The 144179-nt window shown below is 43.6% G+C and overlaps 1 protein-coding gene and 1 long non-coding RNA gene across 3 annotated transcripts in view; both read left to right on the forward strand.

The window, feature by feature from the left end:
- The window catches only part of LOC311582652, an 8518-nt gene extending 6573 nt beyond the window's left edge, over positions 1-1945 (forward strand). The window contains exons 3-4 of the long non-coding RNA XR_014774181.1: positions 588-691; positions 1409-1945. This is a non-coding gene — a long non-coding RNA (uncharacterized lncRNA). The remainder of the gene's footprint in view (positions 1-587; positions 692-1408) is intronic.
- A 5423-nt stretch (positions 1946-7368) lies between these two features.
- On the forward strand, positions 7369-110633 carry TOX3 (TOX high mobility group box family member 3). 2 transcript variants are annotated; one of them, XM_084755859.1, is made up of 7 exons: positions 7369-7847; positions 82343-82405; positions 86583-86837; positions 99382-99651; positions 103487-103714; positions 105094-105174; positions 108651-110633. In XM_084755859.1, the coding sequence occupies exons 1-7, from the start codon at positions 7761-7763 to the stop codon at positions 109386-109388; spliced, it is 1722 nt and encodes a 573-aa protein (XP_084611985.1). In that variant the 5' UTR covers positions 7369-7760; the 3' UTR covers positions 109389-110633. The 2 variants fall into 2 exon arrangements, with proteins under 2 accessions (XP_084611985.1, XP_084611986.1); XM_084755860.1 differs by having other exon boundaries at positions 86586-86837.
- Positions 110634-144179: the final 33546 nt, after the last annotated feature.

Here is a 144179-nt window from a genome sequence, read left to right on the forward strand (position 1 = left end):
AGGGGTTGGGAAATTAGGTGGGATCCCAAAGTAGTTGGAGTTGGAAACGGACTAGATAGTGTCAAAATACTTTCTGGCAAACAATTATTGATATGTTGTCTTGGTTTGCCCAGTGGATTTCTTCAGATCAGTTAAATTAAAAAATTTCCTGTATTTCCTTTCATGGCACTTGAGAGCTGACTGGTTCCAAAGAGGTTCACCAGAAAGTTGGAGCTTTCATGGTAAAATTTACCATTTTTTTCTTGCTCTAGATGCTGATGTATGGCCATGGCATCTCTGAAGAGCTTTGCACCATGGCAGTTTTTCCTAGACCTTTCCTCGTCGGAACTCTTTTATACCAACACATTTTAACTTGACCTGGGTATATAGGTCAATTAAACAGACATACAGTTCCAACATTTGATGATGATACATGATAAAAAAAGGTATTTTCACACAGTTTGCTGGTCACATAATTTTCTCATTTACTACAGATAAAAGCAAAATCTAATGAGTTGGGTTCCCATGATTATTTATTTTTATGTAAAACTTTAAATCTTGGCTGAATATTTGATACCACAACTTCAACACTTTTTGTTGTTCACCAGGGAAGGGACCAAAAAGGAGGCAACAGCTAAGGACACAGGCAAGCCTGGGACTCATCACCCCAAGGGACAGAGTTGAGGCTTATCCTGAACCAGCACATCACAAGGTCAGTTATCTGTTGAAAATCCTTTGGGTTCTTCCTTGGCGTTTGTCATTTTCTTCCTGGATACAACTTCTGGGGCGTGTGATTGGACAGTAGTGGAGACACCATGGAGGTGCTGTTTCATCACACAACTCCAGGGGGCAGCATCCGCACTGTTCATCTCAAAGAAGGAAGCTGGGTCTTCCTTGCCCAGCAGTAGCCCCAACAGGAAGGAAACAAGAGTGTTTTCCCAGCACCCCTTGCAAAGACCATTCTTCTGTTTGATTTCTATTATATACTTAACTCTGTTCAATTCCCAGGGTCCTCATTTGAAATTTTTTAATATTTCCCTTTTCTTCAACATGTTGACACAGGACAGTGTAAGTAGATAAAGCTAAATGATTTTACTTGCCGTCTTTAAGGGGGAAAGCGCTTGGGCTAGCTAGTCTTACTTCTTTAAACATGCTTTTAAAAAAGAGTGCAAATCCTCTAATCTAACTTGTAAAACATTTAATATTTTGGATATACGGTTTTAATGACCATCCAAAAGTCACAGTGGCTGGACAATGGGAGCTGCCGGCCTATTGTGTGTTGGCCACAAAGCCATGAGGTGGCCCTTTCTCTCGGGTCATGAGGTCAAGCTCCACAGCATTAATTTTTGCTGAGTTTCTTTGTTATAAATAACAAACAAGGTCATTTATTTTCCTTCTCTTGTTTCTAATTGCATGCATGGACTCACAGGATGAACTCCACAAACAGGTGGCTGGAATGCTGGGGAGAAAACTTGAAGCCGTTCCAGGAAAGAGGGCATGTCCCACTCTGGTGAAACAGTTTGATGAGGTAGAGACTTAGACCCTGCAGGAGACGCACCTGCACTATTACTGGAAAAGCAAACACTCATCTGTTTGGCATGCACAGATCTATGTAAATTAAGGGAGATGATTTCGCTGCTAGTCCTTGGCTGTTCTCTGATCAAACACAATTGTTTCTCCTTTCTCAAGAAACACACTCTTTATTAGACTCAGGTCCTTCTCAGTTTATTTATTTATTTATTTATTTATTTATTTATTTATTTATTTTACAAGTTTATTGTTCTATGGTTCTTAAAGAGAACATTCCATATAGGTGGATAATCAGAATGCTGGTGTTTTTCCAAGTGCATCATGGAGATGCATTTACATGCAGGGCTCTTTGGAACTGCCTTGGGAAGGTTTAATGTATTATCTGTCTAAGGATTTCTCTCTTTCTTGCCCCTATTGCTATCCTAATGAAAATAAAATCTGGACTGACCCCCCCACCCCCCACCCTCGACTATTTTCAGAGAAAGTACTGGGTCTTCAGCCTTCATTGTTTAGCTGGGCTTTGTGGGCAGCCCTGTTGGGGCCTCCTGCTGTAAACTGGCTGAGTTTCCCCATTCCCACTCCTGTGGAAGCCTCCTTGCTAGCCACCACTACCTTTGTCTTTTTGAGGGGAAAGAAAAAAAAAAAAAAAGGAAACCTTTTTCACTTGAACAAAATAAAAACTACCTAGCATTTGTTTCTGGAGCGTAATTATAAACTTCATTGTGCATTCTTCCTGGCTTTGATGCTTATCTTGAAGAGTTCAGTGAAAATAAATTGTTTTTATGAAAACAGAGAAACCGTTTGATAAACACGATGTCTCTGAAAATTGTTCCTGCAAAAGAGGTCATTCTTTCTCTTCAGAAAAAATAGAATATGTTGCAGAAAACATGCAGGACAACAGCTTAGGATTTCTGTGAATACAGGATTTTTTTTTTTTTAAAGGCAGACACACTGAAAATTGCACACCTCCTGATTGCATTGAGTGTATTGGCTTTTAAAATCGCTTCATTGAAGAACTATTTAGACTACAAGCAAATACTTGATGCAGGAATTAATTCTTAGCTCAGAACCCTTAGCTACTAGGTTTCTGGAGTTACAGGTCCATAATTACAGTCTTTCAGAACCTACCGGTGAATCTATTCTTAGTAAAAGTATTAATCAATGGGAGACTAGTTTTGTGGCCTCTTCCTGGATCTCCTGTACAGAGACAAATATGAACAAATTTGTTTTACTAATGCAAGAAGTAACCAACCTCACGGACACAACTGAGTATATATTTATTATGAAGGAAAGGTTTACTTTTTTATATCTGCCCATGTTTCTACGTCTTTAACTGTAGTAAAAATATGAAAGAAATTTGCATTTCTAGACTGGCAGTTAGGATTTATTAAAAACTGAAACTAAAATCTGCTCCCCCCCACCCCCGACCCCGGAGGTTTCTCCCAGGCAACATTTCCCTGTGAAACCCTTGCCTGTTGACTAGTTTTACTTGGGGTATTGCGCTAACAATCTGTAACTCACATGTCCCTTCACCCTTGCACATGTTAGCCATTGTGAGAATGCTGGCCAGCCAGTCTGACCCTGTTTGCATGTGATTCCAACTACAAATGTGACATGCTGATTCTCTGACAGGAAACTTCAATTTCGTGGCCATGTATGAAGGATCCAGGCTGGCTGTGTACACTGGCTTCATGATGTGACGCCCAGCTCAGATACAAAACCAAGCACCAGACATTTGCCCTCATAACACGTTAGCTGTTACTATGGTAATCGAAGAGGAACTTGAGAAGCTCTGGCCTTGTTAATTTCCATTTGGAGCTGCCGTTAATTTGGCTACATTACATACTGCAAACAAGGATCATAATATTTGGATAGGACTTTTCATCACCCAAATGCAAGAGAACTAAGCCATATATAATATTTAATAGTGTCTGTCTCATCTGGCTTACATGGCTTTCAGAATTTCCTAAAAGTCAGATTCCCCCCCCCCCCCCAGTTACATTGTCCAGCAGGTTTTGGTTTAACACAATCCTCTCAGGTCCTTGATTAACTTGAGGCCACAGAAAGTAGAGGAAAAAAAAACCGTTCAGAATTCTGTAAAGATTTAAAGTAGCTTTCATACTTTGTAACATTTACTTATTATTTCCTTTAAAAAAATTTACAAGGATGTTCTTGGATGAACACAGACATCAAACAAACTAATAATGATGACTCAATCATAGATTTCCCTCCCCCCAACTTTACCCACTGCACGGAGTTTCTTTACACTCAGAACTTATATTTTGGCTTTATAAGGAATTCCTCTACTGTCACTTTAAAAAAAAGTATGTGTATTTGTTCAGGGATGTGTATTTTCATGTGTGTTTGTGTGGGGGGTAATATGTGTATCTGTATGGAAATCAGACCTTGGGTGTCTCAGAAAGGTCAGCTCCTCTTTTTTTTTTTTTTTTTTTTTTTTTTTTCTGACAGGGTTTCTCCCTGGACTGCAGGTCACCCATTAGGTTAGACTGGCTGGTCAGTAAGCCCCAAGATCTTGTCTCTACCTCCCTAGCCCTCTTATTACAAGCTTGTGCTACAGTGCCCAACTTTTTCTTGTGGGCTCTGAGGACTGAAGGCAGGTCCTCAGGCTTGCAAGGTGAGTGCTTTGCCAACTGAACCGTCCTGCCCTCCAGCCCTCTGCCTCCCTTCCCAATAGTGTTAGCACTAACCAGCATGAACTCTGATCCCACTGAAGGTGACGTTTTTTGAAGAAGCTTCCTCGGGTTCAAGGCTAACCAAGTAGTGGGAGCCTTTGGTATGGGATGCGGAAAGGAAAATTCCGACAGACTGGAAAGCAGATATCCTTGAATATAATCACGTCACAACTGTCCTCAATACTCAGAGTTCTTCATGGGCGGGTCTTATTGACATCCCCTGAAACTTCTAAAATGAGGTGCCATTACTCACACAGTGCAACGGAGAGTTTAATCAGATCAGTTCTAAATGAAGCCTAGTATAACTTTAGTGCTCCTGTGCACAAAAGCCCTAAGGCATCTGGATGCCTAAGGTATAGTTCCCTTCATGGAATGTTACTCAAGTCAGAGGTCTTGCGTGGCCTTGAATCCCACCGTAGCCAGATTCCCTGTAAAGAATGTTCCAACAGTTAAGTGCGCAATCTTCTTCCCCACCCCCAGCTTCCTTGTAAACGTCCTCTTATCTACTGCAAAGAGTGCACCAAGCATCGTCTGCTGCTCTTGAAAATACTGAGCTTCTTGCTATGCTCACCACCTCACCCTTTGACCCTCCATTTAAAATACTCCACGATAGCTGTAACATGACAGGATCTCTTGGGGTGGTTGAATGAGACAAGATGTGTGTATGTGTGTGTGTGTGTGTGTGTGTGTGTGTGTGTGTTTATGTAGTCCAACACGTAGTCCCTTCTAATAGCTTTCTCTTTTGAGTCCTGTTGGGGCTTTTCTTTCTTATACACAAGTGTGTAAACAGAGGCTGGCATATACTGGGTGCTCAAAGACAGTTGCTGGACACATAGAGACAGACTGCAACGGTCAAGTGCACAGACTTCCAAAAAGACCCCCTGGACTTCTCACTCTGATGCCTCAAAGCACATCTCGGATCCCATCGTCCCATCCACCCCTCCCCTTCCCCCCAATACTCACACTTCTGTTTACCTCTCACCCTAAACTATCAAACTATGCAGACTTGTGAGTATTGTATCCTCTCAAAGGCAGACATGACAGGCAGAGGCTTCATGGGAATAGTTTCTAAAACAGTGGGCAAGAGTGGTGTGGGATATGGGCAGGCATTCCCTAAATTCCAGAGCCTCTTGGGGCAAGGTTCTCCAAGTTTCTGTGGGTGCTGCACCCCAGCACATGTAATCCCAGAACCTGCAGCTAGCAGGATTTCTGCTGCAGTGTTTGTGTGCCTGATCCTGGAGGTCTGATGACAACTTCAGGTTTTCCCTCTCTGTAACTTTGATTGTTCATTGTTACTTCTTCCCCTGTAATTAAGCTCAGATTGTTCCAGCTGTGTGACACACCTAATGTAAGGTGAGCGAGGGTAACAGTGTGTAGAGACAAGCTCATCTTCCTGGCCTTTGATGCTGTGCTTGCTCCCTTTAAGGGGTGCGTGGTAGGAGAAAACAATTTTTTTTCAATACCCTGAGTCAGCAGTTGGCTTCTCTCCCTTGGTCAGACCCTGCACTTTGCCGCCATTGTTACTCACAGCGAAACTTAAAAGACGTTTCTCTTTCGGGACAACAGGTGGCCACTGCAACCTCCAGCTCTGATTGGTGGAAAGGCCACAGGCGCCCAGTGGCCCAGAGAAAGGGCCTCTACTTCTGCATTTCAAGAACTTACTCAATGGGGTGTTGTCCTGATAATATCTCAGCACACTGCCAATTTGTGCAACCCGCTGGGCCATTAGGGAGCGCCGCTGGGTTGTCAACGTTAAATGGAGACTCGGGAGAGGAGACTAGAGCTTTTTCAGAAGGTGGGGGGGGGGGGGGGAATCAGAGTTAACCCAGTGACAATGTGGGGAGTTGTTCCTTCCCTGAACACACATACATGGTTCTCTCAGGCAGTCCTCTGACAAATTTCTGCTAAGCGTACGTACACACACACACACACACACACACACACACACACACACACACACACACACACACACACACACTTCACCTAGCTGAAGCTTGGTTCCTGAAGTACATACAGTATTGAGCGAAGGTACACACACAGGTGTCGCAAGCTAAGACCATACAGAAACCGGTGCGTGCCTAGAAAAGTTCAGGCCCCCGGGCCAGCGAAGTGATCCAGAGACCACACCGTTAGAGACTGTCCCTGGAAATAGTTTAATACCTTTTTCTTCTAGTCCAAAGTAGTCCCGCAGATAACTGAGCCTGGAAAGGGAGCTCTCACCGCTCCCTTTTTCTACCGCCAAGGCTGAAGGCCAAACTTTCAAATTAACTCAGAGCAATAAAGCCAAAGGGTGGTGGTGGTGGTGGTGGAGGGGTGGGAGCGGGAGGAGGGAGAAATGTAGATTAAAGAAAGAGAAAGAAATAAAGAGGGGTGGGTGGGTGCAGCGTGGGCAAGTTAATCACCCAGAACCTTTAAGGAAAAGAGGGACATTTTCTCTTGGAGAGCAACGGGCGATTGCCTAGATCCAGTTACTTAAATGCCTTTCAAAAACAAACAAGAGTAAAGAAAATACAAAGAGACCAGACTTGAGGCTTAACTTGGGAAGCTTCAAGTCTGCCTACCTGTGAAAGGTCAGCCCCTAACACTCCTTCTGGAAAATACATGGGGTCCCGAGTGCTGGCTCCCAGGAGCCACTTGCACAGGTTAGTTTTCCGGGCTGGAACTACACCAGGGACTCCCGGGCAGAAGGGTAGGTAGGGTAAAGGAGCTGGGAGACAGGTCCCCATCAGCAAGAATTGGGACTGGGTCCGGAGTGGACAGCTTTGGGATGCTGGGACCTAGGGAAGCGAGGGTAGCATAGGAGTACTGCGGGACTCGAGGAGGGGCTGTGCTGGCAGCGGTGGGGCGGCCGAGAGAGGCCGGGGAGCGAGGAGAGCGGTGAGGCCGCGGGGACAAAGAGGACCGGAGAGGGAAGGGGTGGAACGGAGAGGGGCCGGGATAGGGGCGCGCGGTGGTCCCGGCTGCACGGGGCACAGGGCGGGGCGCGAGCCCGGAGGCGGTCGGCGGCCGAGCGCACCGGCGGGGCGGGCGGCGCGCCAGCTGCCCGCGGTGGGAGGGGCGGAGCGGCGGCAGCGCGGGGAGGGGACCGGCGGCGGCAGGAGGGGGAGCGGCAGGGGAGGGGCCGGGCCCCTTGTCTCAGCGGCTCCTCCGCTCAGTCCGCCCGGGGAGGAGGAGCGGGGCCAGCCGCCGCCGCTGCCGCCGCCGCCGTCCCAGCTTCGCCGCGCACCTGAGCTCGCCAGCCGCCCCGGGCCCCCCGCGCTGCGCCCCGCGCCCCGGGCGCCCGGCCCGCGCGCAGCCAGCTTCCGTGCCCCGGTGGGGCGCGTTCCCCGAGCTGCCTCCCGCTCTCCCGCGGCTCGCGTGGCCGCGCCTTTGTGTGCCGCGGCCGAAGCTCCCGGGCTCGTCGGCGGCCCCCGCGCGACGTCTCTCTAGCCCCACGGGCCGCGCGCTGTTCCCGGGCGCCCCCGGCCGGGCGTCCCTGAGGGTGGATCGTGCGGCCGCGAGGAGGCGGGTAGCGGCCTCGGCGAGCTCCAGCCCCGGCCCCAAGCCCCCGGCCCCGGCATGGATGTGAGGTTTTACCCCGCGGCGGCCGGGGACCCCGCCAGCCTGGACTTCGCGCAGTGCCTGGGGTACTACGGCTACAGCAAGGTGACCGGGCCGGGGGCGGGGGCCACCTCTCTATCCCGGGCGCTTCCCGCGTCCCTCCTAGCATGCTGCACTTTCTTTCCTATCTTTCCTTCCCACCCTCTGGTTTCTCGGTGCGCCTTCGTCTCTGACCAACTCTACTAGTCTTCTCTTTCGCTCTCCTTCCTACCCACCTTTTTGTCCCTCTGCTGGCGCTCCCTCTGCCCTCCTGGTCCCCTCCCCCGCTCCCCCAAAGCTGTGTGAAGCGCAGTCCCGGGACTGAGCTGAGACTCCTGTGTGATTCTTTGTTGATGTTATTGGTAAACACGATCGCAGCACCCCTACTATGTGTGTACATGGGGAGGGGGGGCACGCTACGTAGGGGGTCCAGATCTCGTCCTCCTCCCTGTAGCCTATCTCACCTCACCCACCCAGTCAGGAACTCGTCCCAGATGCTCCCGGAAAACGAGGAACAAACTTTACAGAGTGCCCGTCCCGGGTCTGGGTCTTGGAAGCCTTAAGTTGTAGGACCCAAGCAGGTGCCTCTTATTTCCCTCACCCTAGGGTGTTTTGGTCTACCAGAGGAAGGTCTCTCTGGAGTTAGCGCAAGTGGCTGCTCTTATTTTATTTTATTTTTTATTTTTTATTTTTTTTTGCGGGGGCAGGTTAAGTGTTTTTTTTTTTTTTCTTTTTCTTTCATGGGGCTCAGAGTTGTAGCTCCACACCATGCCCCAGGCCACCCCGTCTTCCACACCTCTTGCCGCACTAACTTACAGGAGCTAGCGATTCAGGTGGCCATAGGCGGACCTCGGACGCAGTCAGTGGGCTTCCCGGGGCCGGGTTGTCTCTCTTTCCTGATGCCCCCACCACACAGAGCTCTGAGACGCCGAGAGGGCGAGATTCAGAGAGAGGGCCCTGCGCGTTTTCAATGTGTTTTTCTTTCCCCCTTCTCCCCTGCTCCTCCCTCCTCTCCGACTTTTCTTTCAAATCCTAGTTTGTTTATGATTGCTTGGATAACGGAGGAGGAAATACCGAGGCAGCTGAAAGAAAGGTGCAATACAAAACTAATGAGTAAATAGCAGGAAGAGGAGGGATTGTGTCTGGAGTCCGTCGGCTGATGAAGGTCTTATTATTCCTTATTGTTTACAGTCCCTTCCCAACTTCGGGGCTAAAGTTTGCAAAAGATCATTGGAGTCTCACTGGCATGGTGGGCAGCCCTGAACCAGGCACTCGGGGGCCCTTCCAGTAACTATAGGATGGAGTGATTTTAGTCCAGCGGTGGTGGTGCCTATTTATACTCTAAAATCTGCAATGAATGCCTTAAGCGTCAAAAGCAAGGCAAGAAGAGGCCGAAGGAAGGCTGAAGGCGGAGTAAAGGATCGGTTCCTGTCGTCTGATTTTGGATTTACTCAGGTTATTAAATGCTTTAAAAAGTCCCCCATGTACGCTCAGTCAGGGACTTAGGCAGCCTAATTAAGTATGTGGTGTTTCTGAGAATCCGCCTAATTGTTCCGGAGGGGTATTACTTGTCTCCTTGGAGCTCAGCCCGCCTATGCAGCCCTTCTGTAAACTGGGCATGCTCTTATTTTTGGAAGCCATTACCTTGGTCTACTGTAACTACTTCTTTCTCTGATTTAAGATCAGCAACACTCGAATGACATGCAGATAGAAACCTATTGTATTAAGCCAGTCGCTGCCATGCATGGCAGATCCCTGCTCACTGAGCTCCTGAGGGCTTCAAGGGACTGAGGAAATTGTGGGTGTTTTGTGTGTATCTCCTTTCATTTTCTGAGAAGGGTTATTTTGAGTCTATTTAAACCCAGAAGCTTCTTTCAGTGACCCTATGTAAAGTTGAAATCAGACAGTATTTGTCTAGATGCCCCATCAACTTTAGGGGGGGGCAAGGGTGGGGTGGGGGAGCATTTGGTGCCCCCTCTCTGAGTCCTTTGATGACCCTGAAATGTTCTTGGTAAATCAACAGTGTGATGGTAGGAAAGGCTGTGGGGACCCAACTTGTAAAAGTTGGGATCAGCACTAAGCATTGGGAGGAGTCAAATTGTACTCATTCTAAGGTGTGTCCGCCTTTAATTGTTTGCAGGTAAAGATGTAAGTACCTTTAGACCCGAGCCACGGTACAAATATAGTGTTTCTATATTCTTAATTTCTGCAGTGGGGGGGGGGGGAGAACGACACAGTTTTTCCCCCAGCAATTTATCTTTGTACGGAGAATATAACAGAAGAGGAAGTATTAACTTTGTGAGAACAGATCAGCAGGCGCTAATTAAAGGTTTACTGCGTTTGCTTCATAGCTAACTTGCATCTCGAGTGGAGCTTGTTGCCGCTCAGGGTAGATTTATTGACGGCGTAAAACAGCATCCAAAGACATGCGTTTCTTTCATCTGAAAGTACCTGGAATTATTCATCTCTCTTAAGGCCTGGCTTTCCAAGACTTGTATTATCTCTTTGCGTGAGAAATGATGGATTACAAAAAAAAAAAAAGTATGTTTCTGCCTTTTCTTGTTTTAATGACCATCTGGGAAACTTGAGAAGGAACTGAACTCTCGGTGCCGGGGTTTCACAAGGGGAATGCTCGCGTTTATCTTAACATTTATTTACAAACCGTGAATAATAGGGTTCCATTCACTCTCCTTTTAACAAATGACCAGAGTCCTTTGTATAAATTATATGTGAGTGTATTATCTCTACATTCTGTGAGTATATGGGTCCTTTTTTTTTTTAAATGTCATCACTCATGGAAGTATACTGTCTATAGAAAATGGATGAAAGAGTTTGGAGGTTCAGAAGTCACTGCAAGTAGGAGAATAACTTCAAATAAAATATAGCCAGGATCATTAAAATCAGTTAATAATTCATGAGTCAGCCACTGATGTATAAACTTAAAGCTGTGTCTATTTTCTAAGGACTAATTTCCATTTTAATTTCGATCCACTGTTTGAAAATTTCTTTCTTATGATGTGACTAGCAAATTGAACTAAAAAATCTGTATTTCAAAAAAAAAAGGAAAAAAAAAGTCATTATTGCTGTTCAAGTGAGTTGGCGACCCACTGACAAATCTGGAATTCCCCCTTGGGTTCAGTTGTTATTTTACCAGCAGGAAAATAATGCATAAAATATCAATTACAATGAAGTTGCTTTAAGTGTGCTGTCCCAAAATAAGATCATGCATCTAACATGGGTGTGAGGTTAAAAAAAAAAATCACACAGTAAGCGATTTGCTTAATACTTTTGGCTTTTTCTTTCCTTTTCAAAATAGGGTTATTACCTTCTTACATATAGGCAGATTAAGGCCTCAGCCCTAAGCCTTACTTTCTCATTTTTATGTGATCATCTTATTTAGGACCTTCTGTTGTTTATCCTATGATTCCATCTTATTGGGCCTCTACCTTGGCAGGCTTGAAAGGCTAATTTGTTCCTGTGTCTCTTCCTGGGGACCATGTTTTCAAATGGTAGAGTTATCGAGGGGGGGGTTTTTGGATGGATATTTCCTAGATCAATATCTTACCCACACGTGAAGTTAGTCACTTCATTTCTAGCATCCAGAGTGCGAGGCTGTTGAATTTCTGAGAACACATTGCGATATTTCCATATCCCGCCATGACAGGTCTTAAAATGAGATGTTGAAGCCCTATTATGGGAGAGGACTAGGTTTTGTAAAGATTCCCTAGCAGTGGTGATACACTCAGCGATCCGTAGGGACAGGCAGCAGAGGACAGGGCAGCAGAGGACAGGGCAGCTGACTTGCAGGAGGACAGGGTTTGTAGCCAAGCAGAAAGCACCACCCATTTAAAGGCGTAGACTTAGCTCAGCATTTGCTCGTGTATTATCACCATGGCAATATTTGGGCCCTGTACACCCACATTTTTCAGTTCTCTTCTGAAAATAATAATAATCTGGATTCTCACGTGAAATATCCATAGTTATTAAAAGTTGACAGTGAGTTGAATAACTAAAATAATCGCATGGGAGCTTCAAAATCTATTTTCATGTTGCTTTGCAACGCTGGTCTTAGACAGATTCCTAAGTGGAATGGCACTCAAAGATTTTTTTTTTTGTAAGTCATTTGTAGTTTATGTTCAATTACATGGGGGCATTTTTACCCCTCTGTCCAACAAATGTGATCTGTGTAGTACTAGAGTGTACACGGTCAAAGACCTGGGCATTGTGATAGCTGTACGTTGACTAGACTTTGGGCAGAATGGAAGTTGGTCTGGGAAGCCCTCTCCATCGTATCAGACCTTAACCCCAGCCATGCCCTGAATTTCATGCCGTATGACAGTGTGGCTAGGTTCATGTTGATCAGTTGACATGCGTATATATTTTGTAGACATTTAATTATGTCTACATACCATGCTCCCCCTCCCCCTCTACACACGTACACAACTTTAAATATTTTTACAAGCCATTGAGAAATTTGCAGTCCAAGCTGTCTGGCCTATGGTGACGAAGGAGTAAAGTAGCCCAGCGGTCACAAACTAGAGGTCTACACACTCTCCGTTTGGTCACTCCAAATAGTGGGGTGCTGAACTGAACCCTGTGCTCAGTAGGGACAAGCGCATAGTTAAGCAAAGAAAATCAATCTGAGGCATTGTAGGTTAAGCCAATGGATGTCTGTGGCCGCAGAGTTCAAGGTATGTTGCTGTGTCTGTGCCATCTCTTTCAGGGCACAGACACAGCTGGAAGCTGAGTCCACTTGAGGAGTTACTTTATTTAATCACCACAGTATTTAAAATAAGTAAGTAAGTAAATAAATAAATAAATAAAACACCCTCAATAGTAGACGGTTTCTAAGAACATTTGCATATAAATATAGTGCCTTTAATCCTAGCACTCAGGAGGCAGAGGCAGGCGGATTGCTTTGAGTTCGAGGCCAGCCTGGTCTACAAAGCAAATCTAGGACAGCCAAGGCTACCACAGAGAGACCCTGTCTCAAAAAAGAGAAAAAAAAAAATAGTCACAAATTTGGTAACACCGAGTCTGTGACGAGGCATCTTCTGGAAGCACTTCTGAGGGTCACATGTGTCGAACACAGTCTGTGAGCTTCTCTACTTCCTGCTGGGCTCCGCTGGCCCTCGGTATTCCTCTCAGGTGTTGGGAGGCTTGGAGTTGGAAGGCTCTCAGTTACAAGGAGATGCCATCAACCAAGCAAGGCATCATCCAGAAACTAAGTGAAATAAGGTCACTGTCACTGGAGAAGTTACAGACCAAGTGTGTTGCTTGGTTTCAGGTGGGAGAGGTGATGGGTGCGGGAGTGGAGGGTGGGGAGGTCGGGGGGGGGGGGGGGTCATGACCATTTATGGAGCGCTATTTCTCAGTCTTTCCACACATGAGAATCACCTGGGCAACTTGTTAGACTGCAAACTTTTGGACTTTACTCCTAGAGATTCTGATTCATAGGCTAGTTTTAAAGGAAAGATAACGCTGATGTCATATATTCTGGTGGAACATTCCCGCCAACACATGTGTTGGGGGTTCAAGAAGGAGTTGGGAGCCAGGAACCAAAACTGGAATCTTTGTAATAGCGCAGAAAGTGAAGGAAACAAGAGTTGATGTCTTCCAGAGTAAGGCAGGCAGTAGAAGATAGCCCTTACTGGAGAGCTGATAAACTTCTTCTTCTTTTTTTTTTTTTTTTTAAACACAACCTTTCAGTTAGTGAGGCTGCCATTTGCCATTTAGAAAGTACCGTGTGGAGATATGCTTATTTGGAAATCCTACCAAATTCATAATTTAGAAAAGTGTGTGTGTGTGTGTGTGTGTGTGTGTGTGTGTGTGTGTGTGTGTGTGCGTGCATGTCCATGTTGTGAACAGAGGACAACTTGTGAGAGTTGATTTGCTCCCTTAACCATGTGAGACCCAAGTAAGGAACATAGGTCATCAGGCTTGTGTGACAAACACCTTTGCCCACTGAGCCAATTCTTTTTTTTTTTAATGCTTTTTAATATATTTTTTAATTTATTCATATTACATCTCAATTGTTATCCCATCCCTTGTATCTTCCCATTCCTCCCCCCTCCCATTTTCCCCTTACTCCCTTCGCCTATGACTGTGACTGAAGGGGACCTTCTCCCCCTGTATATGTTCATAGAGTATCAAGTCTCTTCCTGGTAGCCTGCTATCCTTCCTCTGAGTGCCACCAGGCCTCCCCATCCAGGGGCCATGGTCAAATATGGGGCACTAGAGTTCGTGTGGAAGTCAGACCTCACTCTCCACTCAACTGTGAAGAATGTCCTGTTCATTGGGTAGATCTGGGTAGAGGTTCGAAGTTTACTGCACATATTGTCCTTGGTTGGTACCATAGTTTGCGCAGGACCCCTGGGCCCAGATCCACCCGGAATTTGTGGACAAATGGATTGAACTAGAAATGATTATGATGAGTGAGTTAACCCAGAAGCAGAAAGAGTCAAATGGTATACACTCACTTATATCTGGAACCTAGCCAATTCTTTACTATAATAATTGTGGGGAAAAATAGACTAGTTACAGGCTTTCTGTCAGCGTGCTGACCCATCCTTATACCTTTGGTAGTTATTTGGGAGGAAACACTTTTAAGTAGTTATTAGTCGTTGGAAGTGATGTACAATTTGAGGTAACATAAACTACTACCAGCCATTTATGAAGGAAGACATTTCATTTTCTTCTGAGTAAGAGGTGTACTTTTACATTGGACTGCTATGAGATAGAAACAGTGTTTTTAAGTGTCTCAGAATCACTTTCAAACTGGTTGTTAAAGCGAAGCAATTTTTGTTCAGTATGCTTATAAATTCAAATATTTTTTGAAGATACATTAGGGTCACTTAGAAAAGGAACAAAAATTATACGTAAAAGTAAATAGTAGAGGCTTCTATTCAAGGTGTCCCTGAGCTTCTGATATTTTTAATCTTCTCCTGGGGTGGTAGATCATTTTGTTTCCTAGGTTTGTGTCCTTAATCTTTCCTCAGGGAGGCCGTGGTCTCTTAAAGTGTATTCCATGATTATGTAAGACATATCAGGTATTAGAGGCATGCTCCTTAATCCTAATTTAATTTTGCTCTGCTTATTAAAGAATGATTTGAATGTTCTGATAATCCAGAAATTAAACAAATAGGTCAGTATCAAGACACACTGGGGTTTCACATACTTGAGTAATGTAGCCTTACACTTTGAGAGGGGCTAGCTAGATCTGAAGCTGGGCCCTTCTATTCCAGTGTCTTTATGAGGAAAATTGTTTATGTGGAAGAATTGTACTAAGGATGATGATGGGGGGAGGTGTGTGCGATTTTTCAAGCTGATTTAAAATCGATTTAGAATAAGTAACTGTATTAGAGTGTGAGGCTTCCCTGCCGACTCCTGCAGCGGGTTTGTAGTGGGCGAAGGATTTGTTCTCAAATGATATAGATCCTGTAGTTTCCTTAAAACTCTTGTAGGAAGTAAGAAAAGAACAGAGGTCCAAATGCTGAGGAGTCTTGTGAACCTTTACAATACACGTGCCCTTTTCTAGAAGTTGTTTTCCTTGTAGAGAAGAAGGATGGGAGCAAAATCTAGAAAATCTGACCCATTAGAGACTAGGTCCAGCAGTTCTCTGCCGCCCACCCCCCCCATAACCCCACCCCCCACCCCCAGCCCCCGCCCCTCGCCCCATGTGTCTGCTTCTTTAATGAAGAACTTGCTGTTTTTGTTTGGCTTATTTTTAAAAAAATTCTAGTAAAAATGTTTAGTGGAGACATGATTAAAATAATTACATTATTTAAAAATGCTTTGGGTTGCAAGTGAGAGAAAGTCAGCCAACTGAGTTAAGATAGCTGGGATTGTAAGTCAGGTTTCAGGCATAGCTAGATCCAGCGTCTGAAAGGACACCAAGATTTTTTTTAAAGGTTTATTTATTTATTTATTTATTGTATATGAGTGTTTTATCTGCATGTACTCCTGCACACCAGAAGCGGACACCAGATCTCACTACAGATGGTTGTGAGCCACCATGTGGTTGCTGGGAATTGAACTCAGGTCCTCTAGAAGAGCAGACAGTGCTCTTAACCACTGAGCCATCTCTCCAGCCCTTACCAAAGATTTTCTTATTACTTCTGCCTTCATCTCTTTGGCTTTTAAAGTCAGCTGGTCTGATTTCAGGTAGTGTGAAGATGTCCATCAGTGGCTCCTGATGAGAGCAAGTCTCCTTCCATAGACTCTGGCCCAAGGCCCATGGTTATGTGCTATCTCAGGAGGGGACTCACTTATCATGGTTGCCCTAGAGATCATGGTTGAAGAGTTGGGGGAGCCTTCCTGATTCTGGTGAGAAAAAGCTAAGTGCTGCTATCACAAGATAGGAATCGAGTATAGGTAGGGTAGAAATAAGCGTCTGTGTACATGCCATCCCACATGATGCTGGAGGTACGGGAAGGCTTCCGAGGATTTTCATCTCTCTGTTGATGATCGTTCTTTCTGGAAACGAGAATGGGCCTGTGCTTATTTAATACACACACACACACACACACACACACACACACACACACACACTGGCTATTTGTATTAGGTATAAACTTCTTGCTATGAGCAGAGATTAGATGTGGCTTCCCTTCTAGAGGTCTCTAGTTTAGCTGGGGGAGGTGTTAATGAAGCACGTGTGTGTGTGTGTGTGTGTGTGTGTGTATGTGTGTGTGTGTGTGTGTGTGTAGGTATTTGTAAGACGGAGGTTCTAGGTTGATGGTGTTCATAAAGGAGCCCTGGGAGCACAAGGAGGAAGAAGGTTCTACAGGCACTGTGCAGTGAGGTGGGAGAGAGCTCATGGGGGCTCTCAGGCTTAGAGCAGGTAAGTGGGTAAAATACGAGTTTAGAGAAGAGGAGAGGATGAGAGAATCCTAGGTAGGATGTGTTGCCTGAACATAAACACGGGCAAAAGTCCTTTCAGAAGCTTGCATAGGTTGGCCCCACAGGATGATTAGTATGGAGATGGATTCTTATCTTCCTGGAGTGTGAGGTGTGGTTTGTTAAGACAAGGCTGTCGAGGGCTAGGATGTCTGGTGAAGGGCCCAAGCTTCCATTTAGTAGGTAGTAATAGAGTGAAGGGCGTATATGTGCATGTGTCTGAGAACACTCACATGCGTATATGCATATGTGTTTATGGGCGTGCATGTAACTTGACGGGGACACTAATGAGAAGATGTTTTCAAGGCAGCATCTGGGAATGTCTGAGGAAAAACGGGGGAGAATGCGGACCTGTGGGAGTGCTGTTAAGTGATAGTGCGCAGTGGGTTGGTGTGGAGGGTTAAAGGGGAGCTCAGCCTTACACGAAGGCTTGCTAACCACCGAGAGGAAAAGGAAGATAGCTGGCTTTGTGTTGCTCGTTTGTACATATGTTTGAGTAGAAAAGATGATAGGGAAGGAGGAAGAGATACCCCCAAAGACAGGTAGAGGGATGGACATTGATGTGGTGTGAGCACTGATTGGCAAGGCCATACCCTTGCCTAATTCTGTCTCCCTGCTTCCCCTTACTCCTTGCTTTCTGTGTCCCTACCGCACCAGCCCTCAACCCATCGTGCTGTGTCTAGAACCATTTCCTCACAGATCTTCACTTCATCAACCCCTTGGTGCCCAAATGTCACCTTCTAGTGTGGCCTGATGACCTGAGAATACCCTAGTATCTAAAATACACTGTCCCCATGCCCCTGGTTAGGACCCCAGTTAGTCTGTATAATTTTATTCCAAATGTGTAGCCTTGTCACTTGCGTTGCTGTTTATTCTGGTTTACTTCCTCCCACTGGATTTGAACCCCTTAAAGTTGGGATTTGTGAACCGCGCTTGGCATGCTTAAGAAAATGACAAGGCATGAAAAGGATACACATAAAAATGCTGTTGAACAAATATGGCTATAGTCTAATCTTTGACTATACATGTGTTGGACTCACCACATGCTAGACACTCAGTGATTTCCTTCAGAGCTTTTACATTCAGATCTTAGTTATAATTTTCTAGATTACCATTTTATGCGTTCATGGCAGGAACAGAGCAAGGGACTTGATGGTAGATCTTGCTGAGGTAGCAACAAATCAAGCACAGGGATGGGAGGAACTGATCTTTATCCAGCCTGGCCAAGAAATGACCAATGAGAGGGCAACCTCCGTGCAGGCCATGAGGAGAATGCATCAGGATTCATCTTGCATGGTATATAGAACAACCAAAGAGCAAAAGGAAAACCTGTGTAGTGACGGTTTAAGTGAGCTAAACCTTTACTTCCCTGATCAAGTCTAGAAGGAAGTAGCCCAGGGGTGTTCCAAGGCTTCGTGCACGCTGGAGAACCAGGGTGCTCTAGCCAATGGGAGTCTTGTATTCCTAGTTCAAGGTTGAGCTACCAATGGTCAGGCCAACAGGTGGGAGGAGGCCAAAGGAGGTCAGAAGCTGCTGTACAAGGGCTTTGCTCATAGCTCACTGGCCAGACTGAGTTAGATGCCCCCTGTGACGAATAGATTTCCCAGGCACTCATCTGTCCTGCAGCTGGCTATGGGGCCAAGCTAAACACCCCCATCCATTACTCTGGATGGAGTAAGTGCATGAGGAGACATGGGGATTAGGAGGTATGTGGGCAAGAGTTCCTGGTGAGGTCCTAGACCTACTACTCCTTGGGTCTATTTTCTAAGTTGAGATTGTGTGCAGTGGTCTAGTTTTTATGCACGTTTCTGTGGCCATTTCCTTCTTAGAAAGCCTTTGGTGAGGGATGCCCTGTGCCAAGATGAATGACTGTTTAGTCCTTTCTTCAGTTGGGACATTTTATCTTGGACCTGCTTAAAATACCCAACGATTTATGTTTTTCTTTGCAGACACCGCAAATCATTATGTCCTCCTCATTTTAATTTCAGGCCCACACTAGCTCTTCCTTTCAAAATATATCTTCTAAGTTTTATAGTGCTGTGTCTCAAGTCCCAGCGTAGGTGACAAAGGTTTGAGCTGGAACCCCTTTCCACTCGATGTCTTTGAGGCCTAAATGTAGGAAAAATGTTGATCAAACCCAGTTTGCTACTGACTCTCATCATATACCTGCCAAGCATCTCTTTCTCCAGAAGCCTCCAGACCCGAAAGTCCCTTCATCTTTTTTAATCCACGGGTCCTTTCCCTTCACCTTGATGCAGGATGTGTTGGTTGCCCTGGTTTCTACCCAACCAGCTCTGCTGGCTCCCTCTCTGACGTCTTTTCTCTGAATAGTTGTTCACACAAGCAGTCTTTACCTGGAGTCCCACCCAGACTCCTCTCATTACGTCTACCCGCCCACCGTGGACCCCTTCTCTTCTTCACCAAGTTACTGGTGGAACCATCTCCTTCAGTGAGCTCTCACCGCCATGTCAAATTCCTTACTCCTGCAAGGACGTGGAATGCCACTTCCAGGGAACCTAGTACTCTAAGTCCCAGCATTCTATGTGTGATAGCGGGGGACACTCTGTGTCTGTCCTTGGCCCTCTGTGTCTCCCCTTCTTCCCACATTCCTAGATCCTGCTGTTGTATATCTGGATGCTTCTGATGGTTGCTTCTCTGTCACCTGTCTACTGATTTTTCTCATCTTCCCAGAGACTGTGATGGTTCCTCTCAAACTTGGCTTTGTTTTTATTTGTCTTTTGTAATATATATATAAAAAAAAACCAAACAAATCCACAAAACTTTTTGTAGGGATCTTATTTTGTGCCTGTTGTTGGCCCAGTTCTGATGTTTGTATTAGTTAGCTGTGGCTGTGTAACAAAGCATTTCTTTAAAAAATTAAAAAAAATTTATACCATATTCTGTCCACATGTGTGCCTGCACACCAGAAGAGGGCACAAGATCTCATTGAAGATAGTTGTGAGCCACCATGTGGCTTCTGGGAATTGAACTTAGGACCTTTGGAAGAACAGACTGTGCTCTTAACCTCTGAGCCATCTCTCCAGTCCAACAAACCATTTCTAAGCATACTCTGGTTTACGGTTCTGTAGGTCAGCGATCTCAGCAGGGGAGCTTTTCTTTTCCTCTGGGCTTTCTTCTGTGTAATCACTATAGGATTGCCAGGACACCTTGCCTCTGGAGGGCAGCTGGCTGTCATCTTGGGGACCTTGATTTTCTGCCATGCTGTCCCCTACCACAGTATGATGCTTTGGGCTCATGGTAGCTTCTTGAGAAAGCATGGACTATATAAAGCCTGCCTGAGAAATGTCACGTAACACCCTCTATCATATTCCGTGGGCCAGAGTGAGTCCCTGGGCTAGCCCAAGATTCCAGGGGAGAGGAGATGGTTTTGTTTATGACTGACAGAGAGACAGAATTACTCTGTGCAAGGGCACGGCTACAAAGGTATGCAGAACTATGACCCTTCTGCAGTCTACTTCAAGTCTCAGCTCTGTATCTCTGACATGGCCTCCTATTCCTCTCTGACTCCCGGTACACTCATTCACGCACCTATCTTCCCTGCTTCCTTCCTCCTTCCTCTCTTCCTCCCCCCTTCTTTCCCTCCAGCCAAATCTGTGTTACACTTGTCATCTAACCCTCACAAGGATAGTCTCGGCTGTCATTATTCTAGAAACACTTTTGGTGCTGCATTGGTTCGCTGCAACACTTCCTTTTCAGTTGCACCCCTCGCGCCCCCCCCCCCCATCTGTGGTATTGAATAAGCCAACACCTTTCCACGGTGGATTACTGGCCACCCTGTTGCATATGGCAACCCTACATTGCTATGCTGTGTGATAATTATTTAGTCCGTTTATAACTACGGTGTTTGTAAGCACTGACTTAAGTACCACTTTTGTTAATCCAGTATGCGTATTAGCTACAGGGAACATTGGCCAACAGAGTGAACTGCTGTGTTTTCAACTTGGCGTCGAAGATGTTTCGTGTTTAATAGCAATCTTATTAGAGTAAGCCAGTCTCTCAAATTCCTTAGCAAGTAGCTGGCGAATTTTCTTACCTGCCTGAATCCTAGTCACTGTTAATGTCATCACAGCACCACAAGCTAGGATTGCCTATATAATGTTCCACCTTGCTCAGACATGCTGATTGTTTTAAAATATTAATTTGAAATAGCTGTTTTCCTTCTGCCTGCAAGCCCAGTTGTTTACAGAAAGTAACTTTCTTGGTGGCTAAATATCCTTGCTCTGTCTGCAGTAATGCTTTTTCAAATGCCTTCTCCATTCCTGACTTTGTTGTAAGTTTCTGATTGTTAGTGATGACAAATCATGTACCAGGAGCTGCTGGCTGGCTTTTTATGGCTTCTCAACCATAGATTTATAGAAAGCACCGTGGTCATGACAACACTGCTTTGGACATCTGGCTTCTCTTCTTCAGGTACTGTGAAAACGCTAGAGCTTCCAGGAAACACAAGATGGCAGGTGGCTGTGGTCAGCATTCCCCCTGCTGCCTGTGCTCACTCAAGCCTGCATGCCTGCGAGGGTGGAGCTTGGGGAAGTTCAAGGTGCGGACAAAGCAGAGGGACCTCAGGTCAAGATGAAGGGAATCTGTTAGGCTAATGAGAAGACAGAAAGGGATGGGTGCTAAAGATCTAGAGAATGACAGAGTGACATCTAGGCGCTGAGAGGAAATTTAGGAGGGATGAGGTTAGGTCAGCATTGTTAAGGAGATTTGATAACAAATGAGATTTTATTGGTTGAGTTATAGCCACCAAATAGAATCTCCAATCCACCGAAATTCGATGTTCTGAGAACCTTTTTCCCCCCTCTGGTGATAAATTATGCCATCATGCAGTTATTGCCTCAGAATCTGTGTCCTCCAGTTTCTTCTCAGAAATGGTCATCTCAACACCTATGCTGCTCAGACCTTATGTATTTACTTAGTTTTCAAACGTCTGTTTCAAGAAATCGCAGTGGTGCGAAGATGTGTTGTGTCCTCTTGTCCAGATAACCAATTCAGTGAGGCGCTTCTGCCAGACTCTAGAACTGCCACTACCAATGGTGAGCCCTGTATTACTGTGCCCTGGTCAGGGTTCACTTTTGCCTTGAGGGAATTTGTGTGAACTAAGCTCTTGAACCTCCTTCATTGCTTGGTTTAGAATGTGGCTCACTGTATCTCTTCAAGTCCTTAGGATGACTCAACAGAGACTCTTCCTAGAAGACTTTTTAACAGGGGGATCTGAAGAGGTTTCACTTTGTTTTGTCTTAGGGGTGTATAATCCTTGACATTTTTATTCCTCTCTTTACTTGGCTGCTGAGCAGTTGGAATCAAACAGGAGACCTATGAAATAGCTGTTCAGGGTGCTAGGTGACACTTTGCTATTGGCCACCTGTTTAGATTTGATCAGTTTCTCTTTTTAAAAAAAATCAATTTATTTTTCACGTATAGGCGTGCTCTGCCTGAATGTCATATATGTGCACCATGTGTGTACCTGCTACCGTCACAAGTCTGAAGATGGAGTCAGATTCCCTGGAACTGGGGTTATGGATGGTTATGAGCCACCACGTGTGTGCTGGGAACCAAACTCGGGTCCACTGTAAGAACAAGAGTCTTTACCGCCGAGCCATCTCTCCAGCACTTTTTATTAGATTCCTGATTTTACTTTTCTTTGCTTTGATTCTTAAAAGTAGCCCCCCCCCCCCCCCCCCCCGCTTTTTGAAATTCAAGCATGCAGGTAAATAGTTGAAGCGCCTACAAGTGCAGCTGAAACATGTTTGTTTAATGTCAAGGATACTTACATCCTTCGAATTTCCCCACCAGAAAAGGGACTTAAGTCTCCCGTTTCGGTGGTGTAAAACAAGAGAAGCACACTCTCTCCATTCCTCCTTAGTGTTTGGCATTTGCCAGAAGTTTCTTACTGGGTATTTCCTTCAGAAATCTAGCCTCTACTGGCATGGTAAAAATGTAGAAATTTGTGTCCCTTCGCTGAGGAATCTTTCATGTTTGAGCCTTCACATTACCCAGGAGGGATTAATCCCTGAGAGTAGACCACACTGCATAATTGCTACCCTACCTAAAGACCATGCTAAGATGGGCCTGGCATTGGGGTTCCATTATGAACTGTTGATAGATCTACACATGAATAAAATGATATAAAAGTGGGCTCCCAAGGGGCCAGAGAGTTTCCCTTTGAGAAAGGGCTGCCCTGGGCTTCAGGCATCGTGCCCAGTGGGTACCAGGTGTTAACTGAAGAGAAAGAGTTAACCTGTTCTGTAGCCAGTCATGCTTAGATTGCTTTCAAGTGACTCATGGGTAATGCAAATGTACTTGACCATTGTTGGGCCGGGAGGCGGGTGTTTTGTTTAATCAGCTTTCTGAAAATTGGAAAACTTGACCTTGATAACTTTGGAAAAGAGCCTGACTCCCTCCTTAGGTGGTTCTTGGTTCTGCTTATCAGAGGTGAGACCTGAGAACTCTAATGGGTTTCATTGACTCCAGAGAGTCAATGGGATGCTGGCAGGGTGTGAGGCTGGCTATAGACCCACACCGGCTGCCAGCTGAGCCAGGGTTCAGCCCTCTACCTGTGATTCTGGCATCCCCCTGGACCTCTCAGGATTTTACTTGGTAGATCTGGACAATCAATGGTGAGCACAACAGATTTTTCTCCTGCCCCGAAGCACTTAACTTCCTAGGAACATGGATTACTGTGTGATCAGGCTGTTCACAACTACAGACAACCACTAGTATTTACAACACAGGATCATTGGAATAGGGGCTGTAGCTCTTATGGAGCGTTCTATTGATGTTAACTACTGTTATCTTTATTACTACAAGACACTTTCATCAGGCTATCATTAGCTCAGGGTCTTCACATGCGGATGAAAGCTAGCACAGACTGTGGGAGACTCATGGTCTCACCATATCCCAAGGTTTTTTGGAACCATTTGGAGAATTTTCATCATGAGCACTAACATATGAAACTGTGTTCTTGTTTATTTGGACAGGGTCTCTCATCCTGAGCAGTTTCGATATTTGGGACAGACAGTTCTTTGGGTGTACTGTAGTGTTCAGTAGCATCCCTGGCCTCCGCCTATTGGAGGTTAGCCCTCTCTTTAGACACTGTCAAACATCTGGTTGGAACCACTGTGTTTCGTTTTTAAGACTTTTTTGGGGGGAAAACTTTCTGGGATTGTCATTCAAAAACACAAACCAGTATGAGTTATTCATTGTTAGAAAGGGGATTTATTAGTGCACAGGGCAGGTATCTTTTTAGCGTCTAAAGGAGAAAAGGAGGCTCCATCATTGTATGTGCCCCAGAATAACTAAGAAGGCCTCTGCTCATTCTCACAATGTGGTCACCAGGGATGGAGGCTCCTGGACCAGCTAAAATAATCTAAGTTTGTCTTGACATTTACCAAACGTTTCCTTTCTTCTTTCTCTCTGGGAATCTCTCTGGGTTAATAAAAATATCTCTTGGGTTTACAAAGCTGTGCAAATAGAGTGGACCAAGGAAGAGAAAGTCTGTGTTCACTCAAGGAAATGCAATTTGTCTATCGACTGGGAATTGGCTCAGTTAGGGCCCACCTATATATATATATATATCTTTAGATGCTTGAACTAAATCACAAAGCTTTTTTGGATGAATAGTCTGTGTACTGATTATAGCTGAATAGTAGGTAAGACCATCATAGCATGGGTTGTAATTTCCTGTACATTTCTTTTTAGCATCAGTGTGTGAGTTGATGAATTGCATGTTTGGCTTCCCATTAGTTACTGCTTTTTACCTTTCTTACTTTAAGAATCACACAAACCTGACAGAGCAGCAATCTTGGTTTACTTCACTCACTATTCAGAAATATGTGGAATGGCCACTGTGTTTGGCATGGAGAGCTCTGAAATTCGGGAGGCAATGTAGCCACTTCCACCTGTGAGTTTTCAGGAGCATTGGCCACATGTACTTTGTCTTCTGCTTGGTGCAGTGTGCCCAGCATATTCAGGCGAATCTCAGTATAGAACTAGGTGTAAGAATTTACACTAATGATTTAGGGTTCTTCACTTTACTGGCTTTATTAGCTACTTGTACACTTTTGGGAACAGTTGACAGGGTGTCTTAAGCAAGCCTGGAAACAATGCATCTAAAAGAACAAATTCCAAGAAGCATTGTAGCGGTCCACAGTCGCCCAAGAAGTTAGTTGTCTGGAATTACCTGGTAGCTCCTTCCCAAGCCCTGGGCTCTGTGACCCTCCCCTCTCTACTATGCCTGGAATTTGCAGAGGAAAGGAGAGTGCTGAAGACAACAATGTTCCCTCTCTGCCTCTGATCAGGGTTTATTGTCAGGAAATCCCCCCTTTCAGGGGCTTCTTTGTCAGCATCCTCTAACCAGCCCTCAGCCCACTACCCCGGCCCCCCGCCAGGGGATGATTTCAAGGCTTTATAGAAATGAAAAGTTGCTCTTCTTCTTCTTCTTCTTCTTAAAAAAAAAAAAGATTGTGGGAGATAAAGTGATTAACACTTATTTTGTTCAGGAACCCATCTGAGCTACCATCCTTGAACACTCATTTGGCTTGGCAAAGGGTAATCTCTTTCAGAAACATGGGACAGAATTGACCAATTCATTATGTATGTAAGTCTGCTTAAGAATGTTTAATTCAGTGTGGCCTCATCTCCTGGCTTCCTAATCTGCCTTGGCTATTCCATTCTCTTTGAGTTTCTGCAGCTCATTTTCCCCCTGATTATTGAAGCTTTCCCTAGACATGCCGGGCTTGGTGGAATCCTGATGAATAGATTTATGGGGGGGGGTGTGCCCTCCTCTTTTAGTTGCTTTTTGAGGACCAGATTGTTCTGGGGTAATTAAACTTGGGAAACTACAGGCTTAGGTATAAAAATATAAGACCACTTAAGCCAGCGAGAGGGCTGGCGAATGACTTACAGGCAGTGGGAAATTCTTATAAAAAGTAACTATAGGGCAATGTAAACAGTCTGGCAGAATTATAAGATATATAGAGTGCATGGAGCAAGAACATAAAATATTGGGAAATGTTGGAAGAACATGAATGCTTACACGTGTGTCCATATGACGTGTGTGGACTTCCAGAGGCTACAAAACAGTACAGTCATGAGAAAAGCCTTCCCTTGGTGATTGCCTTCTTAGTTCATGCAGCCATTATCTATGATAGCAAAGAATTGGTGGGATCAGTTCATATGTGCTTGACGGCAGCCATTGGTAGAGATCAGTGTTAGCCTTTGTGTGAGGCCTTGTGTGTAGCTGGTGTAGTTACTAAACATACTCTTTTAGCACGTGTTCAGGTGCCTCTTTCGTCTGTGCTCTTTGACCTCAATAATTTTGGGAGGTACTTTGGACTCCAGATAAGTTTTCTATTTCCTCGACAGTAGACAGATTACAGAGAAAAGAGTAAAAGAGAAAGAAGACAATGACATCCCCCACAAATGAAGGATATCTTCACTCCAAGTGTGTGTGTGTGTGTGTGTGTGTGTGTGTGTGTGTGTGTGTGTGTGTGTGTGTGTGTATGGACACCCTCCAAACAGCCACGAACTTATACCTCCTTTAGAAGGAATCTTGGCTCCTGTTATCTGCTGCCTCTGATTGACCGTAGTGTGTAGGACACTGCAGTGTGGGATTATCAAGGTTTATACATTTATCTTGCTTTGTTTTATTTTTGTAAGATTTTGAAACGAGAATAGAGCAAAGTAGGATATTTTCCCTTTTGTGATTATTATTATTCCGGCTTTGGAGACTTCCTGGATGATTTTTTTTTTTTTTTACCATAGTTTGAAGACAACATTGGAGTGAATATGTCAGGGAGAGGAGAGCGCATCATGCTACAGTCAGAAGGCTCAACGTGGGGGCTCAGAGCTTAGAGCTCGAGAAGGTGGAGATTTTGAAAGGTCGGGTCTTGGTACAAAGATCAGCCCCATCCCTTTTCCTCTTACTTCCTCGTTTTTCTTCTCCGCCTCCTTTGTCAGTTTTTGTTTTGTTTTGTTTTTTTTGTTTCTTTGTTTTGTTTTGTTTTGATAGTCTTTCTATGTAGCCCAGGCTGGTCTGGAAAACCAGCTATACTGCCTCAGCCTCTCCATTAGCTGCATTACTGGCACGCGGCCAGGACGAGGCTTTATCTTTAAAAAGAGGTAAAAAAAAAAAAAAAACTCCCTGTGATTCATGTGTGCTGCTCAGGTTTCCGTTTCAAAAGGTAATGAGGGGTGGGCATGAGCGAGGGGCTGGTAAAGGAAGAGAAGGAGTGGCCATGTTCTGCTAAGAGCTGTCCCCATTTTTGCTTTCCATGGGTAAAGAGGGTGTGCAAGTGTGCGTTTCCTTTAGTTCTGTCTAGTGAATGCGAGCATCTTCTCCATCCTCATTAGGAGGCTGTATCACCATGCACATGTACCCGTGGTGATTGGAAGTCATTTGCACTTACTGCTTCACCATGTAAATCACAGTAATTTTAGGAAGAAAGAATTGCAAGCATCTAAAAAATTCATTTGAATGCATTCCTCAAATTCCATTTTAATATATCCATTTCTTTCAGGCCGTCGAATGTCTTATCAGAATTATTTTTTAAAACTGAAATAGACCATTTTTAGGCTCTATTGGATTCTGCGAGTTATTAAATTTCATATCTTCCAGGGTTTATTTTTTTCTGGTGCCCATAGTTCAAGATAATGTTTTTTTAATACTACATGCAGAATTCCAGAGATTCATAATCGCTTATGACATCTTAATGTCCACAGTGACATTCCACTGGTCATATCCAACTGTGATAAACAGCTCTATACTCTATAAAAGACGACAGTCACTAAGTAAATGCAGGAAAATGCAAACAGTCCCTCAGTCTCATGAATAATGTCACAGATCCTGAATGTTAATTTTAAAGAAAACACATGCTTAAATTTAAAGTTTATGCCTTCAGCGCATAGTCCTTTTATTCTTCCAGGAAAAAAAAAAATCAAACAGCTATACTTTAAATGAATTTAATGAACTGCAAAGACTGACATTTTCACTATAAAAGTCACACTTCATTTAATGAGTAGTTAAATATTGATGCTATATTAAAATACAGGCAGAATAAAAATGGCACAATGGATTTCAAAATAGGAATTCAGAGTTCTTTTATGTTGAAATTTTCATGAGCTAAAAAAAAAAAGTACCATTCATTACAATGTCTTCATAAACACAAATATTCTAGTGAAATAGAATATTAGCGTGCAGTACATTAAATTCCTCTAGATAAACTGAGGCAAGTCTCGCCTTTCAGTGTTTGATCCAGTGTCTGTCTTAGCTGGCCAAGGCATCTAGAGATGGGGCTGGGATTGTGGAAGGAGGGGGCCTTCAGTTGCCTTGCATTTGCGTACTTGAACAGGAGCTAGGTGGAGGTGTCTGGTCTTCAGGCCTAACAGTCAGGCGTACTCCCTCTTGCTCAGGGCTCCTCTCCCCTTCCCTGGCAGTCCTGTGTGGCCTTCATTTAGCGTCGGCCACCTGGGCCTTTTCTGCCTTTGGACACCTACTCATTTTTGTTCCCATCACTTGGAAATGTTCCACACTCCCCTTCAGGCCCTTGGCTTATTTTCCTCTGTCCTTAGCCCTGTTTTTCCACATCTTCAGATCTTTCCTTCCAAGTCTGTTTCTCAGGGACCAACCTATCTCAGATAGAATCCTTTCCCTTTTGCCTTGTGCCTTTCAACTGTTTCCCTCTTTCACTTTTCTCTGAGGTAACATACTCTTTTATTTATTTATTTGCTTATTTTTATTTGTTTATTTGATTCCCCTGGGCTGAAGGTAACCTCAAGGAGAGAGTCTTGTCTCCTTTGTCCTTAGTTTATCCCCCGGAGCCTAGGACTGTCTCTAAAGGAGGCATTCTAGATATGCCTGCAATGCAAGAATAAATGACAGAGAAGTAAGCTTTGAACTTACTTTGTAAGATAATGTTCCCTATGATAATTGGAAATGTGTGACACTGTTCTTGGGGGAGATGTGGACACATGTCTGTTCACCCTAGATGGGGAAACAACAGCATACCCAAGTAACAGACGCCACCAAAGTCCAAATTGGTGAACCAATGAGTTTTATTGGGGTTACTTACAGGAACATGAGTGAGAAGTCACTAGTTGGAGAACAGTAACTCAAGGAGAGCTGCGTCACCAAAGCCCACCTCAGCATGGGTGACATCTCATGAAAACTAGAAACCTCAAGTGCACTGTACAGCTTGCAAGCAGCACAACCGGCTGGAGATTATCCTTTCCGGGTGGCTCGGTCCACTTAAGGCTCTTTGGTAGCTCAGTAGATCTCGGCCTCTTGTAGATGGCATTGCCTTGTCTGAACATCTTCCAGGCAGCCCAGCTTGCCTAAGAGTCTCTCTCAGCAGTACTTACTGCTTATATATGCTTGGGGAGTGGAAGGCCTGGTGAGTTTGGTCAGTTTCAGGGACTTCCTGAAACCTTTGAGTTGTTTGCTTCCTTAGCTATGAGCCTTGCTACAAGATGGTAACCAGGCTTTTTGATTTCTAGTCTATTTCTCAAATTTAATTTTAATTTCTGTTTCTATTTTTGAGACAGGGTCTCATGTAGCCCAGGCTGGCTTTGAACTCACAGTGTAGTAGAGTCTGTCCAGGACGTTGTGGCCCTAACTCCTGACCCTCCTGCCTCCATCTCTCTATATGCTTGCATTCAGATGTACACAACCTTGCTCAGATAACTTAAAAAAAACCGATTAATCCTAATTGGAAACTGTAAGGATTGCATATATCTTGTGGCTCATTTGTCTACACTGGCTGAAGTAGAGCCAGAGTTCTAACTCGTTAAGAGTCAAGGCCTGTGAGGTTCATGTTGATGAATGAAGGTGGTAAAAAGCTTTAGTTATGTTACATGAAATACTATTAATATCTGTAGAATGTATCTAGCAACTCTTGCAAGTATACCGTATATATTAATACATTTAATCCTCAACATCCTATGGATGTCCCAATCAACAGGAGAGGAATAGAGGCCTGACTGTGGTTGAATGAGAACCACCAAAATCATAGATTATGTAGGGGTAGGTCAGGACTTTAAAACCATCAGGCTGGTTCCACCTCTTGTGTCCCTTTGTGCCTCTTATACCAGGCTTTTCTTTAGAACCTTCTTGAGGCCCAATGGGGTTGTAAAATCTAGATGGCAGAAGCTGGAGCACATAAGAGTTTCTGATTCTGTAGATGTGGGTGGGTCCAAAAGGTGACATTTCTGACAAATTCCCAAGTGATGCTGCTGCTATGATCCTGTATCCCAGTTCAAGTCTCAGTGTCCTGAAGACTCTCAAGATGTCTGGAGGGACCAGGGTCCCTTGAGGAGACTATTGTACCCACTGGAACTTTGCACATAATCTACCTGTACCCTCACACACTCTGCTGATAATGGTGATGTCATCACACATGGCCATCGACAGGGCAGTGGGTTCTCGGCCCTCTCCTCAGTTGATTTTTCTATTGTTACAGTAGAATATGTAAGACTAGATAAGTTACGTAGAAAAACGCTTTGTTTTGGCTTATGATGTCAGTAGCTAGATTGAGCAAAGGTCGAGCAGTTGCTCCCAGTGAAGGCTACGATCTGCTTCAGCTCAAGTCAGGGGATGGAAGGGAAGTGAGTGTGTGTGTGTGTGTGTGTGTGTGTGTGTGTGTGTGTGTGTGTGTGCAAAAGAAGCATGTGTGACTAGGAGGAAAAGTGTGCCGAGGAAGAGCCCTCTCTTGCAGGAACCAGTCGTTTCTGTAGGAAGGAGTCCAATCTGGAGAGAACTAAGCCATTCTCACAAGAAAGACATTAAATCACTCCAGGGCTTGGGGAGCCCTGGGACGTAGTCAACCATCAATGGCCTTTCCTACCAACACCTTCACTCTCTGGCAGGCACACTTTAACCTAAGTCTGGAGGGGACTAACCACAGCCAAGCCATGTAGCAGGCTACATCTAAAATGAAGCGTGTCCAGGAGCCTCGTGGCCTTACAGCACTGATATTTTTGCCCCCAGCCGAGGCGCTGTGTGATTCCAAACATCTACCAAAGAAGGAGAGGCTGCCATAAGTGCTGTAGAACTGGAGGGCGCTACACAGTACTAAGTTTCTACTGTCAGTAGGACCTGGCTTGGTTTTGAAGTGCAGTGTGTTTTTTTAAAGCACACTGACTCACACAGACACATTTTCATTTCCCTCTTAGCCTCTTACTACACCAGCGAGAAGCTCTGTTTGGTGCTAACATGTCTTTAACACCTACCACTTGCTAATCTTGCTTTTTTTTTTTTTATTGCAGTGCTTGTGCTACAGGGAGAGGGGGTTGGGGAGCACAACGCAGGTCTCAGCCACAGCTGGTTAGGGCTAGAATGAGATCAATGCCTTTGCCTTTGCCTTGTTGCTGTTCCATTTACAATGCGAACATTTTCTTTTCTGAGTAAAAAATGCACATTTGTTTTTTTATTCACATCGATGGACTGAGAGAAGTGAAGGCCCTCACCAGATTTATTTATCTATAATCTTAACATCATAAAGGCATTGAAGGAAAAAGTCCATAACATCACGTTTGCAGAAAAATCTGTTCTCCACTGACATGAGATTTAAAAAAAAAATCAGTTATTATTGTGTATATATATGTTGTGTGGGTGGAGTGCACATGCCGTGGTGAACATGTAGAGGTCAGACAACAACCTCCGGAAGTCTGTTCTCTCTGTCTAGCTTTATGTGCTCCCAGGGAACCGAACTCGGGTCGTCAGGCTTGGGTGGCACATTCTTTACCCACAGTTCCACCCTGTGCCAGCCCATGACATGATTTTTGTTTCTTGTCTCTTGTGCGTGAGCACTTAGACATTCTGCTGCTAAAGCGTCGGCTACGGGGATTATATAAGGTGGGTTCCTGCTCCGTCACCCCGTCTCAGAGTCTTAAAAGTCTCTCGAGGGCAAATTTGGCTCCAAGTTGTATACAGAGGAGAGTGGGGGCATTGGTGGCGCACGCCTTTAATCCCGGCGCTGTGGAGGCTGAGGTAGGCGGATCGCTGTGAGTTTGCTTTACAAAGTGAGTCTAGGACAGCCAGGGCTCTGGTACACAGAGAAACCCTGTATCAAAAACAAAAAACAAAAAACCAAACAAAACAACAACAAAAAACCGCAAACAAACCCCCCTGAAAACAACAACAACAACAACACCAGCAGCAGCAGCAACAACAACAAAATAAAACAAAAACCAAACCAAAACAAAATGAAAAACTCCCTAAGCAAGCAAACAAACAAACAAACAAACAAAAGGAGCGTGAATCTCCGCTCACTGACCAAACTATCAGTCACTGGAATTGACAGGCACGGGTCCGAAGGCAGAGCTGCGTGCGTGTTGACGGGAACAGAGTGAACATGCCTCGGAACAGCGTTTCTCCACTCTTGCTCACCGCAAACAGCCGGTAATGGTTGCATCGCTGTTTAAGAGGCAACATTCTGTGCCCTGCATGAGACAAGGTGCAGCAATGCTGCCAGTTGCCTTTAATAAAAAAAACATAACCCTGAACAGTGACAGCATACCAAAGCTTACCACTTCATGGTAAAATCAAAGGAATCCTGTCAAGAGATAGTTGGCTAAAAATCTGTTTCTAGATTATATCCTGAACTTTCATTGTGCTAACTACTCTTGTTCCGTGTTCCGTGTTTAGGTTTTGTTTGTCAAGGGTTTTGCTTAGCAGTCCTTCATAGAGTTGGGCCCATTGGCTCTCTTCATTGGCTTTGCAGATTTCTTTGGTTGTTGGCACCTTGTTTCCGTGGACATCCCTGCACATTTCACCCTTGTAGGAACAGTTGTCCATTCGTAAGCCCGTCTTATGGATGTGAGAAATGGATGGTTTTGCAACCATCGCATCTTTCATCATTTGTGTAGCTAGAATTTATAAGACCCAGTGAGGTGTGATTGGGGCCTGCCTAGCTCAGGGAGCCAAGCACTCTGGCGAGAGTCTTCCTTTACCAGATAGCCACCTCTCTGATGTTAGGAGCTAATCCTCTGTTAAGCTGGCTAATGCATCTTGGTGGGACACCTGACAGTGCCTTTTTATCAGTTTGTTTGATGAATAGACTAGCCGTTATGCCTCTAGTTTCAATAAGATGAAAGTGGTTGAGGAAAAACTAGTTGTAGATTTGAATGTGACAGTCGCAGACTAATGTACGTCTGACAGGCTTTGACTAACTTGCAGTCTCCAAATATTTGAAGATGAGTGGAGACAGGGTAGTCCATCTATCTGCCCAGGACAGTTGGGGCTCCAGAAGGTTGTTTTTATGTGCCTTGGCTGAGACAAACCCCTTTGATCTTCCTGGTGTGATAGCTGCCCCATAATTCATCGTCTCTATGAGGAAGGGTTTCCTGGTGACTGACATCATGCCCTCTGTCTCTTCCCCCAGCTTCTAAACCCAGGCTAATCAGTCACTGTCCTATGTGTTCACACTCAAGTGTAAATTTGGGGAGGAAAAAAAAAAAGAGAGAGAGAGAAAGGATCTGCCCACCCATGGACCATTAATGGTCTTGGACATCATATTCGCATCAGAAATGTCATCTTGTCAGAGAAGAGAGTGTTTGGAGGAAGCAGTTCACTGTTGTGGGAGACATAAGCCGAGAAAAGTAGCGAGTTAGTCTTAACATTTGTGTCATTCCGATGGACATTAACCCCTAACTTCGGACTTACTCTGAGACATTCTTCGTTCTCCTCCAGGTAGCACTGCATTTAACCAACACTAACGTAGACAGTTAAGATATGCTGCTGACAATTCTAGTAAATACTGGAATTCTGTGTGAGAATACTGATATTGTGGCTTTGTTAGGACAGATGCCATTAGCAGCAATATAGAGAAAATGTTTTATTAAATACTAATTTCATATGTTATTTAACAAGTAGCTGGCTTTGAACACATTAATCTCTCTTTTTAATTCAAGGTTGATGGTCTGGGTCTTACATATTGTAACCCCGAATAGGGCCATTCAATAACTATGCAAAATATCTATTTCTCCCATGGGTATTTGTGCTTTGATATATTCTGATCCTTATTAAATTTAAACAGGATCAAATTTATACAGCTCTGGCAGAGATTTATTAAAATACACTGAATGGACAGCTTGTGGGAGCACAGCGTACTGTAATAACATATGCCTTTTTACCAGAGAGCAGTAATTATTGAGAATCAAATAAATCTGTAGGAGGTTAAGTATATATGGAAAAGATATCAATTGCAGTTCTTCAAAAACCAGCCTGGAATGTTTGAAGATGTGTTACTGTGCAAAATAATGAATGTCATCTTTTTCGACTCCAAATATTTAGCAGTGTTTGAAAATGCAGGTTTTAAGGGAATGTTTTAAGTTCCAAAAAGGGGGTGGTTAACATTATCACAAGCGTTACATGTGTTTAGCACACTCCATCTGCACAGGCACCTGTTTTTCTACTTTGCCCTACTTTTTATTAAACCAAATTGAAAGCACACGTATTATTCTATGTGCAAGAGTTTTTTTTTTTCTTTCAGAATTCCATGTCTATTTTGGTTCATGGTTTGGGAGAAAGATTATAAATGGCTCCTCAGTAGGAATGTTTCCCATACTCTTAAACAGGTTCATGTTTTAAGATATACCATTTTATTCTTACTCTTGTGTTTTCGCTCTGTCCAGTCACAGTGGCCTTGGTGTGCTGAGTGTGATCAGGTCACAGGGGTTTCAATTTAGTCTATGATGTGCTAGGCACAACCAGAGGATGGTTAAGGCCTAATACTACACATGAAGGTAAGGGAAGTCAGTCCCTGTGCACAGGTGGCATGCGTAATCTCACGGAGCCTCATGCATATACACAAATGAAAAATAATAAAACCATGAAAAAGAGCCCTGCGGTCTGTTCCTTTGGAGAGTGTATGACACTGATGGTTTCTCCTTCATAAAAAGGGTTCTCTTAACCGTAGCCTGTACGAGTAATTTTCCTTGAGCTGTTTATAGACTGGGGTAGGCTGGCCACCAAGAAAGGGGATATGGCGGGGAGAAACTATTCTGATATAACACACCCTGCTCACCACTACACTCTTCTTCTGGAACTGGCCTCTCTGACCGAATATTCCTGCTGTAGAGGTAGAAGCATGGGTAGAGGTGGCCACTCTTCTTCTTCTTCTTCTTCTTCTTCTTCTTCTTCTTCTTCTTCTTCTTCTTCTTCTTCTTCTTCTTCTTCTTTTTCGTTAAAAATATATGAATGCTGAGCTGGACCAAGCCCAAGCCAAGGTCTCTGGGGGCCAATGGCGTGTTTGGGTGGTGCTGGCTAGAGGATGTGAGTTAAGAAACTCCTGAAAGTCCCCCCACCCCGACCTTGTGCCAGTCAGAGGTGGACAGAGAGTTGGCAGCTGGTAGTGCGATAGGGTGGAAAATCTGTTTTCTGTTCTGTGCGATGTTTTCAGACTGAATTCTTTTACAAATTATTATGCTATGTGTATGGGTGTTGTGCCTGACTGTAGGTATATGAACCATGTGCATGTCTGGTGACTGAGACGGCCAGAAGATGGCATTGGATTCTCTGCAACTGGAGTTAACAGATGGTTTTTGAGTTATCATGTGGGTACTGGGATTAGAATCCAGGTCTTCTGGAGGAGCAATCAGTGATCTTGACTGCTGAGCCATCTCTTGAGCCAAATACTGAACACTTTCCCCTAACACTTTGTGGTATATGAATTTTTAAGAGTTAGAACACACACACACACACACACACACACATACATGTATACACACACACACATATACGTTCCATGTATGTGCCCTTTGCCTACAGAGGACAGAGGCGGGCATCAGATCCCCTGGAACTGTAGTCACAGTTGTGAGCAGCCACTTGGGTGCTGGGAACAGAGCCAGGTCCTCTGCAAGAGCAACCAGTGCTCTTAACTGCTGAGCCACCTCCCCAGCCGTGTGGTGTGTGGCTTTTAGGAGCATTGCTTTGTGAACACTTGATAGGATGCTGGGTTTGGGTGCTAGCTGGGAGTCCATGACCTCACTAGGTACTCCATAGTGTTTACTCTGAGGGGGTCACTGCACTAGAATTCTGTGGAGGGAGGAGGAGCCTGGTGTGTTGGTTATAATTTACCTGCAATGCAATTTGCAAGTGTGGAGTAAATCATATGCATCATCACGGTTTCCTTCTGTCCTTTTGCTGTCAGTCCTCGGACCCTGAGAGGCCTCTCTCATACGTCAACCAAACTGAATTGATAACTATATAAGTGCTTATGTAGACCATTAGGCCTTTAATGGGTAGCATTAATGTTTTTCTTTCAAATATTTCGCTATATTTTGATACTGTTGTTGGTAAGATGAAGAGATGTCAGGGATTTGCGTTTCAATAAGACTTTATATTATTTGCAATGAAAAAGATTTGTTGAAATTTGTAGCTCTTGACAGTTTTTCCCCCTTCAATTGTGCACAAGCTAGTTCTTTCTAAGTACATTGAAGTCATAAATCCACTAACTTTCACTTGTAGTTAATTAAAGGTTTACATCCGTGTCTGTTTGTGGTTGAAGGAAACCCTGTGATTTGTCTTCCACACAGCCAGCTGGAGGTCTACAGTACAAAAGCCTGCTTCCATGGCCAGCTAGTTAAAGCTATAGCAGTATACGGACCTAGCTCCTCAAACCTGACAGTTGATTAAAAATATTAAAGAAGACGTATTTTAAAAATCCTAGTGTCTTAGTGTTAATCTTTGGCTGTCTCATAATCGTCCTTATGAAATTCTAGTAATCTGACCTTGGAGGTCAGCTGAGGTGTCAAGACTTTAGACCCGGTGGACTCATCCTTTCAGATCTGAAATACGTAATAAATTCTTTAAGAGTTTGTTCATCTTAAATATGTATGTGTTTGAATCTTAGGTAATGCAAGTGTGTGTATGCTTATAATCATAATGCAAGTTTTTTTTTAACGCAGATTTTAAATGGTAAGGAAAAGGGCAAAGCCCCAAAGTGACCCTGCTATTAGAAGTTAAGAGCTGGCTGAGAAGTTTGGCAGAAAGATCCTGGTAGTTTATAGACAGTGTTGACGTTGTTCCATAGCAATGAATCAAAGAGCAAACACTGGTGTGCATTGCTAAAGGTTCCATCAGTCTCAACATAAAGGAAGTCAGAAGGGCGACGGGGAAAAACTGTCTTATGCTCTTCTTCTGTCCAACCCTATTTTAGACAGAGGAGCGGGGTCACTTAACTTTATGGAGTTGTCAGAAAGTCCTTTTGTATCTGGCACTACACTCGGCCACGGAGTGATTCAGTAGTCATGACTGTTATCTTCACACTGAAATATATCATCAGGGAGGACAAGAAACACTAAATACTTAATTCCTGGAATGAGAAGGAAAAATGCTTGTGCCATGCGTGATTTAAAAAAAATTTTAAAAGTCATTGAAAAGTCCACACGGTCAGCTACCTACACTCAGAAAATAACTCCCAGCAACACATAAGGACGGAAACGTCAAATCAAGAAAAGCTCACTGGATGGGACCTCATAAGTCATATCTAACCAAGTACAACTCTTCAGGACCAAGGACAGCACAGCAGGGCTCTCTTTACTTAGTTTTCACATTTGCTTTAATTTAGTAAGGAGTCTAAGAAGCTGAGTAGCGAGCCCCTCGTATTTTACAGTCTACATTTTGGATGCTTACACTGTGCATTGGGAGTTCCATTGTCTTAAGAGTTGCTGATGGCCTAGAGTGAAACTGTAGTTTCAGAACAGTCCCAAAATGTCATCTCATATTTCCTGTGGGAACTAACCTTGACTATAGGGCAGCCATGTTCTGGGTTGGGAGCCTTTCATGCCTTGTCTCGCTTTTGACTATCAGAAGCTTTAGGTTCCCGTGTACTTTTCAACTCCTGTTTCATCTGCAGTTTTAAGCCTTTCAACTCTCGACATTTAACTGGCAAAAGTGCTAGTTGTTTGAATGGTCGGGAAGTATAGGGCAGCCCTTAGGGATGCCTATATGTTGACTACACAAAAATAGTTAGCCTCTCTCTATGATGAACCATGTTGCTCCTGTTGTCATAACAGGAATTAGTGATCATTAGTCTGTCATCATCTGTTGCTTGGAGGACAGTACTGTTTTTAGCAATGACTGGCCAATGACAGCTCGCCTTGTCCAGACCAAGCTCTTTAGTCCCTGTCATCCTTCACCATCAAGTTCTTAAACATTCTTTGGCATTCACCTTGGAGAAGACATCTTAGCTTGCTTGAATGTGTCCTTCTTCGCTCCCCTCTCCTCCCTCCACCTACCTCCCCCCAACCTCACACTTTTTTTTTTTTAACAAGACAGCACAGTCCTTTAGCACTTGTTCCTCTCTCTTCTGGCAAGAATGCTCTCCAAACCCTCTTCTTTGTAAGGCTAGCATTCTATATTCTGTGTCTCAGTTCGAAAGTACAACTTCCCCGAGGAAGTCCTGTCAAGAGTGTCTTGCCTACCAAGTCCCCGTCAGTCACACAACCGTACTGCCTTTACCTGAAGTCTCATGTCCTGCCTCCAACTGTCCTCACTCATTCAGGCATGGGTTGAAGTCGTTTGGGTGCATACGGACACATAGAGTAGAGCTGGGATGTAGTTATACGGTTGGCATTGGTTGTAAATGGATGTGTTGAGCAGTAAGGACGTGTGTGCAGTAAGTTGGAGACAGAGGCTCGGGTTGGTGGGACATCTCTGAAGTTCTGTCGTTGGATTGCAGTCCCTGTAAGCCCCGTGAATGAATATGCCATGTGCCTACTTCATACTTTTCCCATACAAACCTCCTGGCAGTTTTGCAACTGTTTCTGGGGCAGGTTTTTTTTTTTTGTTTTTTTTTTTTTTAATCCTTTTCATTCAGCCAAAACAAAATGAACTTGAGTCATATATTTATCTTCTCTAGAATGTTCCCTGATTTCTGGAGTGTGATTGTAAGAAGTATCTTACTCTTTCTGTGGTCAGATTACTCTTTTTGTGGTCAAGCTGGATTGCCAAACAGCCAAATAAATGCAGCCACAGACCATTCTTCACAGTATCCTTGGTTGGTGAAAATACTGGGCCTGTCTTTTTTTTTTTTTAAGATCAGGGACTTGCTAGAACGGTGCTGGAACCTGGAACATCTAATGGCAAGTTCACTTTTCCACTGTAGACCTACCTCTCAGGAGTCCCTAGTCCACCCTGTCCCCTGTCAGTCACCTGGAAGCTTTTCTGGTAGGAATTCAGAATTTTCTAAAAGTATTACGGCAGTATTCACATGCAAGTAGTTTGGTTTTTAAACACATGCTAAAGTTTAAATGCTTAGAATCACCAAACTTTTGAGGCTTTAAGGGTCACACTGCACATCCTCTTACTCCATTGGATCTGTTTGGGTTACAGTTCCTTGTGTTTGTTCTTACACACACACACACACACACACACACACACACACACACACACACACACGCACAATAGTCCATGGATGCCTCTGTACAAAGTATACCATACAGTTTCTGTCTTTGCACTGGTCCTCCAGCCTTGTTCATGTAGATTATAATTGGTTCTCTTCTGGGGGCACGCAGATGGTCCCACTGCAGCCTGTGTGTGCAGGCCCTGGGTCACTTGCTTTGATGATCTCAGGGTCCAGCCATTCCTTACCATATGTTTGTTTTCTGAGGATCACATACTTCTCTGAAGATCTTGGTTGTTTTTCCTCCCATCTCTACATGTGGACTCAGTTGTTCTCCCAGGAGCTCCAATTCCTTTTACTAGAGAATAGAATTAAAGTCCAACAGAACAAAGCAACTGACTGCTAGGAGTCATATCTCAGAGACTTCTAGGTGAAAGAAATGACTTCCTGTCAAGCCATTTCAGGTAAGAATTAGAAAAGGAGTGTATGTACCACGAGACATATCTTGATGCTAGGTCATGAGTTTTAATAGCTGTTTCACACTTAAGCCCAGCAACCCCAAATCTGTATTTATTTTGTCATAATACATATGCGTTTATTTCTTTGTGAACTCTGGCTTCTTAAGGCCACAGACATTATGTTGATTCCTTTTTTTAAAAACCTCTACATCTAGCCTACTGTGTTACTGTAATCACTTTATTAATTATAGTAAATGTTTGGAGGTTTCCCATGCTTGTTGTAGGATAGAGAAGAGAAACAAGATAAACCACAGTTGACTTTTTAATCATCTAAGTAGTATAATTTATGCAAAAACTTATTATAGCTCTCACTTTCCTTGGTAATGCAACTACATTTTTTTTTTTGAGGAACAAGGGCATGGTGTGTACCAGGCGTTGAAAGACTATGGAGATCTTGGAGGGAATTTGGAGAAGGGAGAAAAATCGCTCTCACCATTACAAGTAGAAATACCCCTGGTTTGTGGGAGAGTAGTGCCAAGGGCTTTAGACTCATCCCTTGAACATCCTGGCCATCATCACACTGGCTTGGAGACATGGCCTTGCATCTTAGACTCAGGGTTAACTGCATTAGTGGGTCTGGGGCTAGTAGTCATTAAGTCTAAGATATTCATGTTCATGGGCTGAAAGTTTGTTTTTAACCAAGGCCTTGCAGATGATGTGATTATATGCATTTAAGCCTTGTGCGTGTACACACACACACACACACACACACACACACACACACAAACACACACGCAGTAGGCCACATCATCCGGAGGAGCTGTGTGGGCATGTGTGATTGGCAAGTGTGAAATTGAATTTAGTATGAGACTCTCTGTCTTAGGTAAAATATTTGAAAGAACATGGGTCGCAAATGCTCCCTAGCCTTGGAAAAACTGGAACAAGAGGTTTGGATGTTAAAATTTCACTTAAGTAGCGAAACACTTCGAACTATGCTGAAGAATTTAGATTTAGATTTAGTGGGAAAACTTTAATTTGCTTATAACATGAGGTACAAGTTATTAATTGCACCAAAGATAACATGTTAATTAGAAGGTTCGTGTATAGTTGTCAGAGGTTAACAGCGCACACTGACAGACTTGGAATAGAAACTAATTATATTATGTTCTCTAGAAGGAGTATTTTTACCCACGAGTGGAAGATACCTTATTATAGCCCTGTTTTTTTCTAGCTTGAAAAAAAAGTTTCTTAACTGCTCTTTGTAATAAAGCTGCAGCGATGAGTGTTCACACCAGCGATGGAGTATATAAATAGCTTGACTTGCAGCCTTCCCTTCCAGCATAGTCACAGAGACAGTTCACAGAAACGTTATGCGTATTTGAAACATAGACGGAAAAACACACAGAGGGGAACCTTGTAAAAGTTTATCCTGGCTTGAAAGAAAATCACAACTGTCAAGATTTCTGGAAATACTCCAATACTTCAGATTGATAACAGTCTTCTTTGGATGCTTATTGGTTCTCGTTACCCACCCCCCACTGTGTGTGTGTGTGTGTGTGTGTGTGTGTGTGTGTGTGTGTGTGTGTGTAAGATCTCACTTGGGTCACAGTTTCAGAGATTTCAGTCCACAGTTGGTTTGCCCTATTGCTTTGATGAGTCATGCGAGAGAAGACACTTGCCTCTTCTTGGAAGCTGGGAGACAGGGAGAAAGAAGGGACTAGAATCTGTATAGGTCCTCAAAGGGGCACTGCCTGTGACTTAACTTCCTCCCGATTGGCCCTACCTCCTCCGGAAGATTCTGTAACCAGCCAATAGTGCCACAGACTGGGGACCAAGCCTTTAGCATGTGAACTTTTGGATGGCTTTAAGGATCTAAACTATGGTGGCATGAATGAAAATTATAAAACTTTTAGGGGCAACAGTGAGGTTGTGGAAGCAGTTTAAAGAACACTACAGTGGTCACCCATTTGCCCACCACTTGCCTTCAGGGAAAGTCATCACTAATAGGGAATTCTTGCCTCTGCCCTTTTCACTTGTAACTTGAAGCGCCCCTCCCCCTTAGAAAGGTCATGTTCACATCCGTCACTTTGTTTTTCTCTATCGCTTGACCTCATATGTGTTTATTCCTCAACAGTGTTCTTTAGTGTGTGTGTGTATGTGTATATGTGTGTGTGTGTGTGTGTGTGTGTGTGTGTGTGTGTGTGTGTGAGACCATGTAGTCTTGGATGGCCTTGAACTCACCGAGGCCTGCCTGCCTCTGCCTCCCAAGTGCTGGAATCAAAGTGCCTCCCACACTCAGCTGGGTTATCTTCTCTTGATCAGTGGAGTTTTGGTTTAGTCACAGCTGCTTTGCTGTCACTATGCTAGCCTTGCAAATATACCATTGCTAGCATTTGTTCTGGAGTTTCTCTCTTGTTTTTCCTTAGGAGTGTTGGAGGAAGTAGCTCACTCAGAGATACAGACTTTTTTTTTCTGGAGCGCTTATTCTCATCTACAGTTCTAAATTGAGTCTTTCTGTGCTATGCAGTTTCTCCAACCTGGGTCTCCTGTTAACATCTCCAGGTAGTTTTATGACTAATCAACTGGACTTAAGTCACTGGAAACATACAATGGACTCTTACAGGGACCCTGCGCTTGCACAGCCTTTGCTTGCAGTGCTTAGTCAAAGATGCCCAATCTCAGTGGTCTGGAGCAAACACTAAGCATGGTCAGTCATAAACGTCAAGCTTGTATGTAGTGCTATAGTCAGTGTCAGTGCTTACTTGTAAGGTAGTAGCCAACTGACTTATTTCTTCCGGGGCCTCTTTTTGTCATTGAGCAAGATTTGAAGACATAATTTGCTTCAAATAGTCTTATCCAGAAATAACACAAAAGAAATTTAAAAAAAAAGCACTAGCCTTAGTAAAATGTAGTTAAGATCATGGATGTATGTAAAACTTCTACAACACATTTTTCTTTCTCAGTGTGTGGCACTTGGATTGAGCAGAGCTTGGAGACTTTATTGACATTCCATTATTTCACTGATCTATGAATAACAAGGGTATTTAATTTTCTTCAAGTCAGGTTTTTGAAGTCACATCTATTGGGTGACTTATTTTGCTTACTAAAGTGTGCAGTTAAGTGTATTAATGAGTTGGAGATGCCCATGACTCCATATTTGCTGTGAAAGTCAAAATCATGGCACTTCCCATCCTTTTTTTTTTTTTTTAAGTAAAATGCATAAGCTACAGAGATACCAAGCTCACTCTGTGATTTTGGATTCCCCCCCCCCAAATAAGACATGCATATGGTTAACTCAGTTTCAGATAAGGGGTGTCATACATTTGCATGTTAATTAAACATGAACTGGGTGGTTTCTTCAGTTCGTGAGTTGACAGCCACTTTGTTGGAAGTTTGGAGCTCTGGGATTAGAGGCTCTGAGCGACTCTAACCAAGGTTTCCAGCTTCTTAAACTCGTCATCTCCTGTCACTTCCTCTGTGAAGGCAGCACCAACAGCACTACCCTCTAAAAGCTGCAACAGCTGCTGCTACTTCTACTACTTCTTCTTCTACTTCCTCCCCTCCTTCTCCTCCTCCTCTTCTTCCTCCTCCTTCTCCTCTGCCTCTTTCTCCTCGCCCCTCCCCACCTTCTTCAAGACAGGGTTTCTCTGTGTAACATCCCTGGCTCTCCTGGAACTTGCTCTATACACTAGGCTGGCCTCAAACTCACAAAGATGCACCTGCCTCCAGAGTGCTGGAATTAAAGGCCTGTGCCACCACCGCTGGCAAAACTGGAACTTTTTTTTTAGATAAAGTGCATTCTAAGAAACCCGTTCTAAGGAGCGCTAAGTGTCTAAGGAGGCCACTAGTGTGTGGTGGATGTCTCTCTCAGTCTCTAGGATGACGATAGGCAACAGGTTCTATTGGAGTCCTCTAATAATCTGTTATTCCAGCCCAGGGTGAGAATCTTCCCCCGTGCCTTGCCTACAGCCCTTGAGGAGCTCAAATTGTGGACATGACTAATGTGCTTCTGGCCGTGAGTCACTTGGTAAGAGGCTGGCTTCTCTGGTTCTGTGAATACATCACTGTTCAGAAACTCAAACTTCTTAAAAGCCCCTAATCTCTGAGGCTTTTGCTAGTCCTTTAAGATGCCTCCAAGCCAGCTGTACAGTCAGTGCACCCCACAGCTGGACGGTGTGGCGGGGACGAAGACTGGCGGACTACATAATCATCATGCATATATGTCTGCACTTGTGCGTTGAGTTCTCATCTATGAGCCCTTTGCTGAGTCTTGGTTTTCGAAACAGTGTCTTACACAGTAACCCAGGCTTACCTCCTGGCTTGAGACAGTCCTGTTTCAGCCTGTAGAGAGTGAGATTGCAGCTATGAGCCGCTACACCTGGCTGGTGTTTACCTTTTTGCTCTTCCCTTTTTCCTCACCTTGAAATTGTCCTACTAGTTGGGATAATACTTTTTATCTGCTGTGCTTACTTTTATCTTTTATCGTTATATATTGTTTCCGAGACAGGATATCTGACAGAACCGACGTAAGCAATGGAGAATTTATTTTCATTTACCACAAAGTCAGGGCTCAGCCCGTGGCTGCTTGAACAGGACATTGTGGTGTAGGAATGTGAGGTGGGGGTCAATTTTTGCCTGGTGCTAGATAGGAACCCGAGAGAAAGGCCACACGGGATGGAGAAAGGGCTAGATGTCGCCCCAAGGACATGTCTCCATTGATACTTCTTCCAGGCCCTGCCTCCCACCTTTCACCACCGCCCAATAATGTCATCATGTTATGAACCCCCCAAGGGATTAATCTACTTACTATATTATAGCTTTCACGATCTAATTGTTTCTGGAGACATCACAGATACACCCAAAGGTGTGATCCACTAATCCCCTACGTGGTTTTTAATCTAATCAAGTTCACAGAATTAACACTCGCAGGTAGTGGGACATTTATATGCCTGGGCAACAGATCTGAGACTTGACTGTGTCTCAGGCATTATGTTACCAAGACCTGATACCAAGAGGAGCTTTGCCCGTTCATCAATGTTAAGCAGCAACAGCCACAAAGTTGCAATTGCTTCTTCCAAAATTTTTGGTTGTGTGCTAAAGCGCCGCAGAGTTCAGCGTGGAGGCTCTTCTCTGGCAATGATTAGAATTTTGGAGCACCAGTTCAAGTGTAAGTTAAAGCTCACCACCCAGCTTACAGATAGGCTAAAAGAAAGGTTGGCATTGTCTACAGGTTTGGAGTTCTTAACTGTATATAAAATTATTAGCTGGGTTGATGCAGTTTTGGTTGTCCTATAGTCTCCAAAAAGCACTTAAGTTCATTGGATGGGAGCTGAAGAAGTTAGTTTTTTGTTTTGTCTTGGTGGCAAAATCTAGCCACCATCTTTATGACAGTCCTATCTGGCTTTGTGGTCTATCATAATCTGAATTACTCTTAAACTCCAAGATTGCCAGTGACTTAAAAAAAAACTAATATATTTATTCACTTTACATCCCAGTTGTAGCTCCCTCCTTCTTCTCCTCCCAGTCCCTCTCTCTCTCTCTTTCTCCAACCCCCTCCTCTATTCCTTGGAAAAGGGGAGCCCCCATCCCACTAACCCATCTCAGGTCATCAAGTCACATCAGGGCTGAGCACATCCTCTTCCCCTGTGGCTTGGCAAGGCATCCCTGGCCAAGGGAAGTGGTCAAGAAGCAGGCAACAGAGTCCATGTCAGAGGCAGGCCCTGCTCCCCTTACTAGAGGACCCACATGAAGCCTGAGGTGTCCATTGGCTATATCTGTGTAGGGGGCCTAGGTCCAGTCCATGCATGGTCCTTGGTTGACACTTCCATCTCCAAAAGCCCCTCTGGGCCTTGGTTAGTTGGGTCTCTTGGTCTTCTTGTGGATCCCCTGTCACCTCCAGGTTCTTCTATTCTCTGCTCTGCCCCCTTTTCCAAAAGAGCCCCTAATACTTCACTCAGTGTTTGGCTATGAGTCTCAGCATCTGTTTCCATCCTCGGCTGGGTGGAGTCTCTCAGAGGGCAGCTATGCCAGCCTTCTGTCTGCAGGCATCGTAGAGTATTGTTAATAGTGTCCGAGGTTGTCTCTTTCCTGTGGGGTGAGGCATTGGTTAGACATTCCCTCAATCTCTGCTCTGTCTTTATCCCTGCACATCTTGTGGGCAGGGCAAATTTTGGGTTAAAGTTGTTGTGGGTGGGTTGGTGTTTCCCTCCCTCCACTAGGTGTCTTGTCTAGTTAGAGGGTGCCCTCTTCAGTCTCCATGACCCCTGCTACTAGAAGTCTCAGCTGGAGTGACACCTAAATGTTCCCAGAAGCCTACCCTGTCCTAACTCTCTAGCTTGTCACAGAGATGCCCCCAGCCCAAGGTTTCTTTCCTCTCTGCAGGCCCTCTGTTGTCCCGCCTCCCCTCGCCCCAGGTCTGATTTCTACCCTCATTTCTCTCTGCATTCCCTCTCCTACCTTCTTCCCCCAGTGACTTTGTTTAAGGCTTGTTTGGAGCCTGGCATTCCAGAAGTTATTGTAGCTGAAGAAAGAAACAAGCAAGTAAACAAGTGACCCCCTCCTAAGACAGTCAGCAAGGGGATTTTCCCCTGAAGTGTGGCTGGGACAAATCAGGCACTCACTGCTTGGTTCTGTTCAGTTGCTTTGGTTCTTAGCTGCATTGCCACTGCTCTGACGACAGGGACATGGGGCGTGGCAGGCATCCCAGGTTGTATCTGCCTCACCCACCTGGCTCTCCTTTAATTACTCTTCCTGCCTTCCTTCTTTTAAGAGCTGTTGATCTTTGGATGCATTTTAGGCATGAATGTGCTGGAATTATTTTAGGCCACTTCCCTCAATTCCTTCCATCTCTCACTAATCTTTGACTTGTCCATCCTGTTGGTCCCCTAAGAGCCTTCTATACCCACAGTCACCGGTGATGGGAAACAAAGGCTTCTTGCAGCCTTTAGACTTCATCCTGGCTTTGACATGTCACCCGAGCACAGAAACTGTAGAGACAGCTTGGTGCCGTATGAGGATCTGTGTGCGCATGACCATTTCTCCTTTCTCCTCATTTTCAAAGGTGAGCTTCTAAGAGGAATAAACCGAAGCGCCCTCACCTTCCACGAACAACAAAACATAGTTGCACAACCAGGAGTAGCTGGCACATGCTGCCCTCGTGTTCAATTTTCCTAAAAGAAGATTCTTAATCTCTGGACCACCACAACCTACTACTTATTAAATACATCATGCTGTAATGAACGTGAGGGTGATGAGTCTGTGGGAGAACAGATGTCAGAATCAGGACTCCTTGATTTGAAAAACAACAGAAAAGCAGACCCCAGCACGATGTCTATATTATGGGATGTGTTTGTTATTACCTGCCATGATGGCTTTATTTGAATTCGATGGCACATTGTTCTTGGAGTATTGCATTACAGGATCAGAGCTGACTAATTTATTTACAATGTGTGTGTTGTTGCTTAGCCTTTTTTGTTGTTGTTATTGTTTCAAATAATGTTAATAGTGCTTTAAATTTTTAAAGTTTTTAAATTAAAATAGTTACATTATTTCTCCTTTTTTTTCTTCCTTTCAATCCCTCCCCTAACTCCTTCTTCCCTCTTGATCAAATTCATGGATAGACACACACACACACATAGACACACACACACACACAGACATAGACACATACACATATATACACACCCATATACACACAAACACACACACATAATACACAACATACACACAAACATATACACACATATATACACAAACATACATACACACAAACACACACACACAAACACACACACACACAGCCTACTGAGTCCATTTAGTGTTGCGTGTATGCCCATGATTCAGGGATGATATGTTGGTATTGGATGAGTAATAAAGGTATCGTCCCTGAGGATGACTAATTTTCTCCCTCTCAGCTATCTTCAATTGCCCATAGTTTATTGCCTAGGGGTGGGGCCTTGTGAGAATTCCCTCTTCCACATTAGCATATCAATCCATGTTGTCCTTGCTTAGGTCTACTTAGGCAATCTTGTTGTTGATGTATCATGGGTATAGCTTTTCTTTCCATTCTAGGGACCTAGCCTTACAGTGGACTTCTTGGTCCTGTGGCTCTTCCAATCTCTCTGCCCTCTTCCATCATGTCTCCTGGGATTGAGGTGCAGCGGCTGTGATGTATGTGTATCCAGTGGGCGTGGGCACCCCCTGATTGCTTGTTTTCTGTGTTCAGGCCAGTTATGGGTTCTGCAACAGTCTCTGTCTGCATTCTAAATACTTATACTTAGACCCATAGATCAGAGTAGCTCTCACCCCTCAGCCAATAGCTCTTTTTATTCACTTCCCATTTCTTATTCCTTAGGGGTTGTGGGGGGGGGGGGAGGCTATGTAGACTTTTCTCTAGAAAGCCTAAGAGTACAGTTTAAATACTAATAAAACATGGTACTTGAATTTGGAAATCAAGACCCTGTGTTTGCCATCTCCCTCACTCATTTACTTCAGGTGAGTCTCTGCTCAGGCTGATGCTGTGTTTTGTGTTATCCCAGGTTAGAAGTTAGAAGTTAACAGCAACAGTTGGGGTGGGGATGAGTGGTGGGCAGGGGTCACGTGTCTATGCTAAGTACCCTTTGCATATTCGTATGTGCAGCCCTGACAGTGAGACCCTATGGCTAAGACCATTATGTCTTGATTTTACCAGTGGAGAAACTGACACCCGAGGATCACATACCGAGCACACCGAGGTCCGTGGGCCTTCTTTCTTCCTTCTGCATATTCATACCTGTCAGTTTTCTTTAATGAACAAACATAATTGTCATAATAGACCATAATCAATATCATCTTTAGAAAAATAGATATTTTAAATCAACACTAGCAAACTAGCTTAGGGATGATGCCCTGTTTTTATTTATTTTATTTTATTATTTATTTATTTATTTATTTATTTATTTATTTATATTTTGGTTTTTTTGAGACAGGGTTTCTCTGTGTATCCCTGGCTGTCCTGGACTCACTTTGTAGACCAGGCTGGCCTCGAACTCACAGTGATCCGCCTGCCTCTGCCTCCCGAGTGCTGAGATTGAAGGCGTGCGCCACCACGCCCGGCCAATGCCCTGTTTTTAATAAATAAAGTTTTATTAGAACACAGCTACACTCAGTTTCTGTCTTCTACGTTGCTTTCACATAAGGGCTCAATTAGTTACAACAGAGACAAGATGGTTCACAGAACCTGGAAGAGTTATTCTCTGGTCCTTTAAGACAAAGCTTATTAATCTCTGGTTTAAAGTAGTACTTGAGTGCCAGGAGTAATGGCTCATGCTTATAATCCCAACATTTGAGGCTGAGGCAGGAAGATCAAGAGTTTGAGGCCAGCCTGGGCTACCTGAGATCTTGTATCAGTAAGCTAAAATTATATTTATTACAAGAAGTGATAGTATTTTGATACTAGGCTTAAAAGTTTCCCAGACCCTGAGGATCTTTTCATTGTTGTTTTGAGACAGGGCTTCGTTATGTAGCCCAGGTTAGTCTGTTGTTTCCTAAACTGGCTTAAAAATCATGGCAGTTCTCCTGACTCAGCTTAGTGCAGGCTGAGATTACAGGTGTAAGCCACCACATCTGACTTCCCGATGTTGAGGTCCGAGGTTCAGTCCTTATCAGCATGGAGTCGAATTTATGCTTGCTGTAAAAGGAATTTATAATGTTTAAAACTACGCTACATTTTCTTTTGTTAGAAGTTGTATTTGAGATAAATTTCTAGAAATTTTTTATTCTGACTAATTAATTTGGTTGAAATGCAATGTGAAGATCTCCTGAAAAACTTTTCTGTTTTTTATTTGATGTCAATCTGTGCTTTTGGTGAAAATAGGCTTTTATATTCTGACAGAGATTTGTTTGTTTGTTTTTTCTGGAGGACCCACTTTCAGAGGAGGTGGTGATTTGCTCCATTCATGTTACGGGTTGCCTTGTTGAAGCTGGATTTCTGGCAACATAAAAGGAAAAATCCACTTAGAAATGGAGGTGGAAACTTGAAGCATGGAAAGACGTGGACTTTGTTACCCAGTTTAGATTTTTTTCCTTATTTGTTCTGATTAGGGTTCTGTTGCTGTGATAAACACCATGAACAAACACCAGGAGCAGGTTTGTTTCAGCTTACAGTCTATCACTGATGGAAGTCAGGGCAGGAACTCAAGGCAGGAACCTGGAGGCAGGAACTGAAACAAAGCCCATAGAGGAATGCTGCCTACTGCCTTGCTCCCCATGGCTTGCTCAGCCTGCTTTGATGTACAACCCAGAACCACCTGCCCAGGGACAGCACTATCCAATCTAATGGAGGCATTTTCTTAATTGATGTTCTTTCTTCCCAAATGGCCCCAGTTTGTGTCAAGTTGACAAAGAATTAACCAGGACCCTGTTTTATATTGAATTCCTGTTCCTGGATGGCTGCAGTTTTCCTTTTTGTGTTCCTGGTCAATACTAGGTGCTCATGGGATGCTTATGTGTCTGGTGGGCTTGGAGGGATCTTCTAGTAAGAAACAGATTTGAAGTGTGCGAGAAGCAGTGTGTTGCCAAGTCACTTGGCAGCATTCGGATTCTTTCTCCTATATTGACGAAAGTCCAGTTTGCTGGCTGTTTGGGTGACAAGCAGCTTTGATGTTATCTTAACCTCTCTTGCCCCTTTACCATAGGTGGTGGCCAGCTGTAGGTATTACATAGCCTTCCTTAGGAAAGGGAGGGGGAGTCACAGGGAGCCTTAGTTGCGCATTATCCTGCAAAAATCGTCTTAGTTAGGGAAGGTTGTTAAAATGAGCAACTCCGTGCCTTGTGGCAGTACTTTCCCCAGTTTGGTCCACACAGATCAATACATTTTCATCAGGATTGAAGCAGAGTATGTTAATGACTTGATATTTCCGTGATTCTTTTTCCTATTATCATTTTGAGTATGTTTTGACATATATGTAACAAAGTGAAGTGGTAAAGATTGTGTATATCATTCATCAGTAGACAAACTTGTCCTGTACGGGAGTGGAGACCAAGTCAATGCAGTGGCTCAGAGTGGACGGAAGAGCCTGTTGGCATGCATCACTGTGTGGCCTTAGCTGAAGTCCTTGCTTTATCCCTCTGTAGAATGGGCATTGTGGGTGGCCTTTGTGAGGTGTTTGCAAATACAGAAAACCTTTTGAACTCTGCAGGCTCATGGGCATATGAAGACATTAATCACTGCCGCACATATGAAAATCTTTAGTTGATATTCAGTGTGAAAAGTACAGAGGACTATTTAGTTACATCTACAACAGATTTTCTTGTTTATAACGGTGCACCAGTTAGTTGCTTAAGCAGTCTGGACATTGATTCCATAGGTGTAGATGGGATTGGTTGACTAATATTGTATTTTGTTTACTTGGGCACATGGTTTATTTATTTATTTAATTATTGTATTTTTTAACATATGTGTAGCTGAAGTCTATCTTATGATCCATAGGGTCATAGGTTTTATGAAATATCATAGTTTCTACCTCATAAGGTTCTTCTCAAGGATAAAATGGGTGATTAGTAGGAAATAGTATGCCTATCACCTAGAAGCCACTTGATGATGATGATGATGATGATGGTGGTGGTGGTGATGATGGTGGTGATGATGGTGATGGTGATTTTGGCTTTTGCATTATTCTGAAGGGAAGAGAGAAAGCAAAACACAGCAGTGGCTGGAAGGTTTTGAAGATCAGCCCTGACATAACTAGGATCACAGATTTCCATGTTCATGGATCTTAGAAGAATCCTGGTGGTACTGAGTTTGAGAAACCAGGAAGCGTTTGGAAGCAATGCAGACAAGTCTGGGAAGCATCATTCTGTTGTGCTGTTGGTTTATATGATGGGGTGCTGGTGGTGGTACCATTTACAGTCACTCATCACTCTGTTGTGCTACTGGTTTATATGATGGAGTGCTGGTGGTGGGTACCATTTACCAGAGTACTGGGTATTCTAAGTCTATGCCAGGAGTTAACATCGGTGTTGAGGAGGTGATATGTACGCACACACCTGCTTCATTCGCTCACTCACACACTCTGCCATTTCTCTTTGGCAGTTCCACCTCTTCCAATAGTCAAAATGCATACACACAGCAAAGAAAGATCTAGATGTATGGTAAAATGTGATGTTGTCTGACTTATTTCGCCAAGTAAATGCTGATAAGTTTGTTTTTGAGCTTGGTAAAATTTGGGCCTCATCTCTTTTGTTTGGAAAAGACAAACATCATCAGCCATCCCTTCCCCAGAACTAGAGGGCTCTAGAGCCAACATGAGTGTGCTGCTTGTCTCACTGTGCCGGAAGCAGGCCCTCACGGTTGTCACTTTATGCCAGGAGCTTTTGTGTTCAAGGCTAGAGATGGCTTCTTGTCATGGTTTCTTACTTATCTCAGGATGGTCACTCTCAGAACGTGACGGGGGGGGGGGTGGGGGACAGACAGCCCTGGAAAGAGCCTTTGGAGGTAGAAAGCGTACTGGAGGTGGCAATGGACTTGGCATCTTCCCTACTTATCCTCTACCTGTTGGGACAAGGATGTGTATGAAGTCATGGGGAAAGCCTGTTTCCATATGTTGATAGGAGCACAGAGTCCAGGTGCACACTACTCTGCCAGTTGAGGATATCCTGAGGTGGGTCATGGGTCCTTGCAGATGACTGGGGTTGGGGAGGTCGGTTTATGAATAATCACATTGGATTATAATCCCTTGGTACCCTTGTGACCTGAGATGAGGGACAGGAGGCGCTCTCCTCCACATCCTCAGGCATGTTAATCTGTAGACCTTGTCTGGTCCTTTACAGTTGGATTCTTCATACTCTTCCCGCCGTGGTTTTGTTTTGAAGTCGGTAGATCTTACGTTGCTGTGCACTTCAACAGTGCTTTATTTAACACTGTGGGTATGTGGAAACATACCTTGAAGGGAGAGAGCTCTCTCTAGTAATTCCCACGGTCTGGGTTTTGCAGGTCATTTAAAAGTAAATGCCGCCCCTGGCTCCATGCGTGGGAGCAGCTGTCTGGATCACCGGGACTATGGTGCGGAACACCTGACTCCCTTCTGTTGCTTACTAGCTTTCTAATTTTACCCCTGTGATCACAGTTGTAAAACCTAATTTCCAAGGGGTCTTGGGAATCCTATTAGTAGCTCTGTGTTATAATAGCAATTTTATATTGCATTGGTATTCATTTTCACCATTATGGAATAATCAAATCAGCACCTCTCTTATTATGCCTCCGAAATAGAAAATAATGGGACTGTAATGTAAAACTGCTAATGTGATGAAACTCGCTCATTGTGTTAGGGGAAGAATGTCCTCCTTTCTTGTTCCAGCTCACTTGAAACTGTGATTGAGGAAGGAAATGGAAGGCATTTCTACATCTGTGATAAGGCCCCTCGAACATCCTTCCTTTGAATATGTAATTGTCTTTTGATGGCTCTGGGTTCTCGCGCGCACACCTGGAGGCCTTTCTCTGCCATGGTGGCCAATGAGCTGGCAACAGGGTTGCTTCGTGGACCGGTTTTGTGCCGTGGTTTCTCTTTTAATCAGGAAGAACTTTTGATGTCTCTTTGCTTGCGGAGGAGTTCCTGCCTCCCCTCCCTCGCTCATCGAGGCCTTCGTGTTTTGTTGTTTTTGTCCTCGCTGCTGCTGTTCTTAAATCTTGAAGAGGCTACCCCAACCCCGCCGGTTCTGAATTGACAGTGATGTTGGGAGGCAGGTCACGTGACTGACTAATGAAGACAGATGAAGAAAATTGCCAGGACCAGGATCATGCAGGGGCTCCCAGCCCAGGTTGTTGGAAGTGTGATGGAATCTCATCGCTTCATTTATCAGTGTCATATTTGGGCTAAAAGTGAGCAGTATTGTTCTCATTTCTCCCAGATGGATAGGTCAACTTTAATGTTTATTGCTCTTGTAGAACATTTGTTTGATGTATTTCCATTAGCTAGGCAATAATAGAAAAGCAGTGGAGAGAGACATGAAACAGTTCCTTTCCTATTTGGTTGAAATACAGCACACACTAGTGTGTGACTACGGCCTGAAGTGCCATTGATTCTCCCCCCGCCCCCCGCCCCCCTGTTGGCTGATGACGTGATTGTGTATATTAAAGAGTCCCATGGAAATAAAGGAAACAGCATGAATAAAATACATATTGAAAGCGGCTGGCGGGGTATAAATTGTGTTGTCTTTTGAATTTCATGATTTGGTCATATAATTGGTGAATTTCTCTTGGCTGTATATTCAATTCTTGGTCTAATATCATATTTTAGAATGGGGGGAATGTGCGGGGGGAATTGCTTCATCCTCTGGGCTCTACGGTGAATCTCAAGAAGGCTGAAATTTTCAAGAGAGAGAGCAAATTGTTTTCAGTGGCTGAATAATGTTGATTATTTTCTTCGCATCTTTGCGGGAAGGAATATCTTGTCACAAAAAGTATTTTCCTGTATGTTTAGAATATATGAAAGATAAGACCCTCAACACTGAAACAGATAGCCTTCAGTGAGAACAGCCAGCTCCCTCTTTCTTAGCTGATGTTCACATTTTCCAGTAATCTGGATGTTAGAGTATTATTTTATACCCTGGATCAAACCAAGCTCTTTGTGAGGTAGGTGTTGTCTTAAGTGCAAAGCAAACATCTTAGCCATATGTTTCTATAATTTAAATTAATTTGGTACAGTCATACTGTTAATCTTCAGTGACTTGTTGATTGGCATTTTGCAGACATGTTTCTGGAAGGCTCCCAATGCCGTTTTCTGCAGCCTTTCTGGCAGTAGCAAAGAGCAACATTTCCACAAATTGGAATCTTGTACAGCACCGGGAAGCGAGCCAAGATTTAAATTAGACAATAACCTCTGCTCTGTATACAGCTCCCATTCCTCAGCTGTAGGCAGAGTGATTTGTTTAATACAGTCAGCCCTGTACCATATAATAGACTGATGTATGAGTCACTCCTTGGCAGTGTGTGTTTCTTAAATTTATATAGATTGAACAACTGGTTGGTAATGTACTTAGTTACAGTGCTACAAACAATAACTATTAGCAGGGCTGAAACCGCCTGCGAGGGCCATGCTGGGGGAGGCGTTTGTGAGGCTCCTGAAGGACTGTGATTTTTTTTTTTTCAGAATGATTCTCCTATGGAGGCCAAGAGACTTCTGTTTCGTAAACACGAGTGAGCTTCTCTTATTTATTTATTTATTTATTTATTTATTTACTTTTAAAGCAAGGCAACCATAAAAGTTTTACCTTACAGTTTTCTGTTTCTCATTTTCTATTTGTTTAAAATTGAATTGGGGGAAGCTAATTTGCTTCAAAAATTAAACTAAACATCAGTCTGCTTTTGGGGCAAGACCGTTTGGTTGTGGTTTTATGTGTGTGTGTGTGTGTGTTTAAACATTAGTCATTTCTTTTAAAGGAACATCGGTGTAGCTGTGGATTTACCCGTGCCTTTCAGGTTGGACTGTACCCCTGGCCTTAGTTGTTCACACGTTGAAAGAGGCCTTTCTGAACAAAGATCTCTTCTGGAGAGCAGAGCTTGTGCTCCCGGTTCAGTTCATGTTTATTTAAAAGATTAAAATCATTAGTCCAGATTCACTTTTTCTTTCTTTCTTTCTTTCTTTCTTTCTTTCTCTCTCTCTCTCTCTCTCTCTCTCTCTCTCTCTCTCTCTCTCTCTCTTTAGGTCCAAAAGAAAATTGATTTTGTGTTCCATGAAAGTAGGGTCTGAAAGAGTATATTCAGGGATGCACAAACAGAGGCAATGTAGAAATCTGTGTGTGCAGCTGAACAAAGCAATTCTGTTTTTACCACTGTGCATTTACTGAGTCTGGGTGTGAAATTTTCTGAACAGAATTGTCACCTGTGTTATGAAAGCCCTCCTTTTTTTTTTTTTTTTTTTTAAGGCAAAGGGATCATTTTAATATGAAATATTTTAATGCTCTTTTGTTGTTGTTTTGTTTTGGGTTGGGGGCTTTTTTTTTAACCTCTGCCAACTGGAACATTTATAAAATAACGTATTCTGTAAATATTGAACAATACAAAGACATCTTTCATAACAGTTTATAGTGTGCTGCCGGTGCTCAGTGGGAGCCAAGCAGTAGTTAGTGGCAAATGATATGCCAATCAAACATTACTACTGCGAGTGTAACCTGGTGTAAAGCAGTGTCTTATCTGGAGGTGTCAACTTGATAGAAGCCAACTCTTTGTCTTTCAGTGTTAAGCTCTTGTTTGCCCTCAGTTAATTCTGTCTCCCAAAGGCTCATTTGAATTTCATGAAAGATAATCTGCTTGACAGTTTTATACATTTCAACGATCTTGATTATATAGTATTTTACATGTTTTTAAGCTCCCAGTTACTGTTTTATGTAGGCTTTTAAAGAAGTCTTTAGTCAGAAAAAGAATGAGCGAAATCGATAGGTAGAATCTGATACCCCGTGAGCGCCATTTGGTGGAACTGGATTCGGGCTCTTCTCAGGGATGGTCTTGTGTGATCATTGATGAGGGGTGGCAGTATGCTTAGAATTGCTGCTGCTAAACCTCTAAGGAATAAATGAAAGAAAACACAGTACCACAGTTTCTGTGCAACGGATGGAGGTTGGAGCCAATCTTCTGCCTCCCCCCACCCACCACCCCACGACTTAAACTGGATAATTTCTAGATGAATTTTGGTCCAGGATCAAGTTCCCTGCTGCAAGAATTTGGAGAGGATCTGTGTGTTAACTGTCCTCTGGAAGGGCATGGGTGTGCCTTCCTGCTGTGGGTCGTTTCTAGCTAACCATCTGGTACCAAGCACACAGGCTTCAAATCCTGGCCCTCCCACAGGTTCAGTGCCTGGTGAGTTTTGAACAAGGTATTACGCAGCCCCTTTTAGAATCTGCACCTGTACACAGGAAAGAAAGTCACCAGCAAAGTGAGATGAGCTGCAAGGTCCCTATGTCCTGCTATTGCTGGGGGCGGGTCTTTTGAACTCTGGAGCCAGCAAGTCCTGGAAAGGGGCGCAGAGACATAACTTTGTTGCCTTCTTTTCTTTTACCTGCAGACTGCTAGGTGGTTGTTGTTGGGAAATCCCATTGCTGTTTTTAACATTTGAAGGAAAAGAATTTGAAGGACAATAAGGCGTCAAGGAGTTGCACGCACCTTGAGGGAACGGAGAAGCTGATAGGTGGGATTTGAACCCCTGTCCTTGACTTGAACCCAAGGTCCAGTAGAAATGTAATAGAAGTATATTTCCTGTTCACTTGCAAGAACAACTTCTTCCCAGAGGAGCGGTTCATTTCCACTACCAGTAAGGGTCCTGAGGACAGTGTGCTAGATGAGTGAATTAATCCACGGAGCTATATCACTTCTCCCCACGAGCACAGGACCAAAGTAGATGGCTTCTCAAAGGATAGCATGCAAAGGGAAGACCACAGTCCTCCAGTATCCCCCCCCCCCCATTCAGGCTACTGATGTAACTGCCTGGATTAGGATCGCCCGAAGAAGTATTGATGGGTGGAGACCAAGCAAGTGATGTAACCAAACGCAAGTTGAGTGCAGCTTAGTGTAGACAGTGTGGGTGTGCCGAGAGGAGGATTTTGAGAGGGGGTTTTAATTAGAGAAATGGACTTGATGGGAAATTGGAAGGGCAAAGAAAACAAAGAATGACCTAAGGTGTATACAACTCCTGAGGTGACTGCAAAAATAGAGGGAGCAGAGAGTAAACAGGCAACAGTGGTTCCCATCAGCCACTGGTAATGAATAGACCTACAATGTATAAACAATAGAAGAATATTTTGTGTTTCTTTAAAGCCATAGATGTTGCTCTGGTTAGATGTCGGAAGGCACACAGACTAGCAGTTACTCTGGGATTTTATTTTATTTTTTTAGATTATGATACAATTACATTATTTCCTTCAAACCCTCATTGGCCCCCAACTTGTGCTTTCCTTCAAATTCATTTTCTCTTTCTTCTTTAATTGGGTCATATGTGTGTGTGTGTGGGGGGGGGTGCGTGCATGCGTGCACATGCATACAACCTGCTCAGTCCCTATAATGTTATTTGTATGTATGTGTTCATGGTTGGCCATTGGGTACTTGTTGACCCGTGGGTGCCCTCTTTCCTGGGGAAGCCTTTTTCTGAGGCCTCATGAGATTTTTTTCCCCTTCTATGCTAGAATATGTATTGCCTTCATTCCTTCTCAGGTCACGTTTAAGTAGTCATAGGAATGACTACATGGCTTCTGATATCTCCAGGCGACGCAGTCTCACAGTAAACTCCCTGCGGTTCCCGAGCTTGCTGTGCAGGAGCTCTACTGTAGAGGTGTCAGTTGGGTGGGGCTCTACAGCTCTGCTCTTTGATGGGCCGTTTTTCTCAGTCACAGTCTTCATCTGCTGCAAGGAGGAGTTTCCTCGGTGAAGAGCAAGGACTACACTTAGAGACAGGTTCTCATTGTGTAGCCCTGGGACTCACTAGGTAGATCAGGCTGGCCTCAAACTTGTAGAAAAGAAACCTGTCTGTCCTGCCTCCTGAGCGGTGGCATTCGATCTCTGATCATTTGCTAGGTGTCTCAGCTTCTTGGGCCCCCTACGTGTGATTCATCTTTCAGTCACTTTGCTTTGGGCAAGAATTAGTTGCATGGCTGGTCCAGAAGCAATAGAGCTGGCGTCAGGACAGACCCCATACCATAGAAAGGGGAGAGTGACCGGCCAGGAAAGAGCAAGCGGAACCTGCCACAAGTAACAAGCCCATTGCTTTGTCAAAATTACAGAGTTCTTTGGGGAACTGAAGGGAGTGAGGTCACAATTTTTCTTATAGTTGTAGGTGGATGGATCTTAGTTGAGATAGGAGTATTAGTCAGAGAAACTCTCGTTCTTCTAATACGTGAAACTCAGCCATTCAGTGTTGGAGAAGATGAAGGTTTACCCAGCAGGTGTTCACAGGAAGATTGGCAAACAGTGAGGAAGTCTGTCCTATACTGGCACTGAGCGTCACGGGTGTGGCATGGACTGAACAGCTGCCTGCGTAATTGTGTGCTTATGTTCTGGCCAGGGTATGGGAGACACTCCCTTCTTTTCTTCCAGAGAACTCAGGAGATATTGCGGGGAAGGGTTGGTTTCCAGAGGGGAAGATGAGCTATTGAGGACAATTTCTTGTGAGGAGAAAGTTTAGGGAGGACGGACGGAAGTATTTAGTCTTGTCAAATATTCATTGCCAATTGTATCTCTTTACTCTTGCCAGTAGGTAATTCTCCTCAGATGATACTTAGTGTAAAACGCGCTCTATTGCTTTTCGTCAACACTTTATTTACCCATTCATTTTTTAGCCTCTTCTGGGAACCCAGCATGTCTACCCTCATTCTATAGCTCAGTGTGTGGATATGCTGAATTTACTTAAAAATTATAGCCCTTCCCCAAGAAGTGGGGTTTTGGAAAGGAAGCTGGTAGGTGAGGATGCGGAAGTAGGCTTGTGTCTGTATGTGAGTATGGGGGTGTGGTTCTGCATGTGTGTGTACGGGGATCCAAAGTGACATTGCTAGATATCTACATCATATGTGTTTCTCACTTGTACTTTATTCTGCCCCAGCTGTTGGTTTGTTGCTTTGACAGAGAATCTCATTATGTGGTTCAGGCAGGCTTGCAACTCAAAATCCTCTAGCCACCATGATTGTACACAAGGTTTTGGTTGTTGTTGTTGTTGTTTTGTTTTCACTATCAGTTCCAAGGTATCTTTGTCCCAATTTTAAGTCACCGGTTGCAGATACCTATTGGAGTGGGACCCAGCAAAGAGAAGCTGGGTCCTGTCTACTCACTTGGGGTTCTACTTGCTTCCTTTGTGAGTGTAAAGGAGGGGTCCCACCTGTGACTATCAAGAAAGAAACCCACCTGTTTTGCCTTCAGAAACATTCTTTTGATCTGACTGTTCATAGAAAATAATTGTTCTTCCCTCTTCAAAGTCTACCTTATTGAGTCATGAAAAGAAATTGGAAATTAAGAGAATCTGTGTTCGAGGGCCAAAACAGAGAAGTTTTCCTCATCCCACAAATCAAAAATAAAGATAAGGGGGAGGAAAGTGGCTTTGTTTTGATAGGCGTTTGGCTGTAGGCTCCAGAATTGGTATGAAAATTTAGTTTCTACGTCCAAGTTAAGGAATACATTTATCTACAGTTTCAGAGGTCATAATAACAGTACCATCAAGAATTTCCCAAAACACTGCACAGTAATTTGACTCTAAAATTCATTGTGCATATTCCTTCTGAGAGATTTGCTCAGAACAACTGACAGAGTCAGGTTGCAAAGATCAGCTCTTCTGATTGGAGTCTTCATGGGCCAGCTGCCTGCTTCTGCTCCTAGCTGTGTGGTGTGTAACTCTGAACACTGCTTGGCACAAGCATGTCTTTCATGAAAAGCTAGAAACCTTCTGAAAATTATAGTGGTATATTAAAACCTGTATGGTTGTGGTCTTTGGAGCCCCAACCAGAGCATGTATGTTCTGCTTCCCTTCGCCAAGGAAAGGCACAGAAATACTAGTGACTTACTTAGCACCAACACACCTTGTGCACAATGTGTCTGATATTGAAAATAAAAGATAACAAAAAAGAGATGCAACACTCCTTAGTGACATTCATCTTTTCTCACCGATTGGTGGGGCAAACAGATCAGGTTAAAATCTCAAATACATAAAAATTACAACCCTGGAAGAGTAAACAAGGTTGTATCCACTGATAGCTCTCCAAAAATGTGAGCTCTTGTTAGAAATAGCACATAGTAAGTTCTTTACTGACCGCATATCCAGTTTAGAAAATTTCTCGTTTTTTTAACACAAATTTGGAAGCATGTCATGAGTCTTTATCTGTGCAGGGAGTCACTCAGGCCATCTAGGGGAGAAAACAAAACAAAACAAAACAAAACGCCAATCACAGTCTAGTGTGGAGAACCCTGGGTGTTGGAGAGAGAGATGACTGTTAGACACAAGACCAACCAGTGAAGGGCTGTGGGAGCAGAGGTGACAAGGTTGATGATAAATGAGAGGAATTCAGCATGGAAAGCTGTGGTGGCATCCTCTGTGAACAGATGTTCATCCCAGCGAGGAAGGGCGTTTGTGATTAACAGGCTGTGTATTACAATGACAGGGATAGACATGGTCAGATTTCCAGTTTGGAAGGCTATCCCTACAAAAGACAGACAAAGTTATTATGTAACCATGTCATGGTGACTGGATAACTAAGAAGGCCATGCTGAGAAGAACAGTTGTGAGCTATCTTAAGAAGTATAACAGGTTTATACTTTGATTCCAGGTTTTCTCTAAGAGTATAAACGTGTTAAGATTATAAATATCTTTGAGGTTATCTGTGTTGCAGAGAGAGGGCAAGGGAAAAGAAAGAGGGAAGAGGATGGGAAGGGAGCAGGGTTGGGAAAGCACACAGATGGGAAGGTTAATGTCAAAATATGCTGTGGTTCCATTTGGGATGAAAAGGGTTTAATGTTCTCAAGCTTTTCAATAGTATCCATTTCATGTGGCACAACAAAATGTTGTGTAGATGACAACTCTCAGTGGGTCAGAAGAGAAGTGAGAGTATAAGGGTAAGTTAGGATTGTCAGGTTCATTAAAAAGGAAGGTAGGATCTATATTTGTACCACACACTCAGCATCTCAGTATCCAACCAACCAAACAGCAAACACTAACCAACCAACCAAACACCAAGCAACCAACCCACCAACCAACCAACAACCAACCAACCAACCAACCGACCAACCAAACACCAACAACCAAACAAACAACCAAACACCAACCAACCAACCAAACACCAACCAACCAACCAACCAACCAACCAACAACCAAACACCAACCAACCAACCAACCAAACACACACCAACCAACCAACCAACCAACCAACACCAACCAATCAACAAACAAACACCAACCAACCAACAGACACCAACCAACCCTAGGACTAAAGTAAATGTGTGCCATTGGCAAAATGGAATGATTTTCTGTGCACGATGAGAGAGAGAAGGTCGCTGCAATTTGGGTGAGATATTTAAAGGATAGTAATGAATTGTTTGAGAGGAACATGCCCCAAACTGGAAGAAATAAGCTCTGTGTGGGTTTAGTAATGGTGAAGTGTCAAGAGGTTTGCAACCTAACGTTTTGACAATTACTTAGACTAGTCAAGCATTGGTGGTGGACGAGGCACAGTAGAGTGAATTTCCAGCATGTGTGTTAAGAACAGAAGTGGCGGGGGACGGGGGGGGGGGGGGGGGGGGAGAGGAGAATGACTTTTCAGAAACACTGACTGGCTACTTCCAAATAAAAACATTTCTCCAAAACATAGATGATTGAAAGTGTCAGAGGAAGAAAGGTCATTTGAGATGGAAATGCAAGGGGACAGTATCTGTGGGGTTTTCTATGGAGCCGTTCACAGAGATTTCAATGATAGCTCATCATTGCATAGAGGAGTACGAGCAAGAAGACTATAAGGCGGAAAGGAAAGTCCTGTTGTAGCGATGGAGAAAAAGGAGTAGCCAGGTTGGGGGAAAGGAGTTGTGAGATGAACCTGAGAGAGACTCTGCCATTTTGACTTCCCTCCACCTTTCCTTTGTTTTGAGACTGGATCTTTCACTAGCACAGGCTGGTTTGAAACGTGCTGTGATGCCTATGGTGGCTTTGAACCTATAGGAATCCTCTAGCCTCAGCCTCCTAAGTCCTGGGATTACAGGCACGAACCACCATGCCACATACTTACTGTAACTTAAGGTTGAATGGGATTGGCATATTTTGACACCTCAGAGAGGGAATTAAGTGAGAGGTGAGTTGATGGGGCTGATTGTAGATCAGGTAGGATGAGCGTAGGCAGAAGGGGGTATCTCCCCTCATGAAGGGACCATTGAAGTAGTTGGGGGTGACAGTTGAAGACTTCCATGTCTGTGTGAGGGGCTGAGGTTTTGGTAGTAGGGTGGATAGGAATTGGAGCCAAGAGCCTGTGAAGAAATTGGACAGTAAGCTCATGATGATGAGGAGAAGCAAGTCTTCAGGAGGGGGCCTGCATATATTTGCTGCTTATATCTCCAAGGATCAGTAAGTATGTGTGTGTGGGGGGTGGTATTGGATGGATGTTTGTTTACATGTGTGCTATTTCATGAGGGTCCAGTTCATGTTGGCTAATTTATACAGTCAGCTGTAGATTTTTAAACCCTTTGATTTTCGTCTCCTTCTGGAACCAAGTAACACCATACCAGCTTGAGTGCCATTTTTCTGTTTTTCCTGGGGGTGGTGGTCATTGTTTTCTTTTTCTACAGTTGGTGTTGCCTCTCCCAGTAAATCTGTTTTTCAAAGTTATGAAACAATGAAACATGAGATCCTGATACTTAACATTGTCTCCAGTTAAGCCACTATTTGCAGCTAGTTCTTCAGAGGGTCTGTGGGGCCATGATGCTCCACGCTGTTAGCTTCTAGGGTAGGGGATGTAGTAATGGACGAAGTTACCTATTAACATGGCCTAGTATGATAAAAGAGAGAGAAAGAAAGATTTGAAGATCCTAAAGAAAGGTGGAAAACTGCCTATCTAAGCTGATGGAGGAGTTTGCTCGCAGTGGACTAAGATGCTTGCTTGGCCCTCCAGAGGCCACTGGTGGGGGAGTAGAAGTGTGCTGGAATGTGGGACAAGGCAGGGGTTCAGGCAGAGGACATGGCTAAACTTGAGGATGTGTGAGATGTATTCCAGAGCTAAAATGAACTCAAGGATACACATACAGAGGAGTCTGGGTACAAAAAGGACCATAGTGAGTTACAGTTGGGGCTGTGCACTAAAAGATGATTTTTTTTTCCAGGAATAGGGGGAAAGATTCAGCGTGTGTGAATTTGGTCTTTTCTGACATTCAGATTGGAGAGAGATGTTCACTAGTGGCCATTCATTCTTTGATAATAAACATTGTAGGATGAGGGGAAAGGCCTAGGCTAGAGGGGCGCTAGACTCGGAGTCACATTCTGTGTTTGACTCCCGCCGCAAAACCCTTGTCCAGTCCCACTGGTTGGCAAGCCTTCCCATGATCCCAGGCGGTAGATCTTCTGTGTATGGACATCAATTTGCCCATTTGGTCTTGGAGATTTTCCTTTTGCCTCATTTTTTTTTTTTAATCTACTGGGGCATAATTTATATATATTAAGGGCATACTGTTCATAATCGTTTTCCTTATCAGAATCAGGCCTCTGTGATAGAAGTTCATATTTTCTTTATACACAAACTTTTTTTTTTTCCCACAAGGGACCTTCTTGGTGTCCTAACAGAACTAGAGTTGAGGATTTGCCAAGCTCCTTGTGTGTCTGGTTTCACGTGGGTATCTGTCTTGTTCTTACAGTTTGTTGAAGGCGGTGGTCACGGGCGCTTCTCCGCGTTTCTGATCATTTTGAGATACGACAGTGTCCTCAGCATCATGTGTCTGGCAGGTGTATATCAGTCTCCTTGTTCTTTGGACTTTGCAGCACGTGGCGTCGCTGTTCATTCCTTATGTCCCTCTTGGCAGCAGGAATGCCACCTTCCTAGGTTTTCTCTCTACATCTCTAGCCACCTTTCCCTACCTCCTCAACGCTGAGGCCATGAAATACCAGAGGTCAGAAAGGATCTGCTGGGCGGTATCTGGGAAATCCTTATTCTCACCCTGTTTTATGTTTGAGGCTTCACTGAACCCCTGTCCCCATGGGTCTTGCAAGAGTGTCACAGGAAAAAGTGAATCTAGAACTTTCCTATGGACTGCAAGCATCTCTCAGTGATTCAATTCTAATGAGTTTAAAATACACATCTGTTTCAGCACACACCCCGAAGGATGGCTCCGTTCAGCTTCCTGTTTTGAGTGGCTTTGACACACAACTGGTTTTGCAGCTCCAAACTTAAAAGTCTCGCTGGCAGCCCCACCCCCACCCCCTCTCAAAACCTAATTAGGTCCCAGGCAAATAGGAAATCTCTGATCCTCCCACCTTTCTCTCCTTTTCATCTCTTCACCCTGTTACCGGTACCCAGTCCCGCACCCCCACCTCCACCTGTGTCACCTAGTCCCCTGTTTCCTTGTTCTTAGCCAGTCTAATTCACTCTCCACCCTGACTTCTTCATGGCACACTTTACAGGTGACGTCACTCCACCATTCCTGTTTGATACTCTATACTGACTAGGTTGCAGTCCTTGGAAGTCAGCTGCCATCTTTTTGGGGGGGCTCCCGTTGCAAACTTGTTAGAATATACGTGTTGTAAGAATGAGGAAATGAAGGGACAGTAAAATCTGCTGGTTGCTTTTGTCTCCAGGGCTGGTGTGTTTACGTACGTGTTTCCTGCCGCCGGAGAGTAAGGATATCCTTTCTGGGAAGATCCACTGTAGACACATGTTTTTCTGGTGATAGAAGCAAGGGGTGTTAATTTTAGAAAGCATAGAGCAGAAAAGCAAAAGAGGGATGAAATATTATCATTTATGGCTTTAAATCCTGGCTCTGTTGTACCATGTTCATTTCCTTCTGCCATTCAAACCCTTTCAGGATGATACAAAATAAAGCGAACGTACTCAAGATGCTTTGGATGCTCGCTTAGCTTGGATGGAAGAGAACTCTTGGGAAAGAACCCTTCTAAGAGAGACTTCTTAGGGGATCAGAGTCCGAGGTTTTGTTTAAAATATGTTACACTTGGTCTACTGTCAGAAGATGTTTTCTGGTTCGATAACGCACTGCTTTCTGAAACCTGTGTTATTACCTGGACCTCCCACCGTCTTCCTTGAGGCTAGGTTGAGGGTCTCTTGCTCGATTTTTGTTACAAAGCCACATTGTATAGTTTGCACATGACCACATAAAACATTAGCTTTAGGTGCCCCCTCCCCCCTCCCCCGGAAATAAATCCCATCTCTTTGATGAAACTAGTTAAAAATTAGTCCATGGCCTAGAGAGACGGCCCAGCAGTTGTGGGCCTGGCTGTTTTTCTAGAGGTCCTATATTTGACTCCCAACACCCACTTGAGGCAGCTCACAGGTCCTTGTAATTCTATCTCCAGTGTATGCGATACCTTCCCTTGCCTTTTTAGGCATACACATGCATGCTTGCGTGTGTGCGTGCACACGCGCGCGCACACACACACTCACAATTTTTGAGACAAAACAAAATCCAGCTATGTTTGATTTCTAACATTTTGTAACATCTTGCCTAACCGTGAGCACACTGGACCGTGAAGCTTTCATTATCTCTCTTGTTTCTAAAAACACCTGTAAGGAGGTGGCACTCGAGCCGGAGTAAGGAGACTTGGCTCTTAGAGCTTTCATCACAGTCTGGAGAAGAATGCTAGCTTCCTTTGTCTGCCTTCTTACCTTAAGAGGGGTCATCAGTCCTGGAGAACCTTTTGTAGAGAACCTCTCTGTTGCACACCTGTTTGATGTAGGTTTTCAGTCGTGTGTTTTCAGATGCAGCCTCAGCTCTTTGTATCTTGATTTAGTCATTAAAACATACCAGTGAGGTGCTGTGGACAGTCAGCATCATCCCCAGGACATGGCTTATCTGCAAGGCTGCAGTTTTGGATTGGAGTGTGTGGTAGGGTAGGAGGAAACAGCTTATGGCTAGGGCCAGATGGAACCCCCTCATGGAATCTGTCCCTAATCCCAGGGGCCCCATTAGACAGGGTTTGCTTTCCATATTAATCTTTAGAGGGAGGCAGCTGCGGTTCTTACAAGTATCATACGTCTAACTTATTTTTATGATAGCCAAAGAATTTTATAGTTTGGTTTAATAGATGACTTTAACTTCTCCCTCAGTTATTAACCAGCATCATGGGATGTGCAATAATTCTATGTGCTATTTTAAAAGAATATAATATTATATATAATGTATAATAATACATAATAGGTTATATATCTTCATGTGGTATAATATATTGTATGATATATGTAATTGAAATATATGATATGTAATATGTATTATAATTATATATGATATATCATGTATATTATATATCATGCATATAATTATAATATGCAAATATAGTATAAAAGAAATATAAATATATGTATTTCCAGTAGTCACAACAAGATAAATAACTTATGGTTAGGAATAAGTGATGATAGCCTGTGCACTTTGGAGAGGAGTCACTGTAAATGGGGAACTAACATTTTAGTTAAGAGCCAAGGAGCATGCCTTTGTTTCCCAAGCAGGAATTTCCTCCCAAATATGTTTCAATGTAGCCATAATATAATAGAGATAATATTTTTGAGGCAGTATGTATAGTCTTGTGCGCAAATGCAGCGTTACCCATAGCCTTCTGTAATGGCATTATGCCTTTTCACTTGTTTTTCCTGCCTTTGGCCACTTTTGCGCCCACACCTTCCTTCAGGTTGCCTCTGTCCGTCCAGTCAAGACACTCTCTGGAGTAGGATTGAGTTGTTTTGCTGACATGAGTAAGTCTGAGAGGTGACTTGGGAAGAAGTGCTCACAAATTGCTGGGGAGTCACATCTTTTGGGTTCATGTGAGGTAATGAGACCGTAATCTTGGATGTATTCATGTGCATTGCCCAGGGCCCGATGAAGAAAATGCCTTTTATTTAGAGATACTTAATTTCCTGGTTGTTTATACAAAATTCTGAAGTAAATTTGAGCTGTGTACCATATTAACACTCGACAGCTTGGCTGAATTCCATTATTTGTCTTCAAGATGAAAGCAGTGGCCCTGCTTTGAAGAGATTTTATTTTTACAGTTATGTTTACAAAATGATTAGCCTCATCCTCACACTACGTTTTTAAAAGCTCACCTTTAAAAATAAATATAAGAATTGGGAATAGCTGGTTGAGGGGTATCTGATCGCCCTCATCTGCCCTAAGAACACGTCAGAAGTGGATTTGTTTTCTCACATGAGCCCTCCCGACTAAAGGGTAATAGACAAACGAACATCACTGGTCAAACAAGAGAAGTGATAATGACGGCTGTGCTGTCAGTTGTCTGGTCAAAAGTTGTCCTTCTGGGATTCAGGTCCCTGTAAAACCATAGTAGGATGTAAGAATGTGAGGTGTTCTTCCTGTGTGTACAAAGGGGCTCCTCAACCATGAGGTGCAGCCCTGGCCTGATGTCTCTGTGGCCAGAGTGGCCCCTGTGCTTTCCCAGAGTCTGAAACGTTCTGAGTGAGTGTCTAAGCCCTGCTCTCAGAGTCATGGCCGTGAATTGTAGACGGTCCCAGACCCGGAGTAGCACTGCTGGGATTAAATGGTTATGCATTAGCCCATAGCATAAATGCGTGTGAGCTTGCCATTGATGGTTTTTCAGTTGAGGAAACCTTAGGTCTTTGGTTTATCAGACATGATTAAGACTGGAGAATAGACATACAGAATCACTTAAAATAATTCGTGAGGAATTTATGGGTTTATTGATTTTCTTGGAAACTGTTAGCCTTAGAAGAACATCTTAACTTTTTCTATTTCGTGACTTTTTCTCATCAGGAAGACAATAAGAGCCAATGGATATTTATAAACATAAAGCTCATAGATGACATCACACTTGTTGCTTCCCAGCTGAAACCTTGATGCCAGTCAATAATCTTATGAATAGAACTCTTCAGAGTCAGCCTGGTACCCACTCTGAGAAAGAACACTGGTGCTCTGATGGCAGTTCTGTGGTCACCATCTTCTTAGTACCGTGTCTTTCATTTTTTATTTATGCTTGCCTGGTGGATGGGTCTGGGTTTCTTAGTCACTCTTTATCTGGAGATGCTGGTTCTGTTGAGGCCATGCTGCAGCATCCCTGCTCCTCACCTTCTAGGTAAAACGCCAGGCATGAGCATTCTTCCTGGGGAGCAATACCTGCCTCTGCTTGAGAGTCACTAATCTATATATTTGCATGCCTAATTTTGTCTAATATATCTATATGGTAATTGTTTAGCTTAGGCGGATGAACATATGATGGTTACAGAACATCAAATCTTAGATGTTAGAGATAAAAGACAAGCGACCGTATAGGAAGACATTGATGATTTTCTGACACTCATACTAAATCATAATTAAAAAGATTGATTGGGTTTAGAGAACAGATGTTGTTCCCCTCTGGTTAGTACAATGAGTTACTGAACTGAAGACATTTTGTAACCGGTCAAAAGTTCTTCATTTAAAAATACAGCGGTTCATTTTCCTTAGTTTGTTGTTTCTTTTTATAATTTGAAACTTCATATTCTACTGGAAGCAATGCTGGAGATACTCACTAAGGGCCCTCAGTATAATATGCTTTTAGAGACCTTTGTTTCTTCTTAGAAAGTCTCCGGGGTCCTCAATCATTTGATTGTAGGAAAAACGGCAAAATCTGACAGTACAAGGAAAATAACTCGGATCTTTATCTTCTGTGACTTTCGTTTCTACTTTGTTTTAAGGCTTTGTTAAATCATACTAGCAACGGATCATCTGACTTTGACGTGGCCTGACTCATACTAGTCATTTGATGAAAAGGGAAGATAATAAGTGGCTCAGTAGCACATCCCTAGCCACGCCGAGGCTGGGGCATTATCAGTTGAGGACTTCCTGGGCCGGGCTCTGGTAGGCTGAGCCTCTGCCCCCAAGGAGTCCCTCAGAGAGACTGACATTGCGACAGATTGCTTTAACGTAGTGTAGAGTGATGCACAGGTTGCCTTGGAGCTTAGAGGAGAAGAATCCATTCCAGTCAGGGGTGGGGTGGTATCAATAATAAATGACAGTTTCTGTTTTGTTTGAGACCGAGTTTCTCTGTGTAGCCTTGGCTGTCTCAGACTCACTTTGTAGATCAGGCTGGCTTCAGGCTCACAGAGATCTGCCTGCCTCTGCCTCCCCAAGTGCGGGGATTAAAGGCGTGCGCCACAGTGCAAGCGACAGATGGTGTTTTAAGGACTTCTGGGCATCCTTGAAGGTGATACTATCTACATCAGTGGAACCACTTATTCAAAGCTAATTTACACTAAAGTGCCCATGGTAGATGACAGCTAAATTGTTGCTCCTCACAATGATGCCAGTATTTATCATAGGTCACAGCTTGTTCTCAATCCAAGAGTTCTGCTGTTATTAGAAGTTTGGCTGTAACAGTCACATCTCTTGGACAAATGGATGAGGAATCTTCCTAGCTCTTGAACCAACATCAGACCAAGTAGCTCCCTTTCCCTTCCAGACCGATGACAGAGTTTGCTATAATTCCAGGGATCCTCACAAAACTCAAATCAGATCATACACGTTTCTTCTGTCCTTTGCTGTCACTATGTGATGCCCTTTCATTTGCCAAGTACATGGAAGATGCATATGAATTTTGGTGCTGTTGTTGGAGATAGGCTCTTGCTACATAGCCCAGGCTGGGTTTGAACTAGCAGTCTTCCTGCCTCAGACTCCTGAATCTTGATACAGCTACAGGGGAGCTACCACATCTGCCGCAATATCCCCATCGTCTGGAAATGACGGTCCGCATTTTCTCTTCTGTTGTGGGCCAGATTCGTTCTCTCCATCTTGTCTTTCCCCACCTGCAGAGGCGCACGTGTCTCCCATTATCCGTGCTCATGCTGAGGCCCAGCTTTCCACCCTAGTGCACACAAGCGGCCTCCTGTACCAGGGCTTCTGCTATCATGAATGCTGGGCTCATATCTCTTGGCCTGCCCCACCTACCACCATGACACATTGGGCCTCTGCTCCCAGCTTTCTCTCCTAGTAGGCTCTTACTTCCCAGGCAAGTTCCTACAAGTCCCTCAAGACTTCAAGCACATGGTTCCTCTCAGACCAACCCCCACCCCCCGGGTTTCCAGTGGAGTTCTTTGATACTCATCTAATGTTCTTTCCACAGTGGAGAGTTATAGCTGGCTTCCCCATTAGTGGAGGCTGAAGTCAGAACTTATTTTTAGTACAGTGTCTATTGCTCCTTCTTATATAATGGGCTACTAATAAATATTACATAAAATACCTCAACAAGACCTCATTTTATCCCGTTACTGAGTTTCTTCATCCTCAGGCTCCTCCCCTTTGATGGCCCTCTGTGCATGAGGTCATTTCCTGGTGGTTTGACATGGCCCTGCTTCCCCTTAGGCAGTCCGTTCCCACAGAACTTAGTCATTTCTTCGCTAGAAATGAGGAAAGTCGTAAAGACACCAGGACAGGACTCACCTGATGGTGCCCAGCTTGTAATGGCAGAGTCAGGATTCGAACTGCGATCTCCCTAGTTCATCTATTTGCTCTTCTGCTCTGCACATACATGGAGTACCTGTTGTGGGCCAGATACTATCCTATGGTGAAAAGAAACATCACAGAGCCAAAGGCAACCCCGTCGCTATAGTCTCTCCACTGGAATGAGAGGATGAGACAGTAACGAACATTGTGATGAGTGAGTTTGACACCCGTCCCCTCATCCCCCCCACCCTCCCACCCCCACCACAAGATAGAAGGCGGAGCCATGGGGAGGGTGCTGAAGGTGCGAGTGCCGGGTGTGGGTGACTTCAGTATTTGATCTGAGGAGGTGTGTCTCTGAGGGGTGGACAGAGGGCAGAAACTTACGTAAAGTAAAAGGGGAGAGTGGTCCAGGCCATGAGCAGCTGGAGCTGTAAGTCAGGGAAGGGACCTGGCATAGGGGGAGAGGAGGCACCCAAGGCAATGTGCTAGAGCCTGGTGGCAAGAACAGCCCTCTAAGAAGGATTGTTTAAGGGAGGCTCCAACAGCTAGAATGGGTAGCCACCTCCACTCTGGAGAAAGAACTTACATTTTGATCTGGATACCGCTGGGAAGCCATGTTTTTGTTTGCCTGTTTTGGTCTTGCCTACATATGTGTGTGTGGCATGCATACACCTGGGCGCTTGGGTGCCTGCTCTTGTTGATGGTGGATTTCTTCCCTGAGTTACAGTGGAGCTGGGCTGCTTGCTGACGCTGGAACTCACCATTCTCACTAGCTTGGCTGGTTAGCTTGGCCGGGCATCGGGCAGCTTGCATTGCCTGCCCCGCTTCTATGTGCTTCCTGTGGATCAGAACTCACGTCCCTTGTGCCTAAGCTCAAGTGGCAAGTCCTTTCCTGATGAGCCATCTCCCCGAGCCTTGCCATCTGGAGTTTATGAGTAGTGAACTCTCCTGTGCTGTCTGTCACAGGGGCCACAGGATCAGTCTTTATCCGCTTCGGGCTTTTCCACTGGCTACCAGTGTGGTTAAGAAAGATGACATTTTATGCAATAGCCCGTTTAATTCCCAAAGCCTTCACAAAGCTGATGACCTCTCTCTTATTTTTTTAAAAATATTTATTTATTACATATACAGTGCTCAGCCTACATGTACATCTGCAGGCCAGAGGAGGGCATCAGATCACATTGTAGATGGTTGTGAGCCACCATGTGGTTGCTGGGAATTGAACTCATGACCTCTGGAACTCTCATGGCCTCTGAAAGAGCAGTCAGTGCTTTTAACTGCTGAGCCATCACTCCAGCCCCTTATTTTGTTATCATACGATGGAGTACATGGAGGGTGCAAGTACCTGGTTGCCTGTAGCTCAGCCAGGATCTTGAACTTATTATCTCTTAGCTACTTCAGTGGGTCCACACGGGATCTGTGTTTCATGTAACCTGGCTCTTGTCTGTGTGCATTGGTAACAGGGGCATCCTCATACCATCCTTGGAGATATCCTGTTTTATTTTTGTTTCTCTCTGTAGTGCCAGGGATGGAACCTGGGCCTTTGCACGTGTGGTAGGAAGATACCCCCTTGAGCTCCATCCCCAGTGCTTGTGGTCTTCTTTCATTATGTGCCTCGGATGATGGATGCACACAGACAAGTGCGCATTTGAAAGGAGCTATGCTTCTCTCCCAGCAGAATCTTTCTTAGACCTCCCCCTTTTGAAAACGTTTCAGAGTACTGAGGATAGCCTATGGGTAGCTCAGGCTTCGCGGGCGTCCACTAGTGAGGGGAGCCGTGGCTCGTCTCTGACATGGACTCTGTTGTCTGCTTTTTGATCACTTCCCTCTGATGGGACTGTCAGGCCACAGGGGAAGAGGATGAACTCAGTTCTGATGTGACTTGATGAGCTGGCACGGATGGGGGGGGGCTCCCCTTTTCTGAGGAAGAGAGGAGGGGACATGAGGGAAGAGGGGTGGGACTGAGGGGAGATGAGAGAGGGACTAGGACAGGGAAATAACATGACTAAATAAATTAAAAAAGAAAACCCAAGGTTGGCCTTCATGGCCCCTGCCTGCCCTCTCTCTCCCTGCTCACTCCCCCCCCCCCCCCCCGTTTTTGGTTTTTTTCAAGACAGGGTTTCTCTGTGTCACAGCTCTTTAAACAAGCCCCGTGCATGGTTAGCTCCACAGCCTTGCCCATCCCGACTCACCCCTGCCTGGAGCTCCCTGTCCCTTCACCCACATCCAGAGTTCAAGGCTCGTTCTTCTTAAGTGACTGTTTCTTGCTGACTTACTCTTTTCCTAACTTCGGTGCCTCTTTGTTGCTGACTTGGTCCTTATGTCGATGCCTTCCTTTTCCTGCCCATCATCTCAGCCTCCTGTTGCCCCTCTGAAAGCAACAGGCACACCTCTTTCTCGGCATCCACAGAGAGAGAATGCATTTCCCCAAATAGGCACCCAGCTGGTACTGAGCTTTGCGGGAGGAAGGGGAGGCACATGCGTGGGTTATGCAAAGGACTGCTCACACGGTGTTGTGTTATGGCTGGCATTCTCACTGCAGTGTGCTTAAAGACACTAGTCTCCCATTTCTGTTCCGGAAATATCAGTGAGTTGTGTGTTGGCCAGTCCAGTGATTACTCCACTTGGCACAAAACTCCCTTGATTCTGAAACTTTGCTCACATATGCGTGTGTGTATATATAATATTTTATATTAAACAAGTGTCTCCCCCCCCCACCCCATCACTGTTAACTTGTCCAGATGGTTGTATGATTCACAAACTCAAATGCATCCAGATCATGAGAATCCAAAGGCCCCTGTGTTTGAGTAGCGCCCATATGTTTAGGTTTTTGTTGTTACTTGTGTGGCCACACCACTTGCTAAAACTCTGACAGCAAAGCTTGCTTTCTCTTCTTGAGACAAGTATGGATGTCTTTGGGTGTCCTGGTGAGGGTAAAAGAATGAGGTGGGTGGCCTCTTCACAGACTGTTACCTTTTCCTGTAGGTGAGAAAGGTAAGAGATGACAAACTTCTGGGCCGAGGCTAAGCCTGCGTGGAGCCTGGATTCCTGTAAACAACAACAACAAATGAATATGAGACCCCAGCATCTCCCTTAGCTCATTTTTAGAGGCTTAGAAAAACTCCTTTAAAGTCAGCATGGGGAGGCATGCCTGTTCACTCATTTCAGGAGTCTAAGGCAGGAGAATGGCTGGTTTGGGGGGCCAGCCTATAATACCCCATCAGCACCCCATCTCAAAACAAAGCCCAGAACGTGGGGAGGGAGAGGTAAAAAGGGGTGGTGGTGTATTTTTTTTTAAAAAGAAAATTCAACATGTTAGTCTAAAATGAACTAGGAAAATATTGGCATGCTGTACACTTCCTGAGAAAAATCTAAATTAACTTTACGTTAGAGCCCCACGGCCTTAAGATCTGATACCGTCAGTCATGGTAGGGTCAGGTAATTTGTATGTTTGAACAGGCATTGGATTAGTCTCTGGTCCTTGGCCATATACTTTGAATAACACCGATTCAGACTAAAGAACATTTCTTTGAAAGAGAGTATTTCAAATTAGAAGGAAAAAAAAAAAAAAAAAGGAAATCAGCCATTAAATTGAATACCTGAAGCCTTTTCCCGTTGACCCCATGTGGTTGGATGTCTTCTCTCAGCATTCTGCCCATCAGTGTGTCTGGTCATAGCAGTCCGTATTTTGCCACCAATAGTCCCATCCCCAACAGCCCACCCTAACTCGTCTAAACCTCTGAATTTTTTCATATGGATTTTTTTTTTAGTGGACACGGTAATTGTCCATACTCACGGGTACAATAGTGTGACATTACAGTCCATTTATAATGGTCAGGCCAGGGATGACCCTGATCTCACCTCTGCCCAGTCTTGCATGCATCATTTCTTTGCATTGTAACATTCTGAATACTCCCTGCTGGCTGCTAGGAAATGCGCTGGGTTGTTGTTGAGCATGACTACTGTCCTAGGCTGCCCATCAGCCCATGGTGCCTTTTCAGGAACAGTGTCTCCCAGATGGGTGTGCCTGGAGAGTGCTCCTTCTTAGAATGCATGTTCCTCTCTCTCTGCTCCTTTTGCTCATAGATGTTGTGTGGGGACAACGATGGTGGTGGGTTCTTCTTTTTGTCTTTCTATTTGAGGAGCTGATGCTGTGGTCTGAGGGGCTTGGAGAATGCTTTGGCTTCTCACTGTTGGCTCATTCAGAACAGATCTTTTTTTTTATTTTGTTTTGTTTTTGTTTTTGTTTTTCGAGACAGGGTCTCTCTGTGTAGCCTTGGCTGTCCTGGACTCAACTTTGTAGACCAGGCTGGCCTCGAACTCACAGCGATCCGCCTGCCTCTGCCTCCCAAGTGCTGGGATTAAAGGCGTGCGCCACCACGCCCGGCCTCCAGAACAGATCTTTTGAGCACCTACCGTTTGCCATTCTTCTGGTCAGTAGGACTTCGTTCCCCTCACTGAATTTATATTCCAGTAACAGGAGGAAGATGAAGACTGTATTGTGTGGCATTGAACGTGTTAATGGAAAAAGTAGAGTAGGAAAAGAAGGATTGAGAGTATTGGAGACGGAGGCAGTACAGAAACGTGATTTGTCACTGAACAAGTGGCATCCAGGGGAGGACTCAGAAGGAGAGGATGTATAAGCCAGGGGGGCATTTGGAGGACCAGTGATCCAGATGGAAGAACCAGCCAGTGCAAAGGCCCTGAGGTAGGCAGGGGTCTGGGGCAGCAAGGAGGCCATCAGGATGAGAATGTTGGCATGATGCCAGGAAGGAAGCAAGGGCCGTTGCAAATATATGTCCCCATCCCTGAGCCAATGGGAAACCAATGGAAAGTTTTGAACGGGGGTGGCAAAGGCCTCTATTGAAATGTTATATATAATCTGCTGGAAGTTTGATGGAGTAGGGTAACCTGCTAGGAGGCTCCCGCAGCCAAGTAGCAATGGGCTTGGGCAGCGCTGGGTCCCGTGGAGGTGACATAGGAGGTGAACACAGGTCATCTACTCGGGTTTAACAAGAAAGTTGAGCCAGCAGGATCTTCTTTTGACCTTCTTTTGGTGGGAGAAAGGAGAAAAGGCATAGATTCAAGAATGGCTTGGCCTAAGGCAGTTCTCCATTGGAGGTGATGGGAAAGACTGTATAGGACGGGCCCTGGGGGAGCAAGCAACTCTGAAATAAATGCCTGCTGACATCCAGGTGCTGAGTTTGTGAGTCCTCAAGCTTTTCTGGTATTCAGCAGAAGGCATCTAGACCATTTTAATCTACTAAAGGGACATGTATATGTGTATATATATAATTGTGCATATGTGTGATTCTCTGTATATATGTACATATATTTTATATGCTTAATTAGCATCATTGTGTGTGTATGTGTAAATATTTAGATGCTCTTTGCTAATAAACCTTATATTCAAAATCCCATAGGTCAGAAATAATTCCCCTTTCGATATACGAAGTTGAAAATATCCTAAGTTGAAAATGCAGTTAAGACACCAGGCCTGTCAAACATCCCAGCTCAGGCAGCGTATTGCAACTGCTTTTATGCTTTGAGTAGGAAGTATTGCCCACGGGCTCATATTTCACATGCTTCCTTCCCCTACTGTGTGCTGTTTACTTTGAAGGGCCTGGCAGCTTCAGGAAGTGGGGCCTAGCAGGAGGAAGCAGGTCATTGGGGGCAGGCCCTTGTCCGTGGCTGCTTCCTGTGTGCTCCTGGACTGTGATAATGTGCTCTGTCCCTCCCCTCTACGTCTTCCTCTTAGGGTCTGAAACCAGGAGCCAAAAATAAGTTATCCTGTCAGGTGACCAAGAATGCTTACAAACCTACCTTATTGACAGTTGGGAGCAATCACCCACACGAAGCCCAAATTATCGTCGAGCCTTGGCTGTCTATGTGCATACATAGACGGGCACTTTGTAGACCTAGTGAGAAGAAAATACAGATAATCAGTATCCGAAAAGGCGCTGAAAGAGAAGCACCCATGGAGTCTCCTTTGCTTTGGTCATCATGATGACGTTGCTGGCAGGGAACTGTGGCTTGCTGCAGCTGTCCAGTGCTGTAGGAGTGTAGCCTGATGGCCTGGGATCAGAATTGAAAATCCAAGGGGTGTACAGCATCTATGCAATGCATACCACTTTTACACTGTGATCAAATCAAGCCGTCATGACTCCAATCTCTATAGCTTTTCTTTTCTCCAGATTCCTGTTGGGCCCCTGACCTTTGGTGACACCGTAGATGGTCTTTGTGCCCCCATCAATCTTTGTTTCTTGGTAGGGTGCTCCAGATCTTCCGTGGTAGTCGTCAGCACTGCCATCATTTGTCATATCAGCCTTGCTTGTTTCCCTGTGGGCTTCTGAGCCTCCGTGGGATGGCCGCTTGCTAGCCATCAGTCATTCTTCTAGGCTACACTCATCAGAGCCATCAAGAGGGAGTGAGCATCACCCGCTGCCTCCTCCATCACACGGCCAGCCCTGGCACCCTTGGTCTATAGTGGCATAGTCTGTTTATGTAAATAACTAGACAGATATCTGGTTGAGGAATTGAATCGGGTGGTGTCTGCTAACCAATTTAATGGGGGAAACAGAACAATTTGAATGGAATATCTTTTTTTAAACAATTAAATTTGCACCATTTAGCTGTTTGAGCTCCTATTCTTAATGCTGCTTTACTAGAAGTCTATGCACTTTTTCACATGGGTGTTAAAATAATTTCAGTAGAGATGACGCTGTGGATGGGCCAAGCCCAAGTAACTACCTCGTGCTTACAGATGGGGTTTTGTCTCCATGTTCTTCTTGGTCCCAAGCTGAGCCAGACTTTCCAATCTGCATTAATTTACTGTGGCATTTCACACAGTCACAGGGGCCATGGGCATGATGTTCTTTTGATGCATTCCTACAGTATCCCGCCCTGCTCCTTTTTAATTGATGTCCTTCATAAATTGTGTTTGCCGAAGCCATAATTACTCATCATACAGCAAAAGCAAACCCACCTCTTAAGTACAGCAGGGATGTTCTTTTATAAACCCATTAAGAGACAAGAAGGTGCTCCATTTGCAGAGTGATCTGGTTCTCCTTTACAGTGATATTTTTGGGGATACCATTTATTGGAGTTTATCAACGTGGATAAGGACCTGTTCCCACTGTGCTCCTCCTGATGGTTAGAAGTCCCACGTGTGCGCTCATTAAGACTTCGGGGGAATGAGCTGTTTCCTTGTGTCTGTCACAGTAATTAAAGGTCTCCCGTCATTCATCTTATTGGCTTAGAATATTTTGCTTTGAGTCTTGAGAATATGTAAAGACTGTTGCATGATTGGGTAGGGGGTCCTGGGATGAGTGTCACTGGAGGCCCTCAGCACAAAACTTCAGAGCTAGGCAGTGACATAGGATGGGGAAGTTAGAAACTTTTAGCCTAGTTTTTTTTTCAAGTGTGTAGGCTTTGTTACAGCATAAAATTAGGATTAGCTTTTATATGAGTGATCCAGGAAAAAGAGAGAGAGAGAGAGAGAGAGAGAGAGAGAGAGAGAGAGAGAGAGAGAGAAAGAAGAAGAAGGAGGAGGAGGAGGAGGAGGAGGGGGAAGGGGGAGGAAGGGGAGGAGGGGGAGGAGGAGGGGAGGAGGGGGAGGAAGGGGAGGAGGGGGAGGAGGGGGAGGGGGAGGAGGAGGGGGAGGGGGGAGGGGGAGGAGGAGGAGGAGGAGGGGGAGGAGGAGGAGGAGGGGGAGGAGGAGGGGGAGGAGGAGGAGGAGGGGGAGGAGGAGGGGGAGGAGGAGGGGGAGGAGGAGGAGGAGGGGGAGGAGGGGGAGGAGGAGGAGGAGGAGGGGGAGGAGTAGGGGGAGAAGGAGGAGGAGGAGGAGGAGGAGGGGGAGGAGTAGGGGGAGAAGGAGGAGGAGGATCGTCAATGTTTTTGCAATATGGCTTCCCAAAGAGTTCAGTTATTGTGAGGCAAACAAAAGGAAGAGGACCACGGGGTTATTTTTTTTTTTTTTTCTTTTTGGTGGTATGGGATGGAAGGTAGGGTACCTACGGCCCTCATTTACAAAATAGTGCTTGGGAACCTCATTTTTGTCACCATTGTGTGTCTCCAGGCCTCGCATTGTAGTTATTTGTAGACTGGGCTTTCATGGAGCTTTGAGACTCAAGGAAGGCATTGAAGTTCAGCACAACTTTTCCCAGTTTCACTGGACCTGGGAACCCTTTCCTTGAGGGACATTACAATAGACATGGGAACGTTAGAACACCCTCTGGGAAATTCCAGCTTGCAATCATAGAGTTAACAATGAAGTTTAAAATTTGGACTGATCACCGAGTGAAAGAGTAAATTAATTATATATGGGTCCTGGCATATGAGGGGCGCAGAGACTGAGACTGGGGGATTTGAGCCAGTGGTGAGTGTTCAAATCCTTGGGGAAGGTGACGTGACCCCTGGAACCCTCGGTTTGCTGACCAGAACAAATAATTTCCTTGTTGGCTGTTGGGGGTAAATGGACTGCAGTTAGTCCCACTTTGGGAAATGAGAGGAAAAAAATATTTACAGAGGGCTTCCTTGGGTACCACTCATTATTAATCACCATTAAAATACGTGACAGATGACCCTGGATAGCAGGGGTGATTATGGGTCACCTAAATTTGAGTGGGATCAGCTTTTCATCCTTTCTACAAATACTCTCTGGCTTCTAACATGTCCTGCATGGTTAGCCCAGTGAGTGGCGCTGGGGAGCCCAGCTAAGGCCTTTTCCTCCTGGCCCTGGAGGGTATGTGTAGCCTAATGTTTTCACCAATGTCACTGCCTCCTAGGACCTAAACTAAATTTAATTGTGTACAACTCAAAGTTAATTGTTCTTAGGTCATTGTATTAGCGGTCTACCCCAAAGGAGTAGACCTCTTTTCCTTACAGAATCAGATCTGTTTTTAAACATCAAACAAGTAAAAGCAGGACACATAGGGCGCATTTAAACATGAAATAAACAGGGGGACCTGGTGGCCCACTCTTGGAGTCTGAGCTCTCAAGAGGCTGAAATGGGAGGATCTGAAATCTGTTCTCAGGGCAGCCTTGGGCTCCGCCATAGCAAGACTAGGTCTCAAACAAACGAGCAAACAAACAAACAAGCAAACAAACAAAAACAAATCTTAAAGAAAGGAAAGGAAGCTAGCATTGGGAGAGAGAAAGCAGCCAGGTGCGAAATGCCAGTCCTTTCATTCTGGCTACTGGGTTGGCTGGGCATAGCAGGTAATAGATAGACAGCACGCTATGAAGTGTGGGGTTCAGGGAAAGAACTGTTCTTGTTGTTACTGGGACTACATCCCCACAGCCTCATGTGCCGAAGAGAAACCACGTCCTGCCACCCGCCAACATCTGAAGGCTCCTGGAAACAGGCCGCATCCGACCCCAGGTAGAAAGGAAACCCTTGCTTCTACTTCAAATGATTTATAAAGGCTCCCTCCCCATCACCAAGTGTTTCCAAATTAAAAGCCATTAATTAAGGCCTTACGCAGATACAAGAGATATGCAAGGAGGGTTCTGTCCGCGCCAGCTCCCCCCTCCAGGTGAGAGCTTTTCAAATTATGTGGACCACTGGAGCCACCTGCTTGACTAAACGCAGCCCTCCTCTTGCAGCCCATCAGCACTGCAGTGGTGGCAGCGTTGTTACTGATTTTTCTCATTTCTCCAGGGCAAATACTAATTAATGGATACAATTCACAGCTGATTAGCTGTAGTTTCTTCAGTAATTACATTCGCATACTAACTGTTCTGAAGAGGATTTCTAACCCAGTTCTTATTTCACTCTGAGCTTAATTTGGTTTTTTTTTTTTTTTTTGAATTGTTTAGGCCTTTAGTTTAATGGCCATTTTATTTTCCTTTGTTGTTCTAGGTGCTATTAGATAATAAGTAAGTTTAATCTTAAAAAAAAAAATACTCTCTGATAATGAGCTCTTTGCCTTAAATGGATTTCTAATTCCCCAACAAAGCCGACATTTAAATAATGTTAAAGTTGTGATACTACTGGCTGTCAGGTGACTTGGTGGGGTGGGGGAGGATTGGAACATGGCGTATATAGATTCAGATATGGGTCATATTTGATTATAGGCCTGAGCATTTCATGGAAAAAAAAAAAGTACAACAGAAGTCTATGTTTTTGAAACCACATGCCCTCAGACAAGCCAGGTAAAGGTCTTTAAGGGCTCACAAGTACACCTCCCAGGAATTCTTAGGAAGATAGTCACCCAGATGAGTAGGAGTGCTAAAGGAGAGCCAGTCTGATAGCTCATTGTGTTTGTGTGTGTGTGTGTGTGTGTGTGTGTGTGTGTGTGTGTGTGTGTGTGTGTGTTGAGGTGTCCTGTGGTGGTCTGTGTTGCCTCTGTAGACCTCTGCAGCACTCTGGAGCCATTAGAGTGTTTCCTGCAAGTCTTGCTTAGCTCTTGGATCCCTAACATGATACAAATGTAGCATGCCAATCCCGCTTCCTACAGGTTGAAAGTTGGACCAAGGGCCCCTGAGGAGTAAGTGGTCTTGAGAGGAGGATTATGTGGGTTTCCCGTATCCGTGTATCTGTTTTCTACTCATGGCTTGTATCAGCCTACATAAACGTCTGAGTTTCTGTGTACCTATTTCTAACACTGTCCATCTGTTCGCCCATTCATCCACCCATTCACTGAGCTACCTACTTATCTCTTGGGAAAATTATACCTTTTACGTTAATGTAATTGCCAGCTTCAATATATATTAGAAAATATCTATATACATTTCACCCCTTGGAGATCACACCTGTGCTTCTTCTGGTTCATTAAAGGAAATGAATAGAGTGCTTTACACAAGGACATTCTCTTACCATTTAAACATCATGAAAAATAACACAGCTCCAGATAATTATGCCCACAGAGCCCTTCCCATATTGCCAGCCTGATAGCAGAATGTTGAAAGCAAAGCAATGTGCCTACCTAGACCATTTGAACCTGAAAATACATTTCTGCCCCAAATCCGAGTTTTACATTTTGATAACAGGTCCCTGGAAGTAAAGAGCTTACATCTGAAATGCTGATACAGTCTTATTTGTGATGATATGAATGGGCCATTGTGTTAGGGAATGAAATAAAAATTGCTGTGTTCATGGGATCCTGCTTATTTTCTAAACCCCTTTGCACTTAATGTTACATGGAGAGATTAAATAGCAGGGCTTTCAGCAGCTGCGACGGAGCGGGATATGGCAGCGGGCTCCGCTTGGAGACTTTGGAAATGTTCTTTAGTCTTATTTACTTATATTCGTGCCACACCCCGTTCGCCAGAAAATAGAATTTGAGGCTTGGAAATTGAATTGTATTCCCCTTTAATTCACATTTTTAACCTACCCACACATGTGACACCTGCTCTTGAAAAGTAAAGTGTGAAATCCCAGCGTGTTTTAAAAGATGTCCAAGTGGTTTTCTTGGGGACTCCTTTTCTTCCAACCTCTGACAAATGCCACTTTAATAAACAGCACACTAGTGACCAGACAGCCAGGTGGTTGTAATTGTCTCTTTTCACTGCCAGTCAATGGGGGGGGGGCGGGCAGGGGATACAGAACTATTTTCCAGAATTATTGACAGTGTAACTCCGTGCTCTTGCTGTGGAATGTACTGACTGACAGTAAGTACGGTTTCACATGTCCAGTTTGGCCCATGAGTCCCATCACACTAGCCTTCTTTCCCAGTCACTTCTGAGTATGAAGTAAACAACCACGGGTTTTTTACATTGCTTTCCATTAACAGAAATAAATGTTTTCTTTTCCAGTTTGGAAATAATAACTACATGAACATGGCTGAGGCGAACAACGCCTTCTTTGCTGCCAGTGAGGTGGGTGCCTGCCCTAACCGTGTCTGCTCGTGCTTTGTGTGTTGTATAGATAATTTAATAGGCTTGAAGGGAAAAAGCAAGGTATCTGATTTCTCCCTCCCCGCCCCCTCCTGTGGCACAAGGTAACAACTTTGGAGGAAAATGAGAAAAGCCTGTTGGAAAAGAAAATAACCTGACAAGACTTTATCACTGTCCACAGGCTGTTGTTAACATTTGAAACTTAAGTGAATCTCTTAATGGAAAAAAGCACATACCAAGGAATTACTAATATGTAATAGAAAACAGGTGTGTGTGCTATACACACACACACACACACACACACACACACACACACACACACACACACACACACACACACCAAGCTCTGTTCAATATCTAAGCAGATAACTGGGTATTTGGAGGCTTTACTAGAAGGTATTTTGCTTCCCAGCTCTCTAAGGTTACCATCCTTGAGCATCATGGCTCAGGGAACCGTGCCTGACAGTGTTATGGTTTTTAGAGTGACATACAATGAGCATTTTGCTGTTAGGATCCCCCACCCACCCACCTAGCACAGTGCCCACAATCCTAGAGGTCCAATGAGAAATTACTGGGTGTCTGAAGTCAATGAACAGATACTGTCCAAGCTATGGTTGTAGCTGGGAATTTTGGGTGATGAGCTCTGAACGCAGTGCCATATTTTCTCCTGCTTTGTGCTAGTGTGCGGGTGTACATGGAATAAGTGTTGTCTTTTTGCTGTTTCTATGATGTTTCTTGCTCTTGACTTTCTGCCTTTGTCTGGCCTCATTGGCGTGCCTTCTGGAGGAAAAAAAAATCACCTCAAGATACTTGATTAGATCAATAAAATGTTTTCCTAAAAGGATAGATTGTGTGAGATTGAACATTTTCAAATGAGAGGAAACACAGAAGGATGAAATCAGTCCAAATGGAACAGTTCCTCTGTGGCTCGGGCAATAAAAAGTCTTCATTTTCCAAATACATTCAGATACAGGAGAGTGAACTAGCCTGACCCCAGAGATTGAAAATAGTAATGGCTTTGCAAATGATCTTAGTACAGGGCAGCAAGTGATAGGAAAGAAATTAATGTCTAAAAATTATTAGCGCAAGTGGAGACTTGAGAAGTAAGGGTCTTTGTAGATTAATTATTTTTCCTGTGACCGCCGCCTCTCCATCTAGAAGACAGCTTAGATATAGGAATAGTGTTTGGCACTGGCTGCTCTGCTGTTTGGGATAATGAACACAAGCCCATCTGTAAGGACAACGTGATGTTTCATTCTGTGGCATTTCCCCCCCCCCCCCTTCTACATTTGAATCAAACATTGATGAAAGCTGTGCTGCCAGCAGCTGTTCAGAAACAATTTAATTCCAGCTGTGATAATTCACCGTGTCAGACGTCGGCTGTTGTATGTTGATACAACAGTTCTCCAGATCTGCATGCATTCTTATCAAAAGGAACAAATGTTTTGAACATTTCAGTACAGATGGTATTTAAGCATGCACACATACTTGAACATGTTCTAGGTAAACACTGAAAAGTCGATTATCTGTAAGAATTGATCACATTAAACTCTTATGTGATGGTCTGATCAAATGTCCATGTTCTTCATTGGTGATGGGGTTTGTGGTGACTTTTGTTTCCTCAGAACATGATGTTTTAGATCAGAGGTACTTAATATTATATTTGATGTTGCATCTCTTTTCTTCATGAAAGACTTCATATGTGATATTTTACCTCTCTTAAAAGATAGTTAAGATTTTAGCATCTCCTTGGTTACATATTACAATGTTATTTCATTGCATTGTTTTATTAGGTCAATGTAGACATATATTGCTTCTAACTTAAAATTAATGTGTCTTTTTAAAAAAATTATGCCACGGGGACATATTATATATAACGTGTCTCTCTATATTCCTTAGCAAAAAAAATTGAAACCCTCTTTAATTTTGACTGCCTGGCCTGAGGTGTGCTTTATACTGGAGTTTAAAAATCTTATAATGGCTTTACTGTGCATCTTCCCGTGATCAAAAAAAATAAAGCCAGAGTAAATGCTAATGCACCACATTAGGGCTCACATTTAATTTCCCAATCACTGCATTAAAAGCAAATTTATCTGGTGTTTTTTTTAACACTTTAATGAGTGCAAACTAATTCGGGAAGACTTTAGGTTGGCACTCTGTAAAGCCTCAGTTGTGCCTGAAACCAGCTTCCTCCACATGGACATTGTCCGAGAAGAACACTGTGGGGACCAGGGTACTCTAGGTTTGAAATTCACACATTAGCTTTATGTTTTCTATCTGTGTCATGATTACTCTGACCATTTTTAAAGTACTTTAAATATTTATTGAAATAATATTTCAAGTGTTAATTACAGTGGTAATGAAAACAGCCAAATGCCACATATCAAGAATGAGTGTTTATCCGTATTGTTAATGTGATATGTTAGATTTCATTAAGCAGTAATGGGGTAGCAAATGAGTCACAAATTACAGTTGCATCTGTTACTAGACCACATTAGTGCCAAAATAACAGTGAATGCAGCCATAGGGTTACGTTCATTAGCCAACCGTGTTTGTGGCCAATTCATCCCTTTGTTGCTAAGAACTCAGGGTACCACAGTCAGAGACTGGCATTGGGAGGCAGCATCATTGCAAGAATGCCCACGTCAGAACATTGGGAACTTCATTCTGGCTCTCAAATGGTTTATCAGGGTTCAACTAATTTTTTTTTTTAGAATATTTATCGAGTCTACCAAGGCCCTCAAGGTGGCCATTTGCCCTTCCCTAGATTCCATAGTTCACAAACTCTGTTTTTCTGGTGAGCTGCAAATAATGCTTGTCAGGTTCTGTGTGCAAGAAATGCTTTTTGTTGAAATTACCACCCCACCCCACCCCATCGAGGTTTTTTTCTCTTTCCTTTCAGGTGGTTCTTATATAACATCATAATTGAGAGTTTGAAGAATGATGATTTTTCAGCTCTTAATTAGGTCTCTTTATCAATAATAGCAGACTCCAATTACCCCATGCCAGGTCACTCTTTCAAATAACATTAATAATAAATGAACTACATCTGTGACCCTCTTAGCTAGGAAAAAGAAATCTAAGTGGCCTCCAAATCCTGTGTCTCACCAAAATGTAGGTGCATATATATATATATATATATATATATATATATATATATATATATATATATATATATATAGTAATAATAATAGTAATAATAGTAATGATCTGGAATGTTCATGTCCCTTCTCTCCTCACCTAACCCACATTTAAAACCCAGCCTGAAGAACATCAGTAGCATTCACAAAAAACAATGCACTAAGTTTACATAGGTTTTAAGCCATTACATTTGTCTCACAAAGTGAATAGGCAACGTTCCTGTACCTAGTGTAGCTGTATCAGTATGGCTTTGCACTCTCTAGGTAGTCTTTAGGAGTTGAAGCCTGGTAGATGGTGTTCTGGTAAACGCATATGGAAATGTTCATGTAAAAAGAAAACAATCTGCCTTATAGTTTCAATAAAAGCGCCAGCATTTTTAATATAAGCCACAATAACCCTTACAGAAAATGTTGCATGACAAGGTAACAATTTCCATAGAAGCATTTATTACACTTGGGACTATGCCAATAAAGAAAAAATTTTAAACCAAACCACAAATTTAATATTACTTGTTTTATAGGTTGTGGCAGAAAGTAAACATGTGTAATGTTCACTTCTGGGTTGATGGTGTGTGTGTGTGTGTGTGTGTGTGTGTGTGTGTGTGTGTGTGTGTGTGCCACAAATATTGTCAGCATTTTATGAAGCATGTGGATCGTGTAAGCTATTTGAGCTGTTTCCCTAACATATCAATAAAGTGGCAATTTGTTATATAGCCAAATCTAATGTCGCCGATGCTCCAACTAACAACAAAGACAGATGTTGCTAATTAAGTACGCATTAAAAAACTGTTAATACTGATACTCCATTAAAACCATATGATAATGAGACTTAAATCTTTAATCAGAATGATCAGCAAAACTTTATATATGGAAATCTGTGTTTAAGATGTTTTCATTTGAGAAATAAATATTTGGCCTAGATACGTAGTGTTTCCTCAGGAAGTTTTTCTTGTTCCCTCCAAGGAGGGATAAAATACAGAAACTGACTGTGAGGGTGTCTGTATTTTGTTTCCTTTTAGCAGACATTCCACACGCCGAGCCTTGGGGATGAAGAGTTTGAAATCCCACCGATCACGCCTCCTCCAGAGTCGGACCCCACCCTGGGCATGCCTGATGTACTGCTACCCTTTCAGGCTCTCAGCGACCCCTTGCCTTCCCAGGGAAGCGAGTTCACACCCCAGTTTCCCCCTCAAAGCCTGGATCTCCCTTCCATCACAATCTCAAGGAATCTGGTGGAGCAAGATGCTGTGCTCCCTAGCAACGGGCTGCACATGGTAAGCGTCCCACACGTCACCTGCAACTGCTCTTTGTCACTTGTCCTCATGGTAAGGAGCTGGGAGGCTCTGTTCAGATATATCCCTGTCTGATGGCGGGCAAAGATTGCCCTGTAAACATAGGCTTCAATTGATAATCTGATAGTGGGTGATTGACAGCCATAGAGCATGGCCAACAAGAGTCTTCCAATAGGAAATGAACTCTAGGAAGGCTTCATATCAACCAGTCTTCCCCTGTCTTTGTTTTAATGTGGAGGTGTGCTCGAAGTGAGAATTTACTCAGGCGAGCCTTTAAATATGGGAGCCCGTTTTAGTGCCCAGGTCTTTTGAACTTGTTGAATTAGAGAAATACGTATATATGATATACGGTTTGCTCTCACCTTCAAATCAAATATCAAACTGTGATACAGAGGGAAGAGGGAAGTCTGCTTATAACCAGCAGAGGAAAATACGGCCTTTGTTATAGTGTGAAATACACCTAATTGTGCTATTTATTGTCACAAGCATCGAATAAGGTACTCGAGAGAGCAAGGATTACTAATGTGATAATTTTATTTCTGTTTTTCTTAGTGTGCAATTATAGTCAGCAATCGCCAGAGTAAATCTGCTTAAGTATTTTAAACTCTTCTGTTGGGATTGTGTCTTCTCTCCAGCACAGCATATAATGTATTCGTGTCTGTGGAGGTGAGACACTAACCAGCCATCTTAAAGCAAGATTAATAGTTTATGCAGCTCTTTTGTTTTTAAAACCCTGATAAAGTGAGACAGATGTGTTGGTATAACAAAAACAAATCCTATTGCTTGTTTACATATTTCTCTGTGCATCAGGACCATGCCAGTGATATGTATTGGTTTCATTTTTAATTCCCCAGATAACAACTCATGATTGCAAAATATGTAGTGGATTAACAGTGCAAAGGCTCAGTGTGGTCTCTGAAATGTAAGATTACTTTCCCAAATAGGATTGCGGCAACATAATTGTCTTTGCCTGTGATCTTTTGTGTTTGAGCTGAACATGAGGGGTTTCAGCTTTTCTTTCTTTCTTTCTTTCTTTCTTTCTTTCTTTCTTTCTTTCTTTTTCTTTTTTCCAGAGAAGAATGCAGTGAGCAGGCAGAAAATATTCATTAAGTATTCATAAATGTTCCATGACATCATAAATAATTGTTTCCTGTGGTCTTTCGTACAGTTTTGTCCCTTTAACACTGGAATGGGGGGGTTCTGTCTTCCTCTATAGTCTTGCTTGTAATATACTTGGAAAATAATAAAGATAAAAAGGGTGTTTAGTCACCAAGGGAGTTTACTAGGGCTGGCCATATTTATAGATGCTCAGCCAGCCTCATTCAAGTTGCAGAAATACTTAAAAGACCATATAATATATGCTAAAATGTGTACTTTATTAAATTGGTAAATATTTATTAGTAATATAAGACTCTGCCTTTAAATTAAACATCTGATGAATTACCTTGCCTCAAAGCTATAAAACTGTTATTGCTGCTATAAAAAAGTGTAAAGGAGGCATTTTGACTATGAAATTTCATTTCATGGTCAATTGAATTTACTATATTGGAAAGAACTAAAGATGGAATCATAAAATAATTATGATACTCACATACACTTAAGGATAGTGCTTTCCCAGGCTGGTGGTGGAAGCCAAGACTCCTTTTTTAATGCTTCTTTTGTAATGTATGGCTAATCATTAAAGAAGTTCAATTATTCCATTGATTTTTTTTTTCTTTTAAGTATAGGTACTTTAAGTACAGGCTCTTGTGTTTACACGGACCTCATCACGGTTATGGCTACTGGTTTAAAGTTCTGCTCAACCCAAATGCTATTTATTTTTGGCTTGAAGCAAACTAATCTTGTTGGAAACTCTAGTAGAATTTCACCTTGAAAAAAAATGTCACGGGATTTTAAATCACAAATGTTGGGGGAAAAAATAAAAGGTAGCGGGACAGAATTATGATGAATACGACGTGTCGTTGGCTTTGTTCTGCGGACTCCTGACATGTTCACCTGTAAACTTGAATTCAGAATGGCCAGAGGCATGGTTAAAAATAGGTTATGTCAAGGTTCCTCTCTGTCTCCCTCTGGGTACCGAGTTGCCGGCTACATCATAATACTCTGCAGAAGCCTCCTCTGAGAGTTCCCGTAGGAAGGTCAACACAGAAGTAATAAATAATACTGTGTACAGCGTGCCTTTCAGCATCGTAGGGCACGTGGGCTGTTTCATGTCCTACGCAAGTAACAAGCTTTATTATCCAAAATGAATATGGCTGTCTGTGAGGGATAGCTATGGTGAATTAAGCCTATCATATAATAAGAAAAGCCAGGTGTTCATGTCATAGCGGACCAGCTTTTCCTCAGAGCTCCATCGGCTTTGCCCTGGAAAGACTGACAGTTTGTCACAGGACTGATTGGCTGCATTATTGTTGGCAAGGGGCACAACATGTTTATCTTCCTTAAATTTATGCCATTATTTTTAAAGACAGAGCACAGGAGGAAAAAAGGGAGAGATTAAAAAGAGGCCCATGATTAGCATTCACATTTTAGGAAATGCAAATACCCTTCTGGTATTCAAAAAAGAATTGCTGAAAAATCGAATGTCCATAGGTTTGTGGCTTCAAAGAACTACTTTGATTTGCTTGTGGTGGCCACAGAGGTTTTAAGACAGGATGTGGTTGGCAGGTTAAAATCAACAGTAGATTTTACTTAAAAATTTGTTACCTCTAAGCATTATTGTCAGTTTAGCTGATCATCTGGAAATTATTTTAATCTACAAAAGATGGCAATTCTGAAAACCAACAGTGTGAGCTCCAAAGGTTTTTTTTATTTTTTATTTTTTTTTAACACCTCTCTATAATCTGCCCAGCCTGCTGAGTAGCACTGACATCAGTAGTACATCAATTTCAGAAAGTGGATTATTTTTACTAGACAGCTATTGTGACATATTGGGTCAGTCATAAATGAAAGATATTCATGCAAGCATGCAATACTTGTAATGAAGTCTCACTCTGACCTTCTGTATGATTGATTCTGTAATTTAGTTTTCTCAGGCAGTGCCTGAAATGAAATGAAATCATGTTGAACAAGTTTTGAATACCCACAGTGCACCAGGAGAAGAAAAATCTGCAGCCCCAGAGGCTTGAGAGAGAGCAGATGAACGATTTATCTCTATGCTATTATAGCCTTTGCCAGCGTTCAACATTTTTTCTTTCTTTCTCTCTTTCTTTCTCTCTCTTTTTTTTTTTTTCTTATTTGGCTTAAGTACTTAATTCTGCAGGTAGCTGTAAATGGGAAAATAAAATGCTGCTCAGATTTAAAATGACAGAACAGGGGTATGTGCAGGGGACTGATAAAATATCTTGAATAGAACTGACCTTTCATGTAGCTGAAAGTTACTGGGGGACTCGTTCTCATAATTACCATATAGATTATTTTTATTTCTTTCCTGCAATGAAACATTTCAGAGAGCAGTGCCGCTGATTGAATGAGAATTGAACTTGTTAACATTCTTTTCAGCTCAGCCTGTTGTACATAACAGAAGGTTAGCTTTGATGAATTTCAAAATTCTCTTTGATATCTAAGAAACAGACAGTGAAATAACTGTCTCTAGTTTGATATTTTGCATGCCCCCCCAAAGAGAGTTTATAAAACACACTGATAATTCACACACGTTTTTGTGCCTGCATTGTATTTCCTGTGTCGAGGGGCATGCGTGTTCTGTTTGATGCTGCTTTGGATTTAATTGCGATAGCATGTGGGTGTGGAAAATGGTGGGTTGATGCTGTGTAACACAGCAAAAGTAGTGCCCGGAAATTGAAAAGGGAGGCGGTGAAGGAGGCATGTTGCAGTGTGAAGTGTCTGGGTGTGCTCAGGTGAGAGCAAAGGCTGTGCAAGGCCTCAGGCAGCCAAGGATGAACACTGCACATGCTAACAACACGCTTAACCCACAAGCCAGGTAGATAACGTTTCTGATCAGAAAAGTGGGAGTTTATCAAGAAGACGTGTCTAAAATTACCGAGTGTATTTTACACATTTTTGTCGTCTTCTTCACACAATTGGCATGGCTCTAATTTTGATTAAGCTATGAAATGATTACCCTGCTATCTTATACTTTAAAAAAACAAAACAAAACCTTACATTCAAAAAAAAATCCCCATTACCAATTAATACATTGTTTTTAGTAATGTCGCTTAATGTGTTACAGATAAAACAGTTATTTCATGGGTCATTAATGTGTTTAATGTGTGGAACGTTCTATTAAAACAAGCCATTATTATTATTATTATTATTATTATTATTATTATTATGAACATGTTCATTGCTATTGTCAACAGAGTCTGTGCAGCTGACTTGCGCAGGATGGTTACCGTTCAGCCACTGGGGACTGGCGAGTTCCCGTACAGATTGAATGACTGCTGTGCCTGTGTGTTTTAAGTCGAGTTGCTGTCAAAATCCATTTTCATTGTTGGTTAACAATGAAAAAGGAGCAAACCCCTCACTTTTCTCAGACAAAGCCTCGACTATACAAAATCTCAGTTATGAAACTGAAACACACTAACCACTACAAAAGCTTACAGACACCTACTAAGAGCTACAACAGACTATTAATAACCTGAAGTATACGCTTATGACTGCATTTTGATGGTTTTGTTTTGTTCTAATAATCAGTGCCTCCTCCGTGGACTATCAAAACTCACAGTCTGAATGCTTAAAAATTGTCTGTCACCGAAGTCACCTCTCTTGTAGCCGTCATTCTATGATGGACTGGCAGCCAAATATGCCAGGCCCAGACTCTGTATTGTTTTCCTTTGTAGAAGAGCAGATAGCCTCGAACCATCCAGCACTTAAAATGTTCTTTCTGCTTGGCCCATAAATACCACTGAACCTCAACACCTGGGTGCTGTGCTTGCAGGTCAGAGTCGGTGTTATCTATGAAAGTGGGCATATGCTCAGAATTAATAAATGTAATTCACTGTTGTACAGTGCCGTCCATGGCACTTGGTTTGTAGGTTTTAAAGGGTCGCTATTCTTCAATGGTAATATGTCAGTCTGTTTCTGTGTCTCCTCTTTGTAGCTTGGATTAGCTATAGCTGGGTGTTGCCAGCATTTCTCAGCAATGGGGGGGGGGGACTACAGCGCATATTCCTGAATATAACCTGACAGGATGGTATAGTGTGTGTTAGAGAGAAAAGTGACTCTGTGTGGTTATCCCAGATCCTTACTGTCACAGCACCTGCCATCTTGTTGTATGTGACCCTCGCGTGATTGCCACCACCTCATCCCCACCTTCACGCCCACCAGAATAAAAGCGCCAGGAAACAGGAGCTTCATCAGCTGCTGCTTGTGGGCACCTGTGGCCTGGCCTTGGGGCTGGAGCTGTCTAATCTCTTCGCTCTGTGTATGACTGAAAGGACAGGGAAAGAGTGCTTATTCGCTACAAAGCATACGTGACCACTACGCTAAGTTGAAGGAAGGAAACCTAAGAGTATAAACAGTTGGAAAACTGGAATTCCTCTCTAAAAAAAATGTAGTGTGGGTTTAAAAGAAATGATCACGACGCTGGCTCTGCTAAGACAGCGGAGCGCCACTGTGATGTGAGTGACCTACCATTGAGTACTTGATAACGAACTCTTGGAAGTTTTAGTTTCCGAAGAAACTGCTCATTAAAATTAGACTGCTTTTGCATAAGACTCACGTATGTGCAAGTCGGAAACCCAGGATCACGTGTGACGTCATAGGCGTGAGAGGAGTGATGAAGTAAAAACTGAAGCGTGTGGACAGGTTGGTGGAATGGTGGCTCGAGAGATGACTAGGCGGACGGGAGCTCCAACGGTTCTTGCGGAAGATCCACGTTCTCCTGCCTCTATGCGCACCCACAGTGGGTGGCTTCCAGCCGCCTGTAATTCCAGCTCCAGAGGATTGGCTGCCTCTGGCCTCCGCAGGGATCTCCACCCATGTGCCTATTCCCTGCACCACACGCATACATTGAAGTGTACAGAAGAAAAAATGAATCTTAAAAAGAAATTTGGTAGGATAGGAGTCTACAGTTCTCATTGGCTTGCTTAGTGACACGTGCTTCACAGTCTACAGGGTTAGAAATATTACTAGATAAACATAATTGCTTGATTGTTGTTAATTTAAAAGTAAAATTTTAACTTGCTATAGGACATGACTCAATAATTGAGCGGTTAAATTGCTGGCCTATATTTTATATTTGTAGTTACTTTGTTTTTTTTTTTAATACAAAGTAATATTTATTACAGATAATTGTTTAATTATTTTAATTCTCAGGAAATATTGATTAAAAACTGGCTCAGTGGAAATCTATTTAGTCACACTCTCTCATATTTGGGCTATTTGCTTCTTAATTGCATGCTGTCCTCCAGTGTGAAAATCTGATGTTGGGTTGTTATAGAGAATATTTACTTGACAGTGCAGATAAGAAGGTGCAAGCATACATTTGCATATGAAATTTAAAATACTTTTGACGGTGAGCTCCACCCAGATGGAAGGAAGCACCATTTAATGAATGTATGGAGACAAAATAGAAAAATAATACGTAATATTTACAGTTACAAAATAAATGTAAAAGTATATAGCTTACATTTGGGGGAAAATACTAGGGGAAATATTTCTTTCTATACCAAGATAAATTGCTGCTCAGTACTTTAAAGAACGTATATGACTGTGCATATTTGAGTTTTCCTTGCCCAGGAAATGAAAGTACATTGTATCCACCACACTAACCTGCCCCCTTCCCCCAGTCCTGTGTGTAGATCTGCAATCATGGCTGGGTTGTGGGGGCTTACATAGTCAGGAAGGTTTTCTCAGTCCTCTTTTAGTGTTGGTAAGTCAAGAAGAACATCTTGTTGGGGGGAATGATGTTTCTTTCACACTCCTCAGACCTTGACCCATAAACTTAGGCAGGTCCCAGGGTTCATAGACCCTACTTTATGTCTTTTTTCCTTATAGTAGTTACTTGGTGCTGGGCTCAGCACCAATGGGCTTAGTCTTTCATTATTTTAGTGATAAGACATTTCCCTTAAAGAAACACTTTATTGTAATAAAATATCTTTCTTTCATTAATTAACTTATTTCCTTTACAAATGGATCACAGCTTCCCCTCCTTCTTCTCCTCCCAGCCCCCCTCACAGGACCCGCCCCTCCCCCCATTCTCCACTCCTTTTCTTGACATTTCTTTACTAATACAAATTATTGCATATTAACAGTTTGGGGTTCTCCACTCCTTTTCTTGACATTTCTTTACTAATACAAATTATTGCATATTAACAGTTTGGGGTTCTCCACTCCTTTTCTTGACATTTCTTTACTAATACAAATTATTGCATATTAACAGTTTGGGGTCAGGAGAGGAAGAGGTGGCTCAGTAGTTAAGATCGTCTACCACTTGTGGAGGACTGGAGTTTGGTTCTCAGCACCCATACTAGATGTCTCATAAAAGCCTGTAATTCCAGCTCCAATGAGGATACAGTGCCCTCTTCTGGCCTCCCGAGGTACCCACACTCATGTGTGCATATCTAACACACACACACACACACACACACACACACACACACACACACACACTTTAAAGGATGAAAATGAATCTTAAAAATAAGTTTACTTAAATGATTAATATTTAACTACAGGCAGGGGTTCAGACATTTCAGGCAATATAAGAAAACACAGGACTGCTGACAGAGATGGCCGTTGGCCTGGCCTCTTGCTTAAAAAATGAAGAGGCCCTTTGACCAGGTACAGAGAGGAGCAACTCGCAAAGTAGCGACCCTTTGTTGGTAGACAGGTACGTGCATGGTATTTCCAGGCCAGCAGCGAGCCAGCAGTGCTCTTCTGTGAGAGATCATGAGCCTACTCTGCCCATTCCTTTTTACAGTTGGATATTAACCCTTGAGTTGCCTTCAGAACACAGATTGAGGTCATCACCTGGACATTTATACTGAATGTCTCAAGTTGACTTAGGCGGACTACCCACTTCATATTTATTGGAATCCCACTAGGTAGGAGACACACCATTGAACATCTACTGATTATCCAGTGGCATCCTTTCATGCTGCCATCCAGATCTCCTGGACCAATCTGTCAGCTCCATCCTTTTCTAGCCATTATCCATCTTGCAGCCTAGGGGACCCGCTGTCCAGGCCGGCTGTTGACAGCCTCTGGTCTGGTGTGTAGTGCTGCATCCTGCTCTGTCCCCTGCACCTCCACAGGTTACCTGTGTTGGCCATGTACTGCTCCTCTCTCTGGCTATTGATTTCTGCCTCCTTTTGTACCTTAGCTCTGGGAGCCCTTTGTCAGGGAAGTATCCTGCCATCTCCCTACCTTGTCATCTCTGGCCCATTGCCCTCTGTCCACTCCTACCCTGCTTCTCCTCTCCTGGCTACTTTGCCCCCAGAACCTGGAGCACACTCTGTCTTGTCTCGCTCCACTTGTACATGCAGCTCCCTTGTCCCAGGACATGAGTTTTTTTTCAAAGGCTGAGTGGATAGTAAGTATGGCTTGGTTGTAGGGCTCTTTTCTAGTGCGAGTGGGACTCTAGGTCTGAATTCAGAATTGCAACATAAAATTAAACAAACAAGACAAATAAATAAACGAGTAAGTGTTGCACAGGTTACTGGTATTCAAATCTTGTGGCTTGCAGTGGTCTCTCAGAACCTAGTACTTATTTTGTCTGTATAAAGAGACCACTGACAAGTCTTTTCAAGACCGAATTTTATAGGGAGGCAATGATTTATAAATTCCTGTTATATTTCTTTGTTTTTGGTTATATGTTTCTTTATTAAGTCATCCCTACTAGAGAAGAGCTATGGGCTCTTTTGGAGACATACATGCGAGATTCTTCTGTCCTGTGTGTCATTGCAGTAAACATGGCATCCCATCCTTCTGTTGAATGTCTAAAAGAATATTGAAAATGTTTCAATTTTCTAGTTTCCAAAAACTGAGAATTCCAAAGATTAAGAATTAAATGCTCAGTATAAATTTTCAAAAGAAACTGAAATTAAAAAAAAAAATAAGAAAGCCCTAAGATCAATGAAAAAAAAAACCAAACCTTTTTGTTTGTTTTTTGGTAATTAGGGATTGGAAACAGGGACACACCTGTGGTAGAGAAGCCCTGTAGTACTGAGCTACATCCCAGCCTACACATGTTTTAAAGATTAGCTTTTGAAACAGAAAATGGCTGGTGCTGTTGAGACTCAGATTCTTCTGAGCAGTTGATAATAATCAGTGGCCCTACCGAAGCTTGAACCTCTGCCCTGTTGACTCTACAGTATAGAGTCTATAGGCGCTCTGACAGCCAATCTTCCTACATCGAAGTCCTCGAACATAGGAAGCTGTGGCTCATGGGGAATGTTGGCACATCCTGATGAGCAGGTTCTGTGAATTGGAGTTCCCTTGAATATATTCCAGAGGGTTCTTGGGATCTTGTCCTGTGGAAGATAAGAAGAATAGGGCCAATAATCTCTTGGGTCCAAAGACATGTTTTGTCAAAGCCTTGGCCTCATCACCAATCTTCTTCACAATAATTCCCCAACTTCAGAGGAACACTGTCTTTTTAAATGAATTCTAGTGAGAGAACTCAGTTTAGAAAACAAATGGGCATGAAGATGATGTTGTTAGGATGGATGGTGGTGCTGGAGAGGCCACGGCCCAGTCTCCTCTCTTTCTGCTGGTACCATCTATTTTTAGGGCACTGTAGCTCATTAAAGAACCATTTTTCCATTGAGCAAGAGGCATTAGCCAGTGACTAGAGACATGCAGACTCACTCCTGTCTGTCTAAAGATTGGTACGGTAATGGTACCAATAGCACAATAATACTAATAATCAATATTTCCAGGGGGTTAAATTAGGAAACACATGCTGAGTTTAACTCAGATCCCAACACCCAGAAACCACTCAGGGAAAGTTCCTTTTCATTCTTCCAGCAAAAGAGCCCCAGTAGCCAGCTCCCGACTAAAAGTCTGAGTCACAGGTGGCCTCTGCAAGGAGGCCATGGTGTTGGCTCCCATTCCTTAACAATTCTACTTTGTTAGGGTTTCATAAAAAGCATGTCCCTCCCTTACAACCCGACTACCCTAATTAGGAGAGAAAGGAGATTAAGGGGAACAAGAATGAAACCTTCTCGGTATCAGTTCCATAGGGCAATTTCCCTGGCATATTTCTCAGGTGTTTTGCAGAATATCTGTCTAACATAAGAAGCTGCATCATCCATGTACCCAACTTGGAAAATCTCTACCGAGATCACCTTCACCAATCTTGAAACTTTGGGAGCCTTGGGCAGGAGGCCTCCGATATCCCTCTCTGTTTTTCCCAGTCTTCCTCTCCTATCTCTCTTCCTCTCCTCTCTCCCAATGGATGGTCTATGGTCGCTTTTGCAATACAGTACCCCAGCAGGAATCGATGGCCCCTGTCTTTTGTCTTGGGCTAAGACTTCATTCCTCTGAGTCTATACTCAGATGTTTATCAGTTTGTAGAGACAAAGTCTCAGTGGGGTCAAGCATCCTAAGACTGTTTTCACCTTGGGTCCAGACTAAGGCAAGATTATATTCTCTTCACACTTGGTTCTTAGCTGATGGCCACTGTGCTGATGAGAGTCTATCCAAAATGCTGTGTGAACAAAAGCTCAGGGTTTCTGAGGACGAACAATGTCCTGTCACCACAACACTATGAAGATTGAGTCAAGGAATTCAGGACTAGTGTTGGCTACATAGTGATTTTGAGGTCTACCTGGACTACATGAGATCCTGTTTCAAAAAAAAAAAAATCAGGAGTTCAGGGCCAGCCTTGGCTACTAAGTAAATTTAAGGCCAGCATGGCTACATGAGACCTTGTTTCAAACAAAACAAAACAAAAGTATTAAACTCCAGCAGTCACTTTGATTTAACTATTTTGTGTTATCATCTATTCTGTTTTTTCATACTTTAGTTTTAAACCTGTGTGTTTGTTATGTTTTATATTTACATGCTTATTTTATATTTCTGCAAAGAAGTTAAGAACCCTTCTCATTGTTTGAACCCTATCCCTTGTAATGTGACCATTATTAACAGTTGGGGGTCACTTTTTAAAAACTAAGTGAGTAAAAAACAGACTTTATTCTATAGTTGTACCTCAGTTTATCTTCTCTCCATCTTGGATATCATTCTGGCTTGTTAGTCACCGTGTGGAAGTGGTTTTGTCCTGTGAAACCATTTCTAGAAGGGAAGGAAGCTGTTCAGTTCTAGCATGTGGTAGCCCAGGATGCTGCAGAAGCTACACAGAGCCCAGGGGGCACAGCCCACACCCCTAGTTACCTGTTCCCCCACATCAATTGAGCCAAGATGGAGAAACCAAGGCTTAGATCAGCACACACCCCCCATCTAACTCACTGCCTTTTAAAGCTTCCAAATACTTGGTAGCGTGGTGACGTCATTGTTTATGCTGCCAGTTTTCTTTGACATAGCTGCTTCTTCTTCTTCTTCTTCGTCTTCTTCTTCTTCTTCTTCTTCTTCTTCTTCTTCTTCTTTTTATTTTTATTTTTTTGACATAGCTTCTTGCTTAGTAGCAAGGAGACTATGGAACTGAGAAACCAAAAGAGCAATGTACCTATCAACAGTTCTTCTGCTTGTTTAAAAAGAAAAAAGCCTTACCAGAAAGAGCCCAAAGAGGAACCTTGAGGAGTCTGTATGTAAAATGAGATTCTAGGTCACTAGGGGGTTAGATTTTAGTAAAGTCGCAGACTCACTCCAAATGACAGGTTTGAAAGAAATGGCTGGAAAAGCATGTCTTTATTTTGCCTTCTTTGGTATTAAAAAGGAAGGAGCGAGAAAGAGGCAACCATAGTTTAATGGCTTCATTGAGACTCCCTGAGCAGGGAAGGCTAATTCTGAAGTCAGAGGAAATAATTTGCACAGAAAACTAATGCTGATGGGGAAGTCCCCACTTGCTGCTCCGGAATATTTTCAGAAGTGTTTGACACTGAATCACAGTGGGCTTGGCAAAATAGAACAGAAATGAAGTGGGTTTAAATAAGAGCCCCGGTGTGGGAGCCACTGCACTGAATGACTTCCGGATGCCCTTGGAGGTGTAAGTCAGAATCATGACACCCCGGGTTACTACTCGGCTGCAGGCAAAAGATTCCCTACCTTAAACAGATTCTGCTCTGTGAGGCCAGAGCTCCGGGTCTCTCTGGCCACTCTCTGCTGGGAAGTCGCATTGCCATCAGGGTCCACCTGAGCACGGGCCCTCCTGTCCTCACCTGGCCATGGAACCAGTGCTGGGCATGAGAAGGACACAGACTCATTGGTGAACCCCTAAAGGAATTGCCTCCTTGGCAAACTGTCCTCTTTAAAAAGGTCACCCAAGGACTGTCCTATAGCAAGACAGCTGGGTTTCATTTTTGGATTTTTGTGCTTCTGGCCTCTCGTCCTTGCAGCAAAGCTGCCATGGTTCTGACCCATCTACACAGTTGCTAACCTTGCAAGTTCATTGGTATTTGGGAAAACTAAACCTCTTCTCCCCCTGCCCCCTTCACTCTTATCTTTGTAGGATCAGAGCCACACACAAGTGTCACAATACCGCCAGGATCCCTCCGTGATCATGAGGTCAATTGTCCATATGACCGATGCTGCTCGCTCTGGGATCATGCCTCCCGCCCAACTGACCACCATCAACCAGTCTCAGCTCAGTGCCCAGTTGGGCTTGAATTTGGGAGGGGCCAGTGTCCCCCACACATCTCCTTCTCCTCCAGCAAGCAAGTCGGCCACCCCCTCCCCTTCCAGCTCTATCAACGAAGAGGATGCTGATGAAGCCAACAGAGTAAGTTAAGAGATGGCTCAGTATGGAGCCTAGCAGACAACTGGGCCAGCCTGGTTCATGCTATGGATTGCAATCATGCTATCACCTTGGAGAAAACTTCCAGTTGATGGTGGATTAAGTTTTTGTTTTATTTATTTATTTTTTTCTTCAAACACAGTTTCTGGTGAAAGGGCACTGAAATGGGAGACCAGGCTCCTATGAGCTGTCAGGCTCTTTTTAGGCTTAACTATCCTGCTCTGCGAATGGGTGCGCTTATACCGTGTTGTCGAATAATCTGGACTCTTGAGAAATTGTAAGGGCTCTGGTTCTGTTGTTAGTATGAGCAAGTTTCGCCTATTTTGTTGGGTGACAACATTTCAGTAGTGCTGTACCTCAGTGGTAACCGAATGGTGGTTATTTATGATTCTGTGCCTTTGCTTTTGTCATGGAGAACACACTTTTGAACGAACCTAGGTTGCAGATGGGACTTCACTAAATGCCCAGATGGATAGCTTTCCTGAAAACCAGCACTGTGATGGTGCACGGCTACTCATTACCATTCTACTAATGGTGTGTTTTGAACCTATTCTGTGTTTGTAGGTTTTCTTTGTTTTAGTTGTATGACGGTTTCTAAGAACCTGGGGTGCATTTCTACTGTGCGCAAGGCTCCAAGTTCAATCCCCAGCACCACTGAAAGGGGGAAAAAAAAGGGAGAGAAAACTAAGGAGAGAAAACTATTGCCCAAAGGATTCCTCCATTGGTTCTGAATACCAGTGTAAACATAGGTCCTCGTGTGATTAGTGGCGTAATTGATGCCACTGGTGTGCAGAGGTTACAATCACTTTGTGCGTGGGAGAGGGCATTGAGGAAGACTTTATTGAGGAGGCTGTATTTGAATCAGGATGCATAAAAGTCGGTGAGGCAGAAGAAAGAAGCCAGCATTCTAGTTCAGGGGAAAACGAGGAGCAACGGGAAGTGTGTGTCCATTTACGAGTGCTGTGGAGTTTGATACACGGGAAGACAGAAACAGGAAACGGCTTGGGTGTGCGGTGGCAGTCATTTGTGTGCAGGGATGGGCATCAGCAGACGGATGCTTTTGATGAACCACTTTAGCCATCTGTAGTCTGTAGAAAACAGTACACAGACAGGGTCAAGAGAAGAAGGGATTGGCTAGAAGAGACTTTCATGCTTGCTGGTTTGTTTTCATCCGAGGAAGGAAGGGGTATGGAATACCAGGTTGAACGGAGTTGCCGAAGAGTCTGAATCTCAAAGATACAGTAATAAGGTGGAAGAGATAAACTGCTTTCTGTTTGAGAGCCAGCGTGGATGGGTTTGGCCTGTGGGGAGGATGGTGGTGGTGGTGGTGGTGGTGGTGGGCTGGGTGGGTGGGCATTTGAGATGCTTACATTTGAGACTGGAGCTCGGTCCTTCGGAGCTGGGAGGTTGGAGTAAGCCAGTGTGGCCAGAACGCTGAGCATCATTGTCTTAACTAGCAAAGGGAAGAAGAGGAGCTACAGAAGACTGGGCAGTGAGGAAGAAAGGAAGGTGGCTAGAGTGATGTTTCGGAAGGCGAGAGGATTTAAAGCATATGGTTTGGTCCTGCGGTGTCCAGTGAGCACCCAGCTGGGCACAGAGCTGACTAATGCAAAGTTCGTGGTATCCCTTTTCGAGGAGACTTGACTGGGTGAAGAAAGAGCACAGGTTGTGGCTGCTTAGCCGAGTATGCCTTTTCATACCCAGCTGGGATCCTTCCTTCCACTCACGTGCACTCAGGTGCTGTGTCAAATAGAAAGCGTCCGTAGAATCCTGCCTCCCCTTACTCCATTTTAAGTGAGGGTTTAGGCTCATGTGAAGACCAGGAGTCCAATTATCTGATAAAAGAAGATTAAAGTGATCACTATATATCTCTTTACAGAAACAGGTTTTTTTCTCCTAGCATTCGCAACCCTTTGGAGTCAACAATGAAACATTTTTGTTGTTGTTGTTTGTTTGTTTGTTTTCAGAGAATGTGTCCTGACATGCTGTTTAAACTGTGGACTCTTTATTTCTAGTTTAGTATTTGAAAGTAGTAATGGTTAGGAAGAATTGCTCTGTTCCAAGAGAGACCTCAGACCTTACCGACTTTAGAGTCTGGCTTTATGGAAGGGAAACCTGGCTTCCGGTTAAGCGTCTACCTGGAGGGAGTCTGGTTCTCCGTACAGATTTTAGGTCATTGGGTAGAATTAAACAAGTCATGCTCATTCTGAAAATTTAGGGGGGGGAAAAAAGACTATGGAGTCTACAGAATCATCAAATTAAGTGTGTGAGTTATAAAGACTGGTCTTTAGAAGGAAGGGAGGTGACATCCATTTGTATGTGGCTGTCACTCAAAAACAAGCCAGAAAGCAGCTGGTGGTTCTCAAAGAATTAGATAGGCAGTGTTCTCCAGAAGAAGTTACTGCGTTAGTAATTGGATTAAATTCCAAATGAACCTCATCCCGTTTTAAAACTGTAGTCATATTTGAATTAAGGTTCAAGCCTATTAAAACCCAACCCCTTAGTAACTTGAATCAGCTATTATTTATCAGACCCAAGCCTTGCTTTTAAGCAGATTTTGGCAAACACTTGAGGACTCTTGATGAGGGTAACCACGGACAAAGTCTTCAATGTATTTGTGCTGTAATGTAGGTCAGAGAAAGCAGATCAACGAAAAGCAGGCGACGGGGCCTGTAGGGATCACTCAGTGGACCCGGGTTTGGTTCCCAGCACCCACATGGCTGCTTAAACCCTTCTGTAACTCCAGTTCCAGGGGATCCAATGCCCTCTCCTGGCTTTCCTGTGCAGTGCATACATGCAGTGTATAAACAATACTTGCAGGCAAAACACCCCTACTCATGAAATAAGAATAAACAAACCAGTAAATAGATGATAAGCAGCAAATGAATAGGACGTTTGGCTGTGTATGAATTTGGCTCTCTACCCATGTCAGATGTAGGATTCTGACTTGAGAGTCCGCACTGCGCCCACACCTCTGTGTGGTGCTCCTGCTGCTGCTGCTGCTGCTGCTGCTGCTGCTGCTGCTGTGCTCAGGGTTGCTTACCTTGCATAATGAACAGCCTTCCTGTAGCTTTCCCGTTAGCCTTGGAGATGTTGACGTATCAACTGGTGTCCTTTTACAGGCTGTTAATGATGAGTATATATTTCTTTTTTTGTCTCTAGTTAAAGTAGTTTTGACATTTTTATACTTCTCGCTATCTTGTCCTTTAGAAAGTTTTTATTTTAAGAAAATAAAGATGACCTTTCCTTTATTGTGCAAGTGTAGTGATTACAGCTAATTTCTATTTGCACTTCCAGAGGCTCATTAGCACAGCAACCTTCTTGGAAAGAGAAAAAAAAAATCAGCCATACAAAAATCAGTTCTGACCAGTGCTACAGATGGCATGTGATTATGGCAGGCGGCCTTGTTTAAAATATACTAATATGATCCACATTCAAAATGTTATCAGGTTTTCCTTTTAAACCCTCTGACTGTGAACTGTCTTGCTCATGTGTGCGTGTGTAGCATTGTATATAGATAGCGTGGCCTGGTACAGGGTGCTCTGGCTTTCATTAGTCATAATTGCCATGGAAAGCATATGTTGCGAATATATTGAAGCTACTTCCGGGTCTCATTAATCAGTGTTCTAAATGCTAATCTCTGCTGCCCGGCTCACTCTAAGCAAACTTGCCCCTCCCCCGCCTCGGGTGCCAATTCATCTGTTGATGATGCTTTAACAAAAACCTTCAGAGAGCAACTGTGGCTTGGAGTTAGCCTTGCTGCCTGCTCTCTCTCTCGGCAAGTTCATTCTCGGCAGTGAATTTTCTTCCTGCTTTGCAGGCCATTGGAGAGAAAAGAACAGCCCCCGATTCTGGCAAGAAGCCCAAGACTCCAAAGAAAAAGAAAAAGAAAGATCCCAATGAGCCTCAGAAGCCAGTGTCAGCATATGCCCTGTTTTTCAGAGACACACAGGCTGCAATTAAAGGTCAAAACCCCAATGCAACCTTTGGAGAGGTCTCAAAAATCGTCGCGTCAATGTGGGACAGCCTTGGGGAGGAGCAGAAGCAGGTAAGAACAGCGTCTGTCCTGGACATGTATTTAAAAGGCTACCAGAACATTCCGTACATCTAATACAATTGCTCCTTAAGCAAGCCTGTCTAAGCTATGGAATTAAAACACACGCAAACAAATCCAAAGGACTCTCCTCGTTATAGATTTCTAGTCAACTTAAGGGTACAGGTTCAGAAACCATTCACAGGAGACTTGGAAGAAATCCAGCCAGGAGCCTGCAAGCATAAACTTTTGATGATAATCTTTTCATTTTAAATAATGTGGCATTTCCCCCCTTTGTTCAGAAAGGGCCCTACAAAGGGATTAGGTCCATCCTGCTAGCTTTTCCATTGATCATCTTTCTGAACCCTCGTGCTATCCTGGTGCGTTTTTTAAACTTTGAAGCTGCCTCTGCATGTCTCATTATTGTCGCTGGGCACTTGAAATTTTATTCCAAGTTCATTTTTAAAGCTAGGTAGTGCGATGTGTTCAGAGATCTGCCATGCCGGTGGGATCTGCTTCCTCAGGGGCCTGCTCCTCTCGTCAGCTCCTTAGCTCAAACGGGGTGGGGGGGGGCCGAGAATGAGTTCCTTTGGGGTTGGTCTCCCCTACTTTCAGAAACCCCCAATTACCTTTAGTAGAAGTCTTATATATCTGTGGGGAATAAAAACACAATGGCTGCTTCAGAAGGGAGGCCTGGAGCCTGGAGAGATCTGCATCACGGGCCGTTCTCGGAGCTAGTTCACTGGAATGGACGGTGCAGCGGTTCAATGTTCCTGTTTGCTTGCTGTGAGCTTATTATCATGCGCCCGACACCGATGTCTGTCCCCAGAGCGGAGTTCTAAAGAACCAGGAAGCCACTGCAACAAACTTAACCTATTCTGGAGAGAGGTTTTCACTTCATTCTCGCAGCCAGCCGTCCGACTCTTGAAGAAAAACAAAGCCCAAGTCTCTTGTATAATGCACCTGCACTTACGTAACTCCTTGATCTCACTCTGGCAATCTCTCATCTTTTATTATTCATGATTTCTACCTCTCCTTTTTTTTCTTCAAAAGATGCCGAAGATTGAGATGCCTCTATCTTTTTCTCTTTTGTCCAGTTAATATATATATATATATATATATATATATATATATATATATATTTGTTTGTTTATTTTATATGCAATGGCTACTGTGTGTGTGTGTGTATGTGTGTGTGAGCGCGCGCGCACGCACACGCATGCGTGAGCTCTCGCTCTCGTGCACATACCTGTATGTGAAACATTTGAAAACTCAAAGCCAGGGAGACTAGCTTTTTAACTGAGCTCTGTTTATGTGACCTAATTTGTGTAGCAGGTTTATAGCTAAGAATTTATAGCCTGAGGGTGGTGCTAATTGTGGTCTTATTTTAATAGGTATATAAAAGGAAAACAGAAGCTGCCAAGAAAGAATACTTGAAGGCCCTGGCTGCCTACCGGGCCAGCCTCGTTTCTAAGGTAAGCCTGCTGCAATATGGGAGCAGTCCTCGTGCACTGGAAACCTGAGCGTGGTGCCCTCAGAGCTTGACGCCGTTAGCCATCACCCACCCGACGGCTTCTCTTTTGTGTTTGCAGCCATATTAACACCGTTTAAGTTGCCTGTTGTTATTTCCCTGTGTGGTGAGTTGGGTCTGGGTTGATAGCCTCAGTTTGAAACTGGAGGTATGCTTGCCAGGCAGTCTTGAGATCTCTGGTGGTTACCTGCTTGTAATCGGCAGTGGTGCATTTTTAACCACTCGATTCACACCATATAAATAAATCAGCTTCATGATTACTTAAAATGAAACTGTGTTCCAAGTACTAAGACACAAAGTATATGCATTACACATAGGATATATGGTGATGTATTTTAAAGGATACTAATATACCAGAGCGGCTCTGCTATACTTCAGTCATTATTACCTTTATCTGAAAAGAACATGGACTCCCTCTGCCTGTCTGTCTGTCTGTCTGTCTGTCTACCCATCCGGCAATCCTAAGAATTGAACCCACAGCCTCACACATACCAAGCGAGCACTCTACCGCTAACCTCCACCACCGGTTTTACCAATTAGCTACTGATGCGCTTGCCTTTCTAGAATTCAGACGGGGCTTCAGGGCGAATAGTTTGGACTAGCAGGATTTTGTACCGAACTCGTCTCTTCTGAGAAGTCGATTCCATTTGATCGTTATTGTCATCTCAAAGGCAGGCTCAAAGGGCTCTCTCTCCCTTTCTTCTCTTGGGCACCTGAGCTGTCCCCTCTTTGTGTGACGACCCACCACGCCAGCTGTGCTGGATCAGATCAACAGAGGGCCTCCCGCCTTTGTTGACAGCTCTCAGGACACTTCCCACTTCATTAGAGAGAAAACATTTATCAGGTCACTAGCGAAGCCCTTTTTCTGAGAATCTGGAAGACGCCTACCGGTCAATAGGCAGAGTCTGAAGTCAGAGGTGCAGTGGGTGGGAAACAGGTCGTGTGGGCTCTGGGCACTGTGCTGTGTACAACCACATAGAGGTGTAGTTGATGAATGGGCGGGGAGCAGTGCGTGGACCAGTCTGCCTTGGGTTTACCCGGAGGCAAGGATGGGTGACCTCTGTGTGTGCCGGTGTCACCAATTGGCCAGATATGATTTTCAACCAAGAACTACTGTCTCCAAGGGAAATAGCAACCACAGCTGAGATCTTCCTGCCCGTGACTGACTTAGAAGAGATGATTTTTAAATATTCTGACTAGAGTCAGGATTCCAAACTATTGCCAAACACACTTGAATGACCCTTCACCAAAAAGACAGATTTTTAAAGGATAAATCTGAAGCCATTTATTTTCTTAAATTTAGTAGATGGTATTCATGGGGACTTGAGCTTTATATTTAGGTGGTTGGAAAGGAACTAATGTCATAGATGAGGTACGTGTTCAGAAGAATTTTTCACCTGGACCCAAGCTCCCAGTTGGCAGCATCCAGTGGCCCAGGGAGGCTCCTTCCCACCCCTTAAAATGTGGCTCTTAGGGATTTCACAAGTTAAAGAGCCGATCAACTGAACACTTCCAGACTTGCTTCCTGGTGAGGGCGAATGTGAGTGAATCCTGTTAGAACGATTAAATGAATCTGGTGGATGAGAATTCGAGAGTGTGAGATCTTAGTCTTCAACCATGAGGGCCACAGTGAAAGAGAAGAGCAGTACGTTTGCATTACATCCCCCCATAACACGTGCCTCTGCGTGCATTTCTTCCTTAAAGCTAGCCTGGTGAATTTTTTTTTAAATATTAGAGCATATGGGAGTTATATAATGAAATGGCATGCATTTTATTTTGTAAGGCCTTTAACAATTTCTAAGCATAGTTTTGCATACCTATAGCACTGTCTTCCCTAAGCCTTTACAGTAGGGCCTTCCAGTAACATTCAGTCACGTTGGGTTTTTATACCAGAGAGCCTTGGCCCATACAAGAGAAGTGTTTTTGTAATGGTGTGTCTAGTCAGATCCATCGGCTACACTGGGTGACTCTGTATGAGGTCACTTTCAGGTTCCCTCCAGTAGCAGAATTTTATAAATCTCGAGTCACAAAAAAACAGAAGTAAATATTTAAAATCATGAACGACGCGTCATGATACTTGGTTGTACCATGGTGTCCTCTGCTAACTGCCTCCACAAAGAAGAACCCCCAAAGGATGGGGAGGCAGCTGAGTTGCGGCATGCTTGTCTAGCGTGCAGGGGGCCCTGAGTTCCACCAGCACCACCAAACACAGTCAAGCAAACACTGTAGGAAAACATGGTGTTGTGAAAAATAAAGGGTGAGACTCTCTTTAAGGTGGAACATTCCAACCATTTTCGCATGTGGGAAAGAACTTATTTTTGCAGAATTTTGTGTTTTGGGCACAAAAAAATGGAATAGATCTATCCCATTGTTTAGTGGGTTATTACATTAGACTATGTTTTAATTTTTTTCTCTGTATCTATGATTTCACCCATAAATTCTGGGCCTTTGGTAAACCGGAAACACTTCTGAAGTCACGAGTTGATTCCATTTGGTGTCTTTGAAGAGTGTGGTTATCGTTTTCCTATATTTGGGTGGTCCCTGAGGTAAATAGTTATGCAAATGGTGTTTTGACATTTTCTAAGGGTTCCCGTTTCTGGTGGTATCTCTTGTTTAACTCCCAAGGATTCCCCAAGGACCAGAGACGGTTCTGATTGTGTAGTGTGCGAATGACCTCCGGAACCATAGCCTCTACACGAGCTCAGTACCACACCGGGCCATGTTACAGGAAGGGGAACAGTTGTGTGACTCAGCCTTCTCAGAGATCTGGAGATGTGCGTTGGTAGCGCTGTACTCTGAGGTCTGTCAGTGTGTGTGGCAGCAGAAGGGAGGCTAGATTGGCTACAGGGAAGACCTGTTGCATTTGAAATGTGTCTCAGTTAGGCTTTATCCCAGTTAATGCTGTGTAACAACCAACCACCAACCCTGGTGATGCTGAGAGATAAGCTTTATCAGAGAGCGCCAGGTGCTGGCTGGCCCTTCAGCTGGAGCCCTGCTCTTCTGTCTGATTGAAGGAATGGCACACCTGCAGCTGGATGCTGACAGGGGCCTGGCTCTGGAGTTGAGGCGGGGCCATAGGTCTATCTTTCTGTGACGGCTGCAAATAGAGAGAGTGAGTGGGAGGGTGCACCATCCCTTAAGGAGTCAACGCGGAACTGCAGCAGTTTCACCCTCATCCCAATGACCAAGCAAGAGCACCCAAAACAGCCCAGACTCAGAGCAAATTTGACTCTGCCTTCCGGAAGCGCTTAAATGGTCACATGACAAATGCCACAGGGACAGGGAGGCATGAATAATGGTGGCTAGTTCTTTCTTTCTTTTCTTTCTTTATTTTTATTTTTATTTTTATTTTCTTTGAGTCAGTTTAGAGTGTCTGTTTATAGATTGTAACATTCTGGAACTTTCTCCCTCTGCACACAGGCTGCTGCTGAGTCAGCAGAAGCCCAGACCATCCGTTCTGTCCAGCAGACTCTGGCATCAACCAATCTGACGTCGTCCCTCCTTCTGAACACACCGTTGTCTCAACACGGGGCAGTCCCAGCCTCACCTCAGACTCTCCCACAGTCACTCCCTAGGTCGATTGCCCCCAAACCCTTAACCATGAGACTACCCATGAGCCAGATCGTCACGTCAGTCACCATTGCAGCCAACATGCCCTCGAACATTGGGGCTCCACTGATAAGTTCCATGGGAACGACCATGGTTGGCTCTGCAGCCTCCACCCAGGTGAGCCCCTCGGTGCAAACCCAGCAGCATCAGCTGCAGCTGCAGCAACAGCAGCAGCAGCAGCAGCAACAGATGCAGCAGATGCAGCAGCAGCAGTTGCAGCAGCACCAAATGCATCAGCAGATTCAGCAGCAGATGCAGCAGCAGCATTTCCAGCACCACATGCAGCAGCACCTGCAGCAGCAGCAGCAGCAGCAGCATCTCCAGCAGCAGATCAACCAACAGCAGCTACAGCAGCAGCTGCAGCAGCATCTCCAGATGCAGCAACTGCAGCACATGCAGCACCAGTCTCAGCCTTCTCCCCGGCAGCACTCCCCCGCCACCTCACAGATCACGTCCCCCATCCCCGCCATCGGCAGCCCCCAGCCAGCGCCTCAGCAGCACCAGCCTCAGACACAGACTCAAGTATTACCGCAGGTCGGTATTTTCTAAGGCGCACGAGGCACGCGGATTTGAGGGAGGCGTAGGATAGGAGGTGAATGGACTGGAACTTGTAAGTTGACTCTGGTTATGCAGAAATGTGTGACAGATCAAACGGTCCTCTCGAGTGTCTATTAGATAGGCAATAAGAACTTCAGTGTAGCTGGGAAGCATCTTTTAGCTGACGATACATCACTTTGTTTTTAAACAAGAAAGCTGTGCTCTGCCATGTGCTGCCTTTTTTTTTTTTTTTAATTTATTCAGGCTATACCTACAATATGTGAATCAAACCATTTAGTGAATCCTGGGACACGCTGATGACTGCAAACTGGCCTTTCAGAGTCATAGAAAAACAATGGCCTTATTTCTCCAGAAGTGAGCGAACCACACCTCCAGGCTGTTTGAACTTCTGAAGCCCTAACATAAGTAACTGAGTACAAAGCACAGTTGTAACTACCTGAAATATGAAGATCCAGTTTCATACAAACATTTGTATGATGTGAATAGTTGATGGCATTTTTTTGTCATGAAAAAAAAATAATGTAAATCACAGACTTTTGCCAAAGCTCTTATTTTTTTTCTAAATCTCTCCAGAAAAAAAAAATGCAAGTGATTAGATTCAATTATTGATTTATTTACTTATTTCTACTTTGTATCCATGACTTCTCTGAATCAAACCATGGTATATGTTGTGACAATATCTATGGCCACTGTTAGCCCATTATGTTCATTCCGATTAGAAGAAATGTGAATACTATATTATGTGTTTTGAGTGACAAGTTTCGAAAAATAAAAACACTGTATTTTTAAAAGGGAAATGCACTTAAATGAAACAGTTATTACGAAAGTTAAGATTTAAAAAGAAGAAGCAAGAGTTTTTATTATGATGTAATACCGGTAGAATATTGAATATTTAAAAGGCACACTACATCTGAAATAATCAATGTAAATATTTTCTTTCCAAGATGTAAGTTTTCATATCATGTGTTGTAAAGTTTTCCTAAACGAGGCTTTAACGTAAACACTGGTGACACAAACCATTCATTGCTACATTGCTTATTGTGTTTTTATGCTGTTTTATACTTTTTTATGAGTTATGATAGCAGCAATTAAGTTGTTTGTATTTTGCTTAACTAAAACAAAATGCTTTTATCTTGCTATAGAATAAACACATTTCAGTAAAATCTGTGGACTGTATTTTGACGCAACGACAAGGACACTGTTCACTTTTCAAATAAAACGGAATGTCAAATTTTACTTTTGGTCCCTTGACTACGTTAAGATTGGGAACATGGCACCGACCAGCCCCACTTCAGCTGAGCGACCTCCTCCATTTTCATCTGGAAACACCAGATTCATGACCAAGAATTTGCGTTTTACAGCCAATCACCAGAGCCCCGAAAAAAAAGAAGGGAAATGATTTTTTAAATAATTTTTTAAAGATACAAATATGATACAAATTACCACTAAAATACAGACAAGATGCAAGTATATGTAAGGCAAAAAAAAAAAGAAGGCAGTTGTCTTCTGTTCAGGGCTGGAACTGGCTGCTGGTGTGTTATTCTTTCTATTAAAGTGAATGGTGGATCCTAATTTTGAGGCCAAAATAAGAATTTGGGTGCCCATCCCCCCCTTCTTCTGCGCTCTGTGGTGGCTTCTCTTTGAGAGCTGCGTGACCATGATCCCCAGTTGTCCTGCATGATTAATTACAGCATCTGTCCTGTCAGAAACTGTAATGGAGAGGTCTTGATAAAAATTGCAAATTACCGCTGGCACCAGTCTTAAACTGCTTATGATAAAATGAAAATTAAAACCAGCAAGTGTCAACCCTGACTAGAATCCTAATCGGAAAAGAATGAGGGTGCATGGTGGCCCCCCGTTACTACTGTGCAAGGCACTGAAAAACAACAGAAAATGGATCCCTCAAAGTTGTACTTCAAAGGATATTTACTGTATGTTGTGAGTGATGAATAATGAATTTTGCCTTCAATATTTCATAGTCCTCTCATACTCTGTATTATGTACAAATATTGAACAGCGAGAGATTCTAATTATAAATTTATAGGTTTCTTGCTGTAGAAAAATTTATGTCTAAATTGAAGCTTTTCATAAGATGTATTAGTTGGCAGGTATCAGTGTTCAAACAATCTTAGAAGGATGCCTAACCACATCTACAAGGGGCCAATTGTGCTCCGCAAAGCAGTGAGCTGCCTGCAACAGACCCATCAGGAGCAAAGCCAGCTCTCAAAGAGTCTCTATGAATGGGGACCCATCACTGCATAGCAATAAGAACATTTGATATTCTGTTGTGGGACCTTTAGACAAATGTCTTCAAAATTAATTGCTAAACTACATGTGACAGTAATTGTGTCTTAGTTCTATAATTGTCATTTTGAAAACCCATGAAGTATTGCTGGGGAGAAAAAAAATGTCACTGGTGATGAGCCTTAATTGCAAGTGAAGTCTGTTTGCAACTGTTTGCAGTTACAGGCCGGGTGTTGTTGCTGCTATTATGTGATCCTTTTTTTTTTCTTTTTCTTTTTACTCTTAGATTTTTATCACATTTCATCAAATTATCTAAAGCTACTGATGGTCAGTTCCAGGGGAAGGAAAAGATAGTTTAATCACTACAATTAAAAAAATTAATCTCTAGGTAAAACTGGAGAGCAGCAAGAGACCTGAGTGACGTAACGAGCACCCGACTCTTGTTACCAAGTTGTTTTAATCGGGTTTCACAAACCGACTGCTCTCATACTTTGGTTTTCATGAGTGACTGGTTCTGTCCTTGCATGTAAGTAAGGTTTTGGCACCCTCTCCTTTAGGAGGTCAGAAATAAATCCAGGTGATGAAAACCAGTGTAAGAGTAATGCTACCTCACCGGACAGACCCCAAAATTGTTCCACAGACTTTGAGAGTCTCTGTCTCCCCGCACCCCAACCTTACCCATGCTGTGTCTCTGCCCTGCTGCGAAGACATCACTTTATTACTCTGGTTAACTGTCTTCTCTTTCTGCGTTCACCTGTATGGCCCTCTGATGAAGTGTATCGGACTTTTTGTTTTCAGCTGACCTGGGGTCATTAGTTCCTGACCCAAAAAAAAAACCAAAAAACAACAACAACAAAAAAACCCCAGAAACGTAAATGCCTTCGTGCAGCATAATTTCTGCAATACATTACCACCTGACGGAGGTCTGAAGGCTTTTTGAGACAGATGGATTAATATCTCAAGTTTAAGTAGGAGTCCTCCGCTGTCCACTCAGCGGGCTCCAGACATCTGAATGGTCGTCCATTCCCCCCCCCCCACCCCCCTGGTTCTCACTTCACAGAGCATTTTCAGCACTGGACTTCAATCTAACCTTTCCTCCCCCCCCCCCACCCACCCCCTTTTGTTTGGCTTTTGTTTGGCAACAGCTGTTATTATCGTTTTTTGGTCAGCTGTGATTGCTGGAGGCAAAATAGGACCAGATGGTGTTTTGCTATGCATGAACGGAGCATTAGAGGAGTTGGGACTGAATAGGCCAAGTTTGAATGGTGTCTATGCACCACCTGCCTGCCTTAGCTGCGGCGCGCACACCACAGTAGCATGATCCGTCGCAGACCTACTAGAATCGGATGGGAACGGAGAGAGCCGGGGAGGATTTTTACCCCGTATTTATTGATCTTCCATGCACTAACAGAATAATGCGCTGTACAGTCAATTTGAGTTAATTGCATATGACACAGCATGCACATGTAATCCATCACTCTAGAATTCTGGTTCACTTGAAGGATTTCACTGCTCCATAAAACACACACACACACACACACACACACACACACACACACACACACACACACACACATGCACACATTTAAAAGAATATTCCACAATAATAGACTTAAGAATCTGAGGCTGAGGTTGGAGTGAGGGACGCTAGAAGATAGCTGAAAAGTGGTTTTTGTCAGCAGAAATTCACAGTGAGGAAGCCCGCACTGTTGATGGAACAGAAGCTCTCGGAAGCGTAACCTGTCCCCTCCATTGCTGTGCAAGCGCGACTCAATTGGTCTTGACTTAGAACATCTTAACTACATAGGTTTTTTTTCTCTATCCTTCAAATGAGCCTCAAGGATGCACGTGTCCCTCCCCCGCACCCCTGCCCCGAAAGCTAAAGCTGGTGGATGATTGTCATCTGCGTAGACTGGAAGCCTACAGGTGTGTGGTTGTGTGTGTGTTACTGAGGAAACGCTAAGCCACCTGGGAGATGTGGAATCAGATATGCAGGCAGACATCTCCATTTGCCTTAGGCCCTAATTACTTAAATTTACTTCTGCAGCATGCAGAGCCCCGTGATGGGTCCCAAAGGAGAGGCAGAGATAAATAGCACCTTCTGTTTACTTGGTATATGTTTGAAATTTTTCCTAATAAAGATTTAAAAAAAAAAATCATAACAGGCCATCCTTCAGTGGAGTCTTCAGGGTTGTTTTCCTTGGGGCGGGGAAGGGACCACCACACAGAAGGATTGGGTGTGCCAACAGGAGACATAAAACAAACGTGTGAAAAAAAATTACAACAAATGTGTGTGATTTTCCTTTTAATCTGAGAAGATGAAGATTCTCGTTAGGAAAGGGAGAGATTGCAATTGGCTAGGGGTATTAGAGAAAAGCTGTATGAAATGAGCTGATGTTTAGGGGGTTGAGGCCTTGGGGTTGCGGTGAGGGGGGGGGGTGGCGGCTGTCAGAAAGCCAAGATGGAAGTCTTGACCTAAAAGAGGAGACATCTCCATCCTAAGGGAGGGCAGAAGAAAAGACTCAGGCTGGAAGGAGAGGCACTTGAAAACAGGAGAAGGGGAGGCGACATACGTGGCCATGTGTTCTTTTTGCAGAGATGAACAGAAGTCCTGGGAAGGGAGTTTGGGGTGACATTTGTTGATGGTTTACTGAGGAGTTGTTAAACTTGGGTTCTGAAGGTGTTCACGGGAAAAGGGAAAGACACACACTAAGGGGTGTGACCCAGTTGGCGTTTAAACCTGAAAGAAAAGTGGATCAGGATCCCCATTTGAGAATGGTCCTCCATTTTTGTTTTTTCACACTGCTCCATGCTCTCACCATCACAAAAGCTAAATCAAGGCTTTTCGTTCTTTCTTTCTTTTCTTTCTTTCTTTTTTTCTTTTTTTTCATGGCCACAGTAGAATAGGCCTTATCCTTATGTTAGCATCAAGAGAGATCATTTTTCTCATCTGCTGTAAAAAAGAAAGCTATTTTCACTATTGGTTTAAAAAAAAAAACCCTTCCTCTTGGAGCTTGAATTCCAACAGGACTGAGGATGAAAAGGAGCCCTGGCTTTGTTGCTGAGTCAAACCTCAGGCAGCACCAGGGGTTTGTAGGGGTTGTTGGTTATGGTCTCAATTTAATTTCAAAGAGGAATTTTCACAGACAGAGAATGGCGTGTGGGCGCACCCCTCTTAGCAAACGAATAATGCCCTTTTGTAGACTGCCTCATTATCTCCAGCACTTGCATTGCATGCTATGCTTCCCAAAGCAACTCACCAGAAACGACTTCTTGAATTTCTCAGCCAGGTGAGGTGGGAGTTAACACAGAACAAAGTAGGAAACAGAGGCAGAGACAGGCACCGTGGCTTGTTCCCGTAATTATTTTCAAGAGGAATGGTCAGAACCAGAGTAGGAGATGTGCACTCTCTAGCGCCCTGTTAATCTCATTGGCTTTCAAGTATTTGAATATCCGTGGCATTTGTACGTGTGTTTGTGTATTAGGGTGTAAGGTGTGTAACGTATGCTTGTGGGTGTAGCTGGGTGACAGAAATCCATCACAACACTAAATAGAGTAATTAATCCATGTTTTCCTCATGGCTAGGCAAGCAGCAAGCCAGAGCGAGCGACACCTAACCCGTGTTCTCAATGGGGCACCGTGCCACATGGCAGTTTATTTTGGTGTGAATACTTTCCAGTCTGATTGTTTTCGCTACCATGGTGTCTTTCTGTCATTATTTTGTATCTGGCAAATGGATTGATTTGTGTTCAAGTATTAGGACAGTAGGCACCACGGCAATGCCAAGGCAGGGTATTTATCGCTTCGTGTGTGTAAGAAAGAGGAAATTTTAAGGAAGTTGGTGAAGGATGTGCATTGTTGTGCATGATGTAAGGGGCCCAGAGAATTGATCACTTAATGTGGAACAGTAGAGGGTGTATGTGTCCCTGGGAATAGTGCAGCAACCATGTGGCACCCCCACTTCATAAGTTTCCACTCCATCTCTGAGAAATACGTGCCTTTGCTGGGTATGGGAATTCAACCCAGCTACTTGTCAAAGGCATCATGTCTCTCATTAGCAAATTTTCTTGTTGTCTTGGTTTTAAATAAAGCACTAAACCTACCTCACAAGATTGAGTAGACTTGGGTTCTAAACATACCTACATGCAAGGCCAGCCGTGAGCATTCTGTGAGCAAACACTTGGGGCTTTCATTTGCCCGATCTTTGAGTGACTTTTATACACTCAACACCATAGTGGTTATTTTGAGATCTGGCTCTTGGGTTTATTTTCAGAGTTCTGCTCTACATTTTCTTTCCAATCCACTTGCCTTGCATCCAAGGATATATTGTTACCAAGAAAGATGCTTTTTGATAGCATTTCCTGTTATATGTCAATGTTGTCACCCCTCCAACATGCAGACAGAGCCTTAATTTCCAGTTTGTCACAATGAGCGAAAATGATGCCATGTCCTAAACCTGCCTTAATTGGTAATTTGCAAATTTGACACAAGATCTTAGTCCAAATTACTCAGGCCTGCTGTGCTGCTCCTCACCCTTCCTGCCTGGTCTTAATCCTCTCCTCTGTAATTGGTATTGAGCACGTGGAGCCCCTGGGGACAAATAGCAGCATCCAAGGAAATTACCTACATCCAGTCTGACCTCGTGTGTGCTTTTGGATGCCAAATTAAGACATCCATCTTTGAATGTTGGGACAGTTACCTGGAAGAAAAAGTCCCATTTTTTGGTCCATAATAACATTTTTATAAAGCATGCCCAAGGGTTGGCACACCTAGCTGGCAACTTGTAAATGATGATCACAATAGTCTGGCCAATAAGCACGAGTCCAATCACAGTTCTTTCCAAAGCACAACCTAATTCCTTGCATCTCTCTACCCCTTCCCATCCCCAAAGAAGCAAAAGAGCTTAACCCCCCAGGATCTTGATTGGCAGGGAGATTAGGTCAGTGAAACATTACACAACTGAAGTATGCTAAAGCTCGGCGATTTTATCTGCTTCTAGATCATCACCATAATCATCATATTGCCTGACTCTGAGAGCTGCTAGACACAAAGAGCTGATCTGAACGCAACGCCTTTTTGAGAACGGGCACCAGTGATGTTTGGTGGAGTCACCTGACTTACTTCCTGATACGATGTCCCTGTTTATTTGTAGAGTGTGTCTACATTTGTGTGCTGCTGGGAAACAACTAGCTGTCTGTTGAACAAAACCAACAACAAACACACACACACAGAAACAAACAAACAAACAAACAAACAAACCGAAAACCAAGCATTTTGCTCAGTTAGTCTCTGGGTCAGTCTCCTGAGTGAAGCTTCTAGTGAGTTGTCTTGGACGAGAACTTTTCAGAAATCTGTTTAAGCGGCTACTTTCTCACTCATCTTTTTGTTGTTGTTGTTGTTGTTGTTGTTGTTGTTGTTTTAAAGCCATTTATATGGTGAGAAGCAAGCTCCATCTGAAGGCTTCTTGACGTGCACCCTTGCCAGCACTCCACGTAGGGACACTGAAGAAGCACCACTGGCCAGCTTAAAAGTACTCACTTCCCCAGACTCCTCCCTGCCTCCTGAAACACAGGAAATTAGCACAATCTGCAGAACAAAATGCATTCAATGCAAAACGAAAACTTGGCAAATGTGGGACCAGCATTCTGGGTACCTGGGTACGGGGGTGTCATGGTAGCTCCAGTGAGCCTTGCTCCCCTGGTACCCAGGTGATACAGCCAAAGACAGATGCACACAGCATGGGATGATGACCTGGGTGAAGTCAGTTGGTAGGGACTCAAACATCAGCCATGAAACCCGCCTCAGACTTAATAAGCTACATTTTGGTAAGCCTGTGTTCGTAGGCTAGCTAAGGGTTTTATGTTTGATACAGATGGTGTTTATGTAGAGTTTGCGAGCTCAGCGTGAGAAGCAGTCATAAAACAGACTGGGGCTTGGTACAGTTAGCACAATTACTATTGTGTAATTGAATGCCACAGCTACTATATAACAATATTTTAAGAAGCAGGCTCTGCTCATGCTTCCACAGTGGTCCTTAATAATAGGAGATGCGATGTAAACACCGTAGTGAATTCTATGAGGATGTTTACAAACGTGTTCGAGGTTTGGCAGAATTGCCAACCTTGTCTGGGTTGTCTTTCTTGAGTGCTTAGTGAAGCCAGGTCCCCTGTGGCTCAGTATCAAGCTCTGTCATAGTCACCTGTGAGGCCTCGGAAGCCAGCCTCATCAGGCCACCCTCATGAATGGGTAGATGTGGATAGCAACATTTTAGCATTTACAGAGTGCAGGCCACTCTGGGGCGGGGGAGGGGGGGTATTTAGTTTCTCCAAAGGAGCAAAGGAAACTTAGACTGGCCCAAATTGTGACAGATGTCACATCAGCACATGCTTGCTTTAACCTTTCTGGATAGAAATGGCGAGTTTAGAAAATCTGATTATTAGGTACTATACCTTCTAATCAGGAAAAGGGGTGACTGAATGGTTCTCACGAACCACCAAGCTAGCAAAAAACAAACAAATATGCCAAAGAAAACTCACTTTTAAAGTTTTAAGTAAAAGTTCCTTTTTAATTATGTTTATAAAACAGCTCTTTGTTTCTGAACACAGTAAGGGACAGCAGAACATTGAAACAAATGTGTACAAATATGTGTTGTGTTGGTGTTGGTGTGCGTGTGTGTGTGTGTGTGTGTGTGTGTGTGTGTGTTTATATGTGTAGGTCAGAAGTCTAAAGTCAAGTGTCTTCTTCAATCACTTCTTCATTCATTTCTTCTTTTTAAGGCAAGGTCTCTGATACTGGGCCTTACAAACTGCGCAGGACTAGTTGTTCAAAGAGTTCCACCTGCCTCTGCCTCCCCACTGAGAGGCTCACTACAGGCAAAGTCATCCTGCTTGGCCATCTTCCCACTGCCTAGAATTTTTCTCTAAAGTCACCTGGATGGGCACATGGATCCTCGCTGTCTCTTGGCCCTCCGCTGGACACTTTGCTCATGACGTGGGATAGTCAGTAAGCATTGACAAATAGAGTCTTTCTGTAATTGCGACTAACCTTCTCACTTTTCACTGCTAGATTGTGAGGGTGCAACGTGGATGTATGGACTGACTGAACGCTGCTCTCATTTCCATCATCCCTGATGCAGAGGAATGCAAGAGCACCTGGAGGGCATGGCTAGTCCAAGTCCATCTCCCAGGGTCCTCATGGTACCCGGGGGTCCTCGTGGCAATACGCTTGGATGATTCTCTGCCAGGCCACAGCAGGCAGGACAACTTGGGCACCAGATGTGAGAGAATGCGAGCTCGCTTGCCTTGTTATGGTGGAGACCAGTGCTTAATGTTCTGAGCCTCCGCATGGAAACAACCTGTTTTAGATGGGCTTCCCGGAGGGAATGCTTCCACATGACCTTCTGGCTCGGAGGGTGGAGCAGGGGAGGACGGTAGTGAAGTATGGCTTTAGAATCTTTATGCCTTTCTGTGTAGCTCTGGCCTTTCAGAGATGCTCAGCTGTCTCACTGTTTCCTGTGCTTGGAAAATGGCCAACAAGGCTCCTGATTCGGGGAGAACAGCAGCAACGTGCGTACAATGAACGCAGGAATTGGCTTCCCCTGAGGAGGAGACTGCAGCGGCTTAGTGAGCAAGGGTGCTTGGGGTTTTGACCACTTAGGCTTCTCTCTGGTACCCTGACACCTTTTTTTTCCTTGCTAGCACACGTAAACATATGCATATGTGTTTAGGGACCACTGTGGTCGACCTCTGTATTGTAACTATTTGCAGTCTCTTTCTTTCACCAACCTGACTTCATTCTGTAGTACAAGCAGCCCAAGGGACTGCTAATAAAAGGAAACAGTTGTCCTCTCTGATGTAACCTTAGTATGTAGGGATTTCTTTCAAGCGCTGCCGCTTCCGCTATTAGTTCGCCGTGAATGCATTGCCTATTAATATTCTCATCTCTTCATGCTTCTTAATATTGTTGGCCTCCTTGTAAGCTCTATGCAATAGACTGTTTATCTGACTTCTTCCCCTTTGTCCCATCATCTCATTGGCTTAGATATAGGCCTAATATTACCCAATCGACACATTCACTCCTACAGCCACTCAGCAAATATTTACAAGGCTCCCTTTCTTAACAGGGTTATATTCTGATGGGGCATGCCATTTCATTAATTCCATATTTGGGGACTCAGCGAAATGCTATAAATAGAAATAAGCGGAGATACAGGGAGGGTATAGGAGTGCATACAGAACCGAGGGCAAGTTTGAGCAGGGTTGTCAATGAAGAGCTCACTAGAAAAGTAGCGTGGAAGAGGGAACATGCCTCCTGTCTGCTGAGAGCAAAACGCCCCGGTGCACTGACGACTGAGGCTAGGGCTTCCTGCGGCTCAGTGGGTTTGAGACTCTGCAAAGCAGTCAAGGTGCCCCGAGGAGAACAGTGGAAACAAGATGCAGGTGGGAAGCTGAAAGGAATGCTGTGGAAGGTGGAGCCTCACAGTGGCTCCAACAGCTGCTCAGTTTTTTTTTTTTAGGTGCATGTGTCTAAAGGGGAGTCTCCTCTCTCTCTCTCTCTCTCTCTCTCTCTCTCTCTCTCTCTCTCTCTCTCTCTCTGTGTGTGTGTGTGTGTTACATGTTCTTCTGAGGTTCATTTTTTTTTTTGTTTTAAATTTATACTCTCCATTCTAAAATGGGGTGGGGTGATATCTGCCACTCAATCCTTAATACCACAACACAGTGAAGGTGGGTAGGCATGAGGAGAAGAGGGCGGGCAGTGACTGAGAGATGTGGGGCTATGTGTCCGCAGACGTCAACATGCCATTTTTTCTGTTTGTGTACATTCAAAATTCTCCATGACCAGGCCATCAGGAACCTTAGAAAACCGAATAAAACAAAGCAAGCAAGCAAGCAAACAACAACAAAACCAGCTCCAAGAACAGATGTGAATGTTTTGGGTTATTATTAGCCTCTGTCTATTCTGTCCATGTCCTGATCATTTGAAAACCTTTGGTACAGACCCTGATGGACATAGGGGCATACTCAAGGGAAAAATGGTATCACTGGAAAATGGTGAGCATTGGAATGTTAGGGTCTGAACTCTGACCTGTGCTGGGAACAGATAACTCTGGATGCTGAGTGTACAGCAGACTGTATGCAACCAAAGCCAAAGCGGGTGACTCAGCAAATGGCAGGTAGAAGCAATAAAAAAAAAAAGCCAGAATGAAGATTATTAAAGGAACTGGCCAGATAGGAAGGGTGGCTGAACGTACCCTCAACCACTGACTGAGTAAAGAAGGGCATCCCAAAATATGTTTTGACAGTGCTGTGTATAAAGTTTAGGTGTTTGAGTGAATGCGGCGACAGTATAATATTGCCTAGAAAATCTCCTACAGCATGAGAAAATCACGTGAAAATCTTTTTATTCCCATCACGTGACACAATGAATGGTACAGCTAGCTACTTAGTCTTTCCTTTAATTTCTGATTTTTAAGATCATCAAGGTGGGTTTTTGCTTTCAGTGTGTGTTGGGTATGGTTGGGTGTGCACATGCACGCACGCACACACACACACACACACACACACACACACACACCAGCCAGAGGGCATCTTTCAGGAATGGGTTCTCCTTTACTAATGTGTGTTCTGGAAACCACGCTCAGGCTTGCTTGGTGTGGTTCTTTGAAGGGGAATGGCACCCATAGGCTCATATATTTGAATATGCTGTCCTTAGTTGGTGGTACTCTTTGGGAAGAATTAGGAAGTGTGGCTTTCTTGGAAGAGGTGTGTCACTGGAGCCTGGGCTTTGGGGTTTTAACAGACTTTGCAGTTCTCAGTGCTCACTAGCTCTCTCCCTCTGCCTTGTGCTTTTGAAACGAGATATGAGCTCTTAGCTGTTCCTTTGCTCTGCCATCATGGACTCCAACCCTCTGAAACCATAAGCCAAATTAAACACATTCTTTCATAAGCTGCCTTGGCCATAGTGTTTTATCACAGCAATAGAAAGGTAACCATGACACCTGGCAAATGCTTTTGCCCGCTGAGTCATCCTGCTGTTCCAGTTTCTGAGTTTTAATGAACAGGTAAGGAAAATTTGCTTTTTGGTCCAATAAACAAAAACTTAGCATCTCATCTTTCAATGCCTTGCTAATATTTGGAAGGCTATGAAAATCTAGCCCACATCACACCGCAGTTCCTACAGATGGTTCTCACATTTTTCCCAGATGATCACATCTTACAGGTATAAGAAACAGAGCCTCCCCCATCCTCCTGAGCTGTGTCTCCCAAGTGTCATTCCTAGATACCTTCTTCAGTAAGTCCTCTTTAATCCCCAACCCTACAGTAGATGGGTCTTCCATTTGGCCTCAGGCTGACCTAATGGGAAACAGATTGTTCAGGAGTGCAAACAGCTTTTACGGTTCATACACTCTGATCTGCTCTTCTTGAGCCAGCCGTCGTACTTTAACGAATTTACAAATAAGCAACTTGATGACCATCTAATTTATTATGTTAGTCCATGCTGATGTCAAATCCATGAAATGCAAAGTTCAGTTCTTATATCTGTGTCCTTTTAGCCCACAGGGTGGGTCCACAATGGATGCCTTTAAGATGTATGAAGTCTTTTTTTTATTCCACATCAGTAATGCAACACATAGCTGAAGAGCGAGGCCTTCCTTGGCAGCTCTCGTAGGGTAAAGTAGAGTGACTGCAACTGGTCTGACCTGGCCTCGGAAGCATCTAGTCTGTCTCCCAAACCTAACCAGATGAAAAGAGCATGAGAAGGGGAGCCGGAACTGCTTAGATTCCCCATTGCCCAATGGTGTCTGAAACGGTCGCAATATTGGCCAAGACTTTCAAGGACGCCTTGGCCTTGAACTTATTTATACTTAGGCACAAACCAATCTGACTAAAGGGGGGAAGAAATGCCAAACTTAGCCCTTACTCGAGAAAACCCAGCCACACACCCCCATGCTTATCTTCCTCTGTACATCATTTCAGCCCCTTTGGAATGTCATATGAGACTCACAATACTTCCCTTTGCTCTCAGTCGAAGCGGACTGGTACCTTGCTGCTCATATGTCTTCAGTGATTTGGAAGGACAATGCCTTCTAATTCTTTAGAAGCCCACAGCAGGTGCTAAATAGATTAAAAGAAAAAAAAAAAAAAGAAAACAACATTAACAAAACACATTATTCTGTCCATTCCTGTTTTAATTAGGACTCTCAATTGCCAGAGATAAAAACCCAAGTCAAATTGGCTTAGGGAAAATAAGGGAATTTATTTGCTTGTATAACTGAAAAGTCCAGGGACAGGACTAGCTTCAGGCACAGCTGTGCCAACAACACAAACAAGTCATCAGGACTCATTCTCTATTTCTGTCTTTGCTCTGCTCTGACTTCTTCTACACTGTTATTTTCATCCTTGGGTCCCATTCAATGCCTCCTAGAAGGACAGCTCACAGGGCTCTTATTGATAGCATTCCTGGCATGAAAAAGAGTGGACTTTTATGTCACCATCTTGGCGATAGCTCCAACCCTTTAAATTGATTTCGATGAGGTTTTGTGCCCAGGCATAGGTCAGTTGGTTGACTAGTGTGACGGCCTGACTTAATTGTGTAGACTCAAGTCACCTGTTAATGCCTAGGACTGACGATTTGACTCAAGACCCCACAGGTGCATGAGCTAAGTTCAGGGAGAGCATGTCTTCTGTGGCAAAGCAAAACAATGTTTCCAGAAGGAGAACTAGTAGATGCCAGTAGCACTAACCATATACATGACCCATTTTCCACAGAAAGCCTTCTCGGGTTGATGGCTGATAGAGAGCAGCTAGGAGGAACCTGGGGAAGGGGGAAACTTGTGCTAAGTGTGTGCCAAAGTAATTAGTTTTACGGCTTTGGCAGTGGATTCTCCCCTACTCTCAGCCTGCTTTTCATAGCTCCTGCGGGCAGATTCCATAGTCTGTCCACAAGCAATGTGAGGCTATATGACCTGCCTGTTGTTCGGACTCCTGTCTTTGGTTTTATGCATTAAAATAAGAAGATAAATTCTTCTCTACAAAATGCACCGAACACCCCTGCTGCACTTGCCTCCTCTCGTTAGCTTCCCTGTGTGGCTGTTGAATAAATGATTGAACATGGGACAGCGTTTAATCTTCCTAACAATAGCCCTCCAAACATCCAACACTGTCAGATGCGTTCCTGGCATTTGAAAATATGCCTGCAGCAAAACCATCTATTGAATTTTCACTGTGACTAAGACCTTGTGGACAAAGAAGACTATCTGTTAAGCTGCCATCATTTGGCAAAAATCAATCCTCCTGGGGCCTCCTGGGGCGAAGGCAGAGAACATAGAAGGTAACCCCCCTAAAGGCCAGCCTGGAGGGGGTGGATACTGGAGCTTCCCCAGGCTTGTGACTTGGTGCTTTCCAAAAAAGCACAGGGAGTGGGGGAGGGAACACACTGCAAGCTTGGGACATTTTGGGGTACAGTCTGTGCCTGGGAAAAAGAGTAACCCTTGGCAACTGAGGAATGCATGCGGCATTTCTCAGGGAGGCACTTGGCTGCTTGAACCCTCATTCTGTGCAAACTTCAGATGCAGGTTGGATCTGCCTCTGGGGAACATCCTCCAATTTTAGAGAAAAGCCGTGTTTCCTAATCTTTAAAAATGATTACTACGGTACTTCCGGACTTCATATGAATTTTAAGGACTGTGACAATAAAAGTTTTTGGCTTGTTTTATTATTAACAGACAATGGCACACAGCAGTGGACTTTTGCTGTTTGTGATTTTTCTCCTTCTAGTACTCGCTCCGGATACACGGACAGTATTCTTCAATGTAACTCTTCCAACTTAAACTGACGGCTCAGAGCAGGCACCTGTGTGAGCCAATCAGTTCAGCCCACCCTGGAGTTCTCCAGTTCAAGCCGAGACTGACTACAAGTGGAAAGGTCACTACTGTCTCTAGTGGTTCTGATCTTGCCGGTTAAGGATACAGATTCCGGGCTTTTCCTCCCTAAACTCAGGTTCAGTGGCTGTGGGCTGGACTCACGAATCAATGTTTTATCAAACATCCCAATGCGACTCTTGCCATCGCGTTAATTTATTAAAACACTTATTAGAGATGGCCTGGGGATTTCAACCATTGCATCTTTGCAGCAGGCAAAGTCTTTGTTCTAAAGTCTGTTATGGTGGACAAATCTTCCTTCCATAGCAGCCTACTGAATTCCCTTCTAATGTACTCCAGTTGGCTGCGAATACAGCAAATCACAGTGCTCTTATCTAGCGTCTGAGTTCAGCTCCCAGAACAGAAAGACAAAGGCTATCATGAACTTACTAGAGTTTGTTTCTGTTACTTACAATAAAAGACTAACTTTAAAAACACCTTTGAGTCACTAGCCAAAGTGTTACACATTGCCATCAGAGACTAGAAGAAGCCGAATACAAATATGTGAGGCCTAGGTGAGGTAACTGAGCCATTAGTTTTGCAGACTTTGGTGGCCCATTGTATGTCTGGTGTCTCTTGTTTTCTATCACTCTATCTTGTAAGATTAGCTGGCTCCATGGGCTGTTTTGCTCAATATCTCCTTTGAACATAAATGCCAATCTTGGGTTGCAAGGCCAATTTGTAAGGGCGACTTCTGTACAAACTGGAAATGCACCATGGTTCCATGTTTAGCAGCTGTGTCAAGAAAGTCCAGCAGGTCACACGTACCCACCCCACCCCCTTTGAGCACAGAGAGTTGGCCTGTGTTCATTCACAGTCTTTTAATACCTAGGCCCTAATACCTATTAATACCTAGTGGGTAGCTTCTGCCTACTTCAGCAAAGTGAGTTTTCTAAGCATACACAGACGCTCTAGTGAAAGGCAAAACTTGCATGGCCTGTCGTCACCTTGAGATGTCCAGTGGAACCTCCATGGTTGAGCACCTAAAGCTTTGCAACTCATCTTCAAATTGAGAAGAAACGTGACAAGCAGAGGGTCCCACAATGGAGGTGTTTGTGCCCATGGATGTCTTAGATCCCAGAGTAGTGGCTATGGGCAAAGAGTTGTCAGTCCTAGGATTTCTGCAGCTCTGATATTCCTTTTCTTCTCTGTTCCCAAGTTTCCAACATTTGGGGTGTGACTGAATTATTCCAGATTTCCTTTAAAAATAGCCCTTTGGACTTGGCTCACAGTGTGACTCTGGGCAGCCCAAGAAACCTGACTCAGAAGGCCAGTGTCCACTGAATGGGATTCTCTTTAATCCTTCATCCAGGAACTGCCTTTTGTCCCACCTCATATTGGCACCCTGCTATCCAGCGTGGGGACGGGGACGCAGCCTGGAGACTTGTCAGGTAATTAGCTGGCTATAAATCAGCAAGCGTGGGTCTTTTTTATTAGGCACGCTCACATCTCATCAGCAGTTCCTCACCAGGGCTCACCAGCGTTGTGGCAGCTGCAGCTTGTAGCACCTCATACTAATTCTCCTCAATAATGAGGAATTGAGGAAGGCCTCCAATGGGGCCCAGTTCAGTGTCATTTTCCCACTAAATCTAGATAAGCAATTCTAGCTCTATGAAGCTACAATCAGGAAGCACTGCCACCTTGTCCTGTTTTTTAATTAATCAATTAATCTTATTTTTGTCCTGTTTTTAGTGCCTAGTCTTTCCCTTGTACAAGTGTCATCTAATAAACTCTCCCACAAAATACCAGGGAGGATTTCTGCCTACGAATCGGTTTCGAATACTGACAGGGTCTCATGAATTTGCCTAAGCTGCCCTTGGGCTATCTCTATAGCCCAGGCCAACCTTGAACTTGTGATCCTCCCAACTTAGCCTAAGTAGCAGACATTACAAGACTGCACTACTAGGCCCCCCTATCCCTGAGAATTATGAAAATGTCAAACCTTCCTGATGTGTCCACCACTGAAGCAAAGTTACCCTTGAATCTGTCTCCAATAGGAGATGGTTGGTGTGTGCCTGAGAGCTAACAAAGCCAGCATTCTCTGTGTTTTGCCTGCAATGTAAAGATTTCACCTTTGAACTAACCAAACCTGAACGTGGAAGTTGTCAGCCTCAGCATCAGGCTTAGTTTTGTGAAACCAAACCTTCAATTTTTATATTTCCAGTGAAGTAAAATCTTTAGTTTTAGTTTTGTCTTTTGCTTTTATCAGCCTTCCCTCACTATAAGAAGATACATCTGGAAATAACCTTATAGAGGGTCAAAGCTTATTTTGGCTCACAGTTCTGAAGGGTCCAGTCCTAGCCTTCAAGGCAATGCTGCTTTAGGCTTCTGATAAGAGTACCAGACAACAACAGCAGACAGTGCATTGTAGAGGAGACCTCATACATAATGAGCCAAAAGCAGAGGAGACTGGAGTCTTGTTCACAAAGACCTAAGGGCCCCCCCCTTTACATCCCACCTCTCAGAGTTTTCGCCAGTTCCCACTACAAGAACCAAGAGTTACATGATCGGATTATATATGATCATCATAATTTCATGTTGGACCACATTCACAGATATCCAGGGTGGGTGTGCCAGTGGGACACACTCAAAAGACTTTAAGTAGACAGATATGGTAGCAGGCCTGTGCTCCCAGCCTGTGAGAGGCTAAGGAAGAAGCATGACCAGCCTAAGCTATACAGATAGACACTGTCTCAAGAGAGTAAAAACAAACCTAAACGACAAATACCCTGAAACGAACATACAGAAAACTAAGACATTAAGCCTTGGGGAGCAGAGCCTGTCTTGTTTTTCCTTTATGCTCCACAATGCCTCAAAGAGGGTCAGTACCTTTCACAACATCCAAACAATTTGTACTTTATTCATTTATTCTGATGCGTGGACCTCACACATGCTAAGCACAAGCTCTACCATGGAGCCACACCCCTAGCCCTATGTGTACACCTTGATGTTACTTATCCTGTACTTTGAGTGAAGTCTTCCAAAGCCTCAGAAAAAAAAATTCCAGTTTAAATGGTCGACTCTGCTAGGAGCCGTAGGACTGACCCAATTAGACATTTCACTTCTTGCCTATGATTCATTTCTAAATCTATATTTAAAAATTCTGTTGCTGTTGTCAAAATCCCTTAGCTTCCTGTTACAGGGTTGCCATGAGAGTGTGTGCCTTGTGCCAGCATCTCGGTTGTCTTGGTGGTATCTGGGTGACTCAAGCTGAAACAGAGCCAACTTCATTTACCTCAAATTAGAAGCTGAAGATACTTTCTTGACATAATGGAGAATTCTTAAGGTCAGTGACTTATGGTCCCTGTAGCTCCCTAACAGTGCACATACTGTCTGCTATAATTTGAATATGTAATGTCCCTCAGAAACTTATATTTTGTGTGTTAGGCCCTCAGTTGGTGGCTCTACTTGAGGGAGACTCAGAACTTTGAGATTTGGGGCTTAGTTGGGGAAAGAAGGTGGTGGGCATGGCTTCTAGGAGATACATTACTTCTGACCAGTTCCTATAGGTTCCTACTTCTCGCAGTCTCACTGTTGTCAAGTGTAGTATGTGTAGTCAAGTAGTGACATTATGAGCCAACAAAATAAACTTCCCCCAGGTTGTTTGTTGAGACTTTAGTCATAATGATGCAGGTGATTGCATTAAAAAGATAGGTGGACAGGGGCATTACCAAGGGGTAGAAGGAGACCAAGCAAGATGGAAGGAGGTGGGATGGGACAGCAGAACACTAGGGAGGGAGCCAATTAAGAACAAAGAGTAAGGGCTCATATGTACAAGGCTGTCGTAAGGAAGCCCAACATTCTGTGTGCTATCCCAAACATTAATTTCTTTGAAAAAACCTAGAAACTCATTGTATTCATCATGTCCAGAAATCAAATTTTAAAGAGGCAGACATGGTTTAAGAGGAAGAAAATGGGCCTGCAAAAAGAGGAAACTGATCAGTATAAACAGACCCAGAAGAAACAGAGTTGGTAGCAACGACAGACAGGATTTTAAAGCAGCTATTAAAAATGCTCAAAAAAAAAAAAAAAAACCCAAAACAAAACAAAAAACGTAGAATAAAACATTCACACAATGAGAAAAATCAAGAATGAAAAATATGAAAGTTCTTGAGAAATACATACAATACTGGTGTGATGGTTTATATTGTCAGCTCAGCAGGGTCTAGAGCTATCTGTGTTGTCACAACAACAAGAGAAGCGACTAATACAATTGGAAATCAAAATTAATGGTTAACTGATGGAAGAAAACTGTTCAGTGACCTTGAAGACACTTCAATAGGACCTAATCTAAAACAGACTACAAAAGACTGAAAACTGAAGTAAAACAGCCTCAATGTGAGCCATTAGCATTCGAGAAGAGTGGAAGGAACAGGGAGAATATTGGCAGAAGATGGATTTAAAATGTCAAGTTTCGTGAAAAGTGGAAAATTTCAGAGTCAGGATATTCAACAATATTCAGGGAACCGTCTCCATATTTTGTTGTGGTACACACTGGTTAACGACACAGTTATCAACATTCTGAGGTGGAATCTGGGATGCTTGCTTACTTTATTCCTTATAGTCTACTGCCCGTCAGATTTAGGCCTTTTTGATTCCTAGAGTGAAACTCTTTCTCACCATCTTCTATTAGGTTGCCTGACTTTTTAGTTGATATGTATATACCTTAGGACTCTTTCAATTCTTTATTTGCTTACTTGGGTGCTGCCTATATTCCCCCAACAGGCATCAGTTTTCAATAGTTCCTCAGCTAAGGTTGGGACCTCAGAAACTCCCCCCTGCATCCATGCTGGAATGTTGGTTGGGTTGATCTTCTGTAGGTCTTCTGCAGCCAAGCACAGCTGCTCTGAGTTCCTTCCTGAACATGACAGCTCTGTCATGTCCCGAAGACAGTTTTGAAGCGGTCTGCTCCAACCTCTGTCTCTTACAACATCACCTACTATTTCTATGGCATTCCCTAAATTTAGGGGAGAGAAGGTGTGATATAAAGGTATGGTGGTTTGTATAGGAATGGTCCTCATAGGCACGTGTACTTGAATTCTTGGTCCCCAGTTGGTGGAACTCTTTGGGAAAGATTAGGAAGTGTGGCCTAGTTTGAAGAGGTGTGTCACTGAGGGTGGGATTTGAGGTTTTAAATGATCCTATCATTTCCCAGACAGCTCTCTCAGCCTTTTACTTGTGGATGGGGATGTAAGCTCTCAGCTACTGCCTACCTGCTGCCATGATCCCCACCATGACGGTCATGAACCCATTCGCTGATCCTGTAAGCCCCAATAAACTCTTCCTTTCATAAGTTGACTTGGTCACAGTGTCTTCACAGAAATTTAAAAGTCACCTATAACAAAAGTCTTTCCATTTGTCTTTAACTTTGTAGTACTAGGTGAAGCCAGAAAACTGAAAAGGAGCATTGGTCTGGGCGAGAGATTACAGGAAGGGAATCGTAAAATACAGGTTACTATAAAAAGAGAAGAGAATGATGTGAGAAGGCTCAAATGAGGAGGAAGGATGGGCTGGTAGAGCAGAGGAGACTAACTCTAAGGATATTTTTAAAATTTATGTGGATGACTATTTTTAGGAGCTTTCTGAAAATATGAATACACAAAATGAATTTAAATGAAGTCAAACAAAACCTCAGGGCCCAGGTACAAGGTATTTACCCTTTGAGTTGCTTGTCAGAAGAGTCCCAGACAACCTGAAAACAAATCATGCTATTGACACTGCTTTTGGTTGCCTAAAAGAATTTTTTGTTAAGACTCTGTCTATGAGGATACCACACACCTTGATCAGAGGGCATGGAGAAATGAAAGCTGAGAAAAACTCCCGTCTACTGTCTAGTTTTCATAATACTGGAAAGTGCTGAGGAGGCTACTATGGAAGAAAGTCTCAGTAATGTTGCCCAGCTGTGAATCCTGTGAGCTGTAATTATGACCAGCCTGGCAAGATATGCCTATGCATGCCATAGTGGCATGAAAGTTAAGGATGTAACCACATTAAAAAAAAAAAACTGGACTCAAGGCCAGCTTTCCCAGAAGAAACTCATGCCTAATACTATAAATCTGGCCAAGACCCATGGCTGGAGAGCCCATAGACTCTAGGAGAGAGTCTACTATTACTCTTTTGCTAAATGGACAGGGTATCAAATTGCCTTCTAAATATGTCACTCTATACTCATAGATTAGTGCAGTTTGCAATCCTCATCAGAGAAGCTTCTTTTTTGTAATAGATAGTAGTTGATATAGGGACTCACTCACAACTGGTCATTGTGTAGAGATTAAAGCTCTGCAGAGTGTTCACCATAAATAAGACATTTATGTCACATTTCTTCTCCCCCCACCCACTCCCTCTCTCTCTCCCTTCCCACCTCCTCTCTCTCTCTCTCTCTCTCTCTCTCTCTCTCTCTCTCTCTCTCTCTCTCTCTCATCTATCACTATCTGTATGTGGAAGGGGATAGGCACATCTGTCATGATGCATGTGTGCAGATCAGAGGACAACTTGCAAAAGTTGATTCTTTCCTTCTATTATGAGTGTCCCAAGGATTGAACTAAGGTCATCCAGATTGGCAGCCAGCTCTTCTTCCTATTTTTGAATAAACTAAAGATATCTTAGTTTTCACTAAAATATGAGTTATAATATAAATAGTTTGCAAACGATTAATGGATAAAACAGAGAAGTCAGAGGTCAGAGATACGAAGACAAAGAATCACCAAAGAAGAAAGTCTTCTAATTTCCTCTCCAAACTGTGCGACTGATTTTTGGTGTTTACCTCAGGCTCCCTTTTCAGCATTCATTTTTTTCCCCCTCTATCATCAATCATTGTCAATTTGAAAAAGTACAATACTTAGGGTCATTTATCTAGACCTATTGGAGTCTAAAATTATGCAGCTCAGTCAAATATATGTGAATAAAGACTGTCATTTCTGATTAATGACATGTGACTTGAATGTCTTAAAAAATCATTCGTGCCACACAAGCTTTACAGAAAGGTTATTATGTAAGGTCTCCTCCAATGCTTCTGCTTTTCTCTCCAAGAACTCTAGAGGATCCAGTTTCTCCATTGGAGAAACTGTGGATATTTAGGAGTTTAGTTGTAATTGTTCCTCTGGTCTCTGGTTTTCAAGTTGAAAATTCTCTTCCACTGGATGGTTAGGTAAGCTTATGATGTTGCTGTTTTGCAATTTTTGTTGCCAACACAGCCTTCCCTTTTATTGAAAAAATAATCCATGTAAGACACTAATCTTATTCCGTTGATGCAGAAAGAAAGAAAAGTGAAAAACATGCCGATTCTCTGTCAATTACACTTTCCATGATTCATCAACTCCCTTCCTGAAGCATAAAATCCCACTTCAGCATAGTCCCCAAAATATCAAAAAAAAAAAAAAAAAAGAAAGATCTGGAAAGAACGCTTTGGAGGAGAAAAAGCCAGGCCTGAAGGAACGGCAGAAACATGCCCTGTGAAGCAGCAGTCTGTCCACTTGACTTGGATGGTACCACCTACCTCTTAGACCAGTCCCATGCAAATGTCTGGGGATCCTTTCCTATTGCTAGGATGCTAAAAAATTTTTTTAACAGGCTTTTAAGACATGACTCAAGAGAGTGGCTGGGAGTGTGTGTGTGGAAGCTTCTTCCCAGTGCCTCAGCGTTCCTGTCGTGGCAGAGCAAACGCCTCAGGTGTGCTACTTAGCCATTCCCCGCCCCCGACCGCCAGCACTTCTGCCCACTGACTAAGTACAATAACATTTGACTAAATGTGACGGGAACTTACTTAGTGTAGTTCTGTCTGCATTCCTTGTGGGAGTGAGCTATGCGTCAGGAGCATAATGTCTGTGCCTTTTGCCTTTTACTCTTCAAGGGAAGCTTCTCAGGAACAGCTTAGCAAGACTAGACAGGTAAGTCTTCCTGGTCTGGGGTGTGTTTGTGGGCTCACTTGAGTATAATTCTGATGGATCCTCCACCTTGGCTCCCGTTAATTTAATGAGCAATATTTTGGCCTTCATCTTGTTTCTTACATATGTGTGTGTAGAGGTTGGCTAGGATTTAGGGTCTTTTTTTAGGATATACTTCAGAGACGCAAACAGGTAGATCATAGCAGTTGGAGGAGACACACTGAAGTTATGTTTGAAAACCACAAGCATTGGCCCCTTTCCTTGCACCTTATGCCTAAGTGTCACTAGTTCATTTCCAAAGAAATGCTGCTCAGTAAGTCAAGGGGTTCTTGGATTTTTAGATGAATATAAAATACTTCTGAAACGTGACCTGTGACAGAAAAAAAAAAGCTGTTCTTAGAGTTGAAACATTAAAAAATCAAATGGCCTGTAGATGGGTGAAATTATACCCAAGAGATGGGTGGTGCAGAAGATGGAGATACAGTGAAAGAGGAAGAGGTGAGGTGGGGAGGGACTAAGGCTGATGAGGAAGACTTCTTGAGCAACTTGTGACCTGACCTGACTAATTGAGGATGTGTAAAGTCAGGATCATGAAGGAGCCAGGCCCATCATAGTTGTCCTAGTTGCAAGTGGTAGAGTCTACCTCAGACTGGCTTAAGTGAGAAGGGGACCACCTGGCCGCACAGCTAACACGCCCAGAAGCGGCACTGGCCTTGTTCACAGTAGGATCTGTGCTACCAGGGGTTTCGTCAAAGTGAGGTCTCACCTTCCGCCCTTTCGGTTTACATTTGTTTCGCCAGTGCTTTCTTCCCAGGCTGGCTGCCCCTTTGAGGTCAAACGGCTGCTGGAACTTTTTGATTTAAGTCTTGTGGCCCACACATCCAGAAGCAGAGTTCTCCTTCCCTGATAGTTCTGAAAGTCTTAGATTCAGCCCCAGGGGCTTTGATTGGGTTATTTGTCCACCCTCTGAAGTAGCCATTGAAGATGTTTTGTCTGAGTGCTCCGTTGATGTTACCGATGCTTGGGTCGACTGCATCCATGTTTCTCCGTGAAAATTTGCATTGCGTCTGCAGGATCTATGGGAAATACATGTTGGGTAGGCAAATGGAAGACATGTGTGAGCCTAACACGTGAGCATAGAGGGGAATGCCGCTTACAGGGTTCTGCTTAAATATAGGGAATCTAAGGGTTGGATACGGGGACAGAGGTGAAGTAAAAGCCTTCCTGGGGGAGAGGCAGGAAAGGGTGTGTTTATGGAACAGGAGGACACAGAGCAGTTAGAAAGCAAAATTACGTTAGAAATGGTCAATAAGTAAGAATAGAATAGCAAAATGAACCAAAGCGCCAAGGTGCTAGGGGTTAAGTTGATAGTAGTAAGATTATATGTGTATGCAGAAGCCGTTAGCCATCGAGAGACATCAACAGGCCACCCTGATGGCTGCCTTGCCAATACAGTAAAAATATCATTTTAGAGGGAAAGTCAGTTGACTGGCCAGCATACCTCCTTCCTCTGAGGAGTTTAGGCCTGCCAGGGTTACCCCTGTCCCCCTGACCTGTCATGGGTCAGAAAGAGATTATCCCTTAATCCAGCTCATGAAAGGCAAGAGAAAAATGTGTGGGACAAGTTTTCCAGACTCCTCTTTTTCTAAGAAAGGTTTGCGCGAGGGCACTGTTTGATGGACTGCTGGCCTTGATACCTAGAGCTGTTGAGTTTTTTTGTTTGTTTGTTTGTTTTTTGTTTTTTTGTTTTTTTTTTAACCTGACAGCCTGAGGTGGGAACTCAGGTCAGGAAGGTGTCAGAAGCTGATGTACCCTGTCACCTGGTGGATCCTGATGCGTGCTCTACTTTGAGCTTTCTAGCATATAAAATGATAAATATCTTCAATAGATTTGAATTTTTTTTTGTTATTTGCTACCAAAACAAACTTGAAAGGTATATTTTCTGTACTGAAAATACAGTCATAGAAGTAATTCATTTATTATTCTGTTATCTGAACACTAAAAATCTTAACTGAACCATAAAGTTAAAAAGTATTCTTATTCTAAAAGCTAAGGCACAGAGGCACCGAAGCACACATGTGCGTGCAAGTGTGTTTGTGTATGTGTGTGTGCACGTGTGTGTGTGAGTGTATGCATGTATGTGCATGTTAATATGCATATATGTCCACATGTGCATGTATGTGTGTGTGTACATGAGTGTATGTGTGTGTGATAACTATATGAAGAAAGACTTTGGAAAGCTATAGACTAAAATTGTGACGGTCCAAATAGTTCTTCTGAAAGACAGGACTATGGATGATATGATATTTTTCTTCTTTCTACTTTTTTTCCTTTCGAAGGTTTTATTGGAAAATCTGATTGCCTTTCCTCTAAAAGTTAGAAAACCTGAGTTCTCTTTTCAAAAACCAACCCAAATTCAATTACCCTGAATTTTGAAGAATGGGCTATTTTTGACATTTTAATTATCCGGGTAATTCAGAACCCTTTCTCATTTCAAATGTTGTGATGAGAAATTGTTCCAAAATGCATGACTCACTCATCTATGTTAGTAAATTGTGTAGTAACCATAATGGGATTTTTCTTTACTGATGGCAAATGTCTCAGACTGTAGGTCATCTTCCTGAAGGTCACGGCATGGAGAAGAAGCTGATCCAGGGCTGGAAATAAGGCTGGATGCACACTGACCGAGTCTGGCCTTAACTGAGCTCCCAGGAGCCGTCTGTAATCTGTTATTTGAGTGATTTATGAAATATTTCTTTTTAAATTGGCTTACTCTTCTCTGAGAGAAATTAATTAAAAGAAAAATTTATATCACCATCCATATAATGAAAACTCGTGCCGCTCGACATAAATAAAAGCACAGTATAAGCATAACCCAAATACAAGTTTAATTATATGAATCATATTCTGCCTTGATACTGTTGAGCACTACAGATTGTGAGAGTGGTGCTGCTTGCTATGCCTTTTTGAAGAGGGAGATTAATGAGTGCTAGAAAGATGTTAGCGAAACAGCACCAAACTTGGTGTACTTGAATAGCGAGGATGCAAAGGAGCCCTTTCCCTCCTAATAGAGTCAATATTATTTAAGATTACATTGTAGTTCCATTTAAACTCACATTGTAAAGACCATGCAAAGTGACCCATCTACCACTTAACATGAATGTGTCACTGGTGGTACCTGCTGTATTCACATCTTAGGAAACAAAGAACTAGGCAACTACATCTGCAGCTGTACCAAAAGCTGAGATCTCTCTCTCTCTCTCTCTCTCTCTCTCTCTCTCTCTCTCTCTCTCTCTCTCTCTCACACACACACACACACACACACACACACACACCTCAAATGTGATCATGTACCAAAAGAGCTTGTTGAAGCATAGTTCCTGACCCAATTTGTCTGAGAACCTCACCGTCTGCCCATCTCACAAGATCCCAGGTACCACTGGCACTGCTACCCAGTCCCACACTTCCTGATCAAGCCCACTGAACAGCCCAGAAGTCTGGGCATAGCGTGCTTCCAAGGGATGCTGCCTTCTTCTTGCTCTGTTGCTGATAACACACGATGTGGTTTACATGCAGCGAGCAGAAGATCAGAGCTGAGCTGCAGTCCAGATGAATTAAGATGCACATGCGTCTTAACCTTTTACTCCTGCTCCAAGTACATCAGCTCCTACGAGTTGAACTACATTAGAAAGTAAATAGATGTGCTCTGGGAAAGGTCAATACACATGTTCCGCTACAATCTAATTTCAGTCTATTGCCCTGTGCCCTGCCGCTCACTCTGGTGCGAGAGATACAATGGTGAAAGGCTTGAATCTAATTGTCTCCACTATACTAAAAGCTTCTTGGCATACAGAATATTCATGAGAGCTAAAGAGAACCGCTAAGGAAGGCAGGCTTATCCAGACATCTTACCCTATGCATCCTTTCCCCCTCCAAATGTGTTTGGGAAAGGCCTCTTTCTGTACCTCAGAGTGGGCTTCCTGCCTCTTTTGCTTAATGTGCGTCATTACCAAAGCAGACACTAAAAATTATTCGGAAAGCATCTCTGAGTAGTCTCTGTCTCAGGCATGCTAGCTGTGTGCCAGCCCTTCGGCCTATCATGGAATTGCGTTTAGTCTCTATGACTTAATAATTACTTTAATTTCACTCCGTACTGTGCTGAAGAACTCTTTTTGAATGAAGGGCACTTAACCACATTCCTAGTGCTTTCCTGGAACAGACACAGCTAATCAGAATGTGTAGAATTAAATAAAAGAGTAATTACGGGAGGCTGTGATGTGTTATAACAGATGAACCAAACAGGGCTTCGTCAAGAAGTCTCAGCTCAGAAGAGAAATTATTTATTAAGGCTGTTTCAGCAAAGGTCTTCCAAGCTCAAGCAGAGGCATTTGACACGGAGGAGAAGGGGGAATGAAATGCTTTACAAGCATGGAACTTAGAAAGGGAAGACCCTGGTTATTTATTCTGTGTGCCTGCCCCCGTTCAGGTATGTCTTCCCACCATCTTCGGTGCTTAATATTAGTTTTGAACTTCTGTCCATGTTAGCGAGTCATTTTGTGGTTCGAATGCCCACAAGGCTCAGACCACTAGGGCAGAGAAGTCATTGAATTGCTGTTCAAAAGAACGTAAACCCCCAGGGCTAAGAGTTGCTTTCTCTTCAGCTGGACTGCTCATTGTTCAATTGTTTTTGTTTTTGTTTTCCCCTATATTGGCCCATGGTGTGCTGGGCAGAAAGGTAAAAGGAAGAGTGGATGAAAAGCTTCTCCTTGCTGGGCGGTGGTGGTCCATGCCTTTAATCCCAGCACTTGGGAGGCAGAGGCAGGTGGATTGCTGTGAGTTCGAGGCCAGCCTGGCCTACTCAGGACAGCCAAGGCTGCACAGAGAAACCTTGTCTCGAAAAACAAACAAACAAACAAACAAACAAAACAAAACAAAACAAAAAAAGAAAAAAGAAAAAGAAAAAAGCAAGAAAAGAAAAGAAAAGCTTCTCCTGACAGGATCTTAATCTGATGGGGTCCTGGTTGCCATGCCGTCATGCAGATCTCTCTCTAGTTCCCTGCTACACGCTGATCTCAGGGAAGGGAATGTTTTCCCTCAACACTGGGTGGTAAAAGCAGCTGTGTATGTAGGAGGCATTAGCTAAAATAGACTCGCTTCAATACTTACCTTGTACTCCGCCTTTGCTGAGGACACACGATTTTGACGTGTAAGGAGGGGGTGGGGGCAGAAAGGTAGAGAACAAAGTTTCCACCGCGGTGAGCAGATTAAGACAGAGCAAGTCTATGCAGTTATGAGGTTCAGAAAGTTCCCAAACATCATGAATTAACTCCTTAATAAGATGTTTAACTGCCCGAGGATGGCTTAAAGGGTAGAACTGGCAATGCCCCGGGAGAACTCATTCCTTGGCCCCTCTTAGCAAAAGCCATGAAGGTGAAGAGATGGGCAAGAAAAGATGCTGTCTTAGATACTATCTTTCTACTGATTCCCATAATCGCGCAAATTATGAAGAATTCCAAACAGGTAGTATAGGGTTGCTTTGTCCTTCATTGTAACTTAAGCTTTTTCATCTGTCTCCCTGTGTATCTAGCTAGCGAGCTACCCATCCATCCATCTATCTAAATCTAAATTTGTCTAAGCTTCCTTTCTGAAGTTTTCCTTTGGGTTCGCAATTAGACATCAAGGTTTTGAGGATAAAGAAACATTCCTTATGCATTTATACGTGTTCCTGGAGTTTCTAAGGTAGCTTGTTTGTTTGTTTGTTTGTTTTTTCTTCTCCAACAGATGCAGGTTGTGTGTAGGTTGACTACAACTGAACCTGACTGCATCAGTCTTAAGCAGCACAAACCACAGGCAGGGGAAATGAGAGAAATAGTTCTTTCATTGATTTGGTTTTTAAATACTGGAGTAATGAAAGATTAAGCAAGAGGGTATGTGATCTACAGTGTTTTAGGATAAAGTCGGGTCAAGGTCCAGGCAAAAGTACCAGGATGGGGGCTGGAGGGATGGCTCAGCGGTTAAGAGCACTGACTGCTCTTGCAGAGGTCATGAGTTCAACCACATGTTGGCTCACAGCCATCTATCATGGGATGTGATGCCTTCCTCTGGCCTGCAGATGTACATGCAGGCAGAGCACTGTGTACGTAATAAATAAATAAATCTTAAAAAGTAAAAGTACCAGGATGAACACATTCTTCAATTAGAATGGCTGGGCTCACAACCCCACATGCAACCACGTCGCTATTGGAGAGTCTTAGGCACCTAGGTTGCCAGTGACGCCACCAGCAAACTGGGAGCACTCACAGTAAGACTCATGTGATCAATATAAAGTTCTATTCCTGTGTAAACAAATAGGAATAGTTGTGTATAGCGATGAAACAGAGAGAAGAGAGCACACATTGGGACCAACATAATCCATTTTGATCAAGTCCAGACAGTTTGGCAGCTTCAATAAATCTCATGGCTTTATGAAGTTTCTTCTGTTTCGTAATATTTTTTTTAAAGCCCAACTACAGACCTCATTAATTTGGGCTGCCTCATAGAATGGGGCATACAGATGGCTCCCAAATGGGCTGGGGGATTACCGAGAAGCAGATTAATCATCTTTCTCATCAGGCTGGGCAATCTTGGCTGGAAGAAAGCAAGGCTATCCTGTGCTCACCTGGTACCTGTGTATGCCTCACGAACCCCACAGATAGGCAAGGCCTGGGCCCTGCTCTCAGATCTCCTCCCCAGCCCCAACCCAGCCCTGGTGAGAGTTTGAAGAATATTAAGCCTAGCTGATGCTGCTGTTGACTTTTGTCTTTGCACCATCCCTTCCCAGTAAGGACACCTTATCTTCCTCTCCTTTTACTCACTATTTCAGTCCATGTGTATGCCAAAGTACTGACTCTATTCAAGCTCCAGAAAAGGTCATATGATCCAAACCTGGCCAGAGACAGTTATCTCTGCACTTGTGGGTCACTGGTTACTGGACCTCCCCAATAGATAAATTGACATCCATAGATGCTCGGATCTCTTATGTAACATGGCATCGGATTTGCATAGATCCTATGGGCTGTTCTTCCATATACTTTAAATAATCTTTATGTTTCTTAGAATACCTAACATAATGCAAATGTTTCATTATTTAAGCAACAATGACAAGAACAAAGTGAGTTCATGTTCAGCTTAGGTGAAACGACAGCAAACCTTACCACTTATTTCTGATTGAGTCCACAGAGGCAGAACCCATAGATGGGTGGGGCCGATTATGTAATTTTGTCCTGAATAAGAAACTGGCTCTGGTGCGCACATGACCCAAGTCAAACCATCTGATTCTGTCTTAGTTACTTTTATAGTGCTGTGAAGAGACTCCAGGACCCAGACAACTTACAGAAGAGATAATTGACTGTTTTTGGTGGTGAGTTCATGACTTTCATGGTTGAGAGCATGGCAGCAAGCAGGTGGGCATGACACTGGAGCAGTATCTGAAAGCCTGCATCTTATCTATAAAGAGGAAACAGAGAGAGAGAGAGAGAGAGAGAGAGAGAGAGAGAGAGAGAGAGAGAGAGAGAGAGAGAGAGAGAACTGGGAATGGTGTGGGCTTTTGAAGAGTCAAAGCCCACTCTAGTGACGTACTTCCTCTAACAAAGCCACACCTCCTAATCCTTCCCAAACAGTTCCACTAACTGACTAACTGGGGACCAAGCATGCAAACATGTGATCCTATGGGAGCCATTTTTATTCAGATCACCACAAAGGCCAAGGGACACAGTTCTAGAACTTGTATGTAAATTGTGAGATGATGCTTTCTTTGGACCACAGAAGGACTCCATATCCACAGTGAAGGATTTTTTTTTAACCATCCTACTTAGACATGAGAAAATGAGAGGAAGAATACAGACAGTGCTGAGGAATGCAAAGCAGAGAGAAGACTAAGACCTCTCTGGCTGCATCTTTCCAATATCCGGATCTAACGGGTCATCAGGAAGTCCTTCTTTGGAGAGCATGATGGGAATAGAAGGAACATGGATTGCTCAGAGGCACTTAGGGCAAAATCAAGTAGAGGGCACTGTTATCAAGAACTTACACTTCTATATCAGGATGTGCCTTGCCCTTGTAAAAGCCAAAGGTCTCCCACAAGATCTCCCTCTTCATACCACCCACCCTGCCTAATAGGAGCCACATAGTGTTTTCTATTTGCTGTTTCAACTCTTGGATACACTGACTTACCCCTGGGGAAAGACTCTGGTTTGGTTTTGCATGGCAGAAAACAAAGCTGTCTTGAGTGTAAGTTCTCACAATATACCGTGTTTGGAATGTTGGGGAAATGACTCCGTATGCTCCACTCTCATTATACAAGAGTGTTTCTTTCTGCCTGGGCTGCTTCCACTCAGTAAAGGTTGTCTCCCTTAGAGGTCCCATCAGAAACAGATCGGCGATGACTGTACAGGGCACCCTCAGGATTGGGGTGGGAAGTTATTTGTCTTTTTCATTCCTTTAATTATGCTTTCTAGGAAAGCCCTTCATCATCACATATGCTTCAGTGTGACCTCATCAGAGTGCCAACACCGCACTGCGTATGAAGAGTACCTCAGAAAGGTTGAGAGTTTTGTGCATGGTGATAAATATGGAGCTAATTGTATTTTTCCACATGTAGACATCCAGTTAGACCACTGCCATTTGTTGAGGATGCTATCCTTTTTCCATTGAATAGATTTGGTTTCTTTGTCAAAAATCAAGTGACCATATATGTGTGTATTCATTTCTGGGTCTTTGATTAGATTCCATTGATCAAGCAGCCTATTGCTGTGCCAGTACCACGACGTTTTAATTATTGTTGCTCTCTAGTACAGCTTGAGATCAGGTATGGAGATTCCTCCAGAGGATCTTTTATTTTATAGGATTGTTTTAGCTATTCTGGGCTTTTTGTTTTTCCATATGAAGTTGAGAATTGATCTTTCAGAACATCATGATGGGCAGATCTGGGCCCATGGGTTCTGCTCAAACTACTGTACCAACCAAGGACAATACATGCAGTAAACGTCGAACCCCTACTCAGATCTAGCCAATGCAAAAGGACATTCTCCACAGTTGAGTGGAGAGTGGGGACTGACTCTGACACGAACTCTGGTGCCCCATATTTGACCACATCCCTTTGATGGGGAGGCTTGGTGGCACTCAGAGGAAAGATAAGTAGGCTACCAAGATGAGACTTGATAGCCTATGACCATACAGTGGAGGAGGAAGTCCCCCTTGGTCACAGACATAGGAGAGGGGAATAGGGTAAAAGTGGAAGGGAGGGAGGAATGGGAGGATATAAGGGTTGGGATAACAATTGAGATGTAATCTGAATAAGTTAAAGTAAAAAAATCAAAATAAAAAAGAATGGTTGAAAGACCCTCAATAGTACTTCTGTCCAGACACTGAAGCACCCCAAGTTATAGCTGTTTTGGTTTCTCCATATCCCTGTTTCCATGTAGTGACTACATCAATCTGGAAGACAAGGGGCCAGAGACCTTATCGTCATTCAGTTGCCAAAGCCTTTTCTACTCTTCCCATCACCCCTTGCGCTACAGTAGTTCTCTCTTAAAAATGTTATTCATTGAAACATTCATGCATGTGTACAGTATGTCTTCCTCATATGTACCCTGATCCCCTCAATCCTCCGTGGGCTCCCCTAACCTACCTCCCTCCCTACTTCATGTTCTCTTTTTGTTGTTGTCGTTTCCTTATGCACTGGTTTTAATTAGTGCTGCCCTTGCATACATTGGAATGGGATTGTGTGCTGAGGCATGGGCAATCCACCAATTGCCGCCACCTTACAAAGAAAAGTGGCTCTTTGCCTCAGCAACCCAACAACCGCTAGTAACTTCTCAGCTACGGTGGGCTTTTTTGCTTCTCCACTGAATTAACTGGCTTAACCTCATGCAGGTAAGCACAGATGCTGGTCCAGAGTGCAGGATTTCACAGCAGTTCTTACAATCTTCCACTATAAAGCTTTCTTCTTTAGCTTCCCTTGGCATATACAGAGCCCTGTTGCTGGCCCAGCTGTGGAACTTGGACCCTGTTGAGGTTACATTTAATGTATTTTCTTCTACACAGGAGTAGAACCCTGAGCACACCTCTCAGTACCAATCCGCTCTGAGAGTTCAGTGGCCCCAAGAAGAGGCTGTGCTTGGAGCGGCACCGGAGCCCTTGAAGTAGAGTCCCTCCCTCAGCAAATAAGTTGTGATTATTATCAATGATAAAGAGGTTTGGTGCTTTATTACACTTACTTTTAAAAATTCTGTAGCAAATGTTTCTCTGTGCCCTGTAACTGATCATTTTAATTTCCTTGCTTTTGCTATAATAAAAATTGACGTTAAAGGATGCCTGAGGCAGTGTAATGAGAAAATGAAATTAGTTTTTCAGTTGACTGATCAAAAGCATTTTATATGTGATAATAAACAGTTTATTTTACTCTTTTGCTTATGACATAATTAATGACAAAAATATTTTCCTGAAATTCATATTGTCTGCTTGAACTCTCTTTCTAAGTTCTGGGAAAATGATAGTTTTTATAATTCACCAAACTGAGGGCAACTAAATAAACTTTACAGTCCCCTGCTGAAAAGAGTACATAGTCTTTACTTAACCCTTCATGATCTGTGGACCTGTGAGGTCAGGAAAGGTGGTCTCTCCTAGGGAGAGCACACTTTCTGTATGGAAGTCCCATCCTCTTTCTCAGTGGTCTCCTTTGCTAAAACTTTTTTTTTTAAGCCTGACCATCTCAATTTTGTTGTTGATATTAAAGAGTGTGGAGTAGGGAAAAATATATACAAGCTAGATGTAACCCCTAAAACTGAATTGGAACTTTTTTGATATTTGACTTAAAAAAAAAAGTTTTCTTTTCTCCATTAAGAAGATAAAAAGATAACAGTTTCAATTTGAATTTTTCTTGTTTTCTTTTTGTTTTTTGTTTTTCTTTGAGACAGGGTTTCTCTGTGTAGCCCTGGCTGTCCTGGAATTCACTCTGTGGAGCAGGCTGGCCTTGAACTCAGAGAGCCTCCTGCCTCTGCTCCCAGGTGTTGTGCGCTCAACTTAAATTTGAAGGGCTCACTGCTACCTCAAAGAGCTCTTTCCACATCTTGAAGTTAGTATTTCAGTTTAATGTAGCTGTGTCTCAGTTTCCCCTGTACAACTTATTAGATTACCAGGCTTGCTGTCAGGTGGTACACAGCCATTTCCTAAAGCCCTGTGGTGGGACCAGAAGCCTGCCATCATCGTGCCTGACTTAAGTTTTTCCTGCTTAAGAATGACTTCAAGCCAGGCGTGGTGGCGTACAACTTTAAGCCTAGCACTCTGGAGGCAGAGGCAGTTGGATTGCTGTGAGTTCGAGGCCAGCCTAGTCTACAAAGTGAGTCCAGGACAGCCAAGGCTACTCAGAGCAACCTTGTCTTGAAAAAAAAAAAAAAAGGACGTCAAATGTAGTGGTTTAAACAGTAACCATTTCAGTTAGCTGTGCCTCCCTGGGTTGGCTGGGTGTACTTTGCATCTGAGAGAGCTTGGCTGACTGGCTCACTCACATCTAAAGTCAGTGGTATTTTGGTTTCTAGCAGTGTGATCTAGGAGAGCCTTCCTTCTGCATCTGAAAAGCCAGATGATCCTGAGTAACTCTAGTTAGGATAGCTCCCTTCTGTCCCACATGGTCTCTAATGCTCTAGTGGGCTAACCTGAGCTTGCTGAAAAGGTGGTCCCGTGGTTCCAACTGTAGCA

Source organism: Acomys minous, assembly GCF_964271855.1.
Source record: "Acomys minous genome assembly, chromosome: 14".
NCBI classification, from domain to species: Eukaryota; Metazoa; Chordata; class Mammalia; order Rodentia; family Muridae; genus Acomys; species Acomys minous.

Excerpts from the sequence above, each read along its gene's own strand:
- TOX3 (XM_084755859.1), top strand. The coding sequence starts at position 7,761 with ATGGATGTGAGGTTTTACCCCGCGGCGGCCGGGGACCCCGCCAGCCTG. Across the intron at positions 86,838-99,381 it reads CTAGCAACGGGCTGCACATG|GATCAGAGCCACACACAAGT; the intron begins GTAAGCGTCCCA and ends TTATCTTTGTAG. Across the intron at positions 103,715-105,093 it reads TTGGGGAGGAGCAGAAGCAG|GTATATAAAAGGAAAACAGA; the intron begins GTAAGAACAGCG and ends TTATTTTAATAG.